This window comes from Trichogramma pretiosum, unplaced genomic scaffold, assembly GCF_000599845.2.
Source record: "Trichogramma pretiosum strain Unisexual culture from Peru unplaced genomic scaffold, Tpre_2.0 scaffold54, whole genome shotgun sequence".
Taxonomy (NCBI): Eukaryota; Metazoa; Arthropoda; class Insecta; order Hymenoptera; family Trichogrammatidae; genus Trichogramma; species Trichogramma pretiosum.
The window spans coordinates 651,264-792,300 of NW_019641628.1; the positions used below are offsets into that span (position 1 = coordinate 651,264).

General features: G+C 38.5%; 10 protein-coding genes and 1 long non-coding RNA gene across 12 annotated transcripts; 7 read left to right on the forward strand and 4 right to left on the reverse strand.

Annotated features, from left to right (window-relative positions):
• Positions 1 to 589: 589 nt before the first annotated feature.
• LOC106651654 (headcase protein) lies at positions 590 to 61,611 on the forward strand. The gene is made up of 5 exons (XM_014370275.2): positions 590 to 2,619; positions 12,809 to 12,905; positions 54,306 to 54,494; positions 54,592 to 54,777; positions 55,075 to 61,611. Exons 1-5 carry the CDS (start codon positions 1,541 to 1,543, stop codon positions 55,246 to 55,248), a joined length of 1,725 nt encoding a protein of 574 aa, XP_014225761.1. The 5' UTR covers positions 590 to 1,540; the 3' UTR covers positions 55,249 to 61,611.
• An 11,292-nt stretch (positions 61,612 to 72,903) lies between these two features.
• Positions 72,904 to 76,177, forward strand: LOC111693681 (trypsin-like). Its single transcript, XM_023459075.1, has 7 exons — positions 72,904 to 73,218; positions 73,466 to 73,560; positions 73,642 to 73,733; positions 73,853 to 74,015; positions 75,067 to 75,180; positions 75,263 to 75,412; positions 75,496 to 76,177. Exons 1-7 carry the CDS (start codon positions 73,167 to 73,169, stop codon positions 75,766 to 75,768), a joined length of 939 nt encoding a protein of 312 aa, XP_023314843.1. The 5' UTR covers positions 72,904 to 73,166; the 3' UTR covers positions 75,769 to 76,177.
• Positions 76,178 to 76,676: 499 nt separating this feature from the next.
• LOC106651251 (transmembrane protease serine 9-like) lies at positions 76,677 to 81,129 on the forward strand. Its single transcript, XM_023459069.1, has 10 exons — positions 76,677 to 76,856; positions 76,932 to 77,002; positions 77,073 to 77,173; positions 77,392 to 77,524; positions 77,608 to 77,724; positions 77,809 to 77,961; positions 78,035 to 78,269; positions 79,866 to 80,194; positions 80,466 to 80,717; positions 80,789 to 81,129. The coding sequence occupies exons 1-10, from the start codon at positions 76,796 to 76,798 to the stop codon at positions 81,044 to 81,046; spliced, it is 1,710 nt and encodes a 569-aa protein (XP_023314837.1). The 5' UTR covers positions 76,677 to 76,795; the 3' UTR covers positions 81,047 to 81,129.
• Positions 81,130 to 81,314: 185 nt separating this feature from the next.
• Positions 81,315 to 83,353, reverse strand: LOC106651466 (facilitated trehalose transporter Tret1-like). Its single transcript, XM_014369984.2, has 3 exons — positions 83,330 to 83,353; positions 83,087 to 83,164; positions 81,315 to 82,988 (listed from the first exon to the last, which is right to left on the reverse strand). Exons 2-3 carry the CDS (start codon positions 83,142 to 83,144, stop codon positions 81,676 to 81,678), a joined length of 1,371 nt encoding a protein of 456 aa, XP_014225470.1. The 5' UTR covers positions 83,145 to 83,164; positions 83,330 to 83,353; the 3' UTR covers positions 81,315 to 81,675.
• A 12,164-nt stretch (positions 83,354 to 95,517) lies between these two features.
• On the forward strand, positions 95,518 to 98,277 carry LOC106651489. Its single transcript, XM_023459086.1, has 3 exons — positions 95,518 to 96,496; positions 97,157 to 97,368; positions 97,882 to 98,277. The coding sequence occupies exons 1-3, from the start codon at positions 95,530 to 95,532 to the stop codon at positions 98,275 to 98,277; spliced, it is 1,575 nt and encodes a 524-aa protein (XP_023314854.1). The 5' UTR covers positions 95,518 to 95,529.
• Positions 98,278 to 98,384: 107 nt separating this feature from the next.
• Positions 98,385 to 100,038, reverse strand: LOC106651524. 2 transcript variants are annotated; one of them, XR_002763462.1, is made up of 4 exons: positions 99,656 to 100,038; positions 99,442 to 99,589; positions 99,256 to 99,370; positions 98,385 to 99,178 (listed from the first exon to the last, which is right to left on the reverse strand). It is a non-coding gene; the product is annotated as an uncharacterized LOC106651524 (long non-coding RNA). The 2 variants fall into 2 exon arrangements; XR_001339348.2 differs by having other exon boundaries at positions 99,652 to 100,038.
• Positions 100,039 to 100,922: 884 nt separating this feature from the next.
• On the forward strand, positions 100,923 to 103,216 carry LOC106654314. Its single transcript, XM_014374110.2, has 5 exons — positions 100,923 to 101,571; positions 102,366 to 102,459; positions 102,554 to 102,726; positions 102,817 to 102,910; positions 102,985 to 103,216. Exons 1-5 carry the CDS (start codon positions 101,478 to 101,480, stop codon positions 103,109 to 103,111), a joined length of 582 nt encoding a protein of 193 aa, XP_014229596.1. The 5' UTR covers positions 100,923 to 101,477; the 3' UTR covers positions 103,112 to 103,216.
• Positions 103,217 to 105,354: 2,138 nt separating this feature from the next.
• LOC106654301 (regulating synaptic membrane exocytosis protein 3-like) lies at positions 105,355 to 118,642 on the forward strand. The gene is made up of 7 exons (XM_023459076.1): positions 105,355 to 105,872; positions 109,913 to 110,152; positions 110,764 to 110,947; positions 115,663 to 115,877; positions 115,954 to 116,093; positions 116,171 to 116,895; positions 118,229 to 118,642. Exons 1-6 carry the CDS (start codon positions 105,476 to 105,478, stop codon positions 116,375 to 116,377), a joined length of 1,383 nt encoding a protein of 460 aa, XP_023314844.1. The 5' UTR covers positions 105,355 to 105,475; the 3' UTR covers positions 116,378 to 116,895; positions 118,229 to 118,642.
• Positions 118,643 to 123,056: 4,414 nt separating this feature from the next.
• LOC106654305 (tetratricopeptide repeat protein 1) lies at positions 123,057 to 124,877 on the reverse strand. The gene is made up of 4 exons (XM_014374098.2): positions 124,357 to 124,877; positions 124,087 to 124,263; positions 123,623 to 123,808; positions 123,057 to 123,543 (listed from the first exon to the last, which is right to left on the reverse strand). The coding sequence occupies exons 1-4, from the start codon at positions 124,606 to 124,608 to the stop codon at positions 123,382 to 123,384; spliced, it is 777 nt and encodes a 258-aa protein (XP_014229584.1). The 5' UTR covers positions 124,609 to 124,877; the 3' UTR covers positions 123,057 to 123,381.
• Positions 124,878 to 124,939: 62 nt separating this feature from the next.
• Positions 124,940 to 127,802, forward strand: LOC106654304 (probable glutamate--tRNA ligase, mitochondrial). Its single transcript, XM_014374097.2, has 8 exons — positions 124,940 to 125,043; positions 125,424 to 125,588; positions 125,674 to 126,104; positions 126,193 to 126,407; positions 126,490 to 126,712; positions 126,800 to 126,960; positions 127,045 to 127,366; positions 127,451 to 127,802. The coding sequence occupies exons 2-8, from the start codon at positions 125,486 to 125,488 to the stop codon at positions 127,529 to 127,531; spliced, it is 1,536 nt and encodes a 511-aa protein (XP_014229583.1). The 5' UTR covers positions 124,940 to 125,043; positions 125,424 to 125,485; the 3' UTR covers positions 127,532 to 127,802.
• Positions 127,803 to 127,905: 103 nt separating this feature from the next.
• On the reverse strand, positions 127,906 to 130,179 carry LOC111693685 (serine/threonine-protein phosphatase 6 regulatory ankyrin repeat subunit A-like). The gene has a single exon (XM_023459087.1). The coding sequence runs from the start codon at positions 130,177 to 130,179 to the stop codon at positions 127,906 to 127,908; it is 2,274 nt and encodes a 757-aa protein (XP_023314855.1).
• Between the last annotated feature and the right edge of the window lie 10,858 nt (positions 130,180 to 141,037).

Below are 141,037 nucleotides of genomic sequence, written 5' to 3' on the forward strand. Positions count from 1 at the left end.
CATAGAACGACGAGAGTAAGACGCGCACTCGTCGCTATTTTAGGAATGGACTTTCGCGCTACACGTACAAAAGTCTCTCGAGTTAACTAGCGCAAAAAACCTCCCCGAAAAAACCCAGCTCTTTTTCCGGTAGATTCTCCGTAAAGGCAACGAGGAAGCCCCATAAGGCATTACGGCAGGTTGCAAAGAGAGAGAGAGAGAAAGAGAGGCTCATATATAGCGTATATAGCTATACATACGAGCAAAGCGCAAAGGGATGATGCGACGACGGCGGCGGCGGCGACCGGCGACACTCGGAACATCGATTGCTCTTTGCTACTCGCGCGCCACCACTTTATAACTGCGGCCTTTCGCTTTCACCCAATGGGGATCTCACTTTCGTGCGCTCGACAGCAGCAGCGGCAGCGACGCCGTAGCAGCAGCAAACGCACTACACACTTTGGCGTGCAAAATACATACATACATACTGTACACCTACCTACACATAGCAATATCGCCGCCGCTGCGCGAATCTGTGTGTGTGCGCGAATACACGTACAACCACTACCACTGTAGCGTGCGGGGAATGGCCGCATGCGCTGCTGCTCCGATGTAGCGCGAGCGAGCCGGCGTTCGAGCGAGCCGAGACTGGCGTGAAGCTTTTAGTAACCGCTGCGCACTCCGCGTGTAACCACGTGTGTCATCATCGTCTGCGACAGTACACATACCACAATAAACAGACCAGCAACAACAACAATAACAACAACAGCACCAGCAGCAGTAGCGGAGCAGCAATAGTAGTGCAGCAGCGTATCGGCAACAAACAAACACACACAACATCGACGACGTCAATTTACATAATCAAAACATAAGCTCCTCGTTCAAATGATCACGCATCCGAGTCGCAGCAACTTGTTTTATATTTATTATAAAATCAAATACCCGATAAAACTTCGATTGTGATTTTACGAGTGTTTATAATATAACGAGTATATACTAGTGAGCCTGTTTCATTTCGTTGCGAGCAGTCATCGTCTTCGTCGTCGTCGAGAGAGAAAGAGAGAGAGAGGGACAGCAACAATCAGTCAGCCTCTCGTCTGTCATTCGTTTCCATCAAGTTGCAATATAAACGTTGCATCTCGCCCTTTGTTACTCGATGTGTGAATGATCCTCAGTGTTTAAGTTTTCGTATCGTTTAGCGTCGTTGTTTATGCTGATTATTGCGCGAGTGTCGTTCGATCAGCTTTGCCGGCTCGTTTTTTGACGTTTCTGCCCGCCGAGCGTGCGCGAGAGCGTCGTATCTTCGTTTATCAACGCGCCAGCAATCACCAAGACATCATGGAATTCTGAGACGTGCCCGTGCGGTTAGAGGCTAAATCGAAGCAGCTGCAGCTCGACCGAGTGTGCGAGTGCTAGTGAAAGAAACTAGTCGAGCGCGAGATTTCTCGCCCAGGTGAGCATCACTCCCCCGTCCGAACATCGATCGAATCTCCGACTGCCTGAGAGCGAGTGAAAGAGAGAGAGAGAGAGAGATAAGGAGAAAAAAAACTCACCCAGCGCGATGGCACCCAGACGCCACGGCTCGACGCTGCTCGACGGCAGCACGACCTTCCAGCCGCAGCCACCCCCTCATCAGCAGCAGCAACAGCAGCAGCACCAGCAGCACCAGCAACTGTTCCAAATGGTCGAGACCTCCGATCTGATAATGCAGCAGCATCTACAGATGATCAACAACAGCAACAGTAATAACAGCGGTGGCAACAACACTAGTGCGGGTTTTCAGCAGTGCTGCACGCCGGCCGGCGAGTGTCTGCGCAGCGACTCGCTCATCAGGCCGAGCGTACTCCACGAGTGCGTCAAAGTCGTCTGCAACAACGAGGCCTGCCCGGCCGGCCAGTTCATGCATCGCGAGTGCTTCGAGGCCTGGGAGCTGACCCTGCTGGCCTACCTCAAGACCTGCGGCCGTGCCCGCAGCTGGTCCGAGCGCCAGCGCCACCAGAACCTCTGGTCCAAGAAGGGCTACGACCTGGCCTTCAAGGCCTGCGGCTGCAAGTGCGGCCGGGGCCACCTGAAGAAAGACCTCGACTGGATTCCCCCGGGCCAGAGGAGCAACAGCAACAGCAGCAACCACAGCAGCGCCGCGGACGCAGCCAGCGAGCTCCAGAGCAGCATGCAGCAGCTCATGAACGGCGCCAGCGTGGCCAACAACAACGCCTCCGAGGTCAAGAAGAAGAAGCGCCGCAACAGGCAGAACAACGCCAACAACAACGCCGCCGGCAACGCCAGCAACGCCCGAGCGAGTCTGGCTTCTTTGACGTCCGCGGGTTCCTTGGTCAACGGCAGCGCCAGTAACAACGGCAGCAGCAGCAGCAACAACAACAACAGCAGCTCGATGCTGCAGCGCAACGGGAGCAGCGATGGCTCGCAGATCATCGAGGCCCAGCATCAACAGCATCACCAACAGCACCAACAGCAGCAACACCACCAGAACAACGGCCGAGGCAGGGCTGGAAGTTGGTCGAGCAGTACCGGCTCGTGCTCGCCGCTCGCCACCAGCGAGACGAGTGTCAGTCCGCTCCATCAACCTCAAGCCATCGCCAAGCGCAAGAGCAAGGTGGACTTTTTCAGCGATCGAATTAGGTACGTATCTATAACTCTTCATTATGTAGTCATGTGTATACATCGCATTGTTTGTTTACCTTACCTTTCGCGCAAATCCCCCCTTTCATCGTCCGGAGTTTCTCGGAAAATCTCATTCTCCTTTTCTTAATCGAGATTTTTTGCTGCGGTCGCGTATTTGTGTTTTGAACGTAGTATTTACGTCTGCTTTTACACGTATACACACACATACACGCATGCCCCGAGCGTTTAATCTGTTTATGATTGTTTTTTAGAATTGTATACACAAGACATCTTTGACAGCTGCATTATCTTGTCTCTCTGTTTATATTATGATTATCGAAAAGAACACTTGCGTTAGTGCCGTGTGTGTGCATATACTAAAGCGAGCAAATTCGGAGCAATAACTCTTGTGTATTTTTCCCAACTTTTTAAACATTTTTTACAAAAATTTGCACCGAAAACATGAAAAGCATTACTTATACGTAAACTCGGCGAATAATTGTCAGAGAGCGCACATGCACAGGCACTCACACACTTACAACCGTGCATTTGCCTGTTGTTGACGTTTCGGCAGATGAGGCCTCGATTTATACATTTATCAGTTATGTAATGTTGCATGGTAATGTGATTTAATCGCTCGTATACATATTATTTTTCTTATTATCGGAATCGATTTTTTTCTCATTATCACGCGAGGAAAAAGAAGCTCTTGCGATTTAAATAATTTATGCGCTCTGCACACACGTAAACGAGTTATATTCTTGCACATGTAAACGATCATTCATTATTGCAGAGCTCAACGAGAGATTAAAGGCTCACGACAAAAACAACGCCCGATTCTCGTACGAACTCGTGATATCGAGTTTACGGATTTGTTTTTTTTTTTTGTTTTAATAAAATGTGTTATGCGCTTCGCCGAGAGAAAAACACGCGACGACGCTCCCTGTGAGAAAAAGAACGAGTGCTGCTGGATTTTCACACGTATATGTATACCTACATCTTACGCCCTTTTTTTCACCGGACTCTCAGCACGAGTCGACTCCTTACCACGTTATTCAATTTTCCACGCGATATACCACGGCTGCTGATGCAAAAATTTTTCTGTAACACGACTCGATACGACGACTACGACGACGACGACGACGTTTGTGCTGTGCGCTTAATTATTAGGCGGAGCCGTACCCCCGAGTGTGTCGCTGAATCGCGAGCTCGAGTGTGTTGTGCTACATGTGTATACTTGAGGCAGTTCTCGAATCGAAGCAATGATCGTCGTCTGCTACTCGATATTCGATTCACGTCAGCTCTCTCGAACTGTCTGCGAGCATTTATTTATAAACAGGAATATTTTTCAAACTTTGTCCTGGCTTTATCCTGGCTTTGGATTGAATTTTTCGTTTTTACACAACACGAGCGTTTTACTATTTCTTTTTCTTTTTCACCCGAAAAACCCAAAATACGAGATTGACGAAGGAAGAAAGACTACGATGTACCGTTGCAATGGCTTTGTTGCCGCTCTTACGGTAAAATTTTCAGATTTACCATCGATTTAATTGTAAGTGAAATCGTGAGTTTCGGAGCAATGCCACTGCTGCTAACATATAGGGGAAAAGCGGAGGAGACCGAAAGTCCAACTACGCACACGGGGTGTGTATTGAAAGAGTCGCTGCGCTGCTGTATAAGTACATATATATACACGAGGGAAAAACGGATAATGCTCCATTATACACGCGGACAGGTACTTAGGTTATTATTCATTTCTTTTTTTGTGAAAGAAAAAATCCAGGAAGAACGAGAGAAAAGAGACGCGTATAGGTTATTGCTCTTTCACTCCGGGGCCTGGTCTCTTGGCGCGAGTATTATAGGGCTCCGATTCGACAACACTCGATACCTACCTTATTTTGCATCGAACGCGCTCCATCCATTGTTTTCACACTTTTGTTGTGCTTCAATTTTATACGTACATTTCTCTGCAGTATTTTACCTCGCAGCTTGCGTTATTTTTGTGCTCGGTTTATAGACCTTCTTTACGCTGCTGTCGTTTTTAATCGCTTATCGAATAGACCCACTCGGACGTATTGGGCAAAGAGTAGCGACTATTAATATTCCTCAAAAAAAAAAGTGGAAAATTTTGTAGCGGGCCATTTCCACCGATTCGTTACGAAGGTATGTAATAACGATAGATCGCGTTATTTATTACTCATGCACGCTTCTCTGGTCTACGTGATCTTCAGGCAGCGGACGATCTTTCATCTTCTTTTTTTTTTATTTATTTAGAAAAACATTCAAAATAAACGTTTGTATACGTTTGTCGTATTGTATACGTTCGGCGATCCTGTATATAAACACAGGCCAACGATAATCATACAACAGACAAAATTCAAAAGCTGCGTAAAAACCTTGTATTGTTTTTTGAATTTTTCAGCAATGATTTAAATTATACTGTTGTGTTTTGAATACATACATGTAGGCAAAGGCTTTGTTGTACACGTATAAAACACACGTACGCCACGATCAATGATGTCTATATTTATAAACGTTTCTTATTATGAAAATGAATACTGTTAATTTTTCTGTGTCATCTAATGAAGTAACACAGCGTAGGTGACTAATTTTTGGATCTTTTTAAGATGTCTCGCGTTAAATGAAGTCAATAACACTTATAATGATGTATAAAAATAGTATCATCTCAGCTGTTCTTGGTCGATATGTGCCATAATTTTATTGTTTTGCTTGATATCAATAGTGGGTCGTGCGCTTCATACAATCATCGCCCGATGGATTAGGATTTACATATTTTTTTCTTAAACGATTCATGGGAAATACCGACCATTTGTATTAATAGATCATTCTTTTTTCGTGGAAAAAGAAGTCGGATCAGAGACGATTGCGTAATTATTCAATTGAAGGTCGCAAAATGAACCCTATCATAGGCTTAAAACGCGATGTAAACAACTTTGGAGCATCGACGGTATTGTAGGATGTGTAAAGGATTTATTAAATCGTCTATATTTTAAATGATAATAACAATAACTACTGTCATTCTGTTGTGAGTACGATTGCCTGACAGAAGCCATATTAAGATGGCCGGGTATATTTAATTTTGAAAAAGTTTGAAATAAAAGTTCTTTCTATAAAAATATAACGATTTCTTAAATATAAACATTAGTAGTAATCACGTATAGGCAAAACCAGTCACTGACAGTAAAATATCGTGCGCGCACACGCACGCCAGATAGCACTAGTATAACATATATTATAAACCCATATAAGAACGTAAACAGCACGAATTACGAAATCCTGCACGCAAGCGCATTCTCTCTTTCTCTCTCACTCTCTTGTATAGCTTCGTCTTATTTTTCTTCATCTTCTCTTTCTTCTTCTTCTTCGTATTCTGCGTCTATTGCTGCTGCTTCGTTAAAGAGAAGAAGAGAAAAAGCAAAAAGCACGAAAAAGGAAAATAAAAACTCATCCTGCAATCCTTTTTTTTGCCCTTCCTCCCGTGCCACGGCTGTGGCTATATCGTCGTATATGTATTTTTAAAGCGATCGAGGAGGAGCGAGAAACCGGCTGCAGCGCCGAAAAATACCTCGTGTCCTCGTAATCGAGTTTTTGCATCACAGGCCTTATAAAAGGCAAAGGGGGTTGCTTCTGTTGCAGCTATTCAGATTAAAATTAAGAAGAAGGAGAAGAGACGCGCGAGGAGGAAAAAAAGAGCAAGAGAGTAAGAAACAGCGCTTGTGGCTATATGGCGAAGCAGCGGCAACAACAGCAGCGCGCACCATATAAAGTTGGCCTTGACCGTGGTTTTATGTACAATATATATATACACACACGCACAAAACACACACACACACACACAAACACACATGCACACCAAGAGTTGCTCAGGGCCATGTGCAACATAGGAGACTCGAAGGTCGTCTCGATGCGCGATGCATAAACTCCTCACATACTCACACACATCTAAGTCCTTACTAGCCTTGAGACTTTGATTCTTGTGTGCGTTGTTATTCGCCTCTTCCCTTCGTTACCCGTGTTTTCTTTTCCTTCGCTCGTTCTCCTCGTGCACTTGGCTTCCTTCTCCTACGTAAACTCGCGAAAAAGAGAAAAAAATGCCGGCATATGGGGAATGCAATGGTATACATACACTGCGAACCGACGCGCATCCATGCCAGGCCGTTTGTTCTTTCGAGCGGTATGGGTATTACGTCGACGTTAGACATCACGTATAGTCGTAAAAGCGACTTGACCATCTTTTTATTTTTTTTTTGGTTTTGTCTCTCATTTTTTTTGTTGTTTCACTTTCTTCCAGGTGCGAGCGATCTTTTAAATTCACTGCGGTTATGTCATTGTCGTTTTTTAAATGCCTCAGAGCTATGTATAGAAGCTCTCGGAGCGTAGCTTTAGAGAGTCGCAGGGGCCGGTATATATCGTCGTAAAATCAGATAAAACGACGTAGATTGGCGCTCGCGCGTAGAGCTGTAATTCTGCCGGCGTCGCCGAGGCTCTTATCATATTGTTGCACGCGGGGACACGCATTCGTTCGCTATTTAAAGCCATTGAAATTTTGCATAGGTAAATTTTAGTCTGCGCCGCGTACATCGCGTAGCGTGTATCGACTGTGCAGGCGCATTGCGCGAAAGTGTGTACATGTTCGTTTTTGCGTGCCTCGCGCGATAACTTCTATTTTCGAGTTGCCCGCCGTGAAACATGCGATGTTGGCTTGCTAAGCACGCGCGCGCGTTCCTTTTTCTTGTCGTCCGAGCGACAGAGAGAGAGATTGGCCCGAGTCCTATGCATACCCCACTGCATTGCGACCTATAAATTTTCCATTTTTCTTTCTCTCTCCTTTTTTATGGCTTTCTTCTGTGCCCCTCTCTATTTTGCTCGCTCTTTCTCTTTCTCCGACAGTCGACTGCAGTATCTTATTTTTGTATTTTCGCGCCCTTGAGTAATTTTCGGTCGATCTATAGATAGCAGCAGAGAAAGCAACGCTCGAGGATCGCTTCGACGTGTCGTAGTATCACGACAATTTATACCGAGTCTTTTAGTTTTGTTTATTTATCGATTTTTTTGCGAATCGTCTTGAAACTGCCTCGCGACGTACTCTGCGGGTGCACGCGCAGCCGAGCAATCGAGGCGTGTAATATAAGTGCAATAGCCGAGTTTTATAATCCCGATCGCGTTGCTGCTCACTCGGACGTATTAACACACATTGTAGCCACGGATCGGCTTAGAAGTCGTAAGGCGAGTAATAATCGAATAGACGTTTTCCAAGTTTAATTCGCGCGCCTTCGAAGAAAACGACTACTGGCACGTACAACACGTATTGCTGCGCGGCTCGAGTTATAGATTGGATGCATCGCGAGCGAGCACAGCGTCGTATCTCTGCAATATTTTTACGTGCGTAATATATATTAATGCATATAAAATATATCATGAAAAACCGGTACATCGAGCGAGGGGCTAAAAGCACCAATTAAAAGCACTATCGATCGATGCACAGTCGAATGCAGCCGAGGGAGCGAGAGAGAAAGAAAGAGAGTAGAACGATGAAAGAGGATTATAACCAACGCAATAAATCGGCGAGAGAGGAGTTGCGAAAAAAATCGATTTTTATCGAAATTGCCAATGACTCCTCGCACTCATAACCGATTTTAATTTATAAACCCGCTCTTCGTATTCGCGCGCGATCGCATGCGTACTCGATCTTTGAATATAAGAAGGCACTGCTACATAAAACATAAATTACTGCGACGTAATGTGCGTTGCATCGCAAAAATTTATCAATTTCAAAAATAGAACGAGGTACTTGAAGGTGTGCGCGCGCGTTGATTAAAAAACTTTTCTTGATCATACTTTGAGTATAAAAAGCCAAGATTCATAAAATGTCGTAAAACGATAACGATCTTTTTCTCCTTTGTTTCTTTCTCTTTTTCGCTTTTACGTTTTTTCTCAGACATTTATTACAATAAAAGCGCTAAATATTTAACACGTAAAGGGAAAAACGAGATGTAGCGTTACGGTACAAAAGGCCACTAACTCAAACATTTACAAAATAAAGAGGAGAAAGTTTACCCGATCAGTAGCTAATACTTTTAATGCAGGTTTGCAGATTACATTTCTTACCTAAGGACTGAGTAAATATATTGAGGAACGTTACGTGGAATACATTATGGTTATAAAATCAACATAAGATATAAATTAGGTGTGTAGTCAAATATTCCCCGTATATACTCAAAATATTTATCGAATCAGCAAGAAATCAATCAATCTTGAATAAAATGAACTGACGCGACTATAAAAAAATTGTTTTTTTAATCTACCAGTAATTATAGAGCTCTTTTTTGTATCCAATTGGACAGTCAATTTAGAGTTTGATCATTTTTGATTTTGTATAATTTTCACAAAAAATTGTTTAATTGTGGTAATTTTTTAAATAAATAAATATTACCGAAGCTTTGATGACTTTCGACAATTCTAACAGATTCAATGTTTATCAATTTTTTTATTTATTTTTGTTTCAAATTAATTACAATCTTTTCTCTTATTTGTCTACCACGAGTTTAATCCAAAAAAAGTACAATCTGTTGATATCACAAGATATAAATTAGCTGTATCTATACGATAAAATAAAAGAAGCCTCGAGGTGGTGTATCTCTGTAAGCCCGAGTTTCATTGCACTTGAAACTTATGTTATTAACTACATAAGGAGTTTGTTCGTGGCTTATCACGCCGAGAATTCATCGTACGAATTGATCGATCGAAGAAAAAAATATATGCAATGCCGCGGACAGTGTGTGTCATGCCCATTTACGTGTGTCCTTCACACGATGACCCAAAGAAACGTCGTGTTCCTCTCTCTTTCTTTATATCTTCCTCTTTTCACGGTTTATATGCAGAGACACGAGCACACACGCGCGCATTGCCGTAACCTTTTTTTTCATTATTTGGCACGTATTGTTTGTCAAATTTATGCTAATATCAATGTCATTTGGTTTATTTTCGACGCTACATATAAGTATATATATAAAGAAAGGCAATACTCGTCTTTTGACGTTTCGTTGCGCGTCGATTTGCGCCTCATTAACATTCATGGAGTTTCTTCTTAGCTTAGTTTCTTGATTTTGTCTTTAAACACTTACTCCTTTGTCTATATGTACTTATTCTCTTTAAGTCGCAAACTTTTACTACAGAGTACGAAGTGTGCACTTTTTTCTCTCTTGGCTCCGTCTCTTCTTTGACACTGAACATACACACTCACACGTGATCACGTACGCGCTGTTGCAGAAACTGCACCCTTTTCTGTGTCAGCATTGCACTTGAATCCCGTGTACGAAAATAAATCGTTTGATTTTTACTACCTATATGTTATATATATGTTATTGCGGCAGTCTCGAAGTGACTCGCCGCAGAAATTCGGATTATTCGATGGAAAAAATGTTCGATTTTGCGCTTGCCCGCGCTCGCCGCCCGTGCAAAACAATTGATCAAGGAAGATTGGCTCTGCAAAGAAATAAATTTTGCCCGAGCGTCGACGCTAGAGTTTCTCGCCTTTATCCGCGTGCGATCCGCAATTTTTTGTGCCGAACAGATTGGATTACGTCTCAAGGGTATCTCTGTAGCCGAGTCGTTAGAAATATAGATATATATCCACTCAGCGCGAACAAAAAGTCACTTTTATTTCGGTGAGCCCGAGTGCGCGCAATGTGTTCTATATTCGTCAAAGTAAATACATTCAACCGAAGTAATTCAAAAAACCACTGCGTATAAAGACGGAGCACGATCCGTTGTAGAGACGGGCGCATGTATAACTATACGTGCACAGTAACGTGAATCATGTATATTTTTTAAATGAATCAGTAAAATACGTTCAACATTTTTGAGAGCTCGCAAAATGCTACTTAAATATTAATAAAGCGTCGCCGATACATATTTTGTTTATAGCCAAATTTAATGAGGCGCATCGCGCGCCCGAAGTTTATTTAAATAAATTACAGCATCGCAGCTATAGTTGGTTCGTTTTTTTTCCACTCCTTCGGCTCGTATACAAATAAATGAAACATCGGCGCGTCGCCATCGCGCGAGCTCGTATAATCGCAATGAATCACGCACACGATCCCGTTCTTAATTACGAAGCAAATATAAATTTGTCGTATTTTCACGTAACGCAGCGTCAATCATGTCATAATTGTGGAAGTACGATGTAACGAGAGAAGTTTTCTGCCGATCTCGTTTATGAAAACTTATCGCGCGCGATGGTAAATAAATACGACTGACTAATCGCTCGTTCATCGGCTCGTGCTGCGCCGCAGTCTACCCAAGTTGCTGCTGCATGTATACGCATCTCGAGGATGCACTTGTATCAATAATCGTATAGATGTTTCCTGCGATGACGAATACTCGCGATCGTATTCAGCATTTACGTTGGTGTACGTATATATATGCCTCCTCCGATGTTTTACAACGCACGTGAACACGCGCACGCGTACTCGGCCATTTTTTTCTTTTTCTTTTTTATTTCTTCTTTTTTTTCTGCATGCCCTGCAGAGCATATTACGTACACGCGAACGAGGCGAATAAATTTATTATTTAGCTCTCGTGCGTATGAATATGTGTGTGTATAGCAAAAAAAAAACATCCACAATATCTCGAACGCAAACATTCGAGTCAAAAAGTCGCTATACGTTTCGTATGTAAAAACATCGATGTGTGTCCACGTCGTGCCCATTGTGTTGCATCGAATTTTCTTTTGATACTTTGTCAACCGAGAGACGGAGTAACGGCACACACGGACGACGCGAAAAATGAGTCGATTCATCTGCACGAGATCTGCTAAAAGGATGCATGAAAACCAACAGCTCGTGTGTGTGTGTGACTCGAAGCGAAAAAAAAGGAAAAGAAAAACCAGCGGATGTATATTGTTAATTCATGCGGGTGACGCTTAAAAAAAAAGATAGAAAAATAAAATACAAAAAGCACTCCTCGCGTAAACGTTCATGCATTTGTATGAAACTTTGTTGCGCGCTTCAAGTCCCACGCGCCGAGGCCGATACTTTGTTCCTTGTGTGAGTGTGTGTGTATGTGTGCATATGCGGTGAGTGTATGTATGCGCGAGGAGTGGGTTGGCACGCGCAATGAATATTATATTGTGTTTTATCGTCAAGCCATTTTTCGAGCTTGAGGAATACACACAATGCAGCGCATCTATATAGATATACGCGTCACAGGCAAGATGCGCGACTGCATTATAGCGCGGAAAACCAGTCTCAGCGGATAATCTTGCTGGGCTGCTGCGCGACGAGTAAACCGTGTACATACATGACGCGCGATTGCATCGAGCTGATTCTTTAGACGAGCCTAGATCGCCGCGGATAAGTCTTGAAAAAAAAAAAGAAAAAGAAAGAAGCATTTTTCGACCCAGTGCGCGCGAGCGTCCTTACGATCGAAGGCGGTGTGAGATGCAGATACGAGTCAGTGCGGAGAGCCGCGTGGGCGTCGGAATGAAACGATGTTGTTGGAAAAAGAAGCATCAAACGGGCCAGACATCCGAGGTGCATCGAACAATTTATGAATTTTAAAAATAGAACGACAGGCTCGACGGTTTACGTGTTGATTAAAGTCGTCTCGATTATAAAAAGCCAAGATAAAAAAAAATTCCGAAATTATTTTTGGTCTCTAACCTTTTTAATTGACTTATTAGCTGAATATTCTTGATTGTCTTTGAATAAATTATACTACACTAAATAATACACAACTTGAGTTCATCATGACAAATTCGATTCTGCTGAGCCTAGACCGTCGGATTAATTCTTGAAAATAATTGCGTCCGTGTACATTTATGTAGCGATGAATTGTATCGAGTGATTTTTATATGTAGGTCACCTTGAAAAACGATTCGTGCATTTTTTACACGCATCCACGGCTCTTTGGGATGTACATAACGTCTTATTATCTCAAATTTCACACGGTAGATTTTATTCGAGAGCATTCGTGAATTATATATAGTCGTTACATGTTCTCTTCTGTCATTCATGCACGCAAAACTCGTCTCTTCTTTTCTCTCGCTATATTTAACGAAGGATTTCTCCAATCCCCGCGCATATACACACGCACACTTTATAGCACGTTTCGCGAAAAATAGGAGATTCTTGCTTGTTTGCCTCTCCGAGTTTATAATTAAATCTCGTATTTTTGCCATTTTCAGACAAAGCTGCGGAGCAAACGGAATCTTCTCGCGACGTCTAGACTTCAGCGCATTCAACAGCCTGCCCAGGACGAAGCTGAATTCTTATCATATAAAGGTAAGATATGTTGGATTGATGAAATTGCAGCGCGAAAATAGCCTGAATTTTTAATACATTATGCCTCAATCAACGAGGAAACAAAGCTATAGAGAAAATTTCTCTTTTGACACCTTTCACGGCTGAATGGCAAATTTCTCTTTGAAGTAAAGAACGACACCCTATATACGCGCGTGTGTATGGCCTACCGTTTAGTATTCAATGCATAATTTTTTCATTATACCATGCTCGCAAGAAGAGGGTGTCTTTATTTACTCTTGCACTTTTTTTTATTTCATTCGCACAAATACACGCACGCGTCGAGTATAGCCTGTCCATCGCGTGTGCGTATACAATGTGTCGATCGTATCGAAGTAAAATTAAATGCAACGATCCCTTATATTACGTTCCAAAGGTTGCAAAAAAAAAAAGAAAAAAAATAGATAATCGCTTTTCGCCTCTCGGATTGCTGAAGCTTCAGAGGCAAAAAGAAATATGAGGGGCCTGGTCGAGCGAGCGATCGATTCGAGTTTTAGGCGATAAAGTGAACGATGTAAGCCACAAATGACGCCTATCATAATACGCGGATCTCTCTGAGCGATCCGTAACGAAGGAGAGAAGCAGTACATCGAGTGGATGTGGTACGGACATTACGAGGCGAAATGGTTTATCGATGAGACTCGCGCGCAATTTGAAGAGAAATAGACATCGGTCTTACTCGAGTTGATTTAGAAAGGAAAACTCGCCGAGCTAGACTGACCTTGAAATGTATCTTTTCTCGAGCATAAAGCAGGACCTGTATGTATGTATGCGCCATCATCCAGACGAGGGGAGTTTTCCCAAGGGTCAAGACCTGTTCCGACCGATGGATTGTCTGGCCTGGACGGTAATGGTCCTTTTTCTCTCCTTCAGTAATGTGCAGATTCTTCGTGACTCATAAATATTGTCGAAAATGCGCGAATTTTAACTTATACTAGCCCAGCTCGATTAAATTCTCTCTAAAGAATATGTAAAAGCTTCGTTTGACAGGTGTCAAGTTTCGCTTGAGTCTAATACGCTTCCAGGCTATACAGTAATCTAATTTAACCTTCGCATAATAGGATTGTTTTCGCGAAACTCCTGTGATCTTAAATTACTGATAGTAGTAACATAAGATATCAAATAGAGACCATTAGTGGAATTAGCGGTCTTTATTTGAAGCTAGAGAGAGAGAGAGAGAGAGAGAGCCCGCATACATGCTTGATAGGCTTGAAAAGGAAGTGATAAACACGATAGATTTACGTTTGGTCGTAGAAAAAAATTAAATAGAAGCTCAAGGGAACAATTTAACATATTTTTTCTAATTATCTTAATTCATATTTAAGTATTATAATCATAATGGCAAGGTATTAATTATATCAAAGCCAAATGCAAATATAAGCTCATCTAAAGAAAAAACACACCAGGCTCAAAGTATAAAATGGTATTTTTTTTCACTCGCTTTACACGTCTTATCTCTCTCTGATGTGTGACTTTTAGTAATAAGTTGACTTAGCCAAGGTCAAACGGTCTCGTCAAAAAAAAAAAAAAAAAAAAAAAAAAAAAAAAAGAAAAAAGGTAAAGCGATCGTAAAAAAAAAAGAAATAAAACAAAGCCAGCTCGGAGCTTAAAAATCGCTAGCAATACCAAAAATAAACCTTCCATCCTCTCGACGAGTTATTTGCTTTTATACTCAAGTTAGACCTGGGTTGATAACCATTGCGGCGATTCGTTTTTTGCAGTCTATTTCAGTTCTCTCTCGCTCGCGAGCGCGCGACTCTCATTTAATGCCCTTCTATCAATAAAACGTCATTTCAACGAATGATTCATCGAACTCTGGCGCGTCTCCGATATTTTTACACTCGCGGGGGCAGATTTTTACCACCGATCGCATAAGAGGCGGCCAGCGCGCGCGATAAATAGTCGATAAAACTTTTTAAAATAAATTTCAAGGTCTGCAGCGCGATAAAATTAAAGCCTGCCGGTCGTGCGTCGCTACGGACGAATTGCGTTTTGATGCATGCAACAACAACATCAGGCGTGGAGCCACCGCTGCTACTGCTGCTGCTGTTCCATCTTAATTTTCCCCTGTGACTTGTGTGATACAGCATATAGACGCACTGCCTTCTATATATTTCGATATATGGAGCTTTTAGCTCGATGTCATGCTTCCGGACGTCGTCTTTGCGAGTGAGGCGAAGTCAGACTAGAGAGGCAAGAGGTTCTCTCTCTCTATTCCTTTATTAGCATCCCTCCTCTCCAGTATTCGATGCTCTGGCTCATGTTCCACGACGACGAAGATGTCACGGCTATATAGCATTATATAGAACAATAAGGTTGGCAAAGCCAAGGAAGAGGTAACTTTTCGCGCATCGACTTGCTTCTTGCATCGACAAGGGAGTGGCAAACAGACGTCTTTAAAGATATACATATAGCTCTCGAGCGCAGCAGACAAGCGATTTAAAGAGTCTTCTTTGTTTCCGCGTTTCCAAGTACCAAGCCGCGAGTCAAGTCGCTCCTTCAAAATGTATTTAGTGTGTTTAGCATTTACAACGGCATACAACATGGACGTAAATTGCCATTAAAAATGCATTTGTGTTATCTACTCAGCTTTTAGCTTCGAGTACATAAAAAATTTGTTATCCTGTGAACTTGATAGATAAATCAATTTTTCGATATGTCATCTCTCGGGGGTATATAGCAGGAGACAGGGGGAAATCAATGCAGAACGCAGAGAGAGATAGTAAGAGGATGAGCGAAAGAAACAGCATCCCGTGGAGCATGAGTAACAATTGGCGTGTGTACAGGCGCGGATAAAAAGATGAATCCAACGTCGAGATACGGGCACGAGATTGAAAAGCTCCGCGTCGCAAGTAATAATAGATAAATGCTGGACAGTTTTTCGAACTCGCGGCGATATACTGTTACGGGGCCGCGTGTGTGCATATACATATTATAATGTGTAATCAAATAGTAAAGCCAAGTCGCTCTGCGTAACTCGAACGGCTGCCGCCGATGCTGCACGAGTCGAGCCAAGCCTACTTGTATTTGCGTACGTATACAATATGCATGGGAGCTATTAAAACGATATAGATGCCAAAGCTCGATAAAGCGGCTCGTATCGCCGGCTTCCTCAAAATCTACTGCACTCGAGCGAAGCTAGGCGCGTATACGCCCGATAGCGATCCGACGCGCGATGACCACACACACGGGCAGACACACTTACGTTACAGATAGAGGCGCAAAAATATCGCGCACTCCGCAAGCTTCCTCTCTCGGAGCTCTATACGCGCGTTGCCAGAGTTCCAAAGCTACGCTCGAAGCTATATTTCTACGTGTATACGCGCAGCGTGCACAGAGAGAGTCGTTTATACGTATAAAGCTAGGCATTGCAAGCTGCCTCGAAAGGAAGATCGATGTTGGAGCGCGCAGCTGACGAGCCCCTTTTTTGCAGTGCGCGACTTCCTCGAGCGCCTGCGCCCAGACGACTTTATCGACCGCGACCCCTAGACTGGTGTACTAGCTCTTTCTCTCTCGCTCTCTCTCTCTCTATCTATATGTATACAAAGTGCGAGTGTGTGTGAGGGGGCGTCGGTTCGTTGCCAGCGACCCTCTAGCTCGTCTGTGCGTCCATGTACGTCTGCGTCTGCGTATGTCTGCGCGTGTTTGTGTGCGGGTGTGTGCGGGTGCGCGTCACGTCGCGAGCGCCGTTGCAACGGACGCCCCTGTGTGCAGCGCGTATACACTACGCCCGGCGCGCCGCGCGGCCTTGACTTTTCACCGCGCCTGCCGGCGTGCACTGCCTCTCGCTGCTTAACTTCCACCTAACGTACATTTTCTCTCTCTCTATCTCGACGCTTTTGCTCTCTCGCTCTACTGCTCCCGAGGATGATTTTCCTCTGCGAGATAGGATATAATGCCTTCTAGACCGTGTCGCAGGGGAAAAAACGTCCTGAGCCTCTTCTGCTACTACTATAGATATACTGCACGATTGTAATTGAGCAGATAGTGATGGGCAAATGTACGCCTCGATTAAAACGCCACCCTTATATATATAATACGGAAGTGGCACGAGCTCTAGAGATTAGCTCTCTTGAACGATGATCAGGTGATTCATCCAGTGCTGATCTGGCTTTCGTCCGTTCGCGCCGGACCCCCGACTGGATTGAGATTACGCAGTCTCGGCTCGTGTTCTGTCTATTATGTATCTATATACGTGTATTGGCTTCCGAAAAAATATATACGTACAGCGTGCACCAGCCGCTCCTATATAGATACATATATGGTATATAATATATATGATGTAGTGCGCGCCGCGGGAGCGTCGGTCGCGGATTTTTTGCCTCTTGCTCAATATCACCTTACAGTAAGCTGCGCCTTGCAGCTCGCCTCAAAGCGAGAGATATCTTGTTTTTCCGCCGCCGCGTCTTTGTGCCGCGCTCGCTAGCCGTTATTATATACACGATACCGTACACCCCGCGATCTTTAATGATTAATATCGCGCGCCTCGGACCTCGATATCTATATCGCTCCTTAACTTTATTTATAATACGAGTGCGACGTTAATGTGATATTTTCTTCTTTTTTCGCGGACGCCTCGATGATGTATCGCAAACGCGTCCGATCAATTAATCAGCCGATGAACAATATGGAGGGATCTCGTAAATAAGTGTTTTATCGACATCGTACAGTGAGAGCGAGAATAAACATTTTGGCGTCTATAACTTTTTGGAAATATAATGAATAGTTCGTTCGCTACCCCGGGCCATCAGCCGGGGGACGAACTTTCGCTCCAGGAAATTTGATGGATCATCCTTTAAATTTACCCCCGCTGTTAAAGATGATCGATAGGCAGCTTGTTTTCCCTAACTAGCGCGCACGCAAGCTCCAAATCAATTTGCGAAAAATGTCAATCGATCGTGTCGCGACTTGTCTCGTGTGTAGTCGTACGACTCGGTCGCGTCGCGCCACAGATAGATGCCAAACGAGAAGCGCGCGCATCGATAGCGAATTATCATGCAAGATAATGGCAACGAACGTTGCAACATCGATTGGAGGCAGAGCCATACGGCGATATATAATAATCGTCGTCGATTTTACGTAAGCGCACGAATTTTGCGAGCTCTCGGAAATCGAGTCCCCAGCACAGGCGTACCGCGCTGTCCCTTTTGATTTCGCGAACTTTGGTGGAGCTCCATTATAAAAGCGCGATTCAAGCACAAATGGTAATTGTGCTTAAACAGCTTGATCGAGCGTTCCTGAAATCTTCCCTCGACGAGTTGCTGGATATCTCATAAATCCAGCATCTGATTGAGCAGTAGCCGCGCGCGCAATTAATTGTTAACTCGAGAGGCCAATTTGAAGAAAACACGGCGCAGGTGGATACGTTGCTTGAGGCCGTTAAAGCCCGGCGCGTGGCGAGGGGCGGCGTTCTGCGTTCCCGAGTCGATTCGAGAGAAGAAAAAAGTGCTTAGGCAAGCTTTTCGCTAGCCTCGACGCGCGTCGCACGCACAATCCTCGGGGGATAATTTCTTGGGGGGCCGCAGGAGCAATCGTTTTGTCTTTCGTTACTTTTATTCCCTATAAATAGGCAGAGGGACGCAGGAGTTTACTTGCGCTTAATGTGAAAAATAAATCCAGGTACTGCTTCTGTATACACGCCAGCTTTCGCAGAATATACAGATGTATGTGTGCGTGTGTGTGCTCGAGCGAGGCAAAGGACGGCGCTGCGAAGCTTTTCCAATCGTGCATGATGCCCCATATGTAGCGTAATACTTTCAATTACCAAAACGATAAATCCCAATTAGTCCCAGTGGCTGTCATAGCGGCGCACTTGATCGTTTTCTCGTCCTATTTATGAAATTACAATGAAAGTCGCAAAGAGTAACGATCGCATCGACTGCGAAGAGGCGCAGATCTTCCAACGGTAGTAGTCTCTTTCTCTCTACTCTTAATAATCCTTATGACTTTTTGTTATTGCGCTCGAAATGTAGCGCGCGGCTTCATGCGCATAAATTACGGCTCGGCTGCACAATCCATTTTTATGCAGTTATTGCATTTTTGCCCTGTCGTGTAACTGCCGCTAGAGCGACGCTATCTATCTCTCGCGCCGAGCTATAAAGGCTCGAAATCGTACGTGATACGACGCGCTCGGCTCTCGCGCCTGCATAAATTCATTATTATATGCGCGGCTAGAGAGAGAGAGAGAGAGAGGAAAAACATGCACGAATGCGCATACGTGCATCGCTCCAAGGAGCTGCACACACAATCGCACTCGAGCAAAATGCATACATCTATACCTGCGCGCAAGTATATACGACTCCATTAAAGCATATACGTGCCCGTCGTAGTCGTCAGCGACGTCGTCGTCGTCGTCGTCTACTTATACCAGGGTTCAAGGCTATTCAATTATGGCTTACCACCGCACGCTGATGCTAACTCGGTCTTTCTCACTTTCTTCTTCTTTTTTTTTCTCTCTTTCTCTCTCTTATTCTGCCTCGTCAGAGCTGCTACTGCTGCTGCTGCTGCTGCTGCTGCGGTTTCGAAGCGAAAAATTGCCTTGGGATCGGCGCGTCAAATTTTTATAAAAATTGTCTTGGCACTTTTGCGAAATTGTCTTAAAAGCTCTTATTTATGTGTCATCTTTGATAAAAATTCTCAGCTTTTTTCATCTCTTGGCTTCGACGTGGAATCTTAATTCCGCGCTACGATGACTACGCGTAAGAGTAATAAAGTTAATCAAGTCGCAGTCTGCAACGACAAGAAGTGACTCTTTTCTTTCCGATGAAATGACTAACTCTGAATAATTTCATCGTCTCGCGGAATCGTTATGAAAAGTCGACAACTTTTCGAGATAAAATTGTTACAAATTTCGAAAGAAAAAAAAATCAAAATCTATATAAAGGGAAGAAGCGAGAGAGAGAGAGAGAGAGAGAAATGGCAGGCCGTATGTCTTGAGCATTATACATATTCGCGTAGGCCTCGCTCTTGGGAGTAGTAGTGAAAATATACGGCGTAGCGTACACACGCCATTAAAACTTAGCCGTTCTTGCATCTGGCTACAAAATTTATTTTAATCACAACAGCCAAGCGCGCACGCGGCAATAGAGTACACGTACAGAGAGCAAGAGAGCGCAGCGTGTCCGCGAGTAACTTAAAGCACCTAAGCTCTTATATACCGAGAAGTCGCCGAGTAGTTTCTGTGCACGTTCAAATGTTTCTCTCTCTCTCTGTTGTGGCAAATTCTCTCTCTCTCTCACGCGCGCCCTGTCGACCAAATTGCTCGCATGTGCTTGCGCGTAAACTCTATTTCTTATTTTTTTCCTCCATTTCTGAAATAAACTTTTGATTTTCTTTTCCTCGAGAAGAAAAAAAAATCAAAAAACGAAAAACGTACTCTATGCGGATTTTATTTTAAGAATCAAAATCTAGATTGAATAGTATTTTGGAAATAACGTTAAAAAAGTTTGCAACATTCCATTCGCATATATAGTCGGCCAGGTTATTCCAAACGCGAAAATGTTGAAAATTTACTGTCCAGCTGAGTAATGGCTCGGGTATATAGGCAAACATACGCTCGCGAGCCTATATAAAAGCCATATATATTTAATAGTCGTTGCGTGCCGTTCGCAATAATCGCCCGCTTAAAAGTGCTCTTCTCCGAAATCTATATTAACCTTTGGACAAATCAAAATCAATCGCTCGGCGCTATCGTTGCTAATTATCGGAGGCCAAGGTTCTCTGCTTTGATAGCAAAAATTCTTACCCCTTTTAGTCGCGATCGAACCATCGCGGCATCGAGCACTCTCGAGCACGCATACAGCGAGAGAGAAAAAAGCGCAGCTATATATCCATTGCGTAATAAATGCCTACGAATTATACCGGTTTTTTTAGCGAGCGATTTATACATATTTCAACATATTATTCCGAGATTAAAGTCCGTCGCTCGAGAATATACCATAGAGCGAGCTACATGCCTTACAAATGTCTTGCATACACACACACACACATGTACGTATATTGTATATATATGATAATCAGTCAATGACCGAAGTGTTTGTCGCGTGAGTTCGCGCTCGACTCAGGGTCGCTCGCAAGCGTGTATACGCGCGGAGAGTTGCACACACATTTATATACGTATATAATACATATAGCACTGCACGCGATAGGTCAGTTCATATTTTACGCTTTATTTCTAGCGTCGAGTCTATTTTTGCAGTCGACTTCCTCTTCTGCACGTTTCTACGCTCGGCAAAGCAACAGCGCGTTATGTGCCCGTGTGTATGTGTCTCTCGGGCATTTGAGAATAAGTTTTTGAAAAGCTTTTGAAATATCGCGCTCTGCATGCGTAGTTATGCAGCGGCGTACGAAAAATTCGTGAATTACGACCGGCCACTGATTTCTCGCCGGTGGTCGTCTTTTCAGCGACTCTGCCTTTTTTCTCCAACCCGTTGCGCTTCGTTAAGATACACGAATGCGGCGGCCGCGATGATATATGAGTCATTTCACGTCAAGTCTCCTAGCGCGGCGCCCGTGCGGCATTATTAATCGATATTGCTCAATTTGTAACTCGCCAGAAAAGCACCTAAATGCACCCAGAAAAAATATGTGCCATATGATTTTGATAGGAAATCTCCTCAGCTTTCCGATGATGAGGTCAGATTTTCCAAAATTTTCCATTTTCCCCGGAAAAACTTGACATAAACTTTCAAACTCAAATATCTCAAAAACGGCATTTTTAAGATTTTTTTAAATAGTGCCAATCGAAAGCTGAGAAAATTTCCTATCGATATGCAAGTTTTCAGAGAGTACTTTTGATAATTATTCAATGAAATACAGCGACGAACGTGTAAAAACGTGAGATTTTGCGCCGCGCGGGGTACTGCGCGCGGGAACAGCTGCCGCACGGGCCGAAATGTCACGTTTTTACACGTTCGTCGCTGTATTTCATTGAATAATTATCAAAAGTACTCTCTGAAAACTTGCATATCGATAGGAAATTTTCTCAGCTTTCGATTGGCACTATTTAAAAAAATCTTAAAAATGCCGTTTTTGAGATATTTGAGTTTGAAAGTTTATGTCAAGTTTTTCCGGGGAAAAGTGAAAATTTCGGAAAATCTGACCCTACCATCGGAAAGCTGAGGAAATTTCCTATCAAAATCATATGGCACATATTTTTTCTGGGTGCATTTAGGTGCTTTTCTGGCGAGTTACAAATTGAGCAATTTCGATTAATAATGCCGCTCGGGCACCGCGCTAGGAGACTTGACGTGAAATGACTCATATATATATATCGCACGGTGAATACGTACTCGTGTCTAATTGCCGTGAAAAAACGAAACGATTTTTCTCTCCTCTGGCGCACGAGAATCCGTCGAAGATTCCGCGCGATACACATCTTACATAATGCACGAAAATTACTCGCGCCGTCGAATCTGACCGAACGAGTTTACGCGCGCGCACTGCTGCATTGTAGCTGCAGTCGTATATTTATATACAGTACATGTGCAGTATGCAGGCCGCGCGGCGTGTACGCTCGGAGGCGTCGTCGCGTCGCAGCTTTTGTCGTGCACAACATGTACAACACAGACTCGACGAATTACGTAATAAGCTCGATGCCTGCCTGTGTGTGTGCGTGTGTTCGAGTATGTTGATTTTTGCCACACTCGCGCGAGTGACGCAATGCTATTCCGAGCTATATATAAGCTATTATAATCCTTTTATTAAATTCAATGCAAATTTAAAAACAAAGAAAAAAAAACTCGCCCAAGCTGTGCGCAAGCTATGATTACTTGGCGCCCAAAGCTCGCGCGAAGTGCCGTTAACGTTACCGAGTTGAACGTGCATGTATATATGAGAGTGAAACAGAGGAAAATTGATCTCGATTGTTTGCAGACGCGGAACACGCGCCATACATAATATTGGCGTTGTTAGGCGTTTTTTTTTGTTTTCGTTCACCGCTACAGGTTGGTTTATAAACGAGGGACACGAAAAAAAGGGCCAAACAATGGGAGGCAATTTTCTCTCTTTGTTTATAAGTCATTAGCAGGTGGGTTGAAGGAACCTCGCTCGCGGTGTACGCATACATATCGTTAGCGCGCTGCTTCTGATGAAATCGGTATTTACGAAAATCGCCATCTTCGGCGGGGCACGCCTGGACGCAGAAAGAGAGAGAGAGATGCAATGCATTTTTCAACGTTTCGGTACGTCGGTTATTTCATCGGCGATCCTCGCTCGCTTTCAGCTCTTTTTTTCCGCAGCATTACATGACGTAAAAATAAAAATGTCGAAATTGCAGTCCGTGTTTGATTGCGAGAGGCCTGCGGCGTTTTAAGCGACTGAAAACGCGCGGGGAGAGAAAAGTCACACGCACACGCGGCATGTGGCATAGACGCGCAGCAGCAGAAGCGGCGGCAAAGGGAATTCTGCGGCGACGAGCTTCGGAGCTGCAGCACTGGCAGCGGCTCTCGTCGAGTCGAGTACCATCATCAGGCAGAGAGACCATCGCGCATAATATACGCGATTCGTGCCAATCTCGCTGCTACGCGTACATTTTTCGCAGAGATGATGCTTTCTTGCGCGACTACATGTGCGTATAATAATACAAGCCAGCTATGTGCTCGTACGTGTTAATAAATCGACTCGCTCTCGAGTCATGCTTTTGCATCTCGAAATATTTATCGGCATGTTTATCGCACTGTGTAAATAAGCTTTTAGCCTGCCGATTTAGCCAGTCGTGGCACTCGGGCGCATGGCAATCAGCTTATAGCTTTTTAACGAATCTTTCGGTGATAAATACATCGAGTGACTCTGTATATAGATGCGACGGCACACGTGTGTCGGGTCTGTCAACTGTAACAATAAACGACCGGTGCAACGCGCGTCATCGTGCACGCCAGAAACCAATTTCGATGCGTCAGGTACATGAGTGACAACTTAAATCACGATGCTCTCCGTCAGCTTAGGCGCGCATTTCCCATCAACTCTCGATCCAGCTGACCCCGCGCCGTAATAATCAGAAAATAATTCCGTAATCTATATCAGTGCTGGCGCAACAAAGTCCATTCGAGTCGAGTCATACGTGCACATATCTGTAGACGTTTAAAATACTCGCTGTTTTTTGCGCAAATTCTTAAGCTGCACTTCATTTGTTTAGCAAAGCTGATTGTCGGGATGATGTATAGATTATCGGCTTGGCGGTGATTTTTACAGTCAAAGTATAATGTAGCGTGTACTTTTCGAAACGAGCACTTTGCACGCGGAGGCCTGCGAGGAGAAAGTCGTTGCATAAATCATAGTTTTACGTTACATGCATCGATATTCGATCAATCATAGACGCGCGTGTAATATAGCTCTCTCTCTCTCCGTGCACAGATATACAACATGCTACATGTCCGTAGGTGATGAATTGAAAAAGGCGCGAAAAATTGGCGCGAGCGCTGGGCAGGTCGTTACAAAAGTGCCCCGGTAAATAAATACACACCCACGTACGTTAAGGTATATGTACGCGCGTGTAAATATCTCGTCGAGCGGGGGGTAAAAAACCGGGGCAGCTGAATGAATACATTCATAGAGGCGAATCAAAGAGGCGATAATGATGCCTTTGCCGCGCGGAGCTCTCTCAGGTAATAAAATGAAAAGTTATATATATCGCGCGGCGGCTCGGGCGTCTGAGTTTCGATTAACAACCGGTATTATATACATCGATGTGTGCGTGCGTGTATATCCGTGCACACACTCGCGCGCGTAGCATATATACGATCCTTGTGTCATTAACACAACCGGCTGTACTCGTGCACGTACGTATACAATACGACAACAAAAAAATTATCTGCCAAAGTATATACACGAAGTCTCTCTCTCTCTCTCTCTCTCTCTCGCTTTCTGCCCCTCTCCACGAGGCCAAGATATTCACTTTATAGCCCACACGATATTTTACCAGATCGCGTGATGCATCGGTCGACTTCGACGACGACGACGACGACGACGACGACGACGACGCCGTTTCGAGTGGGCGTGAAAGTTGCCATAGACTCGCTTGCGCGCCTGTGTGCCAGTATCGCTTCGGCTGTGTGTGTGTGTGTGTTGTTTTTTTTTTTTTTATTCTGCAGCGTTTTAACAACCGTTATCGGTGTATATAACGATGACGACGTTGACCTCGAAAATACGCGCGCGAGTCTGCGAGTTCGTCCGACTTTTCGCGCGCACACACTCACATACGCGCGAGAGAGAGCTTGATTCAGATATACGAGCAATTTTCAACCAGTTGCAATAGGCAAATAAAGTGGAAATTTTTGCGCGACCGTCCAATGAAAATCTATACACGCCTTGCGGCTCACGTGCAGTTTATTATTAGATATGTACATGCGTACTGTAATTTCTTGTTTCATTTATCTTCTGCCTGCACGCGCGACTCCGCAGACTATGACTTTCTCTGTGCGTGCGTATTAAAACTGCACGCGGCGTTATGCCTTTTTTCTTTACGCCGCGCGCGATACACTTTGAAGAAAACGACACATAAAGCGCGCTTTGCGTCCAGCGCACTGCAGCACGCTGCGTTATTGATGAATGCCCTCTTTTGGGATTGCCCTTTAAAAAAGGCTCGAGCTGCCGGACGTTATAGAAAGTTGGAAAATTTATAGCTACTATTTTTCGAATTACATTATCGGCCAGCGAACGTTTTTCAACTCGAAGCCTGGATTGGGTCATCGGCATGAGTGCTGTGTCTGTGCCCGCGAGCCATATTTCGCCTTTGTGCAAGCAGATCATGCCCCGGACGAGAAAATTCGCCTTCGTTAGCTTCGTATATATAATACGGGCTGCGAAACTGGCTGAATCTGTTTGCGCGCCGAGTCTATGGTATGTGTCGCCAATTGCATTTCACGGCTGTCCCGCTGCAGCTCGGAGCGTGTAGCGCAGAAGAAAGATCACCGAGACATGTAAACTCGTTTTTGGATGCACATAGTCCGCTACATAAGTCTTTCTCCCTCTCTTTCTCTGTCTCTTTCATCGGCTACTGCGAAAGTATAATCCATTTATTTTGTCTTTAGGGCGATATTTTTCGCCTTTCCCATACTCTTCGCAGCTTCGATGTAACACGGCTCGAAGCTTCGCTCGCATTTTGCGATGCAGCGCTCGGTCGATAACGCATCGGGTGTGAAACGTAGAAGAGATGCCGGGAAAATGGGAAAATATTACGCGAGTCCGTATGTATGCGAATTTGTCGTGGCTGCAGATGGCTGAGAAATCCGCGCGATGTGCGAAAAGCTTACGGAACGCAGTCGACTGACAAGGTATTTCACTCAACGAAACATCTGCACTCGAACGTCTATATTCTATCGTACGATCGGGACTTTGCGACACAACGTTTGACAACATTTTTCTTGTAAGCTTTAGCTCGTACTCAAGGTCGAAAGTTTATTACTTTCGAAAGTAATTCTAGTACAACTATTTGCACGCCATAGCAATTAGGGGGGGTGAAAATCTTAATTACTATACTCGTGAACAGTCACAAATTAAAATATTCGTCGTCGTTTGCTTTGTTTTTTGGAGTGTATTCTGTACAGAAAGTAAAAAAATTCATCATTATAGCACGTAGAAATTAGCCCTGTTCGTTTGATTGCTAATTCATCCAGGCATTTTATGGAAGGAAAAACACGTGCATGCGAGCTAAGAAAGTCACGAAACGAAAGCAGCACCAAAATAGAATAAAACACCTTTATTGAACTCCGCTGTGCGAATAGAGGCAATAACATCTTTACGAGCTCGTGGCAATGTGGGCCGGCTGCAAGCTCCGCTCTCTTATCGGCGCGTTACATTCGGCTACAAAAATTTTCTCGGCTCCGATCGATCGACGCGAGCAGACCGTGAACTTGTGTGCAAAGCATATGATCTATACACATTTTCATTACTCGGTGCTCTCTCTTTTTTCCTCTTTCTCTCTGTATATAAACACACACGTGGCGTTTTGTATACGTGCCAATTCGCACGACGCGCGATGTTGCGCTGCGTGTTTGTTACTCTCTGCACAATTTTTATCAGCCTCGAGTGATAAAAAAAGTTTTATTTTTGTGCAAAAATTGTATGTACATAGCAAGCTTGCGAACCGCCATGCCCAACGACGATGCCTTATGATTTTCGATATATATACTTGCTCCGAATTCGTCTTGGATCGTTTTTTTTCGAGTGCATATAATTCGTGCGATTCAAGAAGCGCATCAGGCCATGCGTGTGTGGTTTTTTGTCGCTCGATTCGTACCGCTGTATCGTGGTTAATTAGCCCGTTCTTTTGAAGTATCTGTCAGTGTACTTCCGTGGAACACTGACACGATTGGCTCTGGTTCTTCTTCGATCGGCGTTTTTCTCTCGTCCGCGCTTACGACGACATCGCCATGTTAACATCGTTCCTCGTATCGTATTCTATTAAAAAGCTCCAAAGTCCGTAATTATAAGAGCGTGAGTGTGTGTAATATACACACTGTATATGAATAAATGAAGCAGTCCGAATGATAACTCTTCGATCTTTCTCTCTGTCGACGGAAAAAACGAAAAAAAAGTTATTAATGTTCGCGGTATAAATAGCCATCCACGCAGCTATGATCTGATCTGTAATATAGACGAACTGCAACGTCGCGTACACACACGGCCACGCAAACGCTCGGTAGTACGGAGAGGCACAGCGATCGAGAGGAAGAGAAAGATACGAAGACGCAGAGGAGACCGGTTCGGTCGACTCTTTCTCTAACGCATCGACGCGAATTTTTCCACTTTACATGGCTTGGTGCATAGAGGCGCTCTCGCGAATATATATGTAGAGAAGAGGAAAAAAGGGTAGGGCAGTACGCGCGGGATTAATGCTAATCGACGCGCGAGCGGCCAGTGCTCCGCCCTCGAGTCTAGTCTCTCTCTCTACTTCTCGTCTGTGTAACGTCGCTTCATCAATCTTTCTCTCTTTCTCTCGTCGATGAATTTTTCCGGCTGCAAGCTCGTTGCCTGCGCGCCGCCGCCGCCGTCGTTTCCTGCCCGATCGAGCCGCTCTCTCGCTCTCTTTCTTTCTCTCTTTCTCTGGCGAGTCGTAGCCGCAGAGCCTCGGTACACGATTTACTGTCTTAATGCGCCCGCGCGCTGCATTTATTTACCTTCCGTGAATGATGAACTAGTGCAAGAAAACTTCGGCCCAATTACAAATACAGCTCGCAGACGTACGCGGTACTCTGTACTCGTCGGGCGAGATTTCAAAGTTTATAACTCGGCTTATCGTCTCCTGGCCATTGTGTGTGTATGTGTGTGTGTGTGTATGCACACGCGACTCTTTAGCTTCCTCTCTGTCTCTCTCTATGCTTCTTTTGCACCGCCTATAATCTTGTCTGTAAATCTGCCAGTCGCTCATTGTCACGGTCCACCACACGCTTTAATACACCTACACACGAGAGCGCGTAGATGGCTGGCGCATTTACTTACACAAGCACACACAAACACACGTACGAGTATCGCCTACAGGACCCGCGTACGTATACATCTGCATGCGGCTATATGCTGCATTGACATTGTCTCTCTTACTCTCGCTCCCTCTCTCTCTCTCTCTCTCTCTCTGCTTCTCTCGGTGCAAGACTTATAAACACAGTTTAATGTAACGAGGGGATTTAACATTTCCTGTACTATATTATGCATGTCTGCATGTGAGAGTGTATACACATTATGTACGTGTGTGTACGTGCGCATGAGCCTTGGGTACACTAGTACCGGTATACATACTACAGACGAGCGAGTAGAGCGAGAAAGACGGAGATGTGTATCACGTATCTGCTCAGTTTAGAGGCACAAGTCATTCCCGGCGTATATGTACTGATTACTATCGTTATATTCTGTTGATATTTATAATATAACATATAGGAGCTGCTCTCTCTCTCGCTCGAGTGCGCCCGTGCGTGCAGTATATTCGACGCGGTCCTCGGCGTTATGTAGCGTCTATATATTGGCGCGTTAATAAAACCATATTAATAAATACGTGCGTGCATGCGCTGCAGTATCGTTCGAGGCGATGTAACTCGCTCTTAGAGCACCATTGTTTTTATCTCGTAAGTGCGCATACGCAAATACATATATGCCGCCGCATAGACGCGCGCCGCTCGTAAATACGAACGAGCGGCTGTAATATTTACTCGCGCAGCGAGATTGAACGTAGGACAGCTTGACATACATGCATGCATGTATGCGTGCTAGTTACACGAGGCTAAAACGTCTTCGGTTACATCGACGACGCCGCAATATGACATGTTCGTCAGGTCGCGAACGACGCGCGCCTCGTCGTCGTCGACGGCCAGAAAACAACGACAGATAAATGCTTAATGCATCCAAGACGGGGGCCAATCTTTGCCTTTTAATAATTCGGCACGAGCAATTTCCTTTCTCTTCCGGGAGGTACATACACACATACACCGTGTAGCAGCAGCAGCAGCAGCAGCAACAGCGCTTGGAACGGATAAACTTTGTAATTTGCGGCTGCGATGTAGCATATGAACGGCAATCGTTGCTGAAAAAAAAAAATCAAATTGACCTTGAATTACACGTCGATCATAATATAATTTCAGAATTTAATTGAATTAAACGAGCGGACAAGTCGTTTGACGATCGAGCTCGAGAGACAGCTGCGTATCGTCGTGAGCTTGCTCGTGTACATTTTACGTGGCTCTCGAGTACATACACAGTGTGTATACAAGCTATGTGTACTTTTTCAACGCGCCTCCTCGACGTACATATATGCAGATGACCATTTCCTTATGTACTCGCCTGCCACTGCGAGAGCACAAATTATAATATTGCCGGAGCTTTTTTCGACTTATTATATCTCGTGCGCGGGCACACGTGATAATGCCTGCATTAAAGCGCGCTCGACACCACGAGCAGAAAAATCATTTGCATGCAAATGAGAACTCGTGTGTGTGTGTGTGTGTGTACCTCTCTCGAGATCTTCTCTATCGCGTATATACTTCTCGTTAAGCCGCCTTGTACGCCTGGCTAAAAATAATCAACAAAAAAATCCCAAGTAAAAACGAACGATATAGAAAATTGGCATTTTCTCGCGGCGCACGTGCGAACGCACGACTTTGTCAGTTCAAGGCGACGTCGTTACGATAAAAGCCGCGTAAGCTATTATAAGTTTGAGTTTTGCAACTGAAACCATCGTTTGTATTTTTGGATGAATGAACTGTCGGTGAAGAAGAAAAAAATCGAGTTCAAGGAGTCAGTCAACTTTTTCTAATGATTTTTAAAATACGTATTTGACATTTCGTTTTCGCGCGCGAGTTCGTTCGTTAAACGAAATAAGTCGAGCTTTGTGTTTCAATGAGACGCAATGCTGGTATGCAAAGAAGTTAGCATAATCAACGGGGCGACAGAAAGATGAGTATTCTTGGCTAGCTGTGTGCCCGACGACAAGCAACAAAGAGCATCGACGCACCAAGGTCACTGAAAAAAGTAAAAGAATCGTGGAAAGAGGTAAAAATGCAAAGTTCATCGCATTCGAGAGAAATTCTGTGAGAGATAGGTTCGCAATATTACGGCACTTGCTCGGTCTATGAGATAAGCTTCGCAGAGGATCGGTACGTTGGCAGTGGCCTGTGGCACTCCCGGCGCTCCTCGATTACCATGCAAAGTTGAAACATCTGCAGCAACGGCAGGCAGGGAGTCAGGGGGTCGGGTGGGCGCGAGGGACATTAAGAGTCGGCAGACAGAGAAAAGTGCAAGTGCACCGGGGCTCGGCAGGCGCATGCAGTGTGAACGTAGCATATATGTGTATGCGCGTGCACCGCACGCCGTGAGAAGAGATGCGCAACGCGCGAATGTTTATTTATGAAGCTCATCGACGCGCACACATGAGCCGCGCGCGTCCCCCGTACAGTACGTATAGCGTATACACGTACATGCGTGTGTGCTGCTGCAGTGCGACTCGTACCGAGGGAGAAGCGGCAGAGCGAGCTCGAGCAAGAAAGAAAGAGAAAAAAAGCTCTGCACCGAGCGCTTTTAAGCGGATGTCGCGCACGCGGGCTCGTATTTTTTTCCTCTCTCTCTCTCTCTTCTTTTGAGCGCGTATATAGATAGCTGCATGCAGGCAGACACCGAGAGAGCGACGCATAGCAGCAGCAGTTCCATACGTCATATGTGCCCACGCGTGTACGACACTAAATAAAAGGGACTTTTTTCACTCGCACGTCGCGCAGCTAGCTCGCACACTCGTTTCAATAATACCTCTTTCTTTTTTCTCTCTCGAGCCTCTCGGAATTTCGACTCGACAATCGTTGCTGCGACTGCGACGAGCTTTGTCCATTTGTTCAAATATATTCATTCGCATATATATACGATATGTTATTATATCGGAGGATAGACACCTCGAGCTGTATCGGACCCTCTCTATATTACCGGCTATTTTGCTCTGGGCATCGCGTATTATCTATACTGTAATTAATTTCTCGAGCTCGAATGTAATAACGATAATCCGAGGCTCCGAGGGTCGGACGAGTCGGGAGAGTCATATCGTACAGCGAAAGAGAGAGAGAGAGAGAGAGAGAGAGAATATAAATTTACAATCGAAAGAGAGCTGCAGATCATTAACGAGCGTGCGAAGGAAATAAATAGAATATATATATCCAATCTTCATTAGAGAGATAGCGTGATGTATTACTAAATAATATTGCAAAGCTAAAACATTACGTTACATAGTTGCTCGCGCGCAGAGATCGTAAGTAACGAGCTGCATCAGCAAAAAGCAGAGTAATGCCGGAGTTTTATGAATGATTGTGATTAGAGAGAAGTCGAGATAGAGAGACCATTCGCGAACTGTCAGAGAATATATGTATGTAGTGTATGTAGGATACGAGGCAGGACGTCGACGAGTTTTCCCCTCGTAATACCAGTAGTAACAGGCACGTATTAGTAGTACGCGCGCCGAGTAGTTCATCTACTCTCTTTTTCCCACGACGAGTGCGACGTATATATAGGCGCGCGAGGCGGAAAAAAGCCCAAGAAGATTCGGTGCAAATGCACGTGTATATCTATACGCATACGTATAAGCATTATTGCGATACACGCGCGAGTAGTCTGAAAAGAGATCGAGAGAAAGAGGTTAGCGAGTACACATCGTGCAGTTTGCCTGTGTGCGTGTGTGTGTGTGCTAGTAGCTGCGGCACGATTACGTGCGCGATGACCGAGAGCGAAGCATCTGTCGCCGCCGTCACCGCGACTGCACGAGATCGCTCTCCTTTTGCGTTTGTTTTTTTTTTTGCGCCGTATAAAAACGAAATTATCGATGTGCTGCGCGCGGCTAGAAAGTCGCGTGCTTACGATACATCGATGTACGCACTTTATGTATATAGATATGGATATAGGCGCGCAGAGCGTGTCCCGCGAATGATTGACGTGACTTGGCCATTGTTATGGCCGCGCGATCGCGTCGAAGCTCGAGCTGCGCCGCTGCTGCTGCAGCTCTTTAAGCCTTTGTTTTCATCCCGCGCGCATTACGCAGCAGGCCATTGTGCGCTCCCGGTTATCATTGCAACGCTCTGAATGTGTCCGTGCGCGTAAGCATAGCTGTATACCAACTTTTCTCTCTCTCTCTCTTTGCACAATAACGTAATGTTGTTGGAGTAGTTGTTTTTTTTTTTTATATTCTTTGGCTTTCATCGCCTCGTAAACGCACCAGAGCCGCAGCAGATATTATAATTCCATAATTCATCCGCGGGGCTTTTGTGCGTGCGCGCGTTCGATGAAATGTATAGCACAAAAGAAGGCGAAAATTCGCATCGGCATTACTGCGGCTTTTCCGGACGAGACCCGTGCACAATCAACGCATTTTTTTGCATTATTTTATGTTTATAATATATTTACTGCGGCGCTCGGTGGTGGTACACAGGCACGCACTCGTATAAAACGCGCACACGTCGGCTTTTCTCTATTCGCCCACGAGCATGATTAACAGCATATCGTATATAGGTGGTAGTATGCGCGCGACGGAGATAGGTGCGCCTCCGAAGCTCATTGTAAAAGTATCATTATATGTAGCCCACTGTATGCATGTAGAGAGACTCTCTCTCTTTCGAGCTAGCGCTAGAGCTCTATGAATGGAGCATCAGGAATGCACTTCGTCATATTCGTAATCGATTTTCCAAGCCTATACATACAATATATCTTTCACTTCTCGTTTTTGCGCTCTCCGCAGCAGAGGCGCACGATCGCAGGCACGAGGAGCTGCTACTTCTAGTCTGCTCGACGATCGCGCGGCAGCATTTCACTCGCGGCAGCTGTGCGCGAGGCGAACAAAAAAAAATTCATCCGTATGTATATGCGCGATAGATGCCGATAGGAATCGCTACCTTATGACAATCTTGTTAGAAAGTCCCTGCTCGGCGGATGACCATACCGTTCATATCGCACATTTTCATCCATATATACTTTCCATCGACAAACGTCTCTAACGATCCGATTTTTTGCTCTTGTTTCAGGTGAGTCGACCATACACGACGATTGCCGATCTTTCGAGCTTCCGTGTACGAAAAATTCATGTTCAAAAATCTTTCTCACAACTGCCATTGCTATATAACCTCCACCCTTGCCAGTTTTCTCGTAAGTATATACGATATAACGTACGATACATGCACACGCATACAGACGCGCTGCAGCGGCGGCAGCAATAACAGCTACGCCGACAACGACGACGACGTCGGTCTGAACTGCTCTAGAGAGAAAGGCCAACGTCCTCTTCACAAGTGTCACGTATATAGCCGCACATAACGTCGAGCGCTCGAGAGCTAGAGAATATTTTGCAGCTCGAAAGCTTCAACGAATAATCCTTCACACGAGTTTAGTTCGTATAAGCGTTTGCCTCGCTACGAAGTGTACGTACGCGTCGAGTTTTCATCAAATTTTTATTGGCAACGCGTACGTAGCTCCGCTGCTCTTGCGAATCTCGTGGCGAGAGTCGAGGCGAGATTTTGCGAGAAAAATAAGTGTAGCGAAGAAGCGACCCTCGGTGAAATCGTGGCAATATCTGCCGAGGAGAATTATTGAAACGTAACTCGACGTTTTATAAATGCACGAAGGTCAAGTCGATTAATCTTCGACACCCTTCGCGCGCAACGTAATTTGCACTGGAGTGCAGCATATCGTGCACTTATCGCACTTATATCGCTCTCTGTCTCTCTCTCACTGACGTCGAGCTTTTTTGTCGCGTCCGCGATTTTTCATCCGCGTGAGCCTCGATTATTTCATTGAGAGCGAAATCGTACGTACGGGTCAACGGGCTACACAACGCGCACACACACATGCATGCGCGCACTCGTGTACAATCGCATTTTACGGATCGACACACTTTCCTGCGCGCGCGTCGGCTAATGCGCTTACAAGACGTCGCGTCGCATTGAAAAATCCTTTTCCGAGCGACCGCTCCTTTTGTAATTTACTTCTTGACATTATACGATCGCTCGTTCGCTCGCTGGCACGATGTTAATTAAGCAAAGTCTCCTCGCAATGCGCCTTTCTCTATGTATGTGCATATGCTGTGTATATACGCGCGGACTCGAGCTCGTACAATTATAAATCGTAAAATTTATATATCATAATGCTTTAAAGCCCTGCACGTATCGCGCCGCGAGTGTAAAGCACAAAAAATAACTATATAGCAGCTGTGCATGAGAGAGAGAGAGACGCCGTTTTATATGTATGTGGGCCCCCGACGTATTGTAGTCCACCGTATATATAAAACGACGCCGTCAGACTTAACTCTTGCAGCCTCTTCAATATGTTTAATATGCATCTTCTTCATTAAAATGACCTCCAAGTTGTATACACACATGCGCGCGCGCCGCATATGCAGTACGCGTGCGTGTACGTGTAAGCGAACAAACAATAGCTCGATGTTTTTACAATGTCTCCTCTCTCCCTCTCTTTCGAATTAAAAGAAAAACGTACGTAGCTCGAGGATGATTTGCAAAATGAGAAATGATATGGAAGTAATTTGAGTAAATTCTGAGCGCCGTAAAAGGCCCAGGATGATAAATACTTTGCGGATAGGCTGAAAGAGAGAGACTCGAGAGGGAGCGTATTAGCATGCCGAGGAAGATAAAAAATCGATATGGCCTATGTTGTGAGTTTCTTTCGTAACTCGAATGTTAACTTTTATTGTTATTTTTATTACGCACGTGTGCCGATCTAGAGGGAGGCGCGACGAATCGTGCATAAAAACGTCGTTGAAAACAATATGCGCGCGTATGTAGATGAGCCAAATTCTTTTTTATCGCCATAGTACTCGATCGAGACAAGGAATCATTACTGACTCGTGCTGGCCTTTTGTAATGCACCATGTATTATACGTCGATGTTTCTATTTCGCTTTTTCTCTGAGAAAATGTTGATCTTTTTCTATATTGCATAAAGCTTTCATAATGAATTTGCTTCCCACACGCGTGAAAAATCTATTTATATACCAGCGACCGGTCGAGTTCTCCGCAGTCTTTTCACTTTTTATCTCTCCTCGATCTCGAAGGGATCATTTCGCGAAGACCATTGGCAGGCTCGCAATCGATTTTCCCGCTTTGAAAGGTTGTGCAAGTGTTCTATACAGCAGCAGTAGCAGCAGCAATGGTCCGAGCCTCGCACCGAAGAAATACCAATAACGTTGCATTAAGCGCTCGTACGAGCTGCCGCAGATCCTGGGCCCCGATAAGTCAATTATTTCGACCGAAGGTTGCGTCCATAACCATATTCTTGGCATCGGTGTAATTTTGACACTTTTACGCGCGCGTACACACACACAGTACTGAATCGATCGTAATATCCGTTTATTTTTCCCGCGCGCAGATTTTACACGTCGTTCTACTCGCGAGCGAGCATTAAAATTTTATTTCCGCAAAACGAGCGAGTTATATAGACCAACTGGGCATGCGCATATATCGATCTGTCACATTTATCACGAGATTATGCTCTCTCGGCTTTACGATATTGCGCGGGGCCGCAGATCGAGATCCTCATTAAAACGACGCGGCCATCGTTCAGTCAGTCGTTCTCTCTCGCTCTCGTTCGGCTGCAGCTCGAGCGCAGTTTCGATGCTACGTGTAATGTTAAATGTATGTCTCTCTCTCTCTCTCTGTAAGTACGAACACACACGTTTTTTCGAGCTCCTGATTTTTGTGCTTTTTCTGCTGTTTTTCGCCCACGGGCGCTTCTTCTTCCAGATATTTCTTGCGCGCTAATCATCGCAAGGTCGTGGCCGCAAGCTTGAAGCTTGTCCACCCTTGCACTTTGAGAAAACCGGAAAAGTCTGCTCGGAATTCTTCATTGGAGGTTAGTAAAATTGGCCATCTTTTTCGTTTCATCATTGTCCGGCCCGGCCAAGAAGCGCAAAACGGTGCCATTCTCTCACTTTCTGCGCACGGAGCCGCGCCATCTCTTGCTTGCCTGCGCACTGAGCCGAAGTTCAGGGGAAAGAAGGAGCCAAACAGATTGATCAACTACCAGTGCTCTTTGACGCCGAATCATTGGCGAATTAACGTGTGTGCAGTGTCCTAGTGCGTGCGAGTGAGCCTACTGCGTGTTCTATCTGCCTTACGACTGCAACAGCAGATCAAAGCATGGCTCCACATAAAGACAGCACTCCACCGGCTTGGCTTACGGAATTCGCTGCTAGTATGCATGCCGGTTTTGATAAAATGGAGGCCCGTTTAGCTGAGATTAACGTGAGGCTGGACCAATTCACGCAGACTCAGCTCGAGCACAAGGCCGCTATATTGAAAAATGCTCGCACTGTTGCACAGTTGGACGAGCGAGTGTCCAGTGAACTGAAAGAGCTTACTCAACGACAAAACGAGAGCAGCGAAATGCTGTCCGAGCTAAAAGAGAGGATGACAGTACTCGGTTCTACTGCACGCGACGCAGATGTGCCACCCACTTGTTCAACACCTACAGTCGACTCGTGTGAGGTCCGTGTGACTGGGATTCCTGCGCCTGTTTCTACCGACATAACCACCGCTGAGAGCATACTCAAAGCACTGCAGCTTGAACGTCTCACCCCTCACGTAATCTCTGTGCGCCCGTGGACTGCTGGACGAGCAGATCCATCACACGCCTCATCTGCCTCGACTACCACTGAAGTGAGCCCAAATGCCCGTGGTGAGAAAGCAATGGTCATCCGCCTTGCGTTGGCGATAGCGCGCGAGACTTTTCTCGCTGCTGCACCAAGTCTCCGGAGTATGAGGGCATCAAACATCTTTGCACTACACGAGAGTACCTCCAGCCACCTCAACTTGTCGCCACTACTTCCACCTGCGCAGTACCGACTTCTCCAGAAATGTTGGGCCATCAGGAAGGAGAAGCGTATCCCGAATCCCGTGATCCGTGATATGCGCATATACATGCGTCGTTCACGAGATGCTCAACTCACTGCAATTAGTTCAGAAGCTGACCTGATGCGATTCAACTCACTGCTTTCTTCTACAACAGCTTCCAACTCATCAGCGAACCTCAGGCCGAATGCTACTGCCTCTGTGTCTTGAGGACCTGCTTTCTCTCTAACTGTCTTAACATCATCCCTCTTCTATCATCCTCATCAACATCACAACTTTGCTCAAAAACATGTTCATCCCTCGAAGCTCACTCTAACTACACAACCTTTCTCGAATTATAACAGCAACCAAATCCTTTTTCTCAGCCTCACTCATACTCAATTCTTTTTTCCTCTTTTTACTCGACTCACATAGCTTATAGACCCTTCCCTAGCATTTCATTTCCCAGCAGTTCATTTCCCCAGCACTCATTAGCACGCTTCCATCTCGACACATAGAGAGAACAGCCACTTCTAATGATACGTCTTTTATAGATCAACTAAACTTTGTAAACTCTAATTTTATAATGAATGTATAATTCATGCTATGTTTATGCTCCAATATTCTTGTATACTACAAATGACGAAAAATGTATATATGTTACCGGCAAAACCCGCTTTTAGGCAAAAGTGACTTTTGCCTAGGCAAAAGCAAAAATGCCTAAAATTTTAGGCAAAACCCGCAGAAATATACGAACTTCCTAAATCTTAGGCATTACCCGAAATGCCTACAATTTTTTAGGCAAAACCCGCAATGCCTAAAAAATTTTAGGCATTACTGTAAGCTAAAAATTTTAAGTAAAAAATTAATGTAAAGTGAAAAAATACGCATTTATTCAAGTGCAAAAGTCCAAGCTCACTTTAAGTTAAGCTTTGTCAAATCAGTTCAATAATTTGTTATTATTTGTTACAGCAACTTAAACTATTGTGGCATTTGGAATTACATAAAACGTTATTTTTTCGGCACATGCATATCTTTGTCTTGCAAGCGGTTTTGCAAGTACATTTGAAGAAGCCTTGTCCTCCACTCGTTGATTGCTTAGTCGCAATCGTACGCAATGATAAAATTTCTTGTAGTGGTACTTCAGATTTAGCCAAAAAATTTTTTCGGCACACATCGAATTCAGATCTACGAATAAAAAAAAAGTTAATGAAATGAAGCAATTACGGACGGACGTAGTACGTTTTACCTGCAAAATTGTTTGTTGATAATCCCATGTTTTGATCCGATTTTATATAGGCCGTCATTTTTTTCCAACACCACACCAATCACATTGCGTAAATCGCTTTTAGCTCGATCTACATCAGGAATTGGTATCATTACACAATCGCCTACTTCGATTTCTGTATGAGCCTTGTCAGATCTTGTTTTCATTCGCTTGGCCTGGTGTTCCAGAGCGTCCGCAGCTCTTTTTCTCGATACAATAATATTATGGTTTTGAGGAGCGGTCGGTTCATCCCATCGTTGATCACATACGGCTGGTTCTGTGTCAAGTAGCTGTGTATGTTCAAGTTGCTCAGTACATTCGTCTCCTAATGATGTACTATGCACAGGAATGTCATCCTGTCTAATGCTCTCAATCACATTGAAAAGCTCATCCTCATCACGTATTTTTTTAGCAACATCATTAGGAAGACTTGAACTAGCCAGGCCAATTTTCGGATCCATACCGAACATCGCTTTGTAGGGCGATTGTTTAATACCAGAGTGGTATGCTCTATTCTTCATAAATTGTATGAAAGGTAGAGCATCGACCCATCTGCTGGTATTGTTATCTATTAGCCACGTCGCTATCATATTTTCAATATCCTGGTTAGCTCTCTCGACAGAGCCTTGTGATTGACTGTGTCGAGGTTTTCCGTGGACTAATATCAGTTCAGGCCATAATATTTTCAACTCACTGATAATAGAGTTCACGAATTCTCTTCCATTATCGGAATGCAACAAGCACGGGGCACCAAAGGTCAAAAATATCCGAACTAAATGATGTGCGACCTGCATTAATAAATAAATATTCAAGTCAATTCGTAATTGTAATTTTCATAATTTTACGTACCTCTTCTGCGCGTTTTGTTTTTAATGCATTCAGAACGACAAATTTCGTCAAGTGATCCTGGTATACCATTATCCACTTAAACCCATCGACACTTGATGATTGAAAGTCAATAAGGTCCACCTGGCATCTACTATTCATTTCTGCATGCAAAATTGGCTTGGATACCAGCCCCCTCCTTCTCTTTATTTTTTTCTGGTGACAGACCTCACACATGTTTAAATACAATTCTATCAATTCTCTTGTAACGTTTGCGTACTTGATCGAAGTTTCTTTCAAAAGCCTATCGCGACCACCATGTCCAGTCGCAATATGCGCGGCTTGAATGATATCAAAGACATCTTCAAGCGCTACATAATACTTTATGCCATTACCGGGTTTGATCTTGGAGATAAGTCGATTCACACCATCTACTTCTAATACATCGAATCGTTTTGCACGTCTTATTTGCTGAAAAGACTTTTTTGACGTGACTTTTCCGATTAGCAGGTCTTTAATAATATCTTCTATCTCTGCCATTGACAGAACTTTATAGTGCTCTTTTTTTCGAGCCTCGGCGAGGAACTGCTCTTTCCATTTATTGCTTTCAGTTTCCATTTTTCTTTCAAATAGTGAGAGTATGGGCTTGTATCCGTATTGGGTTAGATCCAAAACAAAACTAACAAATACGTCCGGCTTAGATGCTGACTAGTCGTATAATAACGTGTTTACAGTAATGCCTAAAATTATTTAGGCATTGCGGGTTTTGCCTAAAATTGCTTAGGCATTGCGGGTTTTGCCTAAAAAATTTAGGAATTTCCTATACTTTTTTAGGCATTGCGGGTTTTGCCTAAAATTTTAGGCATTTTTGCTTTTGCCTAGGCAAAAGTCACTTTTGCCTAAAAGCGGGTTTTGCCGGTAACATATATAATTATTATTATTATAATAATTTGTACAAGCCAATGCGCCTTACGGTGTTTACACCTAGGCGAAATAAATTTTATTTCAATCAATCTTTCTCGCTGCAAGCTGCTGCTGCTGCGCTCGCTCACGCTGGCGTACTAAATAAATACGTGTACGGCGCGAAATATATGAGTTATTTTAGAAACTCGGCGCGTATGCATCGAGACCTCATAAATCCGCGCGCGCCCGTACGGAGGCAAAACGAAGGAGAAAAAAAATTAAACAGCTGTCAATGGCGCATCAAAAGGCAATAATTTTTAGCGGCCGCGAGCGCGCATTCATGCCGTCGGCGCTAATTGATTCGTCCGACTGCTGGACGCGGAGGATTGGTTCCTCGCCCGGTCGCAAAGGAAATTCATAAAAATCATCCATCGAGGTCCAGCATTAACGAGCAGATACAGCAGCAGCAGCAGCAGCAGTCGCGGGGATACACAACGGTGAAAACGCGCACACCGTTATAATACATCGCGGGCGCGCTGCGGAGCCAATTCATTTATTAACTCGTCAGACGTATAACGCAGACTCTTTTTTCATTATGTGCACTCCATTGCGGTTCTCTTTCTCTCTCTCTCTTTTGCTCGTGTACTTGCTGCATGTGTGTATGTGTGTGTGCGTATAAAAGAAGAAAGGAAAAGAAAAGAGACATGACATTAAGTAGCCCGTATATTATACTCCGCATACGTCAAAAAACTTTCTCATACGCCTTCGAAGGAAGCTGCTGCAGCTTGGGCGCGCGCGCGAACTCGGCTCTTACGCGCGTTATTAGCTATACAAGCTCGCAAAACGGTTATACATGCCCAGCGCGCACAGCACGTGTCAGTGTACGTCGGGGCCGGGGCCGCATGCGCGCAACGTTGTTATAATTTTACATCGTCGTAAATTTCAATATTCGTATCTACATACAATGCGCGCGAGAGAGTATCGATTATGAACGAGAAAAAAAAGAAAAGAAAAGAAAGAAGGTGAAAAAAAAGTAACAATAAAAACTCTGTACGGATGTTGTAAACTCGCGAATGCCAAATAGTTGGCATTACAATTTTTTTTTCCTGCACGTACGCATTTTGTTTTTTCTTTCTAGCAAAGCTAAATATATCTTATGTAAGTTCATTGTAACCAATTTTGCGTAATTTTTTTTTCGTCGCTCGTTAAAAAAGCAGCGAGCAATAGATCAGCCGGAGTCACGAATAAATTACGGATTCCCCCGTTTACTCCATCTTTCTCTCTCTCGTAGTCGCGCAGTCCTTTCCGTGCGCGACATATGCACGGGGTGTATAATTATCTGCGAGCGAAAGCCGTACGCACGTGATTCCTGTGCACGCACCGCAGAGTAAATTACTCTCTCGGTGGGCTAAAAATAATATTTCGGGAATGGCCTGACACAAGTGCACACGATGTTGAGGAGGAACACCCACGAAAAAGAGAAAGAGAGAGAGAGAGAGAGAGAGAGAGAGAGTAATGCGCGCGAGAGAAAAATATTCGTCGGAAGCTAAAGTTCAAAGCAAGACGTAGACAAAAGCTTCGTGTATTTATCTGCGCGTTGAAGAGACATAACGACCAACGTCACGCTAATTCATGTTTTTCACTTGTAAAGGGTTAAAAGATGATGCTCTTCTTCGCTGCTAATGCTCCTAACTATAGTAGCAGACAATTAAGGCTCTAATACCATACTTTTGAAAACATTATCTACGGCTTTTGTTTATGCATCTTTGGTTCCGATAATCGAGCGACTGTGTTGGCTTTATTTGACTTGTTCCAAGTCTATCTTACGATGGTTGGCTTCAATACTGACAATTACTGTACATTAAGACTAACTGCTAGTTAAAGAGGTTTTCAATTATTCAGTTTGATTTCGCAAAAAGTACTTGGAGTCGCTGTGCTTTTCTAACAGAGACATGTAGTTGGAAGCCGAGGCAATATCAGGCCTGTATTCGTACGTTCAGAGAAATCGTAGACGCATCGTGTCTATTTCTTATCGCGATTACGGATGGTACAACGTAGGCCATTGTTGCCAGCGCTTGACACTACAGCAACTGTCAACAGAACTCGACTGCAAAGACGATATGTATAAGCGTGTAGTGTAGGGCGCGTGTTTGTGCTCACTTTACGTTCGGACGCTAAATATGTTTTCCCATTATAAGGGTTTTTTTTCGAGTCAAGTCGATAACTATTAGTTTAATACCTTTTTTCATAGTTAGAACCACGAAAGCTCCTTGAATTTTAAAAAGCTCCTTTCCCATATTAAAGATAGACCAAGCAAGATATCCTGCTCGTAAATATTTTACGTTGTATTTCGTTTATTTGGCAGCATTCTCAAAGCTATATCGTTTTGTCAATATGAATGCCATTCACTAAATCTTTGCGTTACAAGTAAAAACGAGCCTGCATTGACAAAAATTCATTGCGATAAAACATCTGCGAACTACGTCTTGTATTTTGTTTCACATTTATTTGTTCGGCTGGTAGCGGTTCGAGGTAGTTATAATACGCACACTTGTTTATATCTACTAACACGCCTAGAAGAGGAAGAGAGAGAGAGAGAGAGAATATTAGCATGCATTCGGAGTATTGATAAGAATTCAAAGCGCATCAACATTGTCGTCGTCATAGTTTTCGCAATATGAGTCGGTGCGGCAATGATAATAAGTGTCATCGACATCGAGGCTCGAGCTAGCTAGCTCGCTCACGCACATTGCCGTGCGCGCATAGACAATGTTTCTCTGCTTGCGAGCTGCTTGCGCACAGGTCGTTACATAGCTAGCGAAATGAGTGTCACGCGGCGGCGGCGGCGACGACGACGACGAAGTTGGCGGTGGCAACTCTGCCCGAGTGCAATGTACTATGCAACTGTAGCAGGTGTGCGGAATATCTATTTTTATCACTAGCTGCTCGTGTGCTACGACGACGTCGCAGCTCACACCAACTAAACAGCAACACAGCGGCAGCAGCGCCGAGTGCGTTCGCGCATATATTTTTCCTTTCCTTTCTTTCTCTCTCTCTCTGTCTTTCTATGTTGAAGTTCGTATTGGCTGTATCGCAGCCTTAAAGCAATAGCCGCTTGCTTGCGCGCGTATAATTTATATCTTAGCTGCGAGTTAATGGTAAATTCATGGGCAGGCTGGCTGGCGTTGGGTCGCGGCGATCCGCGTCGAGCTGAGCTGAATCGACAAGTTGCAGGAATATCGCAAGCGCAATCGTAAAACGCATACGGATTAGAGTAGCTGCGAGGGTGCGCTCAGCTCGCGGATTATGTATTTAAAACGCACACGTACTTCTCTCTCGTCGTCGTCGAATCCTGGACGCGCTATCAAGGACAGAGAGAGAAAAGAGAGAGAGAGAGAGAGAGATAAGCAGCACAGGCTCGAGCTGGCAGTGCTCCGCGGCGTGGTAATTACGCGCTAGCTCGAACGCGCTTACAAGAATGCAAATCTGCGAGGCACTTAATATACATAGTCACGGAGCATATATTGCACGAGTCAATGAACGCGCGAGTGAAGCGAGTCATGAGTAAGCGCGCGAACGATTAGGAATAGAAACGTCTAGAAAGTTTTCAGCCAACGCTGCTCGCTCTATACGCGTACAGTCTATATAGAGGCGCTTGTGTATGCATATATATGATGAAGTGCATGCGGCCACGCAGGCAGCTCGCAGCGCGACTGGTGAGCCTCTCGTCAAATGTTTACAATTTAAATTTGTCATATCTGAAATGCTAATGACCGAGAGCTCCATATGCTCCAAAGTGTTGAATATATATACAGGCTCGAGCGAGCAACTAAACGCGCGTAAAAATAGAATGTGTGCAAAAAGCTCGTGTACGCGCGTTTCTCTCTCTCTTTCTCTGTCTCATCGTTGTCATTTACCTATGAAGAAGGCGCGCGCGTATCGCGCATACGATCGTTGGCTAATAAACATCGTTTTGCCAATCTGCGGCTCGAGTCGCGTACTTTTCGCTCTCTTCCCCCCTCGTTATCTAAACAGAGAGCCAAGATTGCATCGAAATTAAAATAAAATCAACTAACTGCAACAATATCGCATTGCACCAATATTGACAGAGAGCGCGCAACGATAACCCACAATATTAGCTCCTCGCTAAATATATCAACTTTGAAGTATACACATAGCGCTGTTGTTGTTTTAATTAAATACAGAAAAATGTTTCGCGCGAAATTTTACTCCCTCGTGCTGCGACTGGGCGCGCGTGGCCCAGTACTCGATTCTTCATATTTTGCCGCGCCGCCTGTACTACGTAGCCGTGCACGCGTAGTAAAGAGGCAGCTATCGGGTCCCATGGCGAGTGCTCCCGCGCGCACGCACGCACCTCTATACCTCTAAGCTCTCTGCGGTCTCGCTTCGGCAAAATTCCATTCTGCGCCCGGTTATTTTTATTTCGCTATGTGCGCTTGGCAGCGTTTCAAAATCGAGTCAGCGAACGCACGCGTATACGTATACTAGGGCTGCTCCACGCAGCTTTCTCCGTATTCATCTCATTTGTTTCTCCTGGATCTTTTTGCGCTCGTGTGCTTTCGTGTGTGTGTGTTTTCGTTGTATTCTTTTTCGTGTGTCTCTCGCTGCGTCGCGAACAACCGCGGAATTGTCCGAGTATGTATGTGCGTGGTATGCACTCGATGTAATTGCCAAGAACTCGTGTGTACACGGTGTTTTTGACAAAAAATCATTTTTGCTCAGACATATACATGCACCCGTGCGCTTATGAATACTTCTGCCTTCTTCGACCAATTTACCGTGCGTGAAATTTGACTCATAGCAACTTCCTCGCTCGAAAACTCGGAAATTCATATCCAATGTGCCTCTGAACGCGAGTAGAAGCTCCAATTAAATTATTCCTACAAGTAAGTACGACCGAAAAATTTCAAATTGATCGTCGAAGATTCGTCTTCATTTGTCGCTGCATATGTACGTATATGTATACAAAATATACGAGTGTACGTATATGTACAGATCAGCTGCAATTATCTCGGGTGGAATATTACCGCTTGGCAATTGCGAACGATAAGTCGTTTGCTTGCTCGTGCGTGCGTGCACAATAAACTTTGGGCTGAAAAATATTATTAAATGCGAAAAAACACGTGCTCGCGAGGAATGTTTTATTTATAGAAGGCTTTTTCTTCTCTCAGCGTTGTTGGTGTGTATCAAAGCGTTAAAGTATTAGCACACAATAATAAAGGTTATCGTTGCGTTGGGCGATAAAGAATCTTTGGCAAAGCTTTTTTGCGCTGAAAAATTATCGAGCGAGAATGAGAGAGAGAGAGAGAGAGAGAGAGAGAGAGAGAGAGAGAGAGAGAGAGAGAGAGAGGAGAAGTTTATTTATCAGAAAAGACAATGTATGGTACTGAACATGGCATTTATCTTATATTTTTCGCGCGCGATCGCGTAAGCGCAAGAGGTTTTTCTCTCTTTCCCTCTGATAATGCAGCCAGTTATACGTATGTTTGTTTGTGTGTAAATACACATCTCTAGGCTTCGTACGTCAAGATAAATTAAATTAGTTAATAACGCTCGCGTATTGTCTAAATATTTTTTTTCTGCTCCGAGATAAACATATTCGAGATTGCGGTGTAAAATATCATGGTTGGCTCGATTATTTAGTAATGGCACATCCGCCCTTCGAAGAAGCTCATATATATATATTACGATTCGCAATATTAAACCGAAAGAGATGATATCGCCGCGTTCCGTCGAATTTTCTCCGTATGAAAAATTCATGTGATTTTAACGCGATCTTTTTTCTCACCCCTGCGAAAGCTATACGCGCTCGGCGTATCGACAGCACGTCTCGTTACCAGCACTTCAACTTCATCTCACGAAGCAGCACATAGTTTCCTTTTGATGTTAAGCCTTGCATACTAGTACACAGGCGTGCTGGGGGGAAAAAAGCTTTGCAACTGTCGAAAGTCACTTCGTGGAAAACAGTGCGCGAGCGTCGAACAAAAAAAAAGTAGTATATGCTCCGATACTGTCATACGGCGCGGCGGCATGGCTTCCGTTGGGTCACTTTCTATTATATCATATCTCTCTCTTTCTCTCTATATTTTCTGCGCTCACCGAGAAAATTGAATATTATCGAGCGGGTGTCAATCAAGGCTTCATTTTTTTCTCCTGTATCGGGTGTATATAGGCACTGCATTGAATTCATAGCTTTTTTTCGCACACATGTGCGAGAAATCGAACGAGATTATAATGAAATCGATGTACCGTCGTGACGGGCGTTTCTTTGGCACTGCGAATTTCAATAATTTTTTTATGTTCTTTTAGTCTAGCTCGATAATAAATATTGAAAAGTTCATCGTTTCTTTCTTACTGAATTGTGTTTGATGTTTAACTTGCCTCTGGAGTTTCTGGATATGAACTGTTTCTGAATAATGCGATAATAGCCCAATTTTTCCAAAGTATATAGTTACTTGAACTTTTCTTATAAATTTCTCGAGGGACATAACGTTACTGCATTCGAGTTGATTTTGGATGATACGCTTCGTAGACATTTGACGTTTACGAGGTTCTTGGCGAAAAAAAGTCAGCAACATTTCCTTCGAGCACGAAACACGTAATTTGCTCATTCATCTGTGCCGCGCCACCACACGCAGGGCCCTCGAACGTATACATCGTCAGATGCGCTCGGACGATATAAACGCGCCGCGCGCGAATTATATTCGTTGGCCGCATTATATATACTACTCATTTTTTTTATCTTATCTCACTTCCGCGCGCGCTAAAGTCCTTTCAACTTCCTCCCTGCGGCTAATTTTCGGCAGGAGCCTCGCACCACACTCCGGGCGTGAAAATATTACCACGATTACGAGCGGCCGTGGCCCCCGACTTAACGAGCCATTGTGTCGCAGAAGCACCCTCTTATTTTTGACATCTCGTCTGATAAAGAAAGATTTCATTTCGAATATAGCGAGGGGATGATTATCTCTCGCTCCCTTCCTTTTTTTTATATGCTTTCAGAAGGAAAATCGTCGGTCGAGTTAGATAATTTATTAATATCGATCATTTTCTAATTTTGCAATATTCCGCCAAAGTACTCGGGCAGTCTTCCTCCTCGACGCATACAAAGCCAAGACGTAGCTCGAAAAGGGAGTGCCGCTCGCGCGCGCGCCTTCCCGTTTTCGCTTTCTCTTTTACTTCGCTCCGTGAATATATAAAGAACGCGTATAGTCGAGTTTCATTCTCTTAATCTTTCGACCCGTGAATCTTTCATAAAACCTCGCTGCTGACTGCCCTTCAAGCTCCGCAGTTGACGCCGATGCTCGTGAAAGCGTAAAAGTGTAAGTTGCGCTGCCGCCGCTGCCTGGCTCCTGCTTGTTTTATTTCCTTGTATTTATTTTTTCGCCGTGCGGATAAAAGATCGCCGTAAAAATTAAGAAAGCGCCGCTTACAATTTGAGTAATTTGGATGTGGTTGCTATTAGTAATTAGAAAATCTTTATTCATTTTGTTGCTTTAGAGCCGAACAAGAGAAAAGTTGCAGAAATATAAACAATTTAATAATTTATGCCCGCGGTGAAAATTTTTCGAGACGCGATATACAGCGACGAAACTATCCATAAATAATGCGCTATTATGCGGCACGCATGCAGGAAAATTCATGCGTTTTTAACGACTGAAACTAAAATAAGCCTTCCTTTTTTTCTGCGTATCTTCGATTTGAAACGTACTTTTACTACATTCTTTGGAAAAAATGCAATTCTTGACTATTAACAATACTGGTTATTGAAAGGTTACTGTAATTTATCAAATTGAACATGTGTCCACTACCGTGTATTATTATTCATGTCGCCGCAATCGGATTTACCGCGTGTAATTTTGAAAACGAGTTTTTAACGAGTCGCATTTTTCGCATTCGCCCAGTGATATAATAAATATTCCGGAGAAACGTTAATTTACGATCGGAGCGTTAAGTTACAAGTTCCGAAGCTTTTCATAGTCTCTGCATGGGAAATTTTTAACGATTCGCTGATTTGTGCTTACTATAGTCTATTAAAGGATAAATTTAGCTTTAATGGTAGCTCGAGACCGGTAAAACAAATTTTGATAAAGTTATAAACATTTTTTTTTGGTTGGACTCGAGACCACCTGAGAGAGTAATTCAATTTGCGAATGTTTCGCTACTCGTTGCGGGTAAACATGAAACGCGCACTTGCGAATATCAATTCATCGCGGCCGAGATTTATTTTCGTGCACTTGGAGTACAACCAGTTCTTGCACAAACAAACAAAGAGCGAAAAAAAGCTCTACTTTATAGCAGCGCGCGAGCTTGTGACAACCGAATCGCGCAGTTGCGTGAACTTACAAATTAGCATTAGCGTGTGCATTATCTAAATGAAGTATACACAAAGGCAAAAAATGAATTCTATTATTTATCACGCACGGCTAAGTGTAAAATTCGTACGTCACGCGATCCTTGCGCGACGAGTCGTTAGATCGCAGGTTATTTACAACCTCGCAGGAATGATAAATCCACATACTGGGCCGTGCTGCGTGGCGTGCATAGCCCTTATGCTTCGGCTGCCACACATAAAACGCGTGGCTATGCCTATACGTATAGATGACGACCACAAAGTTCGCGTGAAACCGGGAAATAATTGGACATTTCAAAGTGTACGCGAGAATATTTGATAGAAAGTAGCTTTTCCGAAAGCGAATGTGTGCAACTTATTTTTTTATCTTTTTCGCCCAGAACTCGTTCTCGCCCGTCGTCAGAAAAAATTATAGACCTCCGTGATAAAAGAAGTCATCGATCAAGATTGACGAAAGTTCAATTTACTCGTTTTCTCGCTTTATGAGTGAAAAAATTAAACGACTACCGCGTTCGTTCAAATATGCCAATGCAGCTGCGTCGGTGCACAATGAAAAAAGGTGTAAGCGTGTGCAGTCTTTGTATAAGCCGCGCCAAGTTGACTAAATTTTCTTTCTTCAAAAATTAATTTCAAAATCACCTGCTTGCTTGAACGATAATTGATAGGTGCCGCAACGAATTATTACGTACTTATGCGCGCGCGCGCATAAATATTTTATCCCTTTCATTTTCATGAATTTCAACGCGCAATACGCACGCCTCTCGGGTGCGTTAATTGAAATTCCCAGTACGCGTGTGCGGACAACGACGTCGAGCCGCGCAGAGAAGATTGAAGCAATCCGGGAAACACAAGGAAAATCGATCCGCGAATAAATCGTTTGCCTCGTACATGCTTTTTCTCTCTCTCTCTCTCTCTCTGGATATATTCTTATATTGAGTAATTAATTTTTCCCGCATATACGTGCCACGTGCAGCAACCGACTGGCTTCTACGCTCGCACTACGGGCTTTGCATATTATAGTTGACGCAATGGAGAGGGATCAATATAGACATATTCAAGTTCGTCATTGCAATAGCTGCGGTGTGTCTGTCTATGACTGGAATACCAATAACGCACCGGTCATCGAACGTTATAAACGTACCTCGTCCTCTGTCTCGCGCATAGGCGTCGGTAGCCGTTCACTGATTAAATTCCCGCGTGTACGACGACGACGACGATCGAAGCATACGACCATACGAGAGCTAATATTTTTTTCCCCTTCCAATAGTGAGTGTTACGATGCCTGCATGAAATATTCAAAGGGAAAACGCAAAAAGCCAGTGGTTTTTGTCCTTAAATGAGTTTCGATTTTTGGCGCTAACTATATCACCCTCGCGTCCTGTTTATCGCGCTACTTTCACAATTCGGGTTTTTCTAGGTAAATTGCGTAAAATATAACGACTTCTCCCAGTTCAGTAATTGACACTTCTTTTCACTTCTGTCTTCCAAATAATTATTCAATCACATATATAATTAAAAGCTTGAATATCCATACTAATGAGTTTGGTCTTTTTTCTGTTTCAGGTAAAAATCCATTCAATAATGCCTATAAAAAGTATTGCATCATTTGGTGAGCTTGCACATTACCGTAGACAATGAAATTATCTCGAGTTGAATCATTAATTATCATCGAAAATCAAATGTCAAAAGTCTGCTCCAGGGGTGGTTAAGAACACGTTCTGAAAAAGAAAAGAAAAAATTAATTCAATTTCCTTCTGTCTCGCTCTTGAAGTATAATTGAAGCTGGCTTTTTTGTCCCTCCTTGGAGCAATCCGATCGACTGTAAAGTGAAGAGAGTTGGAACGAAAATTGGCTATAACGGAAAGTTCGGAGGAATAGACATTGGGACAAATCGTTGATTTAGTTAAGAAATCGCGCACACATATATATAAGTAAAAAAAAAAAAGAAGAGAGAAAGACAACAGCAGTCTGATTGGGGGCTGCTAAGACTCGCTTTTTTCTCTTTCATGGTCGAAAAGTTGGAGTGTGCGCGTCTCCTTAAAGTGAAATAATAAGAAAAAGGGACGAGGCTGCTCCCCCGCTCGGCGACGTTACATCGTTCCCCGAGTATGGCTTTTTTCCTCTCATTCCGCAAACTTTTTTGCTCGTGGAAACATGCTGTTGCCCTTACTTATTGGTTAGAAAGTTTCCTCACCCCGCTCGATGTCGAGATTGGAAAATCCTTGTGCAAAGATTCGAATTTCGACGATTGTGTATTATGGTACACGCGTGCGACTCGGGCAGAATTCGGAATGGGAAAGTTGCCAAAATAATTTCGGTGTAATATTAGCTTCGTCATTCGCATATAAATCTATTTTCTTGTTTTAGATTAAAAACCGTCGCGAACAAGTTTTATTCGTTAATTCAATTCGATAATTGCAGTCGGTGCAGCTACACAATGACTCATTACCACGCAACGAGGAGTAGCAGTAGGAGCACACGTGTACGCACGCGTATATATGCGAATTAAAGGGAAAATATAGCTCGATGAAAATCTTAAACGGCGAGCGATTAGACATATGTGTCGGGCCGCGCTCATAGTTATTATTATTTTCGGCGTGGCACGCAACGTAAATCGCACGTCATTACTTTTATACAGTCATAATTTTCCTTCGGGATTTAATGTAATCACACGAAACGCGTAGGAGGCTATTAAAGCCCTCCTCCGTACATACTCACATACGCACACACGTGCATGAGCGCGGGCATGCGAAAACAAGCTTGTAAAAACTTTTTTCCCTTCGTCACGTGATGAGCCGAGCTCGAACAAAGAGGCATCAACGGGTCGCCTTGTTAATTAGCGAGTGTACGCCCTTCTCATATACGATCAGAAAAGTGCTAGAGAGAGAGAAAGTATGCACACTCATCATATCCGACAATATTGTGATCAGCTGCTCGCGAGGAATTATCAATCGATACGCGCGTACGCGATAGTAATTTCAGTGTAAATGTGAATACGAAAATATCCAGCCTTCGACACAAAGAGAGCAGTCGAATCCTCTTTATATTCGCAAAGTCAAACAACAAAAAGTTACAAAAATTGTTGCTGCCATATGCAACATACGAGGGGGAAAACGGCTAAAGCGAATGAATGAAACAGTGAACGAGACACGATAAATGCTCAGCTTTCGCTTGACGACTATGACAGCTACAGAGAGAAAGAGAAAGAGAGTAAAGCTCGACGATACGAAGAGACGACAACTTGCGTGACGCGTGATTTATGTGCGCGAGCGATGCGCTTCGCTCATGCGCGCACTCTCTGCCTAGACTGCTCCCTTCGCTGAAATTCTAATCTTCTTTCTTGGCGAGGGTCGTACGTACCTTTCACGTTATATCTGTATAATTTTGTCTTTTTTTCAACAATACTTACGCGCAACGATGACAAAGTGCACAAGATAAGCTCGGCGGCCCAGCCTAGGGCGCTACCATGAAAATCGAGAGGATGGATATATAACTTCGATTGTCTTTGGCTCGACTCGAGGTTGAGCTTTAATAAAGTAGACAGTTTGATTTTCCAAAAATCTTCCGCACAAATTTTTTAAATACTGACATCATTTTTTATTTTCGTTGAAAAGAAACAATCTAAATTAAATATATTTTAGATAAATTACTAATTTGCAAGTCACAGTTATACTTCAAATTCATACGAAGGACACGCCTTTTTTCGATTTCACAATCAACAAAAAGTACACTTCGTGTCTTGCAATGACACTTACAACCACAAAAAAGTATGTCTTTATATTCAGATGATTTTTCCACGTATAGATAAGACGAGCCAAATACACAACGACACTATTTTAGAGCTTTGAACCAAAGCAGACAAAGAAAACAAAAAGACCATCGGGAAAAGGCAGCCTACGGTCGCGCGCGCGAGTCGGGCCACGTGTTGCTCGCGCGCACACACACACACAGTGTGTAGCAGCTCTTCAAGAGCTATCAATCAGTCTGTCTTTTCCAAAATACCACGCGAGAGGTGTGCAACGGGGGGGAAAAAGAGACGCGTGAAACAAAGAATGTACATAAACTGACGTTTCGTGCCAGGGTTGACCTAGTGCTAAGAATTCTTTGTCTCCAGCGACACATAGCGTAACAAAGAAAAAATTCATCCCTCCAAAACGTGTCCTTATGCCCATTCGCCTACGTGTGTGTATACGTGAACCCCCTCTATATGATGCTTAATCAATGCGTAAGTATACGCAGAGGTGAAAGATGTCGTCGAAAGGGGATGATACTCCATCAAAATAATATACACGTGAGTTGAAAGGCGAACACGGAATTTCGATGTTGACAATGGGCGCGATGATCGCTTATCGGCAAACTGTATCGTGCTTCAAGAGACGCTTCACGACTTTTTTTCTCTCTTTATAGAAACATTTGAGAGGTCGTGACGCTGAATATATATTTTTTTGTTAATAGACAGCTCGCTTGGATCGTGTTGAAATATTAACAAAACTTAAGATCGGTTAACAGCAACTTTCTACCCGCGCCCATCCCTAAAAAAAGAAAAAATAAAAAATACGAGGCGAGAGTGAAGTAGCCGACAAAACAAAGTGGAATTCTGGCGTGGTTAAAGTTCGCGAACTTTTTCACTTGCCGTACGCGCCGAGATAAGGAGATGTAGGATTTTCATAATACACAGACAGGCTCTCGAGATAAATCGACGCGCGCACGCCTCGCACAGTATGAATTCGAAACGAACAAAGGATGCGCTTTCGACAAAATTTGCTCGCCCATCTATCGTGTTTACTTTGGGCTTTTTTTATATCTACGAGTTTCCCTATACCAACGCTCGAAATTATTTCCCTATTCCTATCGGCGCTCGCACACATGCGGGAGAAGCCGAAAAAAGAGCTTAAACATACCGGGAGAACATAAATTGGTGTGGCTTATACGAACTGATAGTGCCGAAAAACGAAGGGATTTGTATCTGGTATTTTTTTTTCTTCTTTCTCTGCTGACAGAGAGATCGTCACAGCAGACAAGCGATTGATTTTTAATTGAAATATTGTTACTGCACGGGGGAAAAACGCGCGATTCATTCTTCGGTATTGAAGGCTTACCAGTTATTTGTTGAGGTTACTTGTAAATATTATATTATTTTTGCAATGAAAATTTCTCTCGAGTGTTTTTTTAAAGCAACAAAAGATCATCACGCTGCTGACAGATGGCAAACATGACAAGCGTACTAAACTTGAGTTTGCATATCCCACGTCTTATTGCGCCAACCCTAAGGCTATTTAATTTTGTCCTTTGTCACGAATTTTCTGGCGCTGCTCGCTTTTTTCCCCTCTCTCAGGATTAATAATTTTTTTTTCTCTCACCGCTGCAAGGCTAAGGTTACTACGAACGACACCCATTGTATTATTTCGATTCTTCATTTTTGTACTTCTCGCATGTTATGTAAGTACACGCGCGTTGAGGCTCTCTCTCTCTCTCTCTCTGGCGCTGTAAAAAAGAATGAAATATGCACAGAACGCCCCGAAGTTTGCAAGCGGCGCAAGAGTCGAGGAGAAAGTAAAAAGAAAGAAAAGAGAGCCGAGCAAAATAATGTATATTTTGACGCGAGGCAAGAGAGCGAGAGAGAAAGAGAGGAAGTGCTCGTAGAAAGAAAATTTATGAAGGATGTAAAAAAAAGGGCAGAGCGAAGGAAAAGATAAAATGTATTTTTCGTTTGTTTATTTGTTGCAGATGGAAGATGAAGGTAATCACGGCAACGACGACACAAGATGCTTCATCCTGTCGACTCTCGCCGCACTGCAGTGGTCTCGGGTATCTTGCGTGCTTTGTCGTGGAGCGATGCTAGTCTTTGATCGATACCCCTTGGTCGATGGTACGTTCTTCTTATCTCCGAGGCAGCACTCGACCGCTTGCGCTCAGGTAAAGAAAAACAAACACTTCCCTTCGCTTCTTCGCGTCCTCGTCTCGCATACAAATGTAATTTAACGCAAAAAAATGTGCTTTAAAACGTGCGCAGGTAAAGGTCGAGGGTCGCACGCAGTTCCTATCTGCGGTATGCATGAGCTGTCTCGAGGGCAGCGGCGGCTCTCCGGTGCGTTGCAGATCCTGCACTCAGCCTTGGGACGGCTCGAGCCTCGTCCTCGGCACCATGTACAGCTACGACATATTCGCTGCTATGCCCTGCTGCACCGAACGTCTCAAGGTAAGCCTCTCGTCGTCTTTTGCACGCAAAGAAAATAAGTAAAATAATATTTCACGCTCGAGACCATCGCTTTAACATGACTTTCACGTGCACTGATGCAGTCCTTTTATACTTGTGTTATATTATTATAATATACAGCTCATATCTTGATTGGCCCAGAAACACAAGCGCCCGGTTTCGTAGCATTCGGGCCTTTTAATCTTACATAAAGCACGTTACGTGAAATTTGATCGTCTCTGTTTTTTGTTTCGAAATTAACGAAAAAAACGTCGTTGCTTTTGTTTCTTATGCCCACAGTGTAACAGCTGCCACAAGCCGCTGATCTATCCTCATCAGCGATTGAACTTCTACTCGGACTATAGTCGAGTTTTCGCCTGTCCTACTTGTCGAGCCGTCGACGCTCACTTTGTCAAGCCGCTCTCTTCTTGTTTTACACGCGAGCACTTCCAGCTCTACAGCCCTTGGCCCTAACAATTAGAGAAATTGAACATTTCCAACGTCGCTTCGAAATCTTGGACACTTGATCATCACCAACAGCAGCCGCAACAGCAGCAGCAGCAACAACAACAACATCAACAACAACAACAACAACAACAACAACAACAACAACAACAACAGCAACAAACAACGCAGCAGCAGCAGGCGGCTCGTTTTTCGGATGAGTTGAAATTAGTGCAGCAGCAACAGCATCAACAAGCAACTAACTTTTCTTCCAGTCCACTGATGGCACTATTGAGGGCTACACTACTCTGAAGGGCCCAGCTCCAAGCACTGCCTACATATCTTCTTGTCAATAAGAAGTATGTTTTAGTTAAAAATATGACGTCTCAAAAAGATAGATTATTCGGATAGACAAAGGTAAAATAATTGCGCCGAGCGGAGAAGAAGACCGAAGAGGAACGTATGCATGATGCAAATATTGAGAGGAAGCAATATTTCTGTGAATTGGTGTGTGCGTGTGCATGTTTGTGTATGAAAATGCGTATGTACGTATGTGTAGTTTTTTTTTTAAATTATATCTATAATTGATATCACATCGTGACAAAAAGAACGCCTAAATAGCGGCCTATCATGATCCTCTATAGTAATAATGATAATTTAAGCAAGCTATTACTGAAAAATAGTGCACTTGATGGAAAATGGAGAAAAGAATTAGTCTTTTAACTAAATGGCTGGCCTGAATTGATTCGCCCTATATAATATGTACGAAGCGTCCAACGCTTTACGGTTTTTGATTTTTCACACCTCGAGCTGCAAGACCTTCTTCGGCTCGACTTCAATACCTGTAGATTCATGACATTAAGAGTTCGTTTTTTTAATTTTTTTTCACATATCTAAAAAAGCGCGTGTGATTATTGCGTCGTTTCACACGATTGAGCGACGCACACTTTGTACAATATAGTTAGGCCTTTTATGAATGTAAGTAGGAAAATTAATTTTTGCGTTTATTAATTGTAATTGTATAATTTGCAATTGTCGGAAAAAAATCATTAAAACGATTTAGACTTGATTTTTCGATCTAAATATCTCATGAATCTACAGGTTATTCAAACGTTTATTTTTCAATCAATTCAAGCTGTAAGAGATTAAAAATCGTCATAAGAAAAAGATGTGGAGGCTTATTGTACACATAAAAACCAAAATCGGCTACCAACGTACAAATAATGTTAAAAATCATACGGATCCTACAGTACGTTTAACGAAAAAGCGATGGGGTTTATACTATCGAATTATAAGAAATGTGCTTTTTTCTTGAAAAAAAAAGGATTAAGGTACTTTGCCCAGTGATTGATTGCATTCGTCCAGAAAATAACCACTTTTGAATATTCATCTACTCTTTTTTCCTTGTTACATGATGATTGGACATAGACAATAGGATGCAACATTTGCTGAAGACTTGAGTAACACCCATACCGATGTATTTTTCAATTGTTTTTCATAACACATTTTATAAAACGGTCGTTCCCTGGGTGTCAGTCAATCACTGGGTCGCTTTCCCTAAATTCAGTTTTTAATATACAGAAAAGTTGATGGAAATGATAAAGAATAATATTAACAAAGAGTACTATTGTTTGTTACTTAGATAATCGAGCGTTGTTTTTTTACATTTTATTAGTTTATACATTTAGACGGCCATGTTGTTTTGTTTAAGAATCTACGACCCACATAAAATTTGAATATTTCAATGATATTAAAATAATTCTTAACCTAGATTGCTCATCTCAATAATTCAACTTTTAACTAAATCGATCAAATGTTTCTTGATCATCGACTTCTACGTCAAAAAAAAAATTCATAAGAGACGAGCTAAAAGGGTTGATAAAATTCATATCTTTAAAAAGATATTGATAAAAAATTTCTTGGTGATGCTGGTCGTTGCTTATCCAACTATACCGGTAGTCTTGCACCTCTCATTCTTATATTAGCATCTGTTATCAATATCAATCCAATTCGACACAGTACGGATTTGTATTTTATTACCATGATATTGCCTTATTTCACTTTGCTTTTATTCCTCCGTAAAAGGAAAAAATCTTGTCGCGTGAGATAATATTGAAAAACATAATTTCGCTTACGCCCGTAATTGTGTAATTTATTTTTACAAAACTATGCGGATAAGGCGATTTTATATGATTATACAATTACATCAAGAACTAACGATTTAGCTACTCGTGCGAGATGAAACACACTTGTGGCAATTGAAAGTAAAGCTATTTTCATTTCACTCTTACGTTTCTCAGAGTGCCAAATGCGAACTTGTGCAAATTACTACTTCAAGAGGAAAATATGCATCATATCTAAATAATTATATCAAAACACATACAAATAGAAAATCAAGATCGATGGGAATAAGAAAAACGACGCGTTACAAATAAAATAGAAACTGACAAAAAATATAAGCGATAAGCTAAAAGCGATTTTGAGCTTTCAGTTTAAGGAACGCACCAACCGATTTAGAGCTTTAGACTAGAGAAGTATAAGGATAGTTTATTGTTTTATTAGCTCGATGTATCTGGTATATAGGGCTGTTATTGATTACCCTCAAAGTTTTGTTCTATCAATGCGTAGTTCGAATGACGCTATAGAATTACACAAATATAATAACTTTTTTGAATTCGCTGTTTACAATTTTTAAAACTCCAGAAAAATCTTATCAAAGTTTTTTTTTAATATTATGATTGCATAACAGATTTTATCGGTAACATTAAATATACACTATGCGCAAGTGTAATAATTAAGACGCTAATAATTTTAGTCATCAGTCCACAAATAACGGAATAAGCGAGCTACTGTTGTACAAGCACTACAATGATCGGTTACGTAATTTTTTTTTTTCAATATTCATCTTGAATTATTATAATTATATAATTTAGTCGTTTTGGCCCATGTAACCAAAGATTAGTGTCTAGTTTTTGACTAAAAAATTCAGTAAAAAATTATTATTATATATAAGTGATTTTCACCAAGTTTTAAATATCGAGATCTAAAATTTTTTATTAAAAATGAGTAAATCACTCACAGATATGAGTTTTTATGTAAGTGCTCATCTGATGATATTCAAATTATTGTGATTAATTTATTTTTTATTATTTGTAGTTATTTTAAATTAAATTTAAACGAACAATCGTCTTGATAACCAATTTGCTAGCCCTTTCAGCATTTTGAAGATTAAAACGTTTTGAAAAGTGCAATTTTCGAATCAACACAAAAATGAATCTGTCCTCCTAATTTTAAAACTCAATGATAATCACTTATATCACACTAGCCTGAAAAAGTACAACAAAGAAAAAATGTATTGTCATGTTTTTTCATTTTGTTACATTATGTAACGGCCGATCTAACATTTTTGTACTAGTGTAATTTGTGACAGTAACTCGTTTGGGTGAGGGTAGTAGAATTTTAAACAAACCATAACTGAAGCGGTATAAATATAAATTTTTAACGTGTACTTTTTTCGGTTTTTCGGATAATAAGTGTGCGTAGGTAAGAATGTATTTAATTAAATGTGTGCATGAACGCGTGTGAATGGCTAAGGCATTGCGGATTTTAAAAATAAAAATATACAGAAAAAAGAGGAGTATCGCACTTGGTTCCGATGAATATCAATTTTTTGCGATTGAACAAAATACTGATGAAAAATATATGAAATATGAGAAAGGAGTCAAGATAAAAACTGAAGGTTTTCGTCGTCGGTATAGCTAGTAATGCGCACGTGTACGACGTTGAACGTTGCGAGGATTATAAACAAAACAAAAAATTGCATCTACTACGAGGATTCTATAAATATTATAATTACAAAAAAAAAACTGGATACATAACTTGTGTCATATAAATATTATATAATAGATAATGTGGTGTATACACCCACACAGACGCAAATTTTATATTAATATAATAGACAAACTTTTTCATTTTTTCTTCTTTATTAGTGCTAATAAGGATGATGAAACTAATGGCGAGTAAAATATATCATATATAAATATATATACAAAAATATATTATATATTATGTACGTATATAGAATAATGATTATTAGGAAAACGCGTGGATCGGTCGCTGCGGCGAGTACTCGGTGAATCGATCGCATAAAGCGCGAATATACAAAAGTAATAAAGAACTAAATGTTGACGATTCAATTTTTTTTACTATGAAAAACTCGTGAAAAGTCGCGAGGACCTTAAATAATAAATTTTTAAGTGGAGGAGTACCCCAAAACTAAATTATGAGCCGTTTCCGACTCAAGTGTATCGTTTTTATTGTATTGATGTGTATATTTAGATATGTCATACAATTTTTAGAAGTGTATATCGTGTATAGGCGTTAAGGTTTTTTCAGCTGTGGTAGGAAAACTTTGTAGGTATTTTTTACGTAAAAAAATTAAAGTAATAAAATTAATTAACACAGAGCCGAGATTTGTCAAGCCAAAATGCGGCTGCGCAACGAGTAAAAAGTACTTTTACACTTTTCGATCACTTTGAATGATTTCCTAGCAGGAAAGACAATCTCAGCGCAAAATAAAATAAAATCAGAAACCGCATCACGAGACCGAAAAAATCAACGGCCGCGTAAAATCGAGGTACTCATCTTACGAACGTTGATCCCATTTATTCATACAAATAGAAAATAAGTTTAATAGTAGGCAATTAGAAAATCAATTTATTAAATTAAATAATGTGTGAATGAAACCTACAGGCAGATAAGGTGGCCACGGTTTGGCGGGATAAAAACATTTACTTGGGCTTTCGTGATCAAGCTACCGATCTTATTATTATGAACAAAGGATTCGCGAAATCACAGTGCATTGTTTCGCGAGCCTTCGTCCCACCGAGGTGATTGAAGGAATTTCAATCGCACCCAAAATTCGCGCAGAACGATTGGAGCGTTGTCGATAATGTGAATGAATGTGTCTAGAATCATAAACAAATGAGTCGAGTAAAAAGCCCATGAATACGGCTTTAATTGACTTACATACGTTATACCTCAATTAATAAGTAATAGAAAGAAAACACTTGATTTTCATTGTTTCTTTATGTAGTTAAATTGCCTGTTTTACTTATCCCTCGTTATCGCATTTTAATATTACAATTATGATGGACAAAGCAAATAAAAAATCTTATATTGTACCAATGTTATACGTAACCGTATGTGTAAAACTACTAACGACAACAAAAATAGAGGACATTACAATAATTGTGGTACTGATTATGAGGCAAATCTCGATGCGATCATTGCGGAGATATTTCTCACGAAAATTTTCCATGTCGTTCTTTTTTGCATTTTTAATAAGTAGGAAAATATTACACAGTGTAAAAAATTTTCATTCACACGATTACGCCCCTTCCCCGAGTGCTGTTTTGTGTAACGAATTGTGTGATGCGCCATGAAAATAAAATGTAACGTGACATTTCCGAATAATGACTGCAACAAACGGTATCATACAGACAAGAAAAAAAGCGAAAACGAAATCTGTGAGTAATAAGTAAAAAAGGGAAAAATCTGATATTTATAAAATATTTTAATATTAGTGCCGTGCTACTGGTGAGCGATAATTTCATTCGTCTTGTTTTTGAAATTTTATTTTCTGGCTACTTGTGACCTACGTGGATCGAAGTTGTATTTTCAGAAATCTAAATCAAATTACTAAATAAATAAATCCGTAATTAGACGAAAATGTTTGAATTATATTGTGTTTGAAATTATAAATTTTATATTAAAAACTTCGATCGGCTTTACACGAAAAAAACGTCACGCTATGTCAGTATTACAAGATAAACTAATATGTATGAAAAAAAATCATGCTAAACCGGCTGTCTTTCAAACTCTCTTTATCTTTACGGTTGAAATATATAAGTAATGGAGTTCCCAGTCAGCAATTGAAGTCATTATTGCTTTATTTATGAGTAAAGTGGATATCTTATTGTTTAATAAAAAAAAAAGAAAAAGTTTAGAATCGGTGGAATGTACATAGATTTAGAATAACTGAATAATTGTACTGAAAAGGGTGGAAAAGTGAATGATTGTTTTTAGGTTTTTTCATTTTACATAATATAATTTTTATTATGTTTAATTTTAGTATTTCGCGTGACGTCCATATTGGTTAATGAATTATTATTATCACTAATAATCATAATTACAACTCAATTGGTCGTTTTAGTTCAAATTATTTTTTCAAAATTCTAATATTTTTAGTCTTGGTAATGTCAAGAACGAAAACAACAACAAAATTGCTTAATATTCACACATTTCTTTTTTCATCTTTTTTTCTTGTTTTTATTAAGTTTATCGTACTATGAATAACTCGAACATTCAATAAAGTGAAATGTCTTTAACGAATTATTTATTTGTGTTTTCTTATTTTATTTTAATTATCCTCTTGTTTATTATTTTTCTTTTACAGCTTTTTCATGCATATGTTTCATAATTTTATATCATTTTCTTTGGCTCTCTAGGGGCTCGATTGTCAGTTATTTGAACAAAACTATTTCCTGAAAAAAGTGAGTAAATTCGTTGGCAAAGGTACAAATGTACATAAATGAAAAAGAAAAAGTAACCTAACTAGTGCTGTTATAGTGTATTAACAATATCACTGTTAAGTCTGGTTCACAATGCGAGCAAGATCTTTTTTTTGCAAAAAGTTTTTAAGATAATCTGTTGCATTATTAATAACGAAGCCGGCGTTTGTATTCCTATGGTATTTTTAAAACTGCTTTTACATAAAAAAAAGTTGTTTGAACATGGATTTTTGCTGTTGCATACCAATTTTCCAGAGTAATAAAATGAACATTTGCCTTTTGGATATTGAAGGGTTACATAAAGACAAATATATAAAAAGAAACGTATTACGAGCAAAAATGGTGAGATGCAAAAAATTTTTTCTTATTATCAGGTGCATGCTATATAAATATACACATAGTAAGTTGATATTCCTCAGCTCAATTAAATGTGCATACAAACTTACTAGAATTATGATGTTGTCGAATAACTGAAAAGGGAAAAATGACATGTTAACACTCTGTGGAATTCAGTAAACGATCTGTGGTTACTTCTACTAATTTATTTCATTTGTATCTTATAATAATGGTCAATGTTCTGGCTGCGTAAGATTATTATTCGAATCGCAATATCTATTCCTCTATATAAATCGTATTCGCTTGAAATATGTATAAAAGTGTTTAATCCAAGCTGATGTACAAATTTGGTTTATGGTACACTTTCAAAGTGCATTTAATTTATTGGAGCAGGCAAATTTCGTGCTTAAAGCTCATTTGCTACCTCGAGACAAGATTACAATTTAAAGTAATATAATTGTTTACTTTGTGATTTACATAAATAATAATTTGCATGAGTAGATAAAAAGTCCTTTTACTATGACTATAATTAGTAATTTTTATATTTTAGACACGAACAATCATCAGTGATACAAGTATTTATTCTTGAGTATACTTTTTAGAGCTTAAAATCAGATTTGACAAATCTAAGATGTCATGAAAATGAAATAAACGATTAGCTTTAGATACTTATAAGACTAATAAATTGATATAATTTTATAATTTTTATATGATATTTTTTGGCCATTTTAATGTTCGGCTGTGTTTTCAAAAAAAGTAGATTAGTAAAGTTTTAGTTTACTGGAATTTAGGTCCTAGAATTTCAAAGTCCTAATTAAGAAAAAGTATAATTTTATACCCTATTTTTTATAATCTAATATAGTGATTCTAAATGAGAAAATTTATTTGAAAATTAGTCTTACGTTTTTTTATAAAAATTTTAATCTTGGATCAGAGGAGGGGTAGCGAAATTGAGATGGTAAAAATCTAATCACGATCAAAACCGTGTAAAAATTGAAACGAAAAAACTATTGATTTCAATCTAGCTTTGCATGTAATCAATGGCTAAGCTATATGTGTCTTTGGTTTCTTTAAAAATTCCAGTATTTACGATACCTGGTGCGCCTAAATTATCAACCATCATCAGTCGAGTATACATTAGAATTATGTCAGGTAAAAATATAAAAATAAATGTCGGAGTTCTTGAATTAATATAAAAAATTAATTAGATTATATATTAATTTTAATGTAGTTGATCGCTAAATGTGTATTTAGCTGGTAACGTTAATTAGGAAACCGATTGGACGGCAGACATGGAATCAATACGAAAATACGAGTAAAAATAAAGCTGATTGAAGTGTGACCAAAAATGATTTTAAGTTTGCAACGCAAATGAGCGAACTCATGCTGGTAGTGCGGACCAAACGGGACACAGAATTACGAACTATGAAAAAGCCAATAATAAGATCAAAAAAATTGCATGAAATTAATGAAATGTGCAATGATAATGATTTTACGAGATGGCAAATCAACGGACCACCGTGAATGAGGGAAAGATGGAAAGCATGGGAATATTAAATACAGCTCGTAATAACGATATTATGCGCATAATTATTTGCTTAAGAAATATGACCAAGTAAAAATCGGTTGAAATAGATGAATAATAAATACTTGATTGTAATGACAAAATCGATTGAAAATAAAACAAAAATCCTTAATTGGCTACGTGTTATTCGAAAGCGATACTTAAAATTTAAGGTGTTACATTTGCGATTTCTCCTTCTTCAAGTCGGAAGATCGTTCTGATACAAAAAAGCAATTTTTTAACGATAAATAAAACAATCTTTTAGATGGGTTTCCTATACCAATATAATCATTAATTTGCATTTAATAAAGTGCAGGGTGGTCAGCTTGAGAATAATGCAGAGAGTGCTTTTATCTAATTTTCATGAAAAGAAAAAAATAACGATAATGGCAATTTTGAAATGTACAGAATTTATTCCATGTCTTACTGCCCTGCTCTGAACGCTGTGAAACGCGCTTGTTTAATTACGCATTTCGTCGGTTAAATCGTAATTTTAAAATTATGACAAAAGAGCTCAATTTTTCTCGAGAAAAAAATTACATATGATTTAATCAGGAATAATGACAAAAAATTCGAGAGAAAATTTGAAATCTTACCGATATGAATGCGCGGAGAGTCGTAGACTATAGGATAAAAAAATTTTCACTACAATTATAAAATTTAAATGAATACATATTATAAATTATATTATTGTAATTGATGCATAGTTTCTCAATGTAAATTAAATTTACTTACTTTTTAAGGTAACTAACTAGAATCACGTATTAAATTTGAAAAATAAAATTTTTTCTTAAGCGTTTAATAGTGAATATCCGTGAAATATACAACCAAATTAAGTATCAAGTAGACTGATTGTTCGATATGTGTTTTAAATAGGAAAGACGGTACATGGGTAGAAATTTCAATGATTTTTCTATTTGAATCGTCAGTAAATAATATACCAATCTCATATGAATCAGAATATCGTAATTAATTTCCACAATTATTTAAAATATAGTAATTGTCTAGTAGGTAAGCTCGGTGTGGCACCTCGTATATACAGTGCCATTGATTTTACGTACCTAAGTCGAATGACTAAATCCTCGTATTTTACGTATTATGATGAAGTGCACAACGAAATCAAGTTATCTATCATTATAACCTTCAAAAAAGCATTTAATCCTACAATTTTAGCATTTTCAAAAGTTCTACTCGCGCGCATTTTTACTCGTATGTAACGATGTTACTATATGCTTACGAAAAGAATTACTTTTCTTTAAATTGATGTTGAATTAACCCTGTTATAGTTACAATTTGAGCAGGTTCAATTTGAACTAATTTAATATAATTTCAAAAATTGCTCCAATTATGATAAGTTCACTTTCTCCATCATATTTTTGGCCAATTCGTCTTGAGTGCCAATAAATATCTAATAGTCTGGCGAAGCTTTTCATAAAAATTGTTAATGATTACAATTATTTAATTAAACAACAGTGCATAGTAAAAGGTGATATTACAAAAGTTGGTCTTTTAGAACACTACGATATGTTACATTGAATGCTAAATGCGCTAGAGGAATTATTATTACGTCAGTTTTTCATCTTAAATAATGAAACTCCCCTAACAAAAGTACAAATTTTAGATGATTATAATGGTTAAATTGAAATAATTTGAAAGGGTGCGTAAAAAGACAAATGCTTATTATTAATAATATTTATGTTTTTAACTTTATAATCGTCATCATTATAATACTATTGCATTATTATGGCAATACATACGTAAAATTTTAATACTACTATTGCTAATATTGTATATAAGCGATTATATAAGCGATGACACGAAATAAACGAGAAAAATTTTCACTGCAGCTACAAATAGCTGAATTTTTACAGAAGCTTGTTCATTTTTCTGTAACACTGCCAAAGTTTACAGTAGACAATTTATTAGAAGCTAATAAACTTTAGGGTAGTGAGAAAATATGATCAATAAACATAAATAATTACATACCGTGCCATTTTCTACGTTGAAAAAATATATACGCAAGACTGAAAACAATATAGACTGACAGATATGAGACTTTAAAAAGACACAATTATTCTGCTACATATTCAATATTTATACAAAATAATAAGCTTTTGCAAAATTTTCATAGAATTTTTGACGATTAATAATGCCTGAAAACTCATCAATGCATCAGTACATTCGAAGACATGCGTTAGTCGATTTAAAATGTAGTTGCAAAAAACATTAGGATTAATAAATATATGCGTACGATTTTTGAAATTTTTCATTTATACGATGGTCCATACTCGAACAATCAAGATTTCCTTGATCATTCGAGTATCCGTGTTGAGAATCGAACGTCGTATGAATTGATCATTCGAAAAAGTAAATTTTAACTATATTTTTATATATATATAAAGTAAAAAAAGAAAAAAAAATGTAGTAAAAGTTGGAAATCTTGATCGATAAAAAAATTAAATTAAATTATTAAAAAAAAATGTTTCAACTTTTATGTCTTGAAGATTTTTATCAAAATACATACGCATGGCTTTAGAGTGTGCTTCATTGATGGTCATAGCTATATAGATACATATAAATATAATTCACTAAAGTCCGATATCTGTGTATTGAAAATTTCAATTTTTATCCTCTATTATTATTACATCCATAATACTGTCACGTAATATTTGAATAGTTCTCGAAAGAAAATAATGTAATTTCTACTAAAGACTTGAAAATTGTAAACGAAATAAACATTACAAAGACTGCTACAATACAATAGTATACTTATAGTAGTTGACAATTTAACAACAAGTTTACATTTTTTATGAAATGAAAAATTGAATGACAAAGATGGCATCATTATAACTTGATACATAAAAAGTCATAATTTTTTCTCGTGCTTCGTGTCCATTTGATATATCGCAAATTGAATGAAAATGGAAAAGAATAGTCATTATAATGCACTATGATAATATGTATATCTCTGTTTCATTATGGCTTGATGTGGGGCGAGAGTCTAATTCGGGTTATTAGATACTACGCTGTACCTTTGGCTGGCGAATCGAAAAAATTCACACCTTTCTTTTTTCATATACATCATACGCAATGGCGCACTTTTTTAGTACTCGTAGCCTCTATTTATAATCCTGTTGATACGTTATTTAAAAAAGGTATAGTTCTTAGATGTTTAATGAAAAAAACTAACGAGCAAGGATTAACAGAATCCTCGACATATTTAAATATTAGTCTTGTCATTCATGTATAAATTGTAGTTATAAATAATTGATATTATATTTATGGATTATATCGATAATTATAATTATTATGGGAACTGTTTTGTTTGAAGCAGTTATAGATGAAAAATAATCTTTTAATGTTTGATGATGTAATTAATTTATTATTATTATTATTAAATTAATATTATAATTATTATTATTATTATTATCATTATTATTATCATTATTATCATTATTATCATTATTATTATTACGAACAAAAGTGCATGTGCATAATGACGCAATCGCAAAGTACAAACCTCAAGAATCTTCCAGTGATGATGATATGATGTAAAGTAAAAATATTGAGAGACACCAAATGATTTTGGTGTATTGTATATTATTTCGAGTATATGACAAAAAAGTGCGCCGCGTTTATACTAAAATAATCTAATAAAAAGGCTTTGTTAATGAATCGCCAGCCTTCTCGCATATGGTGGAAAAGGTTGAGAAAAACAATGCACGACGCGCTTGCGCATCTGCATCTTTCAAACACACCATTGAAATTGTCTTCTAATTGACGATGGGACAAAGGAATGGATATTAAAGGATTTTTGATTACATTATAGTCTGCGTTATGTGGTGAGTTATAATTTTTTCCGTCTATATTGGCGTATGTTATGTCGATAGAAGTGATTCATGGTGTATGCCATGTATATTTACTGTAGTCATGTCTTTGTGATTAAAAATTAAAATATTCACATCATGTGAAAAACATGAATGATAGTTGTATTTCATTCAGAGTCATATTCTAAATATTAACTATTACATGTTTTCTTGTCTACTCAACGTCGTGTTTCATTACATTTGTTTCATCTTAATCATAAACAAATAATTGTGAATTCAATAAATATATACCTATTGCATAATGTATGGTACGAAGGCAGTAGACGGAATATTGTATAATGTGTATTACACTGATTGCCAACCTATGTAAGTAAGTGCTTATAGTGAAGGACCGGTTAAAACAAAGATATTTACGTTTAATTAATTCTATTGTGTCAGTGTATGTATTTCAATTTGTCAATGGTGTGCTATGTATAAAATTAAAAAAAAAAAAAAAAAAAAAACTAGAAAGATCGAGCTTTGTAATAGTTTCTTATAGTATTACACAAAAAATATAAAACCCACGTATACAAACTTTGCAGTGAACGAGCATTCAACAATAATGTGTATTTCTAATCAGTAAATTTAATACCAACGATTGTTAGAGCAAGTTACAAGTAAACAAGCACACATCCAGACATAACTGTCTGGATATCGAATGTTTTTTACAACAAAATCATGTATAAGTATACGTATTATACACACTTTACTGATGAGTAATTTTTTGTTTATTTACAAAGCACCATTATCGCATTTGTGGCGATAGGCGTATTTATAAAATTACGAGGATAACGATGATATTAAAATATACTGAAAAACAAAACAAATGACTTATTTCTTTCCAAAACCTTTCTGTATTTTTTAATAATATATTAATATTATATTATTAGAAGTTAAATGCTTACAAGACCAATCAATAACAGAATTTTTCCTCTGGTGGCTTCTATTGCTTGATCACAGTTTAATTCGAACAGAAGAGACTTTCTACTCGAACGACTTTCTTCACTCTGACAACAACGAGCCGTGGAGCACATGCCGCAAAATCCGATTTTATTATAATTTTCGCTTTTCTCATGGAAAAATCACTTATCCAGCCGAGATGAATCGAATATAATTCAACGAGCTCGCCCCATGACGTTATTAACGTCAGATTATCATCCAACTGTGCACACACGCACAGCGCACAAGGAAGATTCTCAGAGCCTATTTCAACTTACAAGTATATATTCCCCTTACGTATTGCTTTGTTTTGTTCACTTGAATATGATCGCGGCCAACTGTAACAGTTGTACCATAACCGCGCATTAATAACTCCGGTCGTATAAATAAACTTTTGTTCCTTAAAGGAAAAAAAATATTCGGGACCAATCACATTTTATTTAACGGCAATGCAGTAATATCTAATGCTTTTGCAAGCTTCCAACAAAGTACAATTAACTTTCCTCCGGTTTAGTTCTAGAAAGGGGAGAAATTCTCCACATGAGCGCAGCGAGTTGCTAACGTATAATTAGACTTGTTCAATGTTTTGTGCTTTCTAGGATTAATTGGACTTTTTGAGCACAACTAGGGATGGAATATTACAGATGTGAAGAGACTTTCGAGGGTGTAAGAGGACGTTAAAATAACTTTTATTTGTATTCTGTGCACAATTTACATAAATAGGTATTTAAAAACAATTGCGTCATACTAAATTATTTCTTGCTTTAAGTTGCATGATTCACTTGCTCAGTTTGTCAGCAGACTATCGATAATTTAATTATTCAATTATTGAAAAATCTTATTTGTTTTATTTTTTTTTCTAATGAAAATCTAGTTAATGGTGAAATTCGTGCGAAGCACCTGATGAATTTCACTATTGGAGCATCAACTTTTTCCGCTTGATTCATCTCTCAAAGACCTTATACCTTAGTAGACGTGGAAGAACAGACCCTTAATAACAGAATATTTTCACGATCGTTATACGCTCTGACTGGAGTATATGGTAAATTAAAATGGCATACAAAATGCTGACATTACAATTCATGTATTCTAGTTTTCTTTCCTCGAACTACGGTTGAAAAAAATCACACGAGTTTTATTGTAGACTTTCTCGGTTATTTTTGAAGTGAATTTAATTCGACTAAAGGCGTTTTACAAGCAATGCAGAAGAATCGATTGCGAAAAATAGCCCATAATTCATGCTCACATCGTTCAATCTAAAAATTCCCGAACGATCGTTTAGCATGAACATTTGCGACTCTCGTCACGCACGTCGAAAGCAAATGTAAAGCAGCGAGACAAACGCCACTATAAAGCAGGCAGAGAAATACGTCTCCGAGACGAGCGCGCCTGAGTGTGATATGACAACGTGCTACGTACGTCTAGGTTTGTTTTCTGCGTGCTTTCAAGGGGCAAACGTTGATGGCAGTCGCACGAGTATATATAAGTGTAGTATGCGACTCGCATGCAAAGTCCCGTTCGAAATATCGTATTATAATCTCGAGTTACGGCCATGACAACGGCGAGAGGAAAATTCATTTCCAACCTTGATACCCTCTTTCTGCTAATGGACTGATGTAATTTTTATTGAGATACATGTCAAGTGTTACTCAAGTAAAACTTCAAGCACGCCTATTACACGTGTGGCGAGTTTAATTTTGAGATTGAAATCCGGATAATAGCTAAAATTATAACACTTCATTTCTTTGAGTTCTGAATTATTGAGGATACAATACGAATTCTTTGTTGACTAATTGCTAAAAAATTCCAATAAGGATCCCGTGTGAATGATTTTGCGATATTCATGAACTAATCAATCAATTTTTACTATTGATAAGATAATCATGGATACGAAAATAAATACGAGTGAAAATGATTTAACAAAATAATTGCAGACTACTGATCTGAAGCATGCATTGAATTTTCATTAGTTAAACTGAGCAGAAATGTATCAGAAAAATTGAGAGTACTTTAAATTATACTGGAATTCATATAATTTGATGAATGTTCTGCCACGCGTAACACAAATCATACTTTTTCGGCAAATTCGCTTTATCCGATTATTCTTATAATTAGTAGTAATTTTATACTCAATATCTTTCTATGATTCGATCTATAAAATCATCATACAAGTATGCGTATTCAGGTTTTTACTATCAGAAAAAATCAATATTTCAATCGGATATCACGAACGTGATCAACGAAACATCATACGCTTAGATAGATAACGTGACAAGAATCGATTTGTTGAAATATTTCACACGATTCGCACGCGTTGGTATAGTCGCAGGTTTTCTTCATTAAACGCTGAAAATTGCATGAAAAATACTTTATTTAGATGTCAGCCAAGGCATCTCGGCGCGAATAAATTGCCATCGTTGCCCAGCCATACCGAGAGCCGAAACCCAAGCAAGTAAGTAAGTATACGAGACGATTTTTCAAACTCAACACTTTATGTACATTTACGTTTTTTTCTTTCCTCCTCGTGGATGTATGTATATATAACACGAATTTTTAACTATGTGAAGCTCTCTCTTTCTCTCTCTCTTTCGCTGTACCGCGTGACTAAACTGCAAAACGTGTCGCAGAGGACTGGCGAGCACTTTCGTGCACAAATATAAATGTACGCAAACAGGGGTTCGTTCGTAGGGAAGCCGAAGCTTTTTGTTCTACGAGCTCGAGGCTCGATCGTTCAGCTTACGGCGCTACCCTTTACTTCTGCCTTTTTTACAATTAATCTCGAAAAATCAAAGTTCGAAATTTGCCTTAAAAATGTCAAGGAGCAAATTATCCGAGTTTGCGTTCGCTTGCGATGCTTTTCGTATAGGCGAACTCGAGCGAGCGAGCTTGCAATCGCCGAGCGGAGCAACACGAAAATAGTCCGTGGAGTGCTGCAGCAGCCTTTTGTTACGGCTGTGTATACAAACAAGCTCGAGCGCGCGCGCGATACCGAGGTCGATGCTAAAATGGTTCGCATGCGGCGAGAGCTGATGCAGTCCCCGGCGTCAAGCCCATGAATTGTGTACAACTACACGTCGTGACAATGTTTGCCAACGTCTATGCATAATAGACTCTAACTTGGTTCGTTGTGAGCCCTACGTCATAATACGTTGGACGAGTAGTGAACGCGTGCCTGTAAACTCGGAAGTAAAACTTCGATATTGAAAGCGAGCTCGAGTTAGATCGCGATAAGGGAAAGTCATGTTTTCATGGAAAGCAATCAATGATCTTAATATATTTGTATGTACTGTACTAAAAAAAGGCAGAAAGATATGTTGCAGATGTTCATTAAAGGCGCACGAGCTCACGTGCGCGCGAGCCATCGAAGAAATGAAAAGAAACCGTATAAACTCGATGCGTTTTATAATATAAAGCTGCAGCGGATCATTCAGCGAAACAGTATATAATCGCCGGGTGCGTAACCTTCCAACACTTGCAACAGAAGATAAAACAACAACAAATTTTAACGCGTACGTTCACCTCGAAAATAAACATATGCTCGAATTGACGCAGTGCTGGGCCGAGTGAAAAACTTTCACCGCGTGAAGAGAATCGCCGAGTGCAGGTTTCGGGCGACGATAAGATCGCGCGAGGATGATGCACCTGCAACGAGCGCAACAGTGGCACTCGTAAATTTCCCCAAAAAATTGCGCGCGACGCATTAAGCCGATGGCCGCCGGTCAAGCATTTACGATGTGCGCCCGATTTGGCCCGCGCGTCGTTCCCTCCTTTTTCGGATCGACTTTGCAATTAGTCGAGGTATTGCGCGAATCGTCTATACCGCTAAAAGTGTTCACGCGCTGCTTTCACGTGGCCGAGACACTTTTCGAGTGGCATGACGAAACCGTACCGAGGAATTGGTACTTTTATAAAAATAAACGATATAATATTGATAAACAAAAATGAATGCGCATTTATAAAAATTATCAACAAGTTCGATAAACGTTTGACATATCGTCGAGGCGACATTTTTTGTGCAATGAATCAATGACTTGGATGCGTAAGGCTTCCTGTGCATACCTCAACTTTTTATGATTCATGCAGATCAACTGGGATAACAGTAGAAAAAAGTACGAATTGTCGGGCTCTGTCCTTTTTGGTGTAACGCGATCCAACAAGCCTGTGTTTTGTCTCTCCGTGCGTGGAAAAAATTGAAGAAGAGCAGAAAAATCAACAAAAATTGCATGCCTATATATTTTTGTTTGTCTTGGTGATCAACATATAAGATCTTGTTGATTTTATTCTAGGAATAACCGGACATTCCATTGAGCCAGGCTTGAAGGAAAGATGGAGACTCCAATCACAAAGATTAAAAATCAGTGAATACATCAAAAAAATGAAAGCAGTAAATCGTTATTATGATCTCCACAACAAAAATTTAGAATCATAATATTTAGGTGTGGATTTCATTTGTGGTTGTTTATTTTGCTGCAGCGAAATACTTTCGATGACGAATAGCATGAGTCCGATAGAAATCTGGTCAATTCAATATTATCAAATAATTGATAAGCTGCACATTGATAGCTGCTTATAAGACAGTCTACTTCCACCTTTCTATTCAGTCTGCAAAAAGTTAAACCTGTGGAAGTTTGATTGAAAAATTATTGTTGTGTGCAAAATATTGTGATCCAAATGGCAATGTACGCCACTCTTTTCCTCTGCGTTCTTTTATTTTACTTTGCTGGTAAGTTTTTAAAAAATTATTTTTTTTTGTGAGCCTATAGAGAGGTAATAATGTGATGATTGAATTTTGGTTCAGTGATAAAAAAGTGCACGTAAAATTTTTACAATTATTTTAAAATGTTGAAAAAAGGATGTTGATTTTTAAGTGTTTTCTATCGCGCCATTAGTTTAAAAAATTCATAAATATTTTGTAACGTGGTTTCGAACAAGCTTATGTTTAATTTTATATAAATTATAATTTGTAATAGATGCTGGGGTTCTTAAAACTCGACGCGGATCAAGAGAACTTAGCGGGCGCATCGTTAATGGAACAGAAGCAGATATGGGGCAATTTCCTTTTTTGGTAATTATTAGATAACTAAATTACATTCGCCCAATAATTTTTAAATACCAAGCTAATTTTGAAAATTTGTAAAAATTTAAGGTCTCTTTGAGAAAGTCCAGCGAACAGCATTTTTGCAGTGGAACCATTATTGCCAAGAAATGGGTATTGACTGCAGCTCATTGTATGAAAGAGTAAGTAACCCTCAATACTGATAAAACAGCTAAAATTTACTACATTTCATTATTTAATTATTGAAATGTAGTATTAATCGATTGACGAAATAATTTAATACTCGAAATTTTTATTCTAGCTCATTGGGGAACAACATTGATCCATCGTCAATAAAGGTTGTTGCTGGCGAAATAGTGTTGAAAAACAGTAATAGATCTAATCAGATAAATGCAGTTGTAAAGATTGTGGTACATCCAGAATTCAATGATGAGACTTATGCTAATGATATAGCCCTTCTGGAGGTTAGTATAAATAGTTAAAACTTGTAAAAAATTGATGCAGTTTCTGAAGCTAAGGTTAAAGTGAAAATTAAAAAAAAAATGTTATCTAAAATTCAATTTGGAGTGCTATTCGAAATAACAAAACAATGGCCACTCTAATAGTATATTATGATACGTGTGACTTAAGCAGGCCATTATTGCACGGCACGGTTAGCACCCGAGCGAAGCCGGGTTACGGTGCCGTGTTAAGAATGGGCTACTTGAGTCATGAGTATCATACGTTTTTTTATAGCACTGTGCTAAATTCATGTTTAGGCCCCCTTTGGCGAGATATAAGGTGCTCATAATAGCGTCGCGGTGCAATAATGAGCAGCTTAAGTCACGGCAAAGCGTGCCTTAAACGTGAACTTAAGCCACGCAGTGCTATAAAACTATTTAGCGATTTCGGAAAACGCGTTTGTAAATGCTCCTTTCTACCTTGGCTTGACTATTTTTTTAGCAATAATTAAAAAATGTCTTTAATCTCGCGTAAATGTACCCTCTTATGACTCTTATGACATATTATGCAATAAGTGAGGAGCAGCTGACTAATGCACCTGCAGGAACATAAGCGCGCGACAGTAGCTACATCTGTACCTAAATTGTGCAATGGTGAAATCTTTTCAATTGTTAACTATTTTTCTTTAGATTTTCAAGTAATAGTTTATTACTTTCAAGTTCAGGTTCTCTTAATCAAATTGTTAAAAAAGAGTAGCGTAATGATGACATATATGAAAAAAATGTAATATATCATTTATATCTATAACGTTTTCACGAATGGATGAAGCTTGTAAGAAGTCAAATATGAATATAGGGATTTTGAATGCATCAAATTCACTTCTGTTAATAATATTCTTTTAAATACTCGTCAATTTTCGATCCACATGATCAAATAAAATTTTAGTACCATTGAGAGATTTATAATTGCATTTCGAATTATTGAATTTGAATAAAATATATATTTGTTAAATAATGCTTAGAAAATAAAATTTTTTAAAAACCGTGTAATGAATATTATAATTGGTTTTTACAGCTGGAACATTCATTTATGTTAAAATCAGTCTTAGTGCACAAAGTGACAATAAATCGAGAATTTGTCGAACCAGGGACTACTTGTCGAGTAGCAGGATGGGGATATACAAATTTCGTAAGTAGTTACATTACATCGAACAAAAATATTATATACTTCATAAAAATCTATTTATTAAATAATATTTTATTAACTACAGACCGAGAAAAGATTGAGTCCAACCTTAATGTATGTGGATGTGCCATTGATGAACAGGAGCAAGTGCCAAGAACTCATGTTTTCCGAATCAACGCTACCACAAGGACTTATGTGCGCTGGATACCTAGAAGGTGGCCGAGATGCATGCGAGGTGAGTTGATTTCTACAATAATTGATCTAAAATTTCGTTTGCGTTTACTTTAATAGTGATTTAATCTAATCAAACTTTGATAGGGAGACTCCGGTGGTGGATTGGTCTGCGATGGCGCTCTAAGTGGCATTGTATCTGCTGGTTATGAGTGTGCAAGTCCAAATTTACCGGGAATGTACACTGATGTTAAACATTTTTTGCCCTGGATTACAAAATATGTCGATGAGATTCCACTTTTGCAAGAGAATGATTTGAATAAAGAAACTGTACACCTTGGATTAGTTTATAGGTTGTATGAAATAGTAAGAGATGCATTTTTCTTGATAGACGGGCTACTGTACTTACTAACATCGTAATTCTTTGATTAGTCATGATATCTGTACATAGTTTGTAAATTTCAATCACAGTATTACTAGATTTTTAAGTAGTCACTCATAGTCATCGCTTTAAATCGAATTATTTTTAAACAATCGATAACTAATCGATTCATGACGCTTCCATTTTAGCATTAAATTTAGTACCGTAAATTGTACTTTTAAGTTTATAATATTTTTCTACCCGAGAAAACTTTTGTGTACTCAGCTAAAAGGAAATTTAATAAATTGCAATCTTAAAAATGATGAATGATGATACATGTATGTACTATGTATATCAAAACACAAATTTTCTTGTACAGAGCGGTAGTATCATTTAGTCAAAAAAATTATAGCAAAGTTATCTTAAATAAGCTACATTTATACTTTGAGTTTATTATAATCTTACAATAAGCGATTTTTTGATACATTTATCATTATAATTAATGATTTATTTTTATAAAAGTAAATTTATACAATTTGATTTCGAAAAGCAATAAAAGTTTAATTAATTATAAAAAGTATACTTGTGTTCTACTAGTTTTTAATTTTTCAAGATTTATCTCCAGGGTTACAAATATTCAATTAAAAATAATAATTTCATTACATTTCAATGATTAATTGCAATAAAAAATCAATTCATCAATCAATTACAAATTAATTAAGTGATTATTGATCAAATTGATTTACTAATTGTAAATAGTGCAACTCTGTTCATCAGCAAACTTATTGATTGCTTAGCTATTCTTTTCAAATAATGTAGTCTTTCGCAAGTACCGATGAATTCAATCATATCATACTCATCCATTGGCGAGTTATCAGCTGACTCGATACTCTAGGTAGATTCTCTTATATTCCACTTTTAAGTGTTATTCAATAAAAGCAATCGTGAGTCAATTTCGGTTCGATGTATAAAATAAATGATAAGGTATTGGAAGATAAACTGCTGGAGCAAAATTGTATTGCGACCGATATTAGTAGTTACAAAGCCGGCGAACAATAGGAAGGGTGTTATAAACGTGTGTCCATAATGTGGAAACCATTTTTTTTTCTTTTTTGCGTGACTTTTCTGCACTTCGTTTCAACGACTGGTTAGTATATTATCTTTCATTCTCAATGTTCATGGAGATTGTTAAACATAAAATAAGTGTAATTCTGTTTTCAAGAAAAAGCATTGCATTTGGAAGGGCGTATTGTAAACGGTGATAAAGCTTACAGTGGACAATTTCCATACCAGGCAAGTATTTGACGATTTATTTTATAAATATATTGAGCGGCCTTTGATTAAACAGTATTTTTGAGTATAGGTTTCAATAAGGCATACAGATTCTTCTCTGAGAGGACATTTTTGTGGAGGTATAATAATTGGAGACGAATGGATTTTGACGGCCGCTCATTGTATAGCAAAGTAAGTTTCTGACGAGTAAAAATCGTACTTCATAAGTAAAGATAATGGATTTTATCTTTATCAAGTCGTTTCAAGGTTTTGATTTTGTTACAACTGTGGTATAAAGCTTGTGTAGAATTTTTGAAGTCACTCCTAAAAAATAAAAATATGATAGTTGTATAACGCAAGAGAGCGTTATATTATACTGACAATATATTTAATAGTTTCTAATGTGTTAGTAATGGCGAACGTATGTTTGCGGTAGCTGGAGATGTGAATTTGGCAAAGGGAATAACAAGAGAAGCTTCAAACTTTCATAAACATCCAAACTATGAAGCAGGACTTATACGTAATGATGTTGCTCTTTTAAAGGTTTGAAATCATTAGTTTAAATATTAATATTGGAGAGTCTGTAGTGTTACAATTTTTGTTGAAATAATATATTTTGTTTTTAGCTTAATCAACCATTTCTTTTCAATGAATATATCAATCAAATAGAGTTGAATCGATCTCCAGATTCCATTAAGCCAAATACAACTTGTACTGTTGCTGGATGGGGTGCTAAGCATTACGTAAGTTTATTCAAACATTTTTAAAAAAAGGATATAAATTTTTGTTGCTTTGAATTTTCAATGATAATAATAATCAATAATTAGGGTTCAGGAGTGGAAGAATCATTATCATATGTAAATGTTCCACTATGGGATACGAAAGAGTGTAGGGCTGAATTGCAAAGTCCTCATTTTGATGTCGATTTAAAAAGTAATATATGTGCAGGATACCGTGAAGGTGGAAAAGATTCTTGTCAGGTATGTCTACTGTTTAGTTGTTAAAATAAGCTTGAAATAAGAAAAAAATTACATTTTTCTTCTATAAAAACAGGGTGATTCTGGAGGTGGCTTGCTGTGCGGTCATACTGTAGCCGGTATTGTTTCCAAAGGTCACCTTTGTGCTGCGCGAATGTTACCTGGAGTATATACGAATGTTGAACATTTTGTGCCATGGATAGAAAAAATAATTAAAAAAAATAGTACTCCGCCTAATGAAAAACATGTTGGGTTTTTCGAATGGTTGTCTCACCAGATAAAAGTTTATCTAAGATCCATTACAGAATTTGGTGAACTATGCGTTTTTGCCGTCTCTATTTTAATTAGAAAAGACAATTAATTTTGATTAAATAGATATTTGTGCCTAGGAAAAAAATTTTACACTAATGCTCATCATTTCAATTTATAGTGATAAAAGTATTATATTTTCACGATAATTCCGATCAAAATAATTTTGTAAGGCATAATACATGCTACTTTAAATAATAATTTGTGAAATTATTTAATAGACTACTTTTTGTGGTTTGTTTTTTTAAGAATCGTGATGTTTTAAGTATGTACTTCAAAGCCATTTTAACTCTTAAGTATATGGCCGATTCTCTGTGAAATCGAATGGCCAAAAAATTTTTTTTTCTGCAAATATGAAAAACTTGCTGTTTCCGATGTCAGAAATGTCCCCAAATTTTATTAGAATTTTTGGGACCATCTATCACTCTTTTTCAGGGGCCCGAAGTTGGCCATTTTAGGGTTTTTTTGAAATTCATGAAAAACCACAAATATTCAAATAATTCCTGGATCAGGGTAGAATGATTCAAAAGTAAAAGTGCCCAGCAACTTTTTTGTTGGAAATTGTCCAAATTTTCAGAAAAAAAATATGCCAAAGTGATTGGAACAATCTAGGTAAATGTAAAGCAAAAAAACTGCAAAAAAAACATAAAACAAGAAATCTACTCGAGTTCGAACCGGACTTTCATTTCCTAAACTATGTAAAAAGCTTCCCAAAGATGTCAACTAATGCCTGATAAAGTTTTGTAATGGGTCTTAAAGTTTAACGCAATGTAGACAACAATGTGTGGCGAAAAACATGCAAAAAAGGTCAAAAATAGGCCCAAAATGCCTAAAATCACCAAAAACAGCCATTTTCAGGCCTTTTTTGCATGTTTTTCGCATCACATTGTTGTCTACATTGCGTTAAACTTTAAGACCCATTACAAAACTTTATCAGGCATTAGTTGACATCTTTAGGAAGCTTTTCACATAGTTTAGGAAATGAAAGTCCGGTTCGAACTCGAGTAGATTTCTTGTTTTGTGTTTTTTTTATGTTTTCCCACTATGCTCTCTTTGGGTGGCTCCAATCACTTTGGCATATTTTTTTCCTGAAAATTTGGACAATTTCCAACAAAAAAGTTGCTGGGCACTTTTACTTTTGAATCATTCTACCCTGATCCAGGAATTATTTGAATATTTGTGATTTTTCATGAATTTCAAAAAAACCCTAAAATGGCCAACTTCGGGCCCCTGAAAAAGAGTGATAGATGGTCCCAAAAATTCTAATAAAATTTGGGGACATTTCTGACATCGGAAACAGCAAGTTTTTCATATTTGCAGAAAAAAAAATTTTTTGGCCATTCGATTTCACAGAGAATCGGCCATATATTCATGACGTATATTAGTTACACAATTATAATAAAATTCTCAACTAAGTCACGATTCAGACTTCCGAAAATATGTTAGCATCAGTGCTTGTACAACTATTGAATATTCTATAGAATAAAATGTGGAAACTTTTACAATCTTATTTTTTCATCTGTATATTTTTTTTTAACAAAGGTAACTTAAAGGTAATAATAAAAATGCAATAATTCTTTTTTGATTTATATTTTTAGTTCTAAGTGCTGTGGAACTGCAAAGAGTAATTAGTTCACCTGATATCAACGATTCTCATAAATATACAGTATCTATCCAAAAAAAAATCAATGAATGGGAAATCTATCAACACGTTTGTAGTGGTGCAATAATTGATGACTTTTTTATCATAACTGCAGCCCAGTGCTTTGTAACTGACGACGATGAAGTATATGTTGATGTAGCTGAATGGAGGGTGGTTGCTGGGACGTATGACCTAAATCTTTCAAGTAAAATCAAATATATCAAAGCTATCATGATAAAGAAAAATTATCCCAAAAAAACAGAAAATGACATAGCCATAATTGAAGTACCAAATCTTATTCGTTGATCTGATGAGAATGTCGTATTCAGCAATTAAATGAAAATAATTGTTAATGGAGTGATCCAAATTGATTTTCTGAGATTTTGACTGAATCTTTTTCTAAAAATTTGCCCTATTATTTTTTTCAGAATATCTATTCACCTTTTTTGAAAAATATTTCATGAAAAAACTCGTTGAAAATTTTCATTACCACTGTGGAAACGACATTCTCTTAATTTTTTTAAATTAAACTATATCTTTTAATAATTTTTTTTAGCTAACGAATAGTTTTCAAGTAGCCAAAAATAATTTAACAAAAATTGCATTACCTGAAGAAGATAAAAAAGAATACACAAATAGTCAAGCAGTAGCCAGTGGCTTTGGAGTTTCCAAGTCAGATGAGACTACATCTTTGGAAAGAAATTACTTAAATGTTAAAGTTTATGCGTCCCCTAGATGTACTTCAGAAAAATTAATATGTGCTCGTGGCATCGATGCCACTAGTAAAAATGCTTATCATCTACGCAAGGTTGGGTAATCTTCGTAGAAAATATCTAACATTTTACGAAATTAGTCCACGATCATTTACGTTTTTTTCAGGGTGACATTGGTGGACCTTTAGTATTTGATAATTCATTGATCGGTATCTACATTAATGGTCTTCCTTCACTGACAACTTCAAAACTTCAAACAGAAGTATTTGTTAAAGTATCAAAATTTTTAGATTTTATTCATAAAGCTATGTGCATTAAGAGCAATGAAACTGGAATTGTGAAGATAGGAAAAGATTATTCCGAAACTTTGAAATCATGCTATTCGAAACTTTTTGGCTCGCTAAAATTAATTAAAATTAATTAAGATTACAAAATGAATTCAGCGTGATGGGTAAATGTTGGCCAAAATAAATTTAAAACAGTTTTTCCACAATAAATCAATATCAAAATCACTATAAAATTATTTTTCCTTTCTTATGACGATAATACAAACTCAATTAGTCTGCAGTAATTTTATTCCTCTGATGATCATGATATATTATTTAAATGTTTCGTTACAATATTCATTATAAATATATTAGTAATATTTTTTTAAAACACATGACTACTGTTATCAAAATAAACCAGTGATTTTGAAGTAACGTTAAATATTTTTTACCTGAATACTTGAACTACAACCCACTCGGCTACAATGTAAGTCTATATGCCGAGTAGCAGGGGTTCAATTACTGCGAGGTTGGTACTAAAGATATACAATCGGAAGAAAAAGCTAAAAAAATCATGTATTTGAAGTATAAAAATCGATCTATAAGTTACAATAAAAGGGCTTGCGCTCATTTGTTTAGAATAATAAGATACTATTTGTTTCTACATTAATTAAGTTGTTTAAGGATTAATTATATCTGCCTGAAGATTAGGCTGTTTGTTCTTTATACAATGGATACATTTTTAGTGTCGGAATTTGACAAGAATCTAATTACAGTCACGTCGTAATCACTTGGTCATTAGCTCATCTTGTATTTGTTGCAAAGGTTTACCTTTTGTCTCCGTCAACACGAATATCGCGTAAGGCAATAAAACTGCCGAGCAAATAAGGTAGAACAAAAATACATAAGTATCGCCCATGGCATTCAGCATCGGCAGGTAAGTCTTGGCTGAAAGAAACCCCATAAATGCACTCGTTAAGCCTGCGATCGAAGACGCGATGTGCTTAGTATCAGCTGGGAAAGTTTCGCTCAATATTGCATTGGGCACCGGGAGCAGCCCCAAGAAGTACGAGATCATGAATAGAAATATCGAGCCCGCCAAGGGCCACTGCAATTGACTGCTATTCACCTTGAGATCCATCAGTAAAAAGTGACACGTCAGGCCTATCATCGACAGAGTGACACCGAGAGCCGCGTAAGAAAGCAGCAACTTACGACCGTATCTGTCGATTAAAAATATCGACACAATCGCCGATGCGGTGCTGCATACGTTAGCGTAGATGACCATTAAAGAAGGCTCGACGAGTACGAATTCACCTCGTCGCAGAATCGTTTCCATGAAAAACATAATAACGTTGAGTCCACTCATTTGCGCGAAGGTGAACAAAATAATTACCTGTATGATGGCTTTTTTGGACGGTCCTGTTTTGAATTCTTTCAATTTATCGAGGAAACTTTTTTGAACGTTACCCCCAACGAATCTTTCGATGGCACCAAATTCATCCTCAACAGTTCGACCAGCTCGATACCAATAGATGGCATTTTTCGCAGCCTCAGCGTTTCCGGCTTTCACTAAGTGATGAGGTGACTCTGGCAGCCAAATGAAAATGATGGTAGCCAGTAGAGCGAGAGCCAAATAAATGCCGGCCGCGACTTGCACCGAGAGATAAGTTCCGCAGACGCTTGCGATGACCTGGCCAAAGGGCGCCCCGACAATGGCCAAGGAAATGAGAGCCCCTCGCACTTCGGGCATGGACACTTCGCCGACGAAGAGGGGAAAGGTCGCGAAGGCCATTCCGAGGCCTAGACCGCTGGCGAGTCGCGAGGCATAGAGCCACTCGACGGACGTGGCAATCACGACGAACAGCCAGCCAAGAGCAATGGGCTGTAGCGTTATTAGGATCGAGCGTTTGCTGCCGAAATAACTTGCGCAAACGGCGCCGAGAATGCCACCGAAGAAGCGGGAAAAGTTCACGAGGGACGCGACCCAAGATGCTTGATCGGAGTCCAGAGGAATCGACGAGTCCGCCGCCGTTAGTTTAACTAATGTCGGTGATGACCAGCCGCCGATTAAGCCGATGTGAATGGTCAGCATCGTAACTATATATCGTAAAACAACAACATTGTGCCGATGAGGCATATCACATAACAATTTCATTAAAGATAATCATTGCCTGAGCAATTCAACTTTAGTATACCTCCGATTCCGGCGAACCATTGCGGATACATGGAATTTTTCGGAAACTCTAATTGCATTATCCGATGAAAATGAGCCGCTAAAACATACGTAAATACGAATCAGAATTGATTTACGTTTTATTACAGATGATTATTTCGCTCTCGCGTAAACATTAAATTTTCTTTATTAAACTTCTGAACTGTATCTTTACTCATTCATACTTTGCGTATTGTTTATAAATAATAAAGTCAAATGTACAAACCTCGAAAATTCAAGTAATAACGAGTTCACTGCTGCGGTTCAATAAAGACTGCATCGTCGCGCATTCGGAAAATGGTATGCCGGCATGCGCTACGAGATATGACAGTTGTGTTAGTTTGCATTATAAGTCGGTGATAATGAATTTTTTTTCTAAGTGTAACTCATGTCGTAAGAGCATTAATCTTACCACTTATGAGGCAAGGCCGTGCTTCGACGCTTTGCTGCTGTGGCAGATCTTTCATTGTTCGAAACTGGTTTGATATGTAATATGATAAATAATGTAGATGAATGGAATTCCCTACAACAGTAGTGTCACGTGATTAGAATGCAACTTTGTTGGCGCCTTATGTCTATACTAAATGAAAGAGTGCACATTAGTACAATTTTAATGAGCCAGATTTATTTGACTTTTGCGAGTATGTCAGTAACTTATTTAAAATAACTTTACAAGTATGTAACATCTGGAAACCGTGTGCTGGGCCAAGTATCTACCAAAGATTATCGATTTCCTTGGTCTTTACTCGTGTATATAGAGAAATAAACGCGAGTCTTTGTTCGAGCTATATAGCGACCCCGATGTACGGTAGAAAAGGGGATGCTCGTAAGAAATCTTGCTCGGTGCGGGTTCGGCATTTGCAACAAAGAGAGGCACCGGGTAAACTTCCGCGTGCTCACATACACACAGTTACGATTCGATGTACGTACGTATTTCTCTTTCTCTTTTTCTTTCTTTCTTTCTTGCTTTCTTTCTCTTTATCACTCGTTCGGTCGAGTGAATTTACGAGCCCGTAAAAAGAAAGAGATTGTCTCGTTTATCGCTTTTTTCCTTCGACTCGAAAAGCGTGCGTGGTTTTGGCAATGACATTGTTATGAGCCCAGGGCTTCTGCTCCATTGTTTGTCGCTCATTAAAACTGCCCGTGTGTGCGTGCTCGTATATGCGTGCCTGGGTGTATCGCAGATAGACGCATGCATTATACTCGCTAAAAGGTATACATTATCATGCGAAATAGGTTTTCTATTCACCTGGTACTACACCCGATCTAATTTGACCTCTCTTTGCGATTTGCGTAGCAATAAATAACTTGCTTTTTCCCTGCAGTATTGGCGGCTTTTTAACTTTTAGAACATCTACCATTTGGGATTTCATTTTGCAAAGTGTCGACTAGGCCGTCGTTGTTTCATACGAGAGGGGAAAACAATTAATTTTACTAACATCATCAATGTCTGAGGACGATCTTATAGGTATTCTGCATTATTAGAAGATTAATTAATTCAAAGACAGCTCTCAAGAGAATTTCATTATGTCTTAAGGGTTGATGGGGTTATTCATAAACCACAATCAGGACGTAATGTATTTTTGCCTCCAAAAGGGGGATTATATATTTTATAATCTTTGTTTTTAAAATGAAGTAAGTTTTTCCTCTCAAAATTATTAATATAAATTATTTACTTAGGGGTCTGATACCAAAAAGTCGAGATATAAAAATCCAACGAAAAAACTTGCCTGGTAATTCCTACAAGAAAAGCAAAGAGACCAAGCGTGGAGTCAGGATAAATCATAGAGCTCGAGCGCAAAAAGCGAGCCCCCAAAAAAACCCTTTTTTTGTCTCCACTCTAACACATGAATCGTTTGGCTTATCGTCACTCCTGGGGTAGCAACTCGATTCCTGACTTTTTGCGAAGATACTGTGGCCTCACGCTCGCTTTTATGCACGAACACAACTGCGAAGACGCTACGTACACGTACATCCCGAAATCTTCTTCCCATGAGGTTTTACGGGGAAAATGTGCGAGCTGCAAAAAGTTTGGGCGTGTGTGCGAGCGACAGAGCCGAAATGCGAGTCTGAGCAATAGCTCTTAGATTCGATAAAATTTAATGCTCTTTGATGATCGTAAAGTGCGCCCGAAAGTCGTCGTCCCCGGTATACATATTCTCGTTAAGACGCTGCGAGCTCTCGCTAAAATTTCCTGCTTTCATTTTAAATGTTTTAGATGCTGTTTCCACAATATTACATACACTAAAATATGTGTGCTGCGCGTTCATTGTGTTTGCGCAAAGCGTGCCTGTGGGGTCGGCGGATTAACGCAGGCAGATAAAAGGGCGCAGGCGTCGGATTTACTTTTATTACCTCATTAATGTAACACTTTTTATGACGAGTTCTAGGCCAAGCTCGAATAATCTCTCATAAATCTGCGCAGTTTTGGCAATTTTCCGTGTATTACCCTACCTAAAGATAGCAACTGGAGAGAAAAACCTACTCAAATCAACTTTGCGTAAGTATAAATTTTCATGAACCCCCAAGAACTGATTTATAAAGCTTTGTCGAGAAAAAAAGTTACTCGATGCGGCGCATCGATCAATTATTCAAACACTTTAAGTGATTATCTTTCTACGTACTCGCGTATCGATCCAAAATCAATATGAATACCTAGAGCCCTTCCCTTTTCTTTTACTTCTAGAGGTTTGAATTCATCGTTTTGATGATCAAGTACACGTGTCACACGCCAACACGTGATTCTTTGTTTTCTGGTAATTTCCTCTCGAGGGTGCATCATGATTTCGATTACACAGACTTTTTTACCCTATAAGCGATGTTCTCTATGCTGAATTTCAGAGAGCCCGGAGCAATATTCCTCGGATATCTTGGTGATATTTCTTTGCCAATGTGACCCTCTATTTCGTGTCCCCCAGCTTGGCTGTTGGTGCACAAACTTCTTAAATTCATTCATTTCCAAAATCAGACTTCATGCTTAAAATTAGAAATAAATTGATGGCAGACGAGGAAAATTCTGTTCTACGCCAATTTCCTTCACAGATTTCATCGTCAAAGTTTTAACTATAAATGTGAATGATGAGTAATAAAGTGCTAAAAAATGCAGAGGTTTACTTCGAGTACTTATTCACATCTGGACTTGGAATTTCATGAATTTACGTGTCTTGGAGGTAAAAGTACTTGAACATTTTCTTTGTCATGTCGGTACGATGAAACAGATAAAAGTACGTTTGCACGACATCGAGTGCTTTTTTCAGTCCATTCCACTCGTTTTCGAAGTACGCAGATATTTTTCGTGGACCATTGCAAAATAAGTTACCCCTGAAGACTCGTTACTTCCCTACCTTTTTCTTTTTTCGACAGCTTTCAATGATAAAATATGATGATAGTAGCGATGTTTGAATTTTCACCCTCACCATCAATATACGTGCTTTTTCTTCATGTACGTTTTACTTAGAATAGAATTTTTACATAGATGTAAATTATTGGCTTATGTATTTCAACTGATTTTTCAACAACATCGAAACTGCATCGGAAATATGAATTATCACTGTTCTTAGTTTAAAGTGGATGTTTTTGAATACATGGAAAAAGTGAAAGATTTGGCGTAAAGCCGCAAGCTCGTGAGAAATGGGAGGGTAAAAATGAAAAAATTTCAAGGAAAATCTCCGTCGAGCTTAGTAGAGGAAAACAAAGACAGACGCAAAGAAAGAATCTTCCGGGGGTTAGTATCCGAGTTCGAGGTCGGGGGCGAGGCCGGAGCCGATCGCGTGTGTGTAAGTGAGTGGGATGTATGCGCGCGCTCAGACGTACTCGCGCACACACACGCAGAGAGCGAGAGAGAAAGAGAGCTTACGGCGACTACGCAAGCGTTTCTAGAGCAGACGAATCGATTGCGTGGGTGGTGGCGCTGCAAGACTAGTTAAGTTAGCGGAATTTTTTGTAAATGTTAATATTTTTGATCGGGGGTGGGCTTAAAAAATTTCTCCTTACTTGCGGATTATGTCTCCACCCTTATTTTTACTTGCGGAGGTAGCATTAATTAGTTATAAACAATTAAAAATCAAAAATTTTTTCGCTTCGCTAGATTCACTTTCTGCTATTTCTACGTCCACAGTCGACCTATGGAACTCGTAAAGGTCTTAAAAAATTCCTCCTTACTTGCGGATTCCGAATAATAAAAGAAATGAACGAAAAAATGATTTATATCAAAACGCAATTAAAAATAAAATATGCATGTATTATTCTTCTGACAGGTCGCAGAACGTTTTGCGCGCGCAGCTTCTGACCGTCATGAATGTCAACATCATAACAAATAACCCTCATTGATAATTTATTATTCTATTAATTTGTCACAATCCAAATGATGCAGACTTTCATAATGTGCAATGTGGAATTGATCATTTCCTAGTCATATTTCAAATATTTCAATTTTCAATATGAAAATCATAAATGCTGGCAGAACAAAAGGCTTTACAGCTATATAGACAGTTGCAGTGCATTTGTTATAAAACTAAGAAGAATAAAATGACTTTTGTCTTCGGTTTGGTTGAGAAAGTGTTTTTTGATGATTGCTGTGCCTTTGTTAAAAATGAAAGAAAAATAAGATGACCTTTTTTCAGTTTATTAATTGTGGATAACTGGATAAGGTCCCAGTGACTGCTGAGGCTATTGAATTTTTTCCAAGATAGTAAAAACAAACCATTTATTAGGTGGATGCACGTGATGCAGATTAATGCTATTCGCTTTTATTGATGCAGATGTATTTTAAGAATCGCTGTGCTTGTTACACATGATGAAAAGATAAGAATGTTCTGCATTTTGGATTAATATTTTATTGCAACACAGTGATAAATCAAATCCTAAGACTACCAAAATTAAATCTGCAACCTCAAAGCATTACTTATTATAAAGCTCCAAGCTCTGATAAATAAAGAGTCAGTCATTTTAATCAAGCAAATATTCTAGTCTACCTCCAGCATGAAAACATCTATAAGATCCTCATTGATAAATTAATCATTAGTAAATCAAAATCCATCAAATTTGTACCAAGGATCTCATTTTAATAGGCTGCCGACATCACCAATATCAAGTGACTACCTTTCTTCAATGTCAAACCAATAATTTCCAAATTTCCCAAGTTCTGTTGACATCAATGAGTCGTCAAAATTTTTCAAGACCTCCACTTGCATCTCAAAGCGTATGTTCAGACTTCAATTATTGGGACAACACTTGTCTATTGCCTGTAGACAATACATGCCCTGTTGGCCTTTTTATGCATAAATTATAATCTTGACCAAACTTTATGCACTATTGGTGTTCATTCAAATATTATTTTAGCAGAACATATGTGCAAATCACACAAGTTTTTATTAAAGTGGAATTACAAGTCCAACTGGGAATTATACGCAAAATGCTCAAGCTCAATGAAGACTTCATCTTGAACAAATGCCTAGTCCTGCAAGTTATTCAAGTACTAAAAAAACATCTGCTACATTACCAAAATGGATCATAAAATAACTTATAATTTACTAGATACAAGTTATCGTAGAGGATCAAAGAACAAAAAATGAAATATTTATAAGCAATCAAAAAGGTCTGGTTCCACATCTAGTCACTAAAAAGTTTGTTGTTGAAGATCAAGAAAACTGCTCAACTTAAAAGTCTTTGCTTCAAGATCAAGGAAACTGCTTCACTTAGATTTCTAAGATACTCTGTATATAATATATGCGCATCTGCAGATATGGTCAAACAAGTTGGTATATAATTTTACTGTATTACTCTAAATTCTTTCTTGAATATTAACAAAAGTATTTTTTAGATACAAATTCCTTTTTTATTGAGCTCAATGATTTAAATGGAAGTGGTTCTAGTTCCTGTTTTTTGCAAAACTTTTATCAGTACCTTTATGCAATTCATCACTACAGGCAGAAGATTTCAATGTCTACTTTGCAGACTCACAACTGCAGGTGATCTTCAGTTAATTCCATGAGATTAAATAACGAAGCTTGACCATATTATTCATTTATACTTTTTATAGTGCCTGCTGAATAATTTATGCACTTTGATCACTCTGGGCAAAGAATGGATTGCATCAAATGTCTCAAATTGATGTAAAGAACCAATGAGANAAACTCGTCCAGAAAGGAAAAAAGCAGCATAATTTAATAAAATCTTCAGTAAAAGCTTCACAGGAGTATGAGTTTGGTTCTTCATCTTTTTGATGTTGGCGTATCGTTTTCATTTATAATTTATTCAAAAATGATATTTAAAATTTCTTTGAATGCTGGAGCATCTGATATGGAACTCAAATAAATAATGCTGCAAATATAAAACTGCCTCACACTGTCTTTTGTAAAACAATTTAATGATTACACCCAACATATTATACAATCAATGTGTACGTATATACAATACATTTAGGTCTTTCATTGTTGCATGAGATCCTGAGTTTTTTAACAGCTGAAAGCATTGAGAGAAGTATTCTCTCAATGGTTGTTATTTTATTGAAACAACTAATTATAGTTGATGCCAACGGAAATGAGGGCGGGCAAAAAATGAAAATGAGTTTCACATCAATATTGTGAACATAAGTTTTTCCTGTACCTTTTAAGAAATATTCCTGAAAATAGTTATTTGCTACAGCAAGAACTGATGAGTGTTGGTAAATCTGTACATTAAAACTTGTATCATCCCACAGACGTTGTAAAGCCAGTAAAAAGTATGGATGACTATTAGGATTGGCATATTTGATTATTTCAGTTTCTACCAGTTCCTAAAAACAATCAAGAAATATTTACCAAGTTTTACTTTTCTCTCAAAAAATTTACAGATGAAAAAATTTAAATTTAAATATAAAGAGCCTATATATTCTGGAGTATCTCGTACATGAGGGGGTGGTTTTGAAATGTCAGCCAATCCTGCAGCTGTACTAAGATATTATATTTTCAATTTCAACCCGCATAACTCTTGAAGAATTAACACTTGTTTATTCTCCAACAAATTAATCTGTGGATCCACTTTCTAAAAATGACAATGATTGAAATAAAAGGAGTCAATTAATGATTACAATTGTAGAGATAATTAAACTAAAAATTCCATTAAATTGAATTTTCATCCTCAAAATGTCAATTGTTGGTAGCATATAAGGTAATAGATTAAATGTATGTTTAATTAATGTATGTTAAAATGTATGTTGAACAACTCTTTTAAATTTGAACTTTTTTTTATTGAATCCAAGGACTTGATACAAATATTTTGTAAAAATTAAAGATTATTGAAATGTCTGTACATATAATAATACAATAATTTTTCTAGCCGTTTTGTCGTTACATTTTATTTTTACGGTTTTTTTTAATTGATCATCTTTCAAAATCCATTTTCCGCAGCCTGCAATTCTACACAGAGTGAAAAAATGGAATAAATTTAATTTAAATTTACTGGGTTTTGACTCGACTACACCTGCTAGAACAAAAATTTTTTTATTGTAATTTATTTCTACCGGAAGCTCACTTAAATGCAACGTATTTGATTCTTTAAAATCATTAATATCAACAAAGAAAAAGGAATCAAAATGTGTATTATTCTGTACAGAATATTCACTAGCAAATGATTCTAAATTGTTAATATTTAAAATATCAGAGCTGTGCCTTTTTTCAATTTTTAATAGTAATGGCTTTTTAAAACACTTTCCCAACAATTCTACTATCAATTTATCCATTGAAATTCTACATGATAAAATTCCATTACTATTATGAAACAAATCCAGGCAAATTTTAATTCTTTGTAGATGTAACTCGCTTTCGTTTGCACTTTCCAAGTATTCTATAACTGTCTTCATGAAACAATTTTCAGTTTTACAATTTTCAAACAAATTTTTAAAATAATTGTACTGAGTATATGCAAATGCACATAGTTCAAAAATTGAATCAAAGATGCAGGAAGTATCAAAAGTATAAAAGGTTGAATCATATTTGATGGGGTTGCCCAAGTTGGCATTTTTTAATGTGTTGACTTTTCTCATTTTAGGTCTTTTGTGCCTCTCGTCTAAATCGGAGCATTTCTCTAAATATTTCCCTCTTTGTTTTTCTGGGACTTCTATTATTTCCTTCCTCAAAACTTTATGACAATTTGGTGACAGTAGAGTTTTATTGACCAAGCTACTCATAGCTAAAGTCATGGCCCCTTGTAAAAAATCGTTGATGTATTGTGCTAAAAATGATTGGCACGTCGTCGTATGAATACCTGTTACATGCCTCACATCTGCAAATAAGGCTTCTGATCTTCCCGAAGTTGGAATTTCAATTTTACTTCCAAATTTACTTAACAATAAATTTGTCCATATAGGATATTCCTTTAACAATTCCTTGAAGTTGTGAAGAATTTTTTCACAATGGTATTCATTGTCATTTCCTTCAGAAGTAAGTTTTAATGCATCGCTGCAGTGCAATTCAAATTCAGATAAGATATCACTAGAATCATTATCATCATTGTCAGTTTCTAGAACCAGAATGGCTTCAGTGCAAGTGTCACAGGTACAGTTTTCCTCACACTTTTTTACATCTTGATACTTAATGCATTCTTTTATATTGTTTATAGCCTTAAGAACATATTCAGACTTTCCTGGACTTTGACATACCAGAAAAACATCTTTGACCGTTGAGATAAATTGATCATAGTTCTTCAACTTACTCAAGTATCCTATAATACGTAAATAAAAATCTCTAACAGAGCTATCGTACGAACCGAAACATTTCCACCTTGTTATGGACTTGATCAAATGAGCTATATCTGCCCTGATAAAACATACTGGAACATCATCTCTTTTTTGTTTTATCACATCATAACACCATTGGAGGTAAGTCTTGAATGTGCAATTATTATAGCTCAGACAAAGCGCATTTTGAAGTGCCTTTGACCCATCGGTTACTACTTCTTTGATTGCAGGAGCTCCAGCATGTTTCCATTGATCTATTAAGCACTTCAGAAAATTTGCAGTGTGATACTCAGATATAAATTGGAATAGTGGATAAATGCTTCCTAAAAATATAAAAAATATTGTACTTAATTATAATTTATTACGATTTTATAGATATATTAATAAAAATTTTACCTTCAACGGACGCACTAATCACGTACAGAAATATGTGTCCAGTTGCTTCCGAATTATGGGTGTCAATTTCATTAACAAAACGACCGGCAGCGTCCATTGATACGGACATATTTTCAAAGGAACATATATACTTCCACAATTCTATTTGTTCTTTTGTAAAAAAAACTACGTGGAAAGGAAACTCGCCAAATGTTGAAATTGAATTATTCCAGTCGGGATTCAATTTCATCTTGATGAGTTCATCCATAATATTTTTCCCTGAAGATATGCCCTGGTGTCTGAGTTTAATGCTCGTCCGAGCTTTTCTCAACACTTGAGTCGTAAACACCAGAGGACCTACAACTTCACCAAAGTTGGCAAATGTTTTAGCTAACTTTCTCTGGTGTTTGAGGGGTTTGGTGTGTAGCAGACTTTCCTGATGTTGTCTTCTTAATTCTCCAGACAAATGTCTTTTGCCATGATGCTCGATAGGTTTCGAATTATATGTCATAACATCGACTTCAGGAGTTTCCGCCACAACAGATTTTCTACCTATCAAGAAATTTCCGCATTCGTGACAATTTGCCTCAAAATATGTACGTCCAGTTTCTTTCCGTGACTTGTAGCCAGTTTTAAATGAAAAAGCACACGGAAGACGTTTTTGAAAGTAAAATTTCTCAAAGACTCTGTGGGTCCATCCTTTTATAAATTTTTCATCATTCATAATTTTGCTCCACTCTTCAACACTAAACTGCAGGGTCACATATAACAATTCACATTTCTTGATCACTCTATTATCTTCAACGACGTCATTTACCATATCAAATGTTATATTAGCTGCTTTATAATGATCTAATAATATGCTTTTCAAACCATTCCAGTCATTCTGTACGTATAAGTACAATGTTGATGGACGTAAACAATTATTCAACTTTGCACTAGCCTTTTTCCACATACTGTTAGATTTGGGATACAATTTTCCATTTTCATTAAATACTACACTTGATTTCAAAGCTTCAAAAATGTCATTCACAGATTTAACTGGTACTTTTCCTCTAGTCTAAAAAAAAAAATGTTTCCTTTAGATTGAATATTTCAGGTAAATGATACATATTTATAAGTTCAAAACCAAAGAAAATGTCAAAAACCAGAATAGGTTTTTGACGGTTTAGACTTAAAATGATAAAATGAATTAAACATGTTTAATTTAAACTCACTGGATGATATTCCAATTGAACTTGGTCAAGTGTAGGCATACATTGATCCTCATCATTATAAAATAGTTCTTGATCAACAATTATTTCGTCTTCATCAAAAATCATTTCTTCTTCATCAATAATTACTTCTTCTTGATCAACAATTATTTCTTCTTCATCAAAAATCATTTCTTCTTGATCAATAATCACTTCTTCTTGATCAACAATCATTTCTTCTTGATCAATAATTACTTCTTCTTGAACAATAATTGATTGATCTTGTAGAGTACTATTTTCAATTTCTTGGATATCTCTTTGATCAATTGAATTGGTTTCACCATAATCTTGAAACAAGTATTCATCTTCATCGTCATATCCTCTCTCATAGGTAAGAAAGTCGTAATTGTCTTCATTTTCATTAGGCTCAGGACCAGGCAAAAATTCAAACTGAGCTTGTACTCTTGATATATCTGCTTCTGTCACTTGATCATTGTGCCGAGTTAATGTTACAAGTTGACTAAAAATAGAAAAAAAAAATATATCATTAATACAAAAACACAATTAGTAATTTTAAGTTCGGTATAAAAAATGTGTGACTTTACTAATTGATTTCATTTATCGACCGATATAGGTTTTTCACCTGTCTTCCTCCCAAGAAATTTGTCGAGCAGAATTTTTGAGCCCAAGAATCATTTTCTAGGAATAAAACAAAAACTTTTTAAGTCAATTCATGCTTTTTTCATGATTAATTTTTGATTCGTTACTCACTTTTTAAATTTAAGTAATCTTCAATTTGAAGATTGAAAACTTTCCAGCGATTACCTTGCCTTTGATTGCTGTTGATATCAAAGAAGATGTATGGCAATTCAATATTTGATGCAATTTCTAAATGAGAATTAATTCTCAGTACGTCATCTGCATCTACATCTTCAATGTTAACTTGAAGCAACTCTACAGGAGCACTGCAGTTAAAAGAATTGATTAAAACACTTCAAAAAATTAAAATATTTATAACACATTTTATTCATTGCCATTTACTCACTACTCTACGCCATCATATGAACGTTGCAGCGATTCACATGGTCTTCCTTCTAAAACTTTGCATATACAAAATTTTATCGCCCAAGAATCCTTACCTGTGAAAAAAAAAAATACATAAAATTTAGTTTATTACTTCAATAACACACATAATACACATAACAACCCTTTTATTGAATCATTTGAAAGTATATCGTCCCATTAGATGCTTAGAAACAGTCAATTACAGTGATAATAATCTGACCCTGATTTACATAAGATTTACTCGCATCTAAGCTACGTATTGTAAAATAACATGCAGAAAGCTTTCTTTCTACATTTGTGAAATTCAAAGCTTTCGAATATACATACTTTCAATGGGTTAAAAAAAGGGTGGTTATGTGTGTTTTTGAAACAATTTTTTTTTTCACTCTTATACTGTCTAATACTATAAATATACAATTAAGCCCCCTTTGACCCCTTCATAACTCCAACTTACTCAAGCGCAAATAGTCTGATAGAGAAAGATCCGATACTTTCCACCGCTTTTCGTTAACTTCAAAAAAAATTCTGAAGGTCCTTGCTTGCGCCATTCTTGCAATTTGTCAATAGTCACCACAGATATACAATTGTAACCAGTAATACAACTGGATGATTTGAATTGACAGGCAGGCAATAGTGATTAGCGAGCTGTTCGGGTTCAGCAAACGAACACTATATATTAGTAGCGCCACTTTCCGTGAAATCGGAAAAAAATGATATCTTAATCATTTTCCGCTCGTCGTCCTGTCGACATGAATGAGAATGAGTAAAAATGTATCCATACTACAATATAGATAAAATGTTTAATAAAATGCAAGTTGTTTATTATGCAGTTACTTATTATACTTGGAAATCAAATTTCAAGTTTAAGTTGGCATACATACTCGATTTGAATCGTTTTGTCCAACTCCATTTCGATATCATTAATTACAAAAAACCAGATGGCGTTATACACTATTTATATGACGTTCATATAACTGCCATTGATATACTATGGTGTTGGACTCCATTACTTTTCTACGATCGAGATCGCTGACTTAAATCAATCAAAAATTTTAATTGTTTATGTAAAAATACAAAATGCCAGCAGGACCAAGAGCTGTAAATCACCAGGATAGATTTTTAAAATTAAGCGGCATGGTAGATGATTTTTTCGACGAAGATGGTAATCTTTATGCAGAATCTCAAACAAAATTTGAAAATGGAATTGAATATTCGATATGGGAAAGAGCTGCACAAAAAACGAATTCAAAGAAGAGAAACATTTACACGTACGTAAGTCAAAACCGGGGAGCTGCAGGTGGTTTAGGAGTGTTAAGAAGATTGGAACAGTATAGGGATGAAAAAAAGGAAAAAGCAAAAAAAGAAACTAACCATTCCCCCGAAATGAAAAAACCGAAAATATCACAAGTGAATGTCGAAGCCATTTCAGCCGATTGCCCCGATCCTCTCGATGATAACTATAGCCACTCGAGTGATAATTCTGTCGAAGATGACGAGGATATAAATGACGAAGATGGTGAACAATCTTGCGATGAAAGTATTTTAGAAACAAATATTGTTTATGCGATAAGATCATTGAAGGAAGATATAGCGTACAAACGCTATGTTAGAACTATAGGGTGGTTTGACTTCCATTTAATATATTATGGATCAAATCAAACCCATTATTTTAAAGAAAATTTCAAAGGTATGGACTTTTTAGAATTTAAATTAGTGGATGGCATATTTAAAAGTATCGACATTTTCGGTCATGAAATTGATGTGCAATTGATTTTGATTGTTGGAAAAATTAACGGCCAATATTATTCATGCGCTCAAGCTATTTGCGAGAATCCAATAAAAATTGTCGAATTAATGGTAACGGAATGGTTCAGGGCAGGAACAGCTGCTTTCAACCGAATTATTTTTTGCCCTCCCTCATTTCCGTTGGCATCAACTATAATTAGTTGTTTCAATAAAAGAACACCATTGGGAGAATACTTCTCTCAATGCTTTCAGCTGTTAAAAAACTCAGAATCTCATGCAACAATAAAAAGACCTAAATGTATTGTATACGTACACATTGATTGTATAATATGTTGGGTGAAATCATTAAATTGTTTTACAAAAGACAGTGTGAGGCAGTTTTATATTTTCAGCATTATTTATTTAAGTTCCATATCAGATGCTCAAGCATTCAAAGAAAATTTATATATCATTTTTGAACAAATTATAAATGAAAACGATACGCCAACATCAAAAAAAAATAGAGAAAAATTAAAAGAAGTAATGTATCAAGATAATTACAAACGGGTAGCTGTAGAAATTGAGAAAAAGAAATATTGTTCTTCCTTCCTGTTTAATGAATTTCTGGAAAATATTTCCCTAATTCCAGCAGAAATCGTTGATTATTTTAAAAATCTTAGTGAAGGTTCATTAGAACCATCTGTATCATCCAGAAATAATAACGTTTTTATTGATGAAGAACCAAACTCATACTCCTGTGAAGCTTTTACCGAAGATTTTATTAAATTATGCTGCTTTTTTCCTTTCTGGACGAGTTTTATACACGAGCATACCATAAGAGCAGTTCGACCATCACCTTTGGAGTTAACTCTGAAAAATATAGATTTCTCTGAAAACAAATGGAACATCATAGACTTTTTTAAAAAAAATATTGAACTTATTGAATCTTATTCAACAATAACCGTTTCCAATTCTTCAGATAATGCAGATGAAAATGTTATTGCTGATTCAACTTTTCTTGAAGAGTTATTCTATGTTGAACGTTGGATGGGTTTTGGTAAATCGCACTATAGTGCTTTCAATAACAAAAATTCCAATGGCACCAAAGATTTAATTTCCTGTGAGAAAGTTGCAATAGTTCAATCAAATAAAAATACAATATCCCAGTCCAATAGTGAGCAATTAGAATCAGTAATTACAAAAAAAATTCAAAGTTTATCGATTCTTCAAAATGGTAATTCTCACAATGAGAAAACTGTCAATAGTATTAAATATAAATTCACGAATACATGTGCTTTTGACTCTATTGTAGAAATATTAAATTTTTGTATGTCCAGTAATCAAAATTTCAAATCATTTATAGAAAGACATCAATATAAATCAAAAAGTAAAAGAGATACTAAAAAATATTCATCGTTTGCTTCAACTTTAGTAAATTATAATTCAACAAATGGACTTAGAACAGGGTCAATATACACTTATCGTGCTTACATTCTACAGGGCCAATTTAAGGCTGATCAACATAATACAATTGATTGCCACAGCAATGTTACAGAATTATTTACAGATTTGATGCAAAAATATAATAATATATCTGTAAATTACAATTGTAAAGGATGTGCTTCGCTTACAGTCAAAAACATGATAAAAATTGAAAGCTTACAGATATATGATATTATCAAAAATAATTATGAAACATTACAGCAAGAAGTAGCAAATCAATTTATAAAAGAACAACTCAACTATTGTGATTTCTGCACAACAACAATTGATTCTGATGTAAATTATGACTTCAGCTCTGCGTATTATTTGTGGATAGCTACAGAAGATGGCTACAATCCATCAATTATACCAAAATTAATTAAGACCAAGTTAAATACTGTACCATTACTGCTTCATGTCGAGCAACAGGTATTTCATTTGATGGGCGTAGTGGAACACATACGTTATGAAAAAGATGGTCATTATGTTGCTTATTGCCAAAAAAATGGTATATGGATGAAGATGGATGATAATGCTCACTCATCTGTTCAATTGGACCCAAAAAATTTGCCTGATCTTGAGATTGCAGCTATTTTTTATGCAAACAAAAATCCGTGAGCAATTGTTAGTGAGGGCGTGAGCAATAGTTTTGTAATTTAAAGTAATATATAATAAAAAACTTTCCAATATTTTAAATGGTTATCGTTTAATTTTACCTCAAACCTTATCAACATATTATAACTGTTGCCAAGTGGTGGTAACTTTAAAGATTGTTGGGAACAGAAATCTGCTGATTTTCTATTTATCAGCTATTCTTCTTAATTATATTTACTTTTTTTTCACAATTATGATGATTTTTTACCTCCTTCTAAAGCATCACTGTTTATTAATCTATTAATGTACACTGGCAGTACTTTCAGTCATTTAGAAAGTATGAGCTGTCCAGAACTAGAAGGGGAAGTACGTGGCTTCAAGGCTTCTTTTACGGCCATTGGAGTTGAGTTTACTAATTTGAAAACAACTATAATATAAAAAATTTTTTAATTAATTACACCCATATACTTCACCACATATTTTTAATAGCAAAAACTTATGCCAAACTCAAATTAATGATGTGCAATCTTCTTACTTTATTACAATATATATAAAGTATATATATTCAAATATCATTTGAATATAAAAATTATTGTCTTGTGCTATTTTGTCATCATGTTTTATATCAACAGTTATAGTCTAAAATAAGTTACATTAGAACCCATTGTAAATTTAATTTTTAACAAATTAAACATAAGAAGATAAAATACATGGTCACAATCAATGCTAGTTAATTCCATGTCAGTTGCGTTTGACATGTATGCATGATGTGCATTACAGCATCAAATGCAACAGGTTTCAGAGTATAATAAATTAACTGAACTAAATTTAGAGTATTATTAGACACATCAATGATATAGTATATTATACTAATGATGATATTGCATATTATACTAGTGCAGCTAGTTTTTGGAAACGTATTATTCTGAAACAATTTAAAAGGACATGGTTTAAATATTATCATATAATTCATAAAAATGTGCGCCTGAATTTAGTACTCACTCTACAATAATTTTTATTGCCATAATCTCATTGGTTCTTTACATCAATTTGAGACATTTGATGCAATCCATTCTTTGCCCAGAGTGATCAAAGTGCATAAATTATTCAGCAGGCACTATAAAAAGTATAAATGAATAATATGGTCAAGCTTCGTTATTTAATCTCATGGAATTAACTGAAGATCACCTGCAGTTGTGAGTCTGCAAAGTAGACATTGAAATCTTCTGCCTGTAGTGATGAATTGCATAAAGGTACTGATAAAAGTTTTGCAAAAAACAGGAACTAGAACCACTTCCATTTAAATCATTGAGCTCAATAAAAAAGGAATTTGTATCTAAAAAATACTTTTGTTAATATTCAAGAAAGAATTTAGAGTAATACAGTAAAATTATATACCAACTTGTTTGACCATATCTGCAGATGCGCATATATTATATACAGAGTATCTTAGAAATCTAAGTGAAGCAGTTTCCTTGATCTTGAAGCAAAGACTTTTAAGTTGAGCAGTTTTCTTGATCTTCAACAACAAACTTTTTAGTGACTAGATGTGGAACCAGACCTTTTTGATTGCTTATAAATATTTCATTTTTTGTTCTTTGATCCTCTACGATAACTTGTATCTAGTAAATTATAAGTTATTTTATGATCCATTTTGGTAATGTAGCAGATGTTTTTTTAGTACTTGAATAACTTGCAGGACTAGGCATTTGTTCAAGATGAAGTCTTCATTGAGCTTGAGCATTTTGCGTATAATTCCCAGTTGGACTTGTAATTCCACTTTAATAAAAACTTTTTTGATTTGCACATATGTTCTGCTAAAATAATATTTGAATGAACACCAATAGTGCATAAAGTTTGGTCAAGATTATAATTTATGCATAAAAAGGCCAACAGGGCATGTATTGTCTACAGGCAATAGACAAGTGTTGTCCCAATAATTGAAGTCTGAACATACGCTTTGAGATGCAAGTGGAGGTCTTGAAAAATTTTGACGACTCATTGATGTCAACAGAACTTGGGAAATTTGGAAATTATTGGTTTGACATTGAAGAAAGGTAGTCACTTGATATTGGTGATGTCGGCAGCCTATTAAAATGAGATCCTTGGTACAAATTTGATGGATTTTGATTTACTAATGATTAATTTATCGATGAGGATCTTATAGATGTTTTCATGCTGGAGGTAGACTACTAGAAGATTTGCTTGATCGAAATGACTGACTCTTTATTTATCAGAGCTTGGAGCTTGGTAATAAGTATTGCTTTGAGGTTGCAGATTTAATTTTGGTAGTCTTAGGATTTGATTTATCACTGTGTTGCAATAAAATATTAATCCAAAATGCAGAACATTCTCATCCTTTCATCATGTGTAACAGCACAGTGATTCTTAAAATACATCTGCATCAATAAAAGCGAATCACATCAATCTGCATCACGTTTATCCACCTAATAAATGGTTTGTTTTTACTGTCTTGGAAAAAATTCAATAGCCTTAGCAGTCACTGGGACCTGATCCAGTTATCCACAATTAATAAACTGAAAAAAGGTCATCTTATTTATCTTTTATTTTCAACAAAGGCACAGTAATCATCAAAAAACACTTTCTTAACCAAACAGAAGACAAAAGTCATTTGATTCTATTTAGTTTTATAACAAATGCACTGCAACTGTCCATATAGCTGTAAAGCCTTTTGAAATGATCAATTCTACATTGCATATTATGAAAGTCTGCGATTTCGAACTTAATGACGTTCAACACCATGGTATATCAATGACAGTTATATATAGACATACAAATACAGTGTACAAATGTAGTGTATAACGCCATCTGGTTTTTGGTTATAATCAGCATGTATGCCAACTTAAACATAAAATTTGATTTTCAAGTATATTATCTGCATAATAAACAACTTGCATTTAGTTTAACAATTTAACAATTAATGTACAATGTGGTATGGATACTTGTTTGCTCATTTTTATAAACTTCGGCAGGACGACGAGCGAAAAATGATAATGATATATTTTTACAACTAATTCAATGGAATTATCTATACAATATTTTTTTCGATATCAAAGAAAGTGGCGCTACTGATACATAGTGTCGATTAACTTAACCAGAACGATTCGCTATTTAGATATCACTCTTTCCTGTTGTGTGACAGACGACAATTGTTCGTGATTACTAATTTTAATTCCATAATTGATAATTAAAATATTGCAAGGATGGCCGACTCAAGGACCTTTATTATGTACTTTAATGTTAACGAGAACAGGTTGAAAGTATCTGACCTTTCTCTTCAAGACTATTTGCGCCTAGGTAAGTTAGCATTTTCAATATCTTTTTTCAATTTTTTCTATTGATATATTTTTGCTCTTGTTTCTCTTGTTGTATTCAGTAATTATTGGCTAAAGGGGGCTGAAATAAATTTATATATCTATTTATACTTTGTCTAGTTACATACTTACAAATACTTAAATTAATTGGTATAAGTATAAAGATTTTCAACGATAAGCATCTAAGCTGCCTGTCATAGTGTTCTAATTGAATTTTATGTGGTTTCCTTTTGTTTGATGGAACATTGGCCATCAGCAAAACTTCAAGCTAAGCATAAAATCTACTTTTCTTACTTCTACAGACAATTTAACAGAATATTTCATTCATTAATGATTATTTTTGATAATTTTTAATAAAATATTTTGTTAAATTGTCTGTGAAAGTAGGCAAAATTGATCTTATGCTTAGCTTGAAGTTGCGCTGATGGCCAATGATCCATTAAAAAAAAGCAAACCACATACAACTGAATTAGAAACCTACAACAAGCAGCTTGGAGACGACAAATACTTATTGTTGAAGGTCTTTAGACTTATACCAATTAATTTAAGTGTTTGTAAGTATATAACTGGACAAACTATTTTCAAATGAGGTATTGAAAAAGGCTCATTTTCTGAACAAAAAGTTTTTCAGTTTTTCAGCTTAACACTTAAATATAAATATAAAATTATTTAAGCCCCCTTTGAGCCCTTAATATTATAATTAGAAATATAAAATTATTAGAGTCCTCTTTGAGCCCTTAATAGTAATAAGCTAAATGTTATATATTTTTTTTACAGGGAAAGATTCTTGGGCAAATCAATTTTGCATAAGCAAAATTTTAGAAGGCAGACCATTACTATCATTGGAGAGATCCATCGATGGCTTAGAGTAGTAAGTTTCTATAAAAATTGACATATTCGCCATAAAAATCTAATAAATATCTCAATTTTTCTTAATCCTTTTTTTTTTATTTTTCCAACTGCAGTGCTTCTATTGAGTTAGAGAATGTGGAGCATGTCGATGCCAATGCTGCTCTACAGATCCATGGCAACATCGAGAATGCACCTGTCTCAGAGACTAGAAAAATATTCTTCGACGTCAACAATAATCGATGGGAGGTGTTTGATCTGGCTACTCCGGATTATTTACATTTAAAAAGTAAGTAAAAAATATAGATCTTTCACATCAAAAACATTATTATTGAAATATTGAAATAATTATTAAATTATTGTAACTTTTTGTTAACAGATAATGATTACTGGGCACAGAAGTACTGCTCGACACGTTTCTTGGGTGGAGGAGAGGTAAAATACCTCTATCGCTCTTTGGATGACGTGAAATAGTAAGTATTCATTTATATCCGACTATTTTTATTTTACATATAATTTATATAATTTTTTTATGTTCAATTTCTAGTGATCGCGTGGCATTGATTAGGAACAATCAAGTACCTTATTTAAATATACATGCTCAGGTACGATCAATTCCTGATCACTTATTTCAGCATGTTGTTGCAGATGAGTTTTACGCAGATGAAGAATGACTTACAGAAAAATATTTTTTATAATTTGTTATCAAAGGCTAATAAAAGGGGCCTAGATATTTTTAATTTGTCTACACTTATAATATTAGGCTTTAGAAGGGAAACATTTTTTTTTGGGTGACAGGCTTAACAGCCTTTTATCATAAAACGATGACAGGCTTATCAGCCTTTTATGATAAAAGGCTGTTAAGCCTGTCATCCAAAAGAAGATTTTATTCATTTTTAAAGCCTTATACTGTAAGTAGACAAATTAAAAACATTTAAGCCTCCGTTTAGACCTCGAATGCAATACAAAAACTGTCAAATTTCAAATAGTTGTTCAACTTTCATGAATAAATGTGTAATACGTGCTCCTGAAATAAAGTAATAAAATTTGAGGTTTAATTGTATAAATAAATTTTTTTCCGTATTACCCCAATAATGCCTATGTCATGATTTCTGTGCAACTTTGAAAAAAATAACACTACTCCTAATGGATGACAATAAGCATCTTCATAGACATTTTTACAATCTTTTCTAGTAGGAGCACAACACCATTTGTTAGCTCCGTTTTTCATCCTTTATGCTAATAGTTGCAAAAATGCATTTTGTTTTAAAGCACTATGTACAGGTATTAATTTTTTGACACATACAATAGCTGTGAAACGGTTTGTTGGCTTCCAAATTGCTTTGCAAAATATTTGGATGAGCCTATGCCTCTCTTTTAGGAACTTTTGAGAAATATTTCCTCCTCTCAGATATAATGCATCTGTAAAATGCAAAGCATATGAAGTTGGTCCATTGTCGTCCGACCCAACTGATGCCGATTCTTCTATATTATATGCACATGGCACGCAAAATCAATCATTCGGATTTCAACAAATTAATTAGAATAATAAATTATCAATGAGGGTTATTTGTTATGATGTTGACATTCATGACGGTCAGAAGCTGCGCGCGCAAAACGTTCTGCGACCTGTCAGAAGAATAATACATGCATATTTTATTTTTAATTGCGTTTTGATATAAATCATTTTTTCGTTCATTTCTTTTATTATTCGGAATCCGCAAGTAAGGAGGAATTTTTTAAGACCTTTACGAGTTCCATAGGTCGACTGTGGACGTAGAAATAGCAGAAAGTGAATCTAGCGAAGCGAAAAAATTTTTGATTTTTAATTGTTTATAACTAATTAATGCTACCTCCGCAAGTAAAAATAAGGGTGGAGACATAATCCGCAAGTAAGGAGAAATTTTTTAAGCCCACCCCCGATCAAAAATATTAACATTTATAAAAAATTCCGCTAACTTAACTAGTCTGACGCCGGCAGCACCAACAAGAGGATGATGCTCGCGCGCGCCGAGTCCACGCCGATCTCGTCTTCTTCTAATCATTATTATTATTACGACGACTCGGCGTTGGAGATGCGACGGAGGCGGCGGCCGCTCACGGTCACGGGTTCGTTCCCGATCGCGTCCAATTGGGAGGAGGACGCCGACGAGAGGCTACGCAGACGACGCCGAAGAAACACCAGTTGCCCGGAGAGTAGAGAGTTTTACAAGTACTACAACGAGGAGCGCACCGACGCCGTGCTCAAGTCCGACGACGAGACGGCCTCACTGGAGACGGTCATCGACCTCGTCGATCGGCGTCCACGCGGCAGCGGTAACAGATTATTATACGGAAGAGCAGCGACAACGACAACGCACAATCGGCAAGACTACTACAGTAACGACTGCGCCGAGTGTCGCCAAGAGATGCAGCAGCAGCAACGAAGGGATCAACGTAGTAGCAATATCAGGCAGAAGAGGAACGTCGCGATCAGCGACACCTTGGAGTACTACGAGTACTCGATGGAGAGCGAGAGCCAGTGCAGCGCGGAGAACTGCGCGCTCGGCGGCCCGACTTGCGCCGACTCCGACTCTAATACCACCACCAATGCCAATAACTCGACCAATGCCACTACTACTACTACTACTACTATCTCTAGTACACGTAGGCCCTATGAGAGAGCACCCCGCCCTGGTACAGCTAGTTCGTTTGTCTATGATTCCCAAACACCTTCCGACACTGCTAATGACCCACTATTACCATCATCACCACCACCACCACCCGCATCATCATCATCTTCATCGCGGCCCACTTACGCTGACGATCATTATCTTCATGACTATTCGCCTCATCATCATCACCATCACTACCATCACCGTCATCATCGACACCACCACCACGACCCGTCATCGATGCCACGTGGCGACCACCAACACCACCACCACCACCACCACCACGGTGGCGGCGATTATTACGACGTCGACGACGACGTTGATGATCATTACGGGCCGTCGCGTCGCCGCCGCTCCCAACGCCGCCGATCGTCGTCGACGCGCATGGACGACGGCGATCCACACGATTATCATCATCGTCATCACGATCCTTCTTCTTCGTCGTCGTCGTTGACGCACGTCCCACCGCCACCTACTACGCGACCGTCCGCCGATCACGACGACGACGACGACGTGCGACAACGCGTCGATCACGGCGACGACGAACACGACGTCGTCGACGACAATAATCGTCGTCCATCGAATAATCGACGCTCGTCCTCTATGCCCGAAAGCAGCGAGTACGCGGCGAGCCAGAGCAGCTCCTACGAGAAGCCGAGCAGCTCGGATCGCAGGTATCCGGGCGACGAGCGCCAAGACCATCGGCGCAACGGCAGCGTCAAGAGGGGCCAGTTAACCAGGAGCTTCAGCAATTCCGAGGCGCCGGCCGACGACAAAATCGGTAAGTCGAGTCTCGCCATATTCCATTTATCTTTCTCTCTGTATCGGATTGATCAGATCTGCCTGTCTATATATATTAAGTATCATTATAATTTATTTATGGTCCAGACGCCAGATGAGAATCTTTGATAAATTTATGTTAATTTCCTAAAATGACTATAGTGACAAGAGGATCAGAATTATGCGAGAAGGAAATAATTTTCTCTTGCGCGAATGTAGTTTTGGAGCAGTAGAGCCTCCTAGCGGCAATTATTGTGAATAAAAATACATTTTACCCCTATTATTCGAACAACCGGTGTCTGTTTACATTGAGTGGCCGAGCGCCGGGCAATAAGAATATTTTTAGTTTATATTATTATCAATTTTAAACTAATATAAGGATTAATTTGAATAATTTTTGTTATAAATCGTTAAGGCTTTTTCATAAAATTTTTTAATTTAAATTGTTTTATTGTTGTAAAGATAATTGTTTGATTTACATTGTATGCCATTGAAAAGTAATGAAGCGCTGCATGCCAAGCACTGAACATAATTAATTTTAAAAATATGATTTTTAAATGAAAAAACAAATACATTTTTCGTTGAAAAGTGAATTGTGAGATAATGTTAGTAAATTGTTCACCAGTATCTTTTCTAATTAATTTATCTTAAAAGTATGCAAAATTTGCAACAGTTAAAAAACACCAAACATTTTTAAAAAAGCATAGAATATTCTTGTCGGCATCGTCGCTTAGCTCTGGCCCGTAGCGGCCAAACAAACGTTACCCAAATCTTGATTCGTCAGTTGCACGGTTATCATCTCGCCGCACTCGACGGGCAGCCGGTAGCTCGTCAGCTCCAGGAAACCGTAGACCGTCCAGCGCCGGAAGAATCCCCACAGCAGCGCCTCGCACAGGCCGGCGAAGCAGGCCTGCAGCGTCGACTCGGGCAGTCGCGCCCAAGCGCCGCTCGAGGCCGCGAACCTCGCGCAGTCCCGGTGCGTCAGCAGTTTGGCCGCCTCCTCTACTGGCAAGTGGCACAGATCGTAGAGCGTCAGGCCGGCCTTTACGGCTATCTTTCTCGTCGCCTGGGAGATCTTGGTAAAATTCTTCGGTTTTTCGAACGCTCCGTGCTTGGTGAAGAATCTCGCGATCGTCAGGGCGTTGCTCCGATCCATTTCGTAGCCCCTTTTCTCGAGATTTTCCAGGATGGCCATAGCGTCGGATGCTCGTTTCAACTTCAAATCGTACCTTCTGCTTTCGGAGAGTTTGACTGCCTCGTCGAAGTGAGCCTCCGTTGGAAAGACGAAGTTTGACAGATCAGCGCCACGGTTCAGGAGTAAATCGACCAAATTTGGCAACAGTCTCGCTACGGCCCACGCGAGCGGCGTCCGACCTTCCTCGTCCACGGCGTCTATCTGCACTAATTGCTGGACGTCGTCGTTGACCTCGAAGAACTTCCTCATCAAGTCGGTGTCGTCGTCGCGGCTGACTTGGCAAACGACGTGAAGCGGCGTCCATCCTCTGGCGTTCCTCGAATTCGCCGCGGCGCCGTTTTGCAGCAGAATCTCGGCGGCGTTCTTCAAGCCGTGGTACAGAGCCAAGTGTAGCGGGGACTCGCCCGCGTCGTTCCGAGCGTCGACCAGCAGCGGCCGATCGAGCTCGCGACACATCTCGATGAACAGCTGCACGAAGCCGTCTGCGCACGAGCGTCTCTGGTCGCAGACGGTGTGCAGCGGCGTCGATCCTCGGGCGTTGGCCAGGTTCGGCTCGGCCCCGTGCTGCAGCAGCAGCCCGATCAAGAACTCGGAGGGAAACGCCTGGGACAGTACCAGATGCAATGGCGTATTGCCCAGCCGGTCCCGAGCATTGACGTCGATCCGCTGCTGCTGCTGGATGCCCGCGACGACGTCGAAGAACAGCCGCGCCACGTCGGCGCCTTGTTTCACGTTGCACAGGTAATGCAGCGGCGTCGAGCCCTCGTCGTCGACCGCATTGGGATCGGCTCCGTTTCTCATCAGCAGCGGGATCAGCTGGGTGCGTTTGCCGCTGGTCAGTGCCACGTGCAGGGCCGTTCGACCCTTGCTGTCCCGAGCGTCGACTCGCACCTGATTCGATCCTTCCACGCCGCTGATCCTGAACAGCATCTCGGCGAAGTCGCGCCAATCGTGACAATCCCGGCAGATGAGGTGCAGCAGCGTGTTACCCTGCGCGTCGGCCACGTTCGGGTCGGCGCCCTTGCGCAGCAGCAGCTCCGTCACCTGCTTGTTGTCGCAGAGCACGGCGCAGTGCAGCGGCGTCCTGCCCAGCCTGTCCCTTGCGTCGAGCAACACCGGTCGGCGTTGCTCCTCGCCGATCTCCAGCAGCATCTGGACCGAGTCCACGTCGTCGTATCTCTTGCTGACGATGTGCAGCGGCGTCAGTCCCTCGGCCTCGTCGGCCAGATTGGGATCCGCGCCGCGTCTCAGCAGCAGCTCGGCCAGCTCGATCTCGTTGTAGATCAGCGTCAGCTGTAGCGGCGTTGTCGCGTATCCCGGACAGTCGATGTCCAGCTGGTCGACCTCGAGGAACTTCTCCACGATGTCCTTGAGGCCGTAGCGGCAGGCCACGTGGAAATGCGTCAGGCCGGACTTCTCGTCGACGTAGTTCGCCTCGAACCTGACGTAGATATCGAATAGATTTCGCACGACCACGGCCTTGGTGGAGCGATGCACGGCGGTGGTGCGCCCCAGCAGTATCTCGCCGCTGTCCGGATCGACTTTCGGCACGTCCTTGTAGCCGGTCTCGATCACGAATTCTACGAGTGGATCCGGCTTGAACGCGTCCCTGTCGGACACGACGGACTCGATGAGAAGCCAGTCGATCTCCTCGGGGCGAAAAAAGTCGCGGAGGTTAGGCAGTTGGCCGTACCAACCCGCGGCCAACGGATGAAAATGACGGAAGAACTTTTTTCTCTCCATTTCGATCTGCCAATTGGTACTTTCTCGCATGGATTTCAATGATCTCAAGCAGTCTTGGTTTATTATTAAAGCCATCGTTCCGCAAACTCGCGTTACACCACACACGCGGTCGATTTTCGGTATATAAAAAATCTTTGTCACTTTTTTTTTGTAGCGAGAAAAACACTAACTGCACTCGATGAGAGTCTTCTCTTGTTCGTTACGCTGCGGCGTCGTAGCGTGTACTGAACAGCTGAACTATACGTGCCGCGATAAAAGTGTACGTTATGCGCGGCGAGCAAGCAACCCGCACGAACCGGCACAGTTCGAAGGAAACAAGTGAGTGTCGAACTCGAGAGAGACCGAGTTACGCGTGACGCAACATACTATTAATAGCCGTATACGTAACAAAATCGAGCGGACGTCGCTTGCGTTACTTGCCGCGCAGCTAAAGCGATCGAGAGCGCTCGAAAAAGCCGAAAGGAGCGGCTAGACCCCCATCGCGCGTTCACATGCCTCGCTCATGCTTGCGGCTATATGCTTCGTGTAAATGCGTGGATTGTCAGCCGAATTGTCATGGTGCATCGCCAATAATTGACGATAAGGGAAGTAATTATATATACCCTGAGAAAGTTATTTTGCCACTTGCGAGTTCGCAATACTCCATCTGTTGATGGAATCAAGAAACTCATACCAAAAAGATGACCCTTTTAATTACGACAAATAATGTTACGATATAAAACGTATTTCGAAATATCGATCCTTATAAATTTTCCGATAAAAACGAGTTATATTTTCACAAAGAAATGTACAGATTGATATTCAAAATATGCTTTATATCGTAACAATATTTTTCGTACGATTAATCGTAACCAAAGGTGTCGTGTAATTATTTAGCTTTCTGATATCGTCAACAGATGGAGTATTGTGAATTCGCAAGTGGAAAAAAATTTTTCAAAAAAAAATGGAAAAAAAAATATAAAAACTCTCCTCTTCGTCTTGGTAACATTCTGGGCCTTGACCCTTGGTTACAGCTGGCGTCTGGACTAACAAATTTCTATCTCCAATTTAAAAAATATGCCCGAAACACGATGAATTGTATATAATGATCGTGTTCTGCACAGACGGCAGCCTCAGCGACACGGCGGTAGGTCTGCATCCGGACGACAACGCGAGGCGCGAAAGCAAACGATCGTCGAGCAACAAGGGAGGCGGCGCCGGTGGTGGCAGCGGAACCGACGGAGGAGGAGGAGGCGGGGGCGGTAGCAGCAGCGGCGGCAGAAGCGGTGCCGGTGGTCAGTACCAGTCCGGTAGCGGCGGAATGGGCAAGAAGAGCAACAGCACCAGTCAGTTGTCGGCAACAGGTAATGTGTTTCACAAAAGCTCGTATCGAGTCGCGGCTGATTCTTGTTATTACTTCGAGACAGATTTATGTAATGTTGAACAGCGCGACTCGCGGTGCACTCGAGAATAATTTAGACTTTTTTCAATTTAGACGAGGATTAGTTTGAAAAAAATAATGTTTCGCATCCGTATACTCGACTCGGTCGATTCCAATTGGTTCCAATTCACAATTGTCTCTCGTTCGCGCGAAAAACGCACGGCTGCTGACGAATTTAGGCGTCGAATCGGAAAGCAAAAAAAAAAAAAAAAATCGAAATGTCAAAGGTGTCCCAGTTTCATCGGTACACGAACCGACGCGCAGATCTCGGAGAGCTTGCAGCACGCATCATCACGTATACTCTCTGCATACACACACACACATACACGCACACATGACAGACTCACACGTGTGCAAGCTGCTGCTCTGATTAACTGCAATTACATTGCATAACTAAGCGCCCTTTGCGAGCGAGAGTGGACTGTTTTTTTTTCTCTTTTATACTAATGAGTCTGTTGTGTTCGTCGCGCAACCTGTCGCGCGCCTTCTCTCTCGCACACCTCTACCATTACGAACTACCACGACGAAAAACAGTGGGCGAAGAGGGCCGGAAGCGCAGGCTCGGCTTCGGCAAGAAGGGCAAGTCCTCGTTCACCGTGCACAGGAGCGAAGAGGTGCTGCCCGACCAGCAGGCGCAGTCCGACAGCGGCCGTAGCGCCCGACAGCCGAGCTCGGCCAGCAGCGACGGCGAGGCCGAGGGTAGCGGAGACGGGGACAGGTCCGAGACGATATCGCAACTATACTCACCTATTTTTTTTTTTTATTTGGTTTTTTAGCGCTTTCAAATACTTATACTTTTTTTTTTATCATTCGCCATTTTCTTTCGACGATCGCTTTTGAAAATAAAAGAGAGAAAACTGAAAAATACGATGGACGTTCTCGACATCGATATTCTCGTATTATCCAAAGAGTTCGTGCAGATGACCATGATCGACCTGGAGATAGCGCCTTCGACGTGTTCGCGGGCTTGCAAGAAAATAAAACAACACGTTTCAGCCATACAGACATAGACAAACACGATGTATAAAAAAAATATTTATTATCAATTACGTACTGGCATTTTTACTATACAACAATAGGTTTAAAGAAAAAAAAAAAAAAACAACACCATATGCATTATGTAAATTGAAACAAACGAAGTAGCTATAGTTGCTGTGCACCGAGCTCGCCTTTTGTACATGCCGCGAAACTGTTGCTGAATGTCCTGCTACTTGTGTACACTAATACACACGCACACTTGAACACACGATATTTATTAAACAAAACTTCGCTCTCATCCAGATCGAAATGAGAAAATATGTTTTTCTCGACAGTCCGACGCTTGACATTCGTAGACACACGTTCGATAAGCGCATTTGAGAATGAAAAATGCAGTAGAAATCTGATTTTTTTTTCAATATATTAACTGATAATTATGATGAATTTCGCACTCGAGTCCCGAGTAGTATCGGGACTTGGTTTGTTTGTTTTTGCATCGTTTATTTTTCGCCGATCGAGACAATCATACGCGCACTCGCAGTCGCAAGATCAACTGAATTCGAGAGAAAGTATAGTCCCTCTTTTGGGAAACTTGTCCGATTTCAAAGCTTTTGAGTTTTTGCTTCAATTATTTTTTTATTCTTTTATTTATTTTTTTTTAATAATAATAGAGTTTGGTAGCAGCCAGCAGGTAGCTCTACAATTGATACAGTACTGTGATGATTATCTAGAAATAAAACGAGCATATTTTTATTTGACATTTGACTTAGATTGAACATTAGATATTAGTTTTTTGGTAGTTTACTGCTGATGGCGTTTAAAAGCGCATGAGGCGCTAGATTAACACAAATTTAGTCGCACATTTATCATCCGATTTTTTTTTCATATTTTTTTTTGTCACCACTCACGCTAAGTATTGAGAACAAGGAGCATTTTTATCATTGATTGAATTTGATGTATGAAATTTGGATGATAGTAAGTTCGTAGATCGTAGGAATAATAGGAAAATATCTAAATTTTTCAAGATACGAGAGTCCCGTTCGTTACATTAATTTAAGTCAACGAGTATATATGATTATTATCGAAGGAGAAAGTGAGAAAAGAGGGTTTCATGGGCATTTCGCAGATAACAAAAACAGAACCAACAAAAAGTTAAAACGGCTATGAAAAGAAACGAAAAAAAAAAAGATTGACCTAGCCCTGCACCTCGAATCCTTTTAACGATTATACTGATTGGGGCGGTGTGTGTTGTGATTTGGCATTAATTAAGATTGCGCCGGCGGCGGCGGCGTCGGTCCTGCGGGTGGCCTCGTCGTCGGTGGATCGGCATCGGGCCTGTCACCGGCTTACCTGTCGAGCTCCGGCCGCTTCATAGGTAGCGGCACGTCGAGCGTCGGCCGCAAGCGCAGCACACCCAGTGGCGTGCAGCGCTCCCAGGAGGTGCTGCCGACCAGCGCCACCCTAGCCGGCCAGCACCATCGTCATCATCATCATCATCAGCAGCAGCAGCAGCAGCTACAGCCGCTGCATCAGTCCTCGTACTCGCTGCAGGCGCGTCAGCAGCTGCACAACAAGTTCGGTCGCGACGGCGGCACCGGCGGTGGCTCGTCCCTGGGCAATCTAGCCAATATGTTTAGCGACTCGGCTGCGATACTACCGAGCAACGACACGACTCACGCCGGCAGTCTCAACTCCATATCGAGCTCCGATGGCAGCTCGTAAGTAGAATCCTACAGACACACGGATTTAACAAAAAAAAAAAAAAATAAATAAATAAGACACACGCGCGCAAAAAAAAAATTATAGCACGATTTTCATCTCTATATAATCCAGCTGTCAATTGTGCCTATTACATATACATTATTATATATCTCTCTGTCTCTACGAACTGTCAAACAACCTGTTTTTTTTCTCTCTCTACCCTCTTGCTCTGTACCTCTTTCTGCTTTCTCTTTTCTATAACGAATTTACTGGTCTATCTTTCACTCCACCTGTTTATTTACGTCGCGCCCACTGACACGTGCAAAACAATTTTTTATATATAATACATACTGAAAATTATAATCACTAAACAAGCATAAAAAGGATTTTTTGGACCTGGAAAACAAGCCTTGACATTGATGTTACGTATTATATTTTCTTATGCTATTTTATAATTTACTTGGCTATAAAAGAGTCTACATACTTGTACAAAACAACATATGAACTTGAATATGTTACTTACCTATTCAACGACTTCAAGATGACTTTCTTTCTCTTCGGCTTGGGTGTTTTTTATTTTGCGTGAATTTTTATGTACGCGTGACGACACGGTTCTCTATACACAATATATTGTATCAACATATTAATTCATGAACTAATGATCGTGTCGTCACTCAATGATTATTTCCCTTAGTGGAAATCTTGTCGCTTGTGTATATCATTTTCTTTCGTACAAAATAATTATATATATACGTACGTACATATACTTTATATCTGTCATATATTTATATGCCTGTCTTAAACTTACTCTTTGTCTTCTTCTCACTTTCTCACTTGGCTAAGCGTATTATGTTTATAGGAAAATACTTATAATCTATATTGATTTGAATAGCTCCAAGCACGTGTTGTAACTGATGAAAACTTGATAAGAAAAAAAAAACATTTTCATTCTCACTGCATTCGAAATTTTCATTGATTTGGTGCAAATACAAGTAATTCTAAGTAAATATCTAAAAATCATAGAAATCTGTAGAAATAAGATAACATTAACCGTAATTTACATAATATGATGTCGAATATGAGAATAATGAAAAAGCCAATAAATTTATCTCACAGTTACAAACACAATACTTTATAAATTAATTTCCCAGCTAAATATATGTATACCGATCTTTATGAATAATTGTATGGTAATAAGAATTACAGGTTAGTAAATTTATATATTTGAAAATAAATATACTCGATGTCCCCGAAAATAAGCAGACCACCTTGTTCGATATGTTCTGTACTTATAAATCCATGTATCTATACATCTATGTTAAACGGTTGAGTATTATCCTATTGCGGTGTAATATGTCATTCCGAAAATGTAGGTTTACAAAAAATTACGTCCAACGGAAAAGTGATTTTGAGTGCAATGATCATTGATCACGCTTTCACTTGCTTTGCTTTTATCAAAATAATTGGATGTTATTCTTGTTGTCAGATAAGTTGGTAGTTATGATGCTTATTATTGCTTTCTTTGCTTAGTGTATAGTCTCGTAGACCGATTGTGTTGTAAGTCAAGCTTAATCGTTAATGATGCAAAGTAAATAATTAACAGTAAAAGAGTTGATACTGCTCCTGGTTGTTCCAAGCATGATCGTTAATTGTATAACACCAAATTTATTCAGTATCGCTCGAAATTTTGTCTCATTTCGAAAGCACCTTTACGAATGTTATATGCAACGAGTTTGCGGATAATACTTTTTTAGCGACGGGATAGAAATCGTGGCATGATTTCGAAGGAAGTGCCGAGTGAGTAAACGAGCGGCGCTAAAAAATAATTATCCCGCCAGTTGTGCACACAATTTTTCATTGCACCGTTTGATGAATATGCTATACTAACTTTCCATAACTACGTCTAATTTTACACTACAAAACAAATCTCACTCTTGAATTATCTGACTTATCTATATCACCACAGCATTACTCTATTATTGACATATATGATTCAATGCCATACCCAAACTTGGGCAAGCCAATCTGTAACCTATCTTTGAACCCTTCAAACAAATGTCGTATAATTATATACATCGAAGGCATTAAAATCCACGTCCGTAGTCATACTCGTCATTGTATCTTGAAGATGTGTTTTAAAATTTCCATTAAAAACCTTATTACCTCTACAAACCCAATTTATGCAACTTGGGTTTTCAACTATATTACTCTTGGAAAAAAATTTTTTTCGTCGTCCAAGTAAATGCAAAATCTGTCCCTATATCTGTGTAAGAGAATATCGATGCATCAACCTTTGCGTCTATCATCTACCTGTTGATTTTTTGTTTGTTCTTTCCTTTGTTTGTATTATTATTATTATTATTTTTTTTTTTAAATTAGCAAATTTCACCCACGCATATAAATATCTATTATGAATGTAAGAATTCATTTGTACGTACAATTATGCATAAAGTTGTGTGCTGCAAATGTTTCTTTACATCGTTCTTTTTCTCGCTCTTCTTTCGTTTTGACAAAGAAAAAGAGCCAAGCCGTCTCTCTCGGCACAGCTCCTTCATCTTAATTTCCATTAAAAAAAAAAAAAAAAGGAAAATATCATCTCTCTTTCTTTCTCCATCTATCTCTCTTTCTCGCTGAACAAAAAATTTCTTTCGCAGTAGCACCGAGCTCCAAATTCGATTCAAAGAAAATTAACGAACGTCTTCTTCTTCTTTTTTTTTTGTAAATTTTTTTTTTGACATCGATAACGATCTATAGCTGGTCACCGGGTTTGCGCACGTACACCGATCCCGGCCAGCTGAACGAGTTCATCGAGGGCCTGGGTCCCGGCCAACTGGTCGGCCGACAGGTTCTCGGCGCGCCGGCGCTCGGCGACATTCAGCTCTCGCTGAGCAACACCAAGGGCTACCTCGAGGTGGAGGTGGTTCGTGCGCGCGACCTGCAAAACAAACCCGGCAGCCGAGTCTTGCCAGGTAAGCTACTTCGATGCTTCTCTATATCGCTCGAGAACGGCTCATTTCTTACTTTGCCTTTGTTTTCTTTTTACAGCTCCGTACGTGAAAGTTTACTTGGTGAACGGTAAAAAGTGCATAGCAAAGGCCAAAACGGCGACGGCCAGAAAGACGCTGGAACCGATGTACCAACAGCCCCTTGCCTTCAGAGAAAACTTCAACGGATGTATTTTACAGGTACGCCAAGAGACCGATTCGTGCTGTGCGAATTTTACGCGAAACGATCATTTATTGTTTTTTTTTTTTCTTTGCAGGTGACGGTCTGGGGCGATTACGGGCGCCTGGAAGGGAAAAAAGTGTTTATGGGCGTAGCTCAAATAATGCTGGACAATCTGAACCTCAACGAAGTCGTGTTCGGCTGGTACAAGTTGTTCGGAACGACGTCCCTGGTCAGTGGGCCACCTTCTATTGGCTTGTCGCGACGATCTTCCGCGGCCTCCCTCGATTCGCTGAAATTTTGAGAGCACCTGCGACGCGCTTCGCTGCAATTCAGCCGCGCCAGTCTTTATTGATTCGTATATAAACAAATGACCATACTTGTACTACCTCGCTTAACATGATTTTTTGTTTGTTTTCTTGTTTTCCGTAAAGAGGTGCGCGCGCAAAGTGCAAAATTTCATGCGACGAAGCGACCAAGTGTCACATCGAGGGTGAGCCGTGCGAACGCAATACGAACTCCATTATTACATTCAGATATGATCGTTTATAAGCTAATATAGAACACACGAGTGATGAGCGATGAACGATGTTGGTACTTGATAATGCACTAGATCTTGACTAACGTCATTGTAGCACATCACACGTGAATCACACGCGCATAGCGGCGAATACAAATATAGAGCGAGAGAGATAAAGCAAAAATAATGCGAGCTCCTAGTTATCTCTGTATTTCGCAATTGAGACTGAAAATAGAGGTAGTGGGTAGAGCGGCGTGATCATGTTCCTGCAGAACGCCAGATTATAGATTTTATTCCAATAGGTATGCACCGTGTCTCAGAGCATCCACTTTCGTAGTTTTGCTTATTCGTTCAAATTCCGTACCGTACTTTCTCAATCCTTTTTGATATTTCCGATTATTGATGGCTGCCTATATTTTTGTTGTCAGATGTATTGATGGATCGTGATACTGAGCTGCTTTGAAAGTTGGTCGCTTGAAAAGTCGCACCAGCTTTAAGTCATTCTGAACATTTGTAATCAATCTATTTTTAACTATTGCTTTTAATATCAATTTGTGTTATTATCAAATATTAATGTATCACGATCTAGATCAATTAAAGTTTTTGTATAACTTTTTTTTTTCGTTAAACTATGATGAATATTAATTGTCTGTTTAAAAAATATTTGTACACTTGTAATATCATGAATAAGAAGTATATATATTTTTTACTTTGAAAATGTATATCCAGGGCTGTTGCTTGCTACTGCTTATTGATATTGTGTAATATTTTCCACGTTCGTATTTCACTCCAGTTCAAACAATTTCAAATATTTAATTGTGACAAATGTAATATAGGTTCTGATTTAATCTTAATTAGCTAAATTTTGTAATTTTATAAAAAAATGATAGAATTTATTTTTCATTTTTTGAGAGCAAACCCTTCCAAGAATAATGTATAAAATTATCGGGGATTCAAATAATTTCGCGTTTCTGTTCACTTTTTCGTTTAAGTACATTTTAAAAAATGACGTTTTCTATTATAGTTTAAAATAGGATTTTTTATAATTATTTTTTATGGATTTCCTGAAAATTTGTGTTTGGACTGAAACTCACAAGTGATATTGAGCTAAAGTATTTATTGAATTTTTCTGCAGAGAGATTTGATTTTCAACTAAGATGACGCCAATAACTGTCGATCTCTCAATAAATTGAGCCAAACCTCAACTCTATATTTGAAATTATTATGGTGGAATATCACAAGTAAAAAAATTTAACCAAAACACAAATTTTCAAGAAATGCACCAGAAAATGAATTTTAAGTGTAAATCATTATTGTATTACACTTTGTAAAAACATAGTATTTATTTATTCATATTTTTTCATTCAATTCGTGTCAATAATTTTTCAACTTTATTTCATAACGTCTCCTAACCGGCTGCTTTAAGTGAAACCCTTACTTTTTTTGAGAAAGTCCATAAATTCAAAGGTATGAATGTGTGCATTGCAAGCTTGTCTTTCGTTCGTTTGCAACATTGTTTTCTGTGTTTCAATGAAATGCCTCGAGTTAATTTGTGTTTAATAATTGGGAGTTCTTTATCTTTGAATTGAAAATGAAAAATCACGTTTTTTTAAAATATTGTTTCTACTGTTACAGTGAAACGACGATAAACGGATCTCTAATGAGTGTCAACAGCTCTATTTATTACATTTCATGTGCATAAACATTTATGTGCTGTGCTAATGAACGAAGATGACCTAAACTATAAAAACCGAGACTCAAAAATAAAGGTTTTATAAATTTGTTTGTGAAACTCTCATTACGAACTACAACTTGGAAAAACGAAGATTCAAAATGCTGAATTGAAGAAATCTTGGTGATTTCCGAAGACTTACGACTTCTCTACTCTCTGTGCAACAAAGAAAAAGTACTAAACAAATGTAGTTTTTACGAAGCTAAGAAAAGACGAACTTGATGTCGCAAACTAAATTTAGTTAAACTAATTATATATTATATACATAAGAAGATATAAATATATATATAGATATATAAAACGAAGAATATTATAATATACAAAAGTAATAAAGCAAGCGGGAATCTATATCTATATATATATAATTAAAAAATAAATATGACGAACTCATTGCTACAAAATAAACAAAGAATAATGTTGTATAGATGTATACACACAGACAAATCGAGACGCTACAATATTTGTACATATAAAACGTATGTATGGGTAAAACAAAGTTAGCAAAAATATTTAGTTAATATTATAATGGGTGAGAAAGAAAGGCTTTTCAATTATATACGAGAAGAAAAATTTATGATTTTGATATTACCAATCACCTAAATATAGAATAAAACTTCATTCGAATAACATTTAACATAATTACATTAAAAAAAAAAAAACGGCCGGACCGCACGAGTACGTCGAACAATACAATTGTGCTATTTATTGCTGCATTAAATAAGATTAGACACCACACGAATAATTTTCGTCAGTTTCAGTACTATAACAATATGCTCAAGTTATAGAGTTGTTATTCATAACACGTATAACTAGTATTATTGCAATCACTTTTTCGACATTGTTGTGTTTATGGTTATTTTGTTGTTGTTGTTACAAGCCGAAAATAAACAAATTTCTTCGTACAAAATTTATTTTTACGTTGACTGTTTTCACTGTTGGTGTTCTAAATAAGTACTAGCTATTACTGTTAAATTATGGTATCTAAAGAAGATTACCGAAGATTTTTTCATACTCATGAATGAGAACCAATGGTCTCAATTTTATTGTTATAATTACGAAATTGATCATATTATTTCCGAACGTTTTAATTCTGCAAATATTGGATTTAACGTTGAATATGATTGCCAATGAAATAGAATTCATTTGTACTGAAAATTCATGACTAAAAGATTTGCCTTTTTATGTGGCGAATTTGCGCACGTGTTGTGATTCAAAAGCTGTTACAAATTCAATATGCATGAAAAATTTAGCATAAAACATGAATATTTGCAATTGAACTTTGGACTCGTACCTTATGAAAAAAAATGTTTTGAATATGAATCTTAAAAAATGCGGTATTGCCTAAAAGTAAGTTTGTCAAGTCAATTCATGATTTACTGTACATAAATGAAACACACTTTTCACACTTCGGAACGTTTTTGTTAATCTTCATGAAATTTTAGTTCGTTTTTATTGGATCTCACAGTTGAGGTGACATACATAATATACTAATAGCATATGTGATCACAAAATTGCAAGCATCCAAGTTTTGCTATTATTAAAGTCATTATAATTAATCTTGATGTTGCATAAGCTATTTTATTTGTGGACAATGATGTTTTTTTCGTTCGAATTGAATCATTATACATGCCATAAATTATTTTATGAATTTGAATGATATTTTTATTTATTTATATTATTCTCACCCTGTTTGGTGCTTCAACAATCCTACTGCATCCTTAAATTCCATTATATGATTTGCACATTATTGATACAAACATATCCTGATGTGTATTACAAAGAAAGAATGATCTTAAAAATCGAGGGCAACCTTACTTGGATAAATAATTTTTTACTAGATTAAATTTGAAATTTTTCATCGAGTATAATATGAATTCGCTTTATTTATACTTAAAAATTACATGTTCATAAATCGATCATTCAAGATTTTCACATTTACACACGCTTATAGAAAAAAAGAGGAAAAAACTTACACAAGTAACGAAACTTCGTACCTATAATAGACGACCATATCGAGGCGCGACAAACCTGCTGCATATAGCATATGATATCTACATAGAGAAAAATCACGCGATATAAGACGAAATAAAGCTTGACAAATTAACTTTCATGTAGGATTAAAATGCTTTTTAGTGTTTATAACAAAACCATGAGAAATCAAGATTATCGTGTATAAATAATTGTAAATCGAAATTTATATTGTAATATTGTCTACTCAAAGTATGCGATATTATCATTAGAAGAATATGGAACATGATATAAGATTGATACCATTATACAGCTTCGCCGATCAAGTCATTTGAACATTTATTGATTTTCTTTATCGGTGTAACGTGTCCGATTTCTTTATTTTCTACAATAATCCACTCTCTCACGACCAATGCATCATCATTTTTCCGTCGCAGATATGATTTCACACATATACACGAAAAAAAATTTCTAAAACTTGCTTTTATTCAGCAGCATCGGTATAGTAATCGAAAATCGAAAAAGAAAAATCATTTTTACGAGCGAACAAATCACCGAGACGTTCAACGTACAATGTACAAAAAATTAAGCCAGTATCAATCAGCCGTAAGAGCACCCGATCTTAGTAGTCACGCAAAGAAAAAAATTATAATTATTATATCGCTTCACGAAATACCGAAAATATATCTAAAGAAAGAGAAAAAAAAATAACGAAATAAAACGAAAGAGGAAATCTTTTTTTCACGCACTCATTCCTATTACGAAGATCATATAAAAACTCAGAGCTCAAAGACTTCCACTCAATCTTATAGCAAACGATGTTTTATCATACTGCACATGCATGTATATTGATATAAAAACAATATTTATATATGTGTCTGTGTGTGTAATACCGTTGAATAATAGAAAAAAAAATATCGAGTATGCAAGTGACCAGGACTATTTCATATCTTCTATACAAGAATAAAAAAAAGTATGGGAATTTTGATAAAAATATGGTAACGCATTATTGGGGGATAAAAAATACTTTAGAACTTGTTAATTGTGGCATCGTAAAGAAAATACAACCGACAATGGTGATATAATACATATTATGGACGATTCTCTGTAAAATCGAATGGCCCAAAATTATTATTTTTTTGCTGGCATAGAAAACTTATTTCGTTAATGGTTATAATTATTATCAATATTTTAAAAAAACTCCAAACTCAGACATCGCAGTGGATCACACAAAAAACCAAAACGAGATAATAACGAGTGACAAAGAAGGTCCTGAAAATTTTATTAAAATTTGGGGAATTTCTTACATAAAAAAAACAATTCATGCTGTCAAAAAAAATTATTCCTTGGGACATTCGACTTCATAGAGAATTAGTCGTACATAATTTTATATGTATAATAAAATTAGATCTGCCGAGTATAAATGAGTAAAAACATCATCGCATCTTTATTATTAGTAAAAAAAATGAGTTAGGCGTTACTTTGTAGTTTTTCTTGTGCGTATCTCCGTTGAAAAAAATGTCTGAATTTGACTGAAAACTAACTCGATTTTCGACCTGGAAATTCAGTCAGATATTTCATCCAGATTTCCAAATCGATTTTCATTTTTCTAGCTAGATTATCCAGCGAGAAGAATGAGAATCGATGCGAAAATCTGTAGGTAAAATATCCAGCTGAATTGCCAGAAAATTCAGCGATTTTTTTTAAACAGTGATATGTATTGAACGAGCATTGCTAAAACCATTGATAAGCCTGCGGAGGCGGGTAAAAATTTAGATTCATAATATAAAATCATAATCGATGGAGGAACAATTTTTCACTCATTAAATAGTGCCCGATGAGAAAAGAAAAACGTAACGAAGTAAACGAAACAAGACAAGTTGAAAAGACAGCGTGCATGTACACCGCTTTACGATGTGATTACAAAGTGTAAGGCACTTGCGATTAAATATTGACATACCTTCGAAATCAAATTCATATAGTATTGTTAATAATTAAATTTATTAATAGGCTGCATTCATAGAATCTGGACGAATGTGAAACAATTCAATCTGCGAGTTCGTACCTTAAATAATAACGATGATAAAGTCTTTTCAACATAAAATAAAAACGATATTAAATACAGAGAATCATTGGACAGGCTGCTTAAAGATGAAAATTCAGTTTGAAACTGTCACGATATCGCTCAAGTTGTATCCCCTCGGATTGTTTTTGAAAGTCTTAGATTATTAACGTGGCTTCCTGGCACTGAGGCAAGAAAAAATAGTGCTTTTAAATTGTTAATTGGCATCATTTGAATGTACAGACTCATATTAGAGCAGTTACATCGACTCTGATATTAAATTCTGACTTTAGTTTTGATTGAAAACAAAATTGACAATCAATAGTATTCAATTTCATCTATGATTCAAATTTATGCCCCCAAATAATGATTAAAAAATGAAGCGAATTTCAATACTAACAAGATTTAGTAAATACAAGATATTATGGGGGATTTTTTATTTTACAAAGATGAAATACGAAAAAAAGCTTTGCGTCTATTATTTAGAACAATGACTGTTGTATCATGAAAGGATGATGCCCGCCCCCAAAGCCAGACATGGCGCGTGACAATAAAATGATTCAAATACCAATTGAATTTTAAGCAATTATTTAACCCTTATCTCCTCACAATGACTAATATAATTGAAAGGTTCATCATGAAATGTATTTAATTTTTATGAAAAATACTTTATTTCCAATTACAAATTACCAGTACTCATAGTTGCACCAGTATAGTTTTCCAGCACTTGGTAGTTTTAACAATTTCAAACCATCTGGTAAATAAGTGTTTTTATATAAAATATTTGAAACAATTTTTTATAGAAATATTTTTCACTTCAGCAACAAAATCAAAAACTTTACAGGACATTCATTCTGTTAGCATTCATACTTTGATTTTATTCTAACTTAAATACTATTCAATAAAACTTTTAATACATTAGTATTTGTACACAAAAGAAATTGAATGAAGCACAAAAATCACCTTATTCGAATGCTTTTGACCGGACAGTGATTAAAAAAAAATGCACTTCACTATATCAAATCATTATTGATTAAACTTAACCGTGTAACCACCAGTTGATTCATCTTTTTGCAAATTAAAATTATTAGTGGAAAGTCCAAACGGCTTTAAACACAGATCACCAAGAGATTTCAGTTTATCTAACATTTCAGTTTTCAATTTTTCCGTTACTATTGGTTCAAGCCTCTGAAATGGTATGATATTTCTATTAGTTTATGATCAAAATTAACATAAAATGAGTTATTGTAATTTAACAATGATGTACCTTTACAGCAGAAAGTGATTCAGTATGCTCAGGATCAATGGTCAATATTTTCTTGAAATCTGATAGAGCATCATCAAGTTTATCAGATTCTTCGTAATACCTAGCTCTTCTTGAATATGCTTTAACATAATTTTCATCTAATTTTATTGCTTCTGAGCAATCATCAATTGCAATAGTTTTAGTTTCCTGTTAAGTATAAAATTATGATTAATCTAATTCTTGCAGTACACTGAGAAAGTTTTGCCTTAACAAACATGAAGCATGTAAATCTAGTTTGACAGAAACGTATCAGAAACTTTGAGCGGTTTGGATTGAAATTCATAATGCATGCACTGATTTGACTAATAATAATTTGCCAATAGCGAATTTTTGAAGTGCAAAAAAACAACTTTTTTGTTATGCATAAAGCATCATGTTAGTTGATTTAAAACTCTCTCTATGCAGAAAAATCTTTTAAAAGTTACCTTTTTTGAACCTAAAGCTGCTGCTCTATTAGCGTAGAGAATAGCTCTTACTTTGGTATACTTTAATGGACACAATCTTAATCCTTCAGTGTACGTTTGAGCTGCTTCTTCAAGTTTACCAGTTTGAAATAAGGAATTACCTTTGGATTTAATTTGTTCTGATTCCTCTTTCAAATCCTAATGACAAATGATTTAAAAATGTACATCTGAATAATGTAAATATCAAACATTCTTAAAATAATCATAACAAGAGTTGAAGTAATTACTCACATTGATTTCGTCATCACTTAGCTTTGAATCGCGTTCTTTCAGCTGTTCCTCATCAATAAACCAAGGATTATTCAAATTTTTAAGGTCATCCTTAACATTTTCACCATCTGAGAATTCTGGTATATCAGGATTACAATTTTCTTTGCCTTGTAATACACTATCCTCTGCAAGACACGATTTGTCCAAATTTTGGGTTATTTCGTCAATAATTGACTCGTTAGAAATTTCACTCGGTGGCAGTTTAGAATCCATTTTTCTTGAGATTTTGACAGTTGTTGATAAACACAGTGTGAACTGTTCTTTACTATGTTCTTTATACTAGGTTAAAAGACAATCGAGCGATCTTACAAATGACAAAACTGCTGAGTGCGTCAATATTGAAGAGTCTGACTGGCTAATAATGTTATGGTTCACCGTTCAGAATAAAACAAATTCTTCTGCTATTAATTTTCGCAGACTACTCGCTACCTGCTGATACACTGAGTTTTAATTTTTTCTTTTGCTGTAATATCATCAGTTAATGCCGCATGCGCAACTGACAGACGAGATTCATTCACATGCACGTTGCAGTCGTCAGTGGACTGTTGCTGACGTTAGACTCTGTAGTTAGTGAAATAAGTTACGAAAATCAACAATTGCAACAGCACAATTAGTGTACTATTAATGTCGTCGGCTGCTTTTAAATAGGTAAAAAATAGCCAATTGATTCTATCTATGAAACTAAATTTGTCCTGGAAAAATTGCCTTTAATTTATGTTGAACACTTCAGTAAATGCTGTCTGCTTTTTATGATTTCTGTAAGGTTAAATTTATGAAAATTCCACTTACTTACATTTGTACCACTAAAGATAGATAACAAAATTATCATTTAATATTTCATTATTCTTCTAAATAAAAAATGTTGCATTTGGTTAGCTCATTATTCATTTACATTTGCATAATTTTTCAAAAAATGTTGTAATTCTGATCTTTAAACATTGCCACGAAAACAAGAGTTTATTTAAGTAAAAGAGTCATTATTTCCAATATCATAGTATTTAATGTAACAATTTTTGTTTTATTTTTAGGAAAAAGCATTTTTGTGATATCTGTACTTACATATTAAATAAATAGCTTAAGCACAATTACTATGCATCGAAAGTTACTCAAAACAGCTTGGAATTGTCAAATTTTAACTAAACGTTTTTATGCAAGATCACTCATTAGAGTAAGATTTGCACCAAGTCCTACAGGTATGTTTGTAACTCATTAAACTTTATATTAAAATAAATTGGAATAAATTAAAATTTTAATTCATTCTTGTGAAAAATTATATAGGCTATTTACACCTGGGAGGCTTACGAACAGCTTTATACAATTATCTTTTTGCTCGTTCAAATAATGGAGTTTTTATTCTAAGAATAGAAGATACTGATCAAACTAGAGTGGTGCCTGGAGCAGTAGAACAACTTCGAGATGACTTGATATGGGCTGGAATCATTCCAGATGAAGATCCTATCAGAGAGGGTCCTTTTGGGCCGTATATTCAATCCAAACGATTAGAACTTTATCAAGATCAAATCAAAATATTGTTAGCTAATGGCTCTGCATACAAATGCTTCTGTTCAGAACGCAGGCTGGATATGCTAAGAAAAAATGCTCTTAAGGAACGACAAATTCCAAAATATGACAATAGATGTAGACATTTTAGTGATCAAGAAGTAAAAGAAAGACTGAAAAGAGGAGAGAGTTATTGTGTTAGATTCAAGGTACTCTTTTAATGCAGAATTTTATTAAACTTTTATTTATTGAATTGAATATATCAATTTTAAACCAATATATTTCTATAAATTTCAGCTCACTCCAACTCCAGATCCTTTCAAAGATATGGTTTATGGGGATGTTACTTATAATGTTGCTCAAAATGAAGGTGATCCAATTATTCTAAAAAGTGATGGTTTTCCAACATACCATTTTGCTAATGTTGTTGACGATCACTTCATGGAAATTTCACATGTACTGAGAGGAGTAGAGTGGCAGATTTCAACTCCAAAACATCTGCTTTTATACAAGTAAAACGATATTTTTTAATACCATTGCTTAATAATTTCATAATTGATTTTCTAAAAATTTAACATTTTGATACAATTGTAGAGCTTTTGGATGGAATCCTCCTCAGTTTGGTCACTTACCTTTGATAATGAATGCAGATGGTACAAAATTATCAAAAAGGCAAGATGACATTAGAGTAGAACATTATAGGAAATCAGGAATTTTTCCTGCAGCCTTAATTAACTACATTACAACTGCTGGAGGAGGATTTAATCGTGAAACTGCTATTACTCAATGTTATAGCTACAAAGATTTAATTGAACAAGTAAGAATTTATAAGAAGCAGTATTCAGAACTCTTTAAAATAACTTGTCCAATATAATGTTGAATATATCTAAATTTTATTTTCCAGTTCGATATTAATAGAGTAAATGTTCACTCCAGTAAATTGAATCCAGATAAATTGTTGGAATTCAATAGATTAGAGATTTCAAATCTTTTGTCCAATGAACGGAATCATAAGTTTCTTATTGAAAGGCTCGTTCAGTTGATAAAAGAAGCTGTCCCAGAAAAGTAAGTGAACTATGATTTTTTTATCATTTTCAAAATTATTCAGCATTGTGACATTAATTGATCAATTTTAAATTTACTAATTAGGGTTTCTCACTCGAGCTTGCAATTAGACCCAGAGCACATAATATCAACATTGAAATGGGCCCAAAACAGAATTAATAAGCTCAGTGACCTAGTTTCAGCCGATTTGAAATTTTTATGGGTAAAGCCTGAAAATAATGATAATTTCAAGAATCTTAAGTATTTGGAATCAATTGAAGTTTTGAGCAAAAAACTTGAAAATATTGACGAAAATAATTTCTGTCAAGAATCTTTAAAAAATTACCTTCGCGAATTCGCTAAAACAAATAATGTTCCTTTTTCTGATCTTATGAAAACATTGAGGAGCCTTTTGAGTGGTTTGAAGGTAATTAGTTGTTACATTACTTTTTTTGATAATTATTAGTATTGCATTATGAACAGATTAATTTTTTTATTATTCTTCTTGCAGGAAGGTCCAAGTGTGGCAGAAATGATGGAAATCTTAGGAAGAGATGCTACTTTGAATCGTTTAAGAAAGTCTGCGTCTTAATGTAAAAATATTAAAAATGAACCATAGATGTACATAATTCAATTTAGTTAGGACTTGATGAAATTCTTTTTCAAATAGATTTTTCAATTCAAATTGTTTTATTGTTGTACAGATAATTTGTTGATCTGCATTGTATGATATTGAAATGCTGTGAGTCAATTGAATCGAGTCATTCCGAAACTAGGAAATTAGACATGCGCGCTGCGCATAATTAATTTAAAAAAAATATGATTTTTAAATAAAATGACAAAAGACATACTGCGTCGAAAAATGAAAGTTTTATTTGTAAATGAATTGTACAATAAACACGCAATGAAGAGCTGACAATTTTAAATTTAAAAAACTATCATGATTTATTGCACAAAAGTTCACAATCACGAACTTTGACCCGCAGCCGCCAAACAAATGTTCCATAAATCTTTGTTCATCAGATGATCCATGATCATGTCGCAGCACTCGAGTGGCAGTCGTTTGTGAATCAGCTCCCAGAAAGAATCCAGCGCCCATCGTCGGCAAAATCCTCCCAGCAGTATCTCGCTGAGGTGGGTATAAGAAGCTGGATTATAGTGCCATTTGAGGTATTTCTGAAATGTTTGCGATTCTCGCAACCTCGCGAAGTCCTCGAGCGTGAGTAATTTCGCCGCCTCTTTGGGACGAAATTTAGTCAACAGATCGTAGAGAGACATATCTGGAATCATCGTTATATTTTCCGCTGTAACTCCGAATCTATTGTTAAAATACCACGGTTTTGTCTCTTCACCGAACATCTTGTGCTCGGCGAAAAATTTCATGAACCTCATGGCGTCGCTTCGGTCCAGCCGGTATCCTCTGCTCTCCAGACGCTCGATCACGGCCAGAGCATTGGTCGCCGCGCCCAAACTGTCGCTGCGCCAGTGTCTCGCGTTGGTCTCCTTCGAGAATCTCTCGTCGGAGATCTCCTCGCTCGGGAAAACGAAGCCGGCGAGATCGGCGCCGTGATCCAAGAGCTGATCGACGGCGTTCGGTAGGAGATTGCGCACGGCCAGCTGTAGCGGTGTCCGGCCCGAGCTGTCTCGGGCGTCTACGTCGACGGTTTGACGCCGCTCGTCGTTGATCTCGAAAAATACCTTGGCTACGTTATCGCGATCGTATTGTTTTCGACAGATGATGTGCAGCGGCGCCAGTCCCTCCGCATTGGCTAGGTTCGGATTCGCGCCGCGTCTCAGCAGCAACGGCGTCATTCTCACGAAATAATCGTCTCGGAGCAGAGCCAAGCACAACGGTGTATTACCCTCGTTGTCTCGGGCGTCGATTCGTACGGTTCGTTGTCTCTCGTCGCTCGCCTCGAACATAATCGCCGCCAACTCGACGCCGTAGTGTCGCTTGCTAACAACGTGCAGCGGCGTCGATCCCGCCTCGTTGGCCAGATTCACATCGGCGCCTCTGCTCAACAGCAGCTTGGTCATTGGCTCGATGCCTCCTGGGCTCTGCAGCACCAAGTGCAACGGCGTGTTGCCCTTATCGTCCCGAGCATCGACGTCCACCGGCCGGCCCACGTCGTCGCTCACGTCGAAGAATCTTCGCGCGATGTCTACGATCTTGACGCCGCTGGGTGGGTTCGAGTTTTCTCGGCAAATGACGTGCAGAGGGGTGGATCCCTCGGCGTTGGCCAGGTTCGGATCGGCCCCCCTGCGCAGCAGCGACTCGACCAGCTTCGTACGGTCGCGGCCCAGCGCCAGGTGCAGCGGTGTGTTGCCCCGCTCGTCCTGGGCATCGACGTCTGGGAACGTCGGCCCGACTTCGCCGGCGATCTCGCCGACGGTCTCGCAGAATACATCCACCAGATCGTCGTCGTTGTCGTCGTTCCCCCAAAATCTTGTCCTATCGCAAATGACGTGCAGAGGAGTCCGGCCCTCCGAGTCGAGGTGGCAGGGGTAGGCTCCGGCTCGTCTCAGCAGCCAATCGACGAGATTTTTGCGAGAGCCGTCCAGTGCCAGGTGCAGCGGGGTCCAGCCGTTCTTGTCGCGCGCGTTGACCAGCAGCGGTCGACCGATTTCTTCGCTGACCTCGAGCAACCGCTTCGCGTAGTCGAAATTCTTATCCCTGCTATCCCGACACAAAATATGCAGAGGAGTCGATCCCTCCTCGTCGGCCGCGTTGGGATCGGCGCCTCGTCTCAGCAGCAGCTCGATCAGCGTCTTGCCCCTGGCCACGTGCAGCGCCGTCCTGCCCAGCTTGTCCCGGGCGTCGAGGCGCACCTCGCGCGCCACCTCGTCGCAGATCGCGAAGAACCGCTCGGCGAAGTTCGGGTCGAGCTTGCAGATCAGGTGCAGCGTCGTGAATCCCTCGGCGTCGGCCACGTTCGGATCGGCGCCCTGGCGCAGCAGCAGCTCGACCAAGCCACGGCGACCGACGGCGAGGTGTAGCGCCGCGGAGCCCTCGCCGTCCAGCGCGTCGAGCCGCACCCTGGGGAGAGCCTCGTTCTCGGCGCCGATCTCGAACAGGCGCCTCGCCAAGGCCTCGGCGTCGTCCTCCTCGTCCAGGTCGTCGCCCCGCTTGCACATGTCGTGCAGAAGCGTCGATCCCTTGGCGTCGGCCAGATTCGGATCGGCCCCGCGCCTCAGCAGCGCCTTGAGGGCCTCGATTTTGTTGTAGGCCAGAGCCAGCATCGCGGGCGAGTCGCGCGACTCAGCCGTGGCCGTCTGGCAATTGGGATCGTGGCCGGCCTCGAGCAGCCTCTCCACGATGTCCACGAAGCCGTACCTGCTGGCCACGTGCAGATGCGTCAGGCCCCGCTCGTCCACGTACGTCGCGTCGTCGCGGTCGTAAAGCTTGAACAGCTGGCGGGACTCGCGCCGGTCCCAGTCTTCGTTCTCGTGAAACCAGCTGAACGACGCGTGCACCGGCGTGCGCCGCGACTGCAGCACTGGCTTGCCGTCTTTATCGAGCTCCGGTCGGTCCCTGTAGCCGGTCGCGATCACGAATCTGGCGAGTTTCGAGTGCCCGTAGTTTTCGCCGTAATGAAAATCTTCCGTGAGAAGCCGCTCGATTTGTCGGGTCGTGAAGATGTCTCGGAGATTCGGGAGTTGCTGGCCCTTCCATCTTCCGCGCCTCAATAATTTTCTGAGCTCGTCGAAACATTCGATTGTCTGGTGCTCGATCTGTTTCTCCCAATCGCTACTATCTCGCAGGCGTTTCAATTCTTCCAAACTCGGGACTTCGCCTTCGTCTCCGCTGCTGACATAGTCGTCGGAATCGTCGTTGGACGACATGTCTGTTATGCACTCGTTCTCGCACTTATACTAGTCACTTGAAAAATCGAGTAATTTTCAATTATATCGCGAGAATCACTGTTGCCGATTTTCGCGAGGATCGAAACTATTTTTGTTTTATCGTATTGACTGTTAACACTTACTAGAGGCACGATGTATAAAAATTCGTGTGCGCGAGCTACGACTGCTGTCGTTGAACTGAACAAGTCCCAACTCGCAACTCGCGTCGAAGCTATATTAAACACGATGCTCACGCAAACGTTTGTAATGCGCATGGGCGCCGGATGTAGGCGGAGAAAGGGATCACTTATCTTTATTGCTCGTATAGCTTTCGATTTCTTTCGGTTTTTTCAATCGACCGATGGGAACTACCTTCTGTCAAAAAGTTACCTCGACATGACATTTTTATTCTTTATCGGAAACGCCTTTTTCCCATTATCGGAAAAAAATTTCTCGAAAAACATTTTCTTAGGCATTTTTGACTGTGATTCAATTCCGTGAAAGCGGTTTCGATTTGAATATCAACGCATTTGAGCGTCGGTCCTGATTGATTCAAAATATCCCACGGGCTTTGTAATCATGATATTTAGAAAACTAGTTATCGCTTGGCGCGCGATTTTTAATGAATTTCAGAAAAATTCTAAAGTGGCCAATTTTGAGCTTCTGAAAAAGTGTCATAAAAGGCCCCAATTTTACTAAAAATTTTTTGGGACAAATCTGTCACCAAGAACAAGTTTTTCATATTTGCTGAAAAAAAATTTTTTGTTCGTTTGACTTCGCGGAGAAAATCGGCCACATATTAAAATTGATTTGGAAATTTTAAATCAAATAAAATTCATTGTCAAGGCCCTGTTTTTTCAAAATTGAATTGAAAAGAATATCTTTTAAGAAATTCGAGTATATCTAAATTATTAAGAGCTTACAGGGGGCTTAATTATTTTTCATTTTTCAGTTACAGTACTAGGCTGTAAAAGTGAAAAAAAAATTTTTTTTCAAGAAAACACATGATAACTCTTTTCGATACCCTATTTGAAAATATTTTGTGCAGTTAAATATTTAGAAACAGTTAAGTACATCAATAGAAATTGTGTTGACACACAACACAAGCTTTAAACACATCTAAGCTACCTGTCGTAGAAATCCAAGAGCGAGCATCAATCTAATAAAGACTGTGTGGTTTCATCTTATGGCTAGCTTTTGGTTGCGACCATGACCAATTGGCTATTGAACAAAATGAAACCACATAGTCTTTATTAGATTAATGCTCGCTCTTGGATTTCTACGACAGGTAGCTTAGATGTGTTTAAAGCTTGTGTTGTGTGTCAACCCACTTTCTATTGATGTACTTAACTGTTTCTAAATATCTAACGGCACAAAATACTTTCAAATAGGGTATTGAAAAGAGTTATCATGTGTTTTCTTGAAAAAAAAATTTTTTTTCACTTTTACAGTCTAGTACTGTAACTGAAAAATGAAAAATAATTAAGCCCCCTGTTAGCCCTTAAATTATCTGTCTATGGATGTCGTAAGTGAAACTACTCTAAATTTAATTTATTTAGTTCAATATTTTGTTTCAATGAAACATTGTTTTAACTCAGGCCCATTAAGTTTCTAATTAATATGGATATTCAATACTTTTTTAATTTTCTGAATCAAACGTATAATTAAGCAAGGTTTTGCGCTTTCGTAACGATTGTTTAAACTTTGTTAACTTGACGTAAAAATTTTACTATTTATTATTAACACTGCCGCATCGTAACGTGTACTGACTCCAGATTTTTATTTACGATAAACATGTACAGTCTAATAAACAGGTGTCGGAAGTTTCAAATGTTTTATTTTTTTCGTGAAAATGTAATGGTAGTCTATCACCTCGGCGTCGTTATGTGTTATACTGACGCTATACATACGCCTCGATCTAAAACTATATTATATTACAGAGGGAGAAACGCGTGCTCGTAACCGTAAGAGATATATAAGTAGCGCAACCTATGTACACCAGTTTCACTTTAAATCTGTAATGACGAGAAAACGGGGAAACACAGCGAAGTACGGGTCCCTCGAAGGTGTAAGATGCGAGACAATAATTATGCTGAGCATGGCGAAGTCGTTCTACCTGCAGCTTCGCATTTTTTGTCAACTTTTCGTGTCAACGGCTTCTCGTGAACGGGTGGGCCGATTTGCATTGTCACCACTTATGCACTGATATGCATTTTTAATGAAAGTTGCATTTTTCTTCAATAACATTGAAACAATTATTTTAGTTTGGTGTGAGAATGTTTTAATTTCATAGAACTTCGAATGTGGGTATCAGACAATTTTAGCGTGGAAAAAAGTTAGAATGAACTGTAAAAAGATCTGAAGGCTGCTGTATATGACAAAGAAGATTTGATGACCTAGAAACAATTATTTGAATTAAAATCGTTACAAGAAAGTCCGTGCTGGAACAAAGAAAGAAAGTCTCACGGTGTTGCAAGTTTCTAAATTCAATTCAATTGTTGGCCCAGCAGATAAAACGAAAGGTTTCATAGTCCTTGCCATTATGAATAGTAGCATTTTCCGAACTTGAACAGGATAACTTTGAAGATTCATTTCAAAGCTTAAAATTGAAAATTATTTGCTCAATTTAAATTTTATGGCCGTTAGTTATGTGTAAAAGTTACCAAGTATAAGACAGAACTTCACTTGCATTCTTCAACATTTGACTTGGAAAACAGGCAAAAATTATAATACACATAACAACACAGAACGCAAATAACATTTTGGCTGCCCCTGCTAAATCTGTTTCCATTAAGATTACCATCTAGAAACAATACGTTCTGTATTTTAGATTCTATTCTTATAGTACAATAACTCAAATCTAAAAACTGACTAAAAACATACCGAGGTAGATGTCAAGATAATAGTACTACTTGCTCCAAATAATATAACAAATATTAAAATATCGCTCATACCACGAGTGATATTGAAAAACCTAAAATATAACTTATTAATTTATTAGAGTCGTTTCAAATAACTGTACTTACTCAATACACATTTGATGCGAATTAATAAAATATTGGAGCTGTTCATAAATCCATATGTTTTCTTTGTTGTCATCAATCAAAATTTTAATATTTTGCGTCAATTCCATTTTATGTAAAATGTATCTGTAAAAAATGATGATCATAAAAACCTTATTTAACCGAAATCAATTTTTCAAGCTTTCGCGTACTCCAATAGACGAATTTCGCCAATAATGAACGCTACACTAATACATAGAAAAGCATTTATTGAGCATATCAATAAACCAAAAATAAATAATGAGATGAGCTGGACTGTGAAAATTTGGTAAAAAAATTTATCTTCGTTGATAAATAGTTCTGTGTGAAGCGGTAGAGTTTTTTCATAAGTCTGATTGCCTGGAAGTAACCAGTTTAAAATGGATGGAAGAATAATCGGTGACACTCCAAAGCTAATGCATAAAATAACTATGGACACTAAAAAATTTCCAAATTGATAAATCAATTCTAAACACAAAGTTACAAATCTTGATGTTTACCCGACAGAAAATTGGTAATGTAGTATCCTTTTTTCACCGTTTTAAACACGATCTCTTGAGCGTCTTGAGGATTAAAATTCCACATTTGCACCATCAGTAATACACAAGCATAAATCTTTTTATAATTAAAAATTAAATTGCGTTATTTTTAATAAAGCACAATCTGTTTGCTTTATAAACAAACATGACACTTACTTTTTTTTTGCATAGTACCATGCACAAGTAACTAAAAATCATTACAAAGTTACATGTTAGTTGAAATATACATTCAACCATGTTTGAGCTAAATATTTGATTTTTTCGTGAGATTCCGTCGATTTTCAACATCTTAAATAATGATAATTGTTTTAACTTATCATAAATCAACGAAATCCTTCAATGATCACTTACTGTGACAGTAAATAAGGTCAATAAATATAAAGTAAGAAAAACATTTCCAATTATTTGTATGCTCTTTTTTTGAAAAGGGTATAAAAAAGTAATCTTCATAATTCTCGTTGTCCAGGTAAAATTTGTTTCCCATAGAGTTTTGGCTAAAAATAAAAGATTTTTATCGCCGTTAGTATCGATACAAACTTCTGCTGGCATTATTAGCTTTTCGTGATGAAATGAACGTTAGTTGAAAATTATTTTCTGAAATCGTTATATTTCACCGAATACGAAGTATATGAGGAGAGTGTGTTTTTATAAGTTTGTTTTTATGTTATATATGTTTTACTATATCACATGTGAAGGTGTTACGCATGAATATTTTATCGTGTTAAGCCAATTTTAAAAATTACGTACCCTGCGATTTGTTTTATTTAAAATTTTAACCGTATGAATAATTTGTCACACATAAATGTTTAAATCGAGGTTTTGTCACGCGTGACCGCTGCGACTTACACACGCCGAACATATAGAACTTAAATTGGGAATTAAATCTAATTTACAAATTTATCAACCAAATTTTTGTTCTGCGACGCCTGCTATTTTTGTATCATTCACAAAGCATGAAAACTGGATCATTATTAATTATTTTCTGACTCATAAGCAAAACACAATTTCATTTTTATTTTAAGTTAATTCTGATTGTTTTGTTTTCTTTTGGACCTTGGATTCTTTTGCGAGATGAACGCCAGCTTGTCCCAGCTAGGTTTTATACAAATTAAACATTTAAAATTTTACCTCGATCGACTTATATTTGCGTAAATTTACTATATGCTTGCACGTTCAGGCAGCACCACCACCAAACCACGAGGCAATAGCAGTCAGTCGAATTTTTCTTTATTTTTTTAAAATGTGTCAAGTGTAAATTGTTTTAAAAGTTACTATTTATACCAACGAGTTAACATAATTATGCTTTTCATTTTGTCCAGCAATCAAAACGCTCAAAACTCTACAAGGTACTAATAAGAGAATTCCAGTGAAAGAATTAAACTTGTCTGATGCCAATGAGTCGTTGACTGGCATATCTATTTCTACATCTAGAAACTCGTGTGGTTCTGGACTAGACAGTTCAGCGACTGAAAAGCAATTACAGCAGGTATAATATTTTTATCAAATAGCATATAATCAATGTAGTATATATAATTTGCTAAGTTAGTACAACTATTTTATAGAAATCAAACCAAGCTAAAAGTGAATGTAGAAGAAAGTTGGAAAACTCTATTTTACAAGCTAACGCTTCAGCTCACAATGTCAATCAATCAAATAGAATTGATGTTAGCATTTCTAAAGATAAAATGCAGAATATAAGAATTAAGAGTAATAATTCTACATCAAATGAGCCAGAAGATGCAAAATCAAAAAAAAAAAATCAATCAGGGAAAAAATGACAAGTTCTGTTTTACAAAAAAATTCTGTTGAATCTGAAATTGTAAATAGTGACCTTTCAGAAATTGAAGGAGACTCGGCTGAAGAGACAACTAGTACTAAAGTAAATGCACATAATCCAAAAAATAAAAAATAATGAAAAATTGAGCAGTAATTCCAATTTATATGACGACACCGAGTCTTCAGAACATGATGAAGAAATACATGACTCGCATGTTAATGAATTAAAACCAAATAATTCATATAACCTTGAAGATGAGCATACTAGAACAGTATATAAAAATAAAGAAGTAGAGCCGAGTAACAAAATTACTGAAATAAAAACACGCCCAAAAAGTCTGTCAACAGAAAAAGAGCAGCCTCTACTGATTTGTCGTGTTTGGATGACGAGGAAGTAGGTATTTTTGATATTCACTGATTACCTAATATTGTTATCATTATTCTCTAATTTCTTTAAATAACTTTTTAATTTCTTTTTGTTAACAGACTTAGATGACAGACTTTTCAAGGTATTGGTAGTTCAGATCCTTCACATTCAAGTTAACAGACTTTTCAAGGTATTGGTAGTTCAGATCCTTCACATTCAAGAAACACATTGCAATTGCAAGGCTCACATAATCAGCTTAGAAAAGATGGTGCTATATGGACAAAGGAGATCATCAGAAATGGAAAAGTTTTGATAAATATTTTTATTTTTTACAAATACAAATAAAAATAGTTTTCATTCCATATTGCTTACATTATCCTTCTTTTTTAGCATTGTAATATGAAAATGGTCCATTTGGGACGAAGTATTTCAATCCCTCTCCACAATTGGGAAATTGTATTAAAAAAAGCTAAAACCCGATCTCTGTTTATTAAAAACTTGGCCCGTAACATGTACGGGTGTGAACGATTGGCTAATCGCTGTGTCTCAGGTACACAAAAATGTACTAAAGTCACTAATAAAGATTCTCCAAGAAAACCATTTACCCCGAAGAAGATTAAAGTAATAAAGAGTGAGTAATTGTGATATCTTTTTTAATTGACTTTTTCATTGCGCGAGTCGCGTTGCATTCGGAATAAAATATAAGTTATCGCACAGTTAGAAAATAACATCTTTTAGATGTTGGATTCTGCGGCTTTTCATTAACATCGATATTGTTTATTTAACGTAAATTAATTAATCTTATAATAATAAGAAATTCCAACTTGCGAATCACGAAATGTGACAGAATATTTTTAAAAATGTATTTTATCAAAATTTTATAACTCTTTAATTAATAATTGCACTATTCTCAAAATAATGAAATTAATAACTTATTGACAATTTTCAGATTGTTACAAAGGTTTTTAACAAACATAAAGCCTTCCTTTTTGAAAGAAAACGAGGACCTTCTAGTAGTATTAGGCGAGGTCAATTCTGTTCTTAGTGACGAGATTAGTGTTCAAATAAAAGAATATAAAAAAAATGAAGCCCAGAATATCAAACTAAAAAAACCGTTGTGTCTGGAGGAAGTGTACGACGATGAAGAAATAAATGATTCACTTGATGAAGATGAGATGATATACGAAGAAGAGTAGTTTAATATTTATCATTATACTTAACTGAAGGGTGGCAAAGCCAACTTTTGAAGTTCAGATTGAATTTTTATTGATTAAAAAAAAAACGAAAAAAATTCAATTTTGCAAAAATCAAAATGAATGACTATAATTTAAAAAGATGTTACACAATTACAGAAAAAATATTTTTCTATATTATATTTAATGATAAATTGAAAAACAATTCTAATCATTTCCAAAGAGTCGATTCCAAACTAGTGTCGATAAAGCTTGGAAAGTGCGTGAGATTATCAATATATTTCGAAAAAATATTCAACAGTTTAAATTTTTTTCAACGGCACTTTCTGTGGATGAGATGATGGTGCGATTTTTTGGTCGAACTAGTTTGAGGCAGTACTTACCTTTAAAACCAGATAGATATGGTTTGAAATTGTGGGGAATGTGTGATGTCAATGGGTACTTGTTCGATCTCGATATTCATGTGGAAAAAAAAAGCATGATCACTCATGCAGTCTGTAGCCCTACGTGTATACGAAGCATGAGTCATACTACGTGCGTTGTCGTTTGACCGAGTAACTCGCACTAACACGCACAACGCGCGCGAGAGAGACAGAATTACACAACGCCACATAGACGTTACACAGGCATGAGTGTAATCGACAGTGAATAATGACGGTTGATATCCCAAAATTTAAATATTAAATAACTATATTGACACAATTGTTATTCAAATTTCAGAATTATAAGTATTGATTTATATTTACAATTGTCAAGAAAAAAAATCAGCACATTTCAATAATTCACTAATTAGAAATGTGCTATTTTCTGAATTACTATTTCAAGCATATGACTCGAATGAGATAAAGAAATTAATAGAGCTGTAAATTATTCATAAATACTGGATTATGGAAAATCAAGGGAAAAAGGTATTCATCTCTTACATAATCTGAAAAAACTTAGAGTATTGTCGAAGTAGTTTCTGTGAATTTTATAGGCTGTTTTTCGGTGTCAACTCAAATTCGTTGGAGGTACACAAGATCTTAATGATCATTGTGTACCATGATTTGGTGCCTAAACAAATGCGATTTGTGACCGAATTCCATCTCACACTTGACACAAGGGAAATCTTTCTGGCCTTCGTGGACTGTCTTTTGATGTCTTTTCAAATAGTTTTTATCCCCAAATTTCTTGTCGCACTTGTCGCATGCAAAATCTTGACGACCTTCATGTACTGTTACTTGGTGCCTTGACAAATTGGATTTTAGTCCAAATTTCTTATCGCACTTGTTACATGCAAAATCTTTACGACCTTCGTGTACAGTTTTTATATGCTTGAATAAACATGACTTTTGTCCAAATTTCTTTTCGCAGTTATTGCATTCGTAATCTTTGTTACCTTCATGAACTGTTCTTTCATGGACAAGCAAATGTGATTTTTTCCCAAATTTCGTTTCGCATTCGTCGCATGCGTAATCCTTGCGACCTTCATGAACTGTTTTCTGGTGGGAAAACAAACCTGATTTATCTCTAAATTTTTTCGTACACTTGTCGCATGTAAAATCTTTGTGACCTTCGTGTATTGTCTTGAGGTGCAAAATTAAACTCGATTTGTATCCAAATTTTTGCCCACAACTGTCACATGTGAAATCTTGATGAGCTATTTTTTCATGTCTTCTCAAATTGCTTTGAACTCCATATCTCCTCTCGCACTTGTCACATGCAAAAATTTTGCGATCATCGTGAACTGCATTTTGGTGTCTGATCACGTCTGACTTTTTTCCGAACTTCTTCTCGCACTTGTCGCATAAGTAATCTTTCCGACCTTCATGAACTACCTTTTCATGGTAGAGCAAACTCGGTTTTTGTGTAAATACCTTCTCACACTTATCACATGAATAATCTTTGCGATCTTCATGAATTGCCCTTTGGTGCTTGTACAAAGCTCCTCTACTTCCAAATTTCCTCTCACAATTGTCGCATGCAAAATCTTTACCACCTTCATGAATTATCTTTTGGTGTCTAATCCACTTCGATTTTTCTCCAAATTTTTTCTCGCACTTGTCACAAGTATAATCTTTATGACCTTCATGGACTATTTTTTGGTGCCTAATCCATTTCGATTTTTCTCTAAATTTCTTCTCGCAATTGTCGCATGCATAGTCTTTGCGATTTTCGTGCACCATCTTTAAGTGCGCACGCAAATTTGATTTTTGTCCATATTTCTTCCCGCACTTGTTGCATTCAAAATCTCTCCGACCCTCATGGACCGTCTTTTGGTGTAAGAGCAAAGTTGATTGGAATCGAAAATTTTTTTCGCACTCGTCGCATGTGTAATCTTTGTGATGTCCGTGTACTGTCTTTTTGTGCAAGAGCCAACTCGATTTATTTCCAAAAGTCAGTCCACAAATGTCACATAAATAATCTTTGCGGACTCTGATGGCCAAATCTTTCTGATCTTTGTTCACTGTCTCCAGGTGAGGCAAATGCGATTTTTTAATAAATTTTTCTCCGCGATTGTCACATGCGAAATCTTTGCGACCCTCATGAACTCTCCTAATGTGTGCGAGCAAACTATGTTTATTTCCGAATCTTTTGGCACACCTTTCACACAAGTAATCTTTAAAAACTTCGTGGAATATTTTTTTGTGCTTGAGGAAAGTTGACTTATTTTCAAATTTTTTCTCGCATTCGTTGCACGTGAAATTTTCGCGATCTTTGTGTACTAATTTTTGGTGCGTAAATAAACTCGATGGTTTCACAAATTTTTTCTCGCATTGGTCGCATGGAAAATCTTTACGACTTTTATGTTCTAATATTTGGTGTCTGCTCAAATGACTTCGGAACTTAAATTTCTTCTCACACTTGTCACATGAGTAATCTTTTTGATCGTGGTGATTTGTGTCTCGGTGTGTTATCATGCTTAATTCTAGTGTAAATGTCTCCTTACATATATCACAAACGTATTTTTTGTCGTCTGAAACTACAATGTTAGTTTCACTTAAATTATCATTTGCGTCAACTTTTTTGGATTTTTTATCACTTTTACCCATTTTGGTGTTTAAATTTAAGGATCAATCCTTCTATTTGGTGTCACAAAAATTGAATGAGTAAAATTTTTATTTTGGTATATTTATGATTTGTTCTATCGAGAAAGACAACTTAGAACTAATTTGTTTTTATTATAAATACGATCAGTATCCGAGAGCTGACAATGTTAAAATAGTTAATGATCATATTGTTTACAAAGAATTTACGGATTTATCTGTTTATACTTTGCTTTCTAAAATTTGAATCAGTTTTAAATGCTGACTTTTTAATACTAGTAAAATTCGAGTCAAAAGATCGGTATACGTTATA

Excerpts from the sequence above, each read along its gene's own strand:
- LOC106651654 (XM_014370275.2), top strand. The coding sequence starts at position 1,541 with ATGGCACCCAGACGCCACGGCTCGACGCTGCTCGACGGCAGCACGACC. Across the intron at positions 12,906-54,305 it reads TGAATTCTTATCATATAAAG|ATGGAAGATGAAGGTAATCA; the intron begins GTAAGATATGTT and ends TATTTGTTGCAG. Across the intron at positions 54,778-55,074 it reads GCTGCACCGAACGTCTCAAG|TGTAACAGCTGCCACAAGCC; the intron begins GTAAGCCTCTCG and ends TTATGCCCACAG.
- LOC111693681 (XM_023459075.1), top strand. The coding sequence starts at position 73,167 with ATGGCAATGTACGCCACTCTTTTCCTCTGCGTTCTTTTATTTTACTTT. Across the intron at positions 73,561-73,641 it reads TGGGGCAATTTCCTTTTTTG|GTCTCTTTGAGAAAGTCCAG; the intron begins GTAATTATTAGA and ends TAAAAATTTAAG. Across the intron at positions 75,413-75,495 it reads GTGGCCGAGATGCATGCGAG|GGAGACTCCGGTGGTGGATT; the intron begins GTGAGTTGATTT and ends AAACTTTGATAG.
- LOC106651251 (XM_023459069.1), top strand. The coding sequence starts at position 76,796 with ATGTGGAAACCATTTTTTTTTCTTTTTTGCGTGACTTTTCTGCACTTC. Across the intron at positions 76,857-76,931 it reads GCACTTCGTTTCAACGACTG|AAAAAGCATTGCATTTGGAA; the intron begins GTTAGTATATTA and ends TCTGTTTTCAAG. Across the intron at positions 77,174-77,391 it reads GCCGCTCATTGTATAGCAAA|TAATGGCGAACGTATGTTTG; the intron begins GTAAGTTTCTGA and ends CTAATGTGTTAG.
- LOC106651466 (XM_014369984.2), bottom strand. The coding sequence starts at position 83,144 with ATGCAATTAGAGTTTCCGAAAAATTCCATGTATCCGCAATGGTTCGCC. Across the intron at positions 82,989-83,086 it reads ATGGTTCGCCGGAATCGGAG|TTACGATGCTGACCATTCAC; the intron begins GTATACTAAAGT and ends TACGATATATAG.
- LOC106651489 (XM_023459086.1), top strand. The coding sequence starts at position 95,530 with ATGCCAGCAGGACCAAGAGCTGTAAATCACCAGGATAGATTTTTAAAA. Across the intron at positions 96,497-97,156 it reads AACAATAAAAAGACCTAAAT|ATAATGCAGATGAAAATGTT; the intron begins GTATTGTATACG and ends CCAATTCTTCAG. Across the intron at positions 97,369-97,881 it reads ATAGTGAGCAATTAGAATCA|CAAGAAGTAGCAAATCAATT; the intron begins GTAATTACAAAA and ends GAAACATTACAG.
- LOC106654314 (XM_014374110.2), top strand. The coding sequence starts at position 101,478 with ATGGCCGACTCAAGGACCTTTATTATGTACTTTAATGTTAACGAGAAC. Across the intron at positions 102,460-102,553 it reads TCCATCGATGGCTTAGAGTA|TGCTTCTATTGAGTTAGAGA; the intron begins GTAAGTTTCTAT and ends TTCCAACTGCAG. Across the intron at positions 102,727-102,816 it reads GGATTATTTACATTTAAAAA|ATAATGATTACTGGGCACAG; the intron begins GTAAGTAAAAAA and ends TTTTGTTAACAG.
- LOC106654301 (XM_023459076.1), top strand. The coding sequence starts at position 105,476 with ATGGACGACGGCGATCCACACGATTATCATCATCGTCATCACGATCCT. Across the intron at positions 105,873-109,912 it reads GCCGGCCGACGACAAAATCG|ACGGCAGCCTCAGCGACACG; the intron begins GTAAGTCGAGTC and ends TGTTCTGCACAG. Across the intron at positions 116,094-116,170 it reads TCAACGGATGTATTTTACAG|GTGACGGTCTGGGGCGATTA; the intron begins GTACGCCAAGAG and ends TTTTCTTTGCAG.
- LOC106654305 (XM_014374098.2), bottom strand. The coding sequence starts at position 124,608 with ATGGATTCTAAACTGCCACCGAGTGAAATTTCTAACGAGTCAATTATT. Across the intron at positions 123,809-124,086 it reads CAGCTTTAGGTTCAAAAAAG|GAAACTAAAACTATTGCAAT; the intron begins GTAACTTTTAAA and ends TATACTTAACAG. Across the intron at positions 123,544-123,622 it reads AATCACTTTCTGCTGTAAAG|AGGCTTGAACCAATAGTAAC; the intron begins GTACATCATTGT and ends ATACCATTTCAG.
- LOC106654304 (XM_014374097.2), top strand. The coding sequence starts at position 125,486 with ATGCATCGAAAGTTACTCAAAACAGCTTGGAATTGTCAAATTTTAACT. Across the intron at positions 126,408-126,489 it reads AAACATCTGCTTTTATACAA|AGCTTTTGGATGGAATCCTC; the intron begins GTAAAACGATAT and ends ATACAATTGTAG. Across the intron at positions 126,961-127,044 it reads AAAGAAGCTGTCCCAGAAAA|GGTTTCTCACTCGAGCTTGC; the intron begins GTAAGTGAACTA and ends TTTACTAATTAG.
- LOC111693685 (XM_023459087.1), bottom strand. The coding sequence starts at position 130,179 with ATGCTGGCTCTGGCCTACAACAAAATCGAGGCCCTCAAGGCGCTGCTG.